This window comes from Dipteris shenzhenensis, chromosome 19 (genome assembly GCF_047967505.1).
Source record: "Dipteris shenzhenensis isolate YYH24624 ecotype China chromosome 19, Dip_SZ_1.0, whole genome shotgun sequence".
Lineage (NCBI taxonomy): Eukaryota > Viridiplantae > Streptophyta > Polypodiopsida > Gleicheniales > Dipteridaceae > Dipteris > Dipteris shenzhenensis.
In genome coordinates this window covers 18,213,034-18,357,212 of record NC_141614.1, presented here as the reverse complement: position 1 = coordinate 18,357,212, position 144,179 = coordinate 18,213,034, and the positions used below count along the sequence as shown (strand labels likewise).

The window sequence follows — 144,179 nt, the reverse complement described above, 5'->3', positions numbered from 1 at the left end:
TTTTGAATGGTTATGGTTGCTACATGTAATCTTTTGGCTTTTAAGGCTCTCGGCAATTGTTGAGTTTTTATAAATGTAAGACCCTCTGTCCAATTTTTGCTCAATATAAAAGTAATCTCTTTTGCTCAATTTTCACTCAATTAATTATAGTTGATTATCAAGTAGGACTACAATTTCCTTGTTTTAGGACCAAAATAGCACTTAAATAGCTCCAACAACCACCGTTGTGATTGCATGGAGACACATTTAGAAAAATACAATTAAACTTTCAGAAAATACAATGGATGATATGGCCCTTGAGGGATCCCCTCTAGGGGCAAGGGCCATATTGACATGCATTATAATTGGCACCCTGGATATTGTATAATGCATGTCAATATGTCCCTTTCACCTAGAGTGGACCCCTCAAGGTCCATATCATCAATTGCATTTTGTTTGGTTACACAAGGGAATACATTTTCCTTGGTACACAAATATATAACTCCAAGAACTAGCGCGGTGGCTGTCATAGATCTCCTTCTTTTTGCCTAGCACGGTGGTCATCATAGACCTCCTCCTGTAATACGTAAAAATAGGTAACGGATCTCTAACTCGAAGAACCAGCACGGTGGTTGCTCCAAGACAACCTTGAATTCTAGGTGATGACAGGTCGCCAGCTACACTAAGGAAATGTTCAAAATGATAGATTGTGCCTTATTATTATGCCAAAAACTAGCGTGCTGGTCTCTCTAAGCCAACCTATGATCTACATGGGCTCACTGCTCAGTGTGGCAGGTGGTAGAGCTACAACAAATGGATGCACAATGACAGGTGGTCAGACTGCACTACAGTGGCAATGTTTAGAATGATAGATTGTGTCTCATTATTACTCAAAGAACTAGCGCGGTGGTCTCTCCAAGCCAACCTTGAATTTTAATTATCTGCATGGGCACACATCCCAGTGGTGATAGGTGGCAAAGCTTTGGCAAAAGGTTGCACAATGATAGGTGGTCATGCTAGAGATTATCACTATGTGAAGCAGTGCAGAGATGCATGATGTAGTGTAGAGTTACCATGTGTCGGGCTTTGCAGTGTTTAGAATAAATAGATTGCATCTCATTATTATGCCATGATGTCAAGAAAAATTTCGGTGAGAGCGTGGGTACATGCAAAATTCAAAATTTCATCCAGGAGCACATCGTGTCATGGCCCCAAAAATAGCTCTACAATTGGCTACAACCAAGCAAACATTGACCCTATAATAAAAGAGGAGTAGAAAAGAAACTGGGAAGAGAGATCCATGCACTATAAAAAAATTGGTTAAGGGAGTGGTGGTTTGAAGAGGCCATCATTTCTAATCATCACAATGAAGCTATTTGTGGTGGTGCTAAGCGACAAGTTCCCTTGTGCAAGTAAGAATAAACCAACAAGTTTAGTTTTAATTAATTTGTGACATGCACATCCCATCTTTCCAATCTAGCCTCCCACTTTCATTTTATTTGCAGATATCTACTCCATGCTTACATGAGGAAGGGGGATGTAGTGATAGATGCATTTACTAGGACTAGAAACATGATTAAACCAAGTGGGAAAATGGTCCGAAATTGCATCTCTTTGGAGAAATATGATGTCTTGCTACACAATTTTCCTAGCCTGTGTGCTCGAGGTTTATGATGTACTTTTATTATTGTGGCATGACATTAACTTTTATATCTGTGGGCTTGAGTAGATCTTCGACTCTATCTATCTGAAGATGAATACTGCAAAGACTTGAATGAGAGTGGAAATGTTTCACATGCCTGAAGATTGCAAATGAATTGTTACTCTCTTTTTGGGGCTGTTGCATGGAAAGTGCAGCTAAATTGTATAGGTTGATGTGTAAAAGGTTTGTAGTGGAATAGATTTTTATTAGTTGACATGGGTGGTCTTAGATCCACAAGATCATATAATGGATCTTATGGTTGTGGCATGGAAAGTGGAGCTAAAATGTATGGGTTGATGTAGATTGCAAATGAATTGTCACTCTCTTTTTGGGGCTGTTGCATGGAAAATGGAGCTAAAATGTATGGGTTGATGCGCTAAATAGATTTCTATTGTTGACATGGGTGGTCTTAGATCCACAACGTCATACAATGTGGTCACATTGATATTTGGACCTTCTTGATGTTTGGATATGTTCTCTCTTTTAATGGTATGGCCATGCTGGTTGGGACAAAATATATTGTTTTGTGTTCAAATACCATAAAAAGTGGCAAAAGCGATCTAATTATGTCCTCTCTCTAGCCCTTTTGTGCTAGGCTTGCTTTCATGGGTATGCTCTTGTATATCTACCTACAATTTTAGAATGTTTGGATAAGTTGGTGGGAAACCAATGTGGCAGTGTCCACTTACTACATCCAATGATGTTTGAAGTTCATCTTCTATCCATAAATTTGAATTTTGTCTTCTCTAGATGCATTCATTCAGAATCTAGTAGCTTGTTTTCTCTATGCTTCGACCTAGTTGTAGGATGCTAGAAGAAGGAATGTGTGACCCTATTGAAGGCTCCATGGTAGAGTAGGAAAGATAAACAAATCAAGAGAGTAAGCTATTGCCAAGGACGAAAGAGTTTGCCACAGGGCAGATCTACGAGAAGACATTAGGCTAGGTAGCATGTACGTTGTTATGTGCGTAGCATATGGGACTGCTAAATAGAACCTAAAAGATGAAAAATAGATAGGTGACAAGAAGTCATGTGGGAGACCAGTTGCTAGCATGGCTAACTAGATGGATGCACAGACTAGTCAACTAGTCTGTGGGTCTGGTCGGCTAGATCGATGGGGGCCTTACATCCATCTAGTGCCTTAATTAGCTATATTCAGTGTAGTAGGAAGGCTAGAGATCAGCATCTAGAGTGCCAATGTTGGTTGCCTCTAGAGCAACAAGGAGGCCATGGATCTATTTTGGAGTACACATAGCCTGGGCCCTGCATGTCTTCATCAGGTAGACAAGCAATAAGAAGTGTAAGAAAGGAATCATAGCCAGCTTATTAAAGCCCTTGGTGAACACACAGGCTATGCCTCAATGTAGCCACTATTGAGGTCAAGTATTTATTTCATTGCTTGCTCATCATCAACAACTAGACCAAATACAAAGTCCATATCATACCTTATCCCTTGATTCTCCAACTAGGAGGTAACAATGTGCCCCAATAAAAAGTAAGGTAAAGCTTCATCAGTTTGCAATGTGCTTCAAATAGCAATTCTTGATGTCTCTTTGGCCTTAGATCCTTATTGGAATCACCTTCATAGCTTATATCTACTCGAGGTCTAATATTAAGGCATGTTCTTTGTGCACTTTCTCCTAAAAACTTGGTGCAACCCCATCTTCAATTGCTTCATGTTGAGAAGAGAATAATCAATATATCCAAGTGCACTTAATCTTGTGTGTAGAAAAATGATCCATCATAGCTGTTAAGGAATCCATTCAATGTTTAAGTACCATGTATGTTGAGCAAATTTTGTGATACAAATTTGTATGCAATAATGTTTGTGATACGTGAAGAAATTTAGCCATTGATTACATGAGAACTTGTAAATAGTGATAGTGAGGACCAAAAAAATGTCTTGTGTGAATAATCATTGTGAGAACTAAAAGAAGTCTAAAAAGAAATTGCCACGATGCTACATGGCATAGAACATCAACCTCTAGCATCATGTCCACGTGTCTCTGCAAGAGAAAAACCCCATTAAATCTCTCAACATAGAGCCCTTCATCAGAGTGAGGGATTGAGGTATTGAGTAAATAATGGGATTAGATGTTATTTCATACACTCAATCGATGATGTTTTTCAAGCATAGATACAATGGGATCTCTAGTGGAACAATTGGCTTCCACACTTTGCAATAGACTAAACTATGGAGAAAATTAAGGAGATGAAGAGCCTCCCTAAAGCCAAGCCTATATACCCACTTCTTATTATGTCTATTACGAGCTGCTTGGGGGAACCCATCCTTGTGACTTTCATTCTTGTCAGGGCACTCGGACTCCAATATGGAGAGCTAGTTGGTTGTCAAGCAAGGAGTGCATTTTACATGTTTTTAATCAATGGTTCTCAAATTGGGTAGTGTACCTTTCTTTATGTCTTTTTTTGAACTATGAGAGATTCTACATGCATCCTTATGAGCACTTCTTTGGTTTTTCTTTTGATCTTGAGGATTACTAGTTGAATATAAGAGAACATTGCATTCCCTTTGATAATCAGAGCTTGACCATACCTAATAGAGTAGCTGCCACTGTGCACATCTATTGCATCATCTAGCATTTACAAGTATGACAATAACTCATGACGAAAAATAGAATCACTACAATCTATTAGCAATGAATCCTAATCGTATTCCAATCGTTACACTAGCCTTAAATCGGAATTTGACCTCTGAAGTGACAATTGTGAATTTATTAGCTACCATGTGGAGTTAGGTGAGGTGGGTGGGGTAGGTGGCCAACTTTTAGTCCACGTGTCAATCTCGTTGCATTATATAGCAGCGACTGCCTGAGTCACTACTTTAAATCCATAGCAACGACTCCCAATCTCACACAATCACCGACTATTTTTTAATGCTCTCTAGAGATTTTGAAGTTTATGTTGCAATGTTCTTTTGGATTAACACAACCATTTTAAGGTGAATGTCAATGAATACTATTATTGTTCTTCACTAAAACAACACCACACTCTCATTAGTGGTTTAAAATTTTCTTCCACATTCACCATATCTAGTCATAGGATTCCACTCTTTGTGTGCTTATGGAATGCCACATCACCCAAAACCATGAAGAAATGCAGCTTTCCTTTAACTTGACGCTCAATTATCTATCTCCTCAAGAAAAAGTAATGAGAGGTATGAAAACAAGCACTTATTCTTGTTTTTCGAAACACAATTATCCAATTGCAACAATAGGTGTGTAGGTAGTTTCCTATAAGAACCATACTTAGATAATTCACTTGTCTCTAACAAAGTTACATGCTAGAATTTAGAGTTCCATATTCATTTGACCTTGTATTATGGCTCTACCCAGATCTAAGTGGTCTCAACCTCTATCAATGCATGCATCTTCATATACCCATTTTGCATTTCTCCCTCTATCAATAGAATGTTGTTTTTGGAATGCCATGAATTTCATACCATTTTCTATAACAAACTTGTGTTTTTTTCAATGAAGAGACATATTTTAACTTCCCATTGCCATCTTTTCAACATGCAACCCCAAGAGAGTAGTATACATAATTAGTGCGAGAGTACAAAATTTGGCCCCAATACTCTGTGTGCAAATTGGATATCATTTGATAATCAAAACATTGATAGCAATTGGTAAATACTTTTGTGAATGCATCCACCATGATGCTAAATGATGCTAATGACCTTCTTTATCAATATATATTGGCCTCAATGTCATATAGCTAGGATCATGTCCCATACATGCAACACCTAATTCATGATTTGTTATATTCCTAATTTGACTATTAGCATGCAAGTTTCAACATGGTTGATTGACAAATTTGAGGATGCAATATTTGAATTTAGTGTTCCATTTGCTAATACAGATGCAAGATTAAAAGGTAAATAAAAGGATGTAATGTGATTGTATGAAGTCAAGTTGCAACTGTAAATAATGGAGGCAATGATTGTAGTTAGTCTCCCAATCACAATCATTGAAGAAAGCTGAAAAGATAAAGGAGAATATGACATAATGTCACCCTCAGAAACAATGCCAAAAGAGGTGATAACAAAAACAATGGTAGTAGTGATAATAGATTTGAAAGGGTGTTGCTTAAGCATTGCTTTTCCAAGTCAAACAAACATATGATTTTGCACAATGGGAAGCATTGGCTTGTTCTCCTTCCCAAGTATTGAGTTTCTTTGATAGATCACTATCATGTTGGCATTTGGTCAATTGTAGGAGAAAAGGGATGGTGCAACACATGGTAGCTTTCAAGTCAATCCAATTGGGCTTCTTGGTGGTTGGTCATACACATGATGACATTGATGCAATGTTTAGTAGATTTTTAGAGAGGTTAAGAACTAGCCAACTGTTGACATTTGCATATCTCATGCATACTTTAAGACAATGTGAGGAGTCTTCTCCAACACCATTTTTGGTAACCAAAGTCTCATTTGAAGAGCTACATTGATGGATGCCAATGTGATGGCAAGATGCCTTAGTGGGACACTCAAAGCCTCTCAAAGTCTAGTTCTCAATGTGCAATATAAAATGCATCCATGATAATTATATTGGCAACCAAGTGAAGGTGGCATTGAATTGTGGAAAAAACATCTAGATGGTCATCCAATGCTTCCACGTGGAGAGCCAAATTGCATACAATGCTCAAATATGTGAAGGACCACTCAGATGTAATAGTTGGTATGAAGGAGTATGTATGCTTTTCAAAACAATGGACATAACCACAAGTACCGGAAGCATCTTTCACAAAGTTTTACAATCCAATAGTGAAATACTGGAAGAATATACTTGATGAGCTTGATAAGCTAAACAATAGTGTAGAGGGCATGTACAAGAGGTTTTGGCAAAAGACATAATGTATCAATTCTGTGTAGGAAGTTGGCAGTGAAATTAGGATTTTTAAGGGAATTGAAGAGTTGAATAATCACTACCATGGACCTCAAAGGAAAAAGGGAAAACAATCATCTGACTTGATGGTTCATGTGAAAAAAAGGACAGTTTTTAAAAGTCGAATTAGCAAAATAAATTTATCTAGTTTGGTTAGGCATTGCTCAAGCTGATGTAAAGAAGTATAATAAATCTGAAATTTTCAAGAAGTTTTTCATACTATATTGGACACCTATTTGTGAAAGGCGCAATGCATAACTTGAGGTGTATGATGATTGTTGGAATGAGAATTGGAGTTGTGCAATAAAAGTGCTTCTCTATGCTGGGAATCCATTGATGCAATTGTATGGTCATGAGTTTCAAAATGTAACCTCCTAATGAAGGTTTCTTCGAAGAGCAACAACATCCCCATTGAGGTGAAGATTGCAATCATCGCACTTAAGTGAGATTTATCCAATTTGTCTCATAGAATGGATTTCAACTCATATGTTGACTCCACAATGGAGTGAATGTACTTGAAAAGCATGAAAGTTTTTTCTTACACATCGATAATTGAATTAAATACTAGAAAATATTTCAGAAGGTATGTACCAACAAAATTCAGCAAATGCTTCCTCTACCCAAGCTGCCCAACGACTCCTCTGGATGATTTGATGAACGTAATGTATCACCACATCAACTTGAAGGAGTCGCACTCTCTAGCATCCTAAATTGCCCTGTGTCAATTCCCATTGGAATCCTCCTATGGAAGTGTCCCAATCTCAAGGAGAGTTTCAAAGGCTAGATTGAGCTCACAAATCCCCCTCCACCTATGGACAACATGGAAGATATCCCTATGTGGATGGGTGAGAGAGATGCCATATGCACCATTACTATGCCTTTGATCCACAAGGCATATAATGATGGTGGGTGCCTAGAGCATTGGATGACACATCTTCAACAACGATATCAAGCAAATCAGCTCCCTTGTAATAGCATGCCATAGCGGATGATTCCCAAAGCAATGTCAATAACTGGATACAAACATTGGCAACCATCGACAACTGCCATTCATTAGACCCCATTTTCTCGCAGATAGATGCTAAGGTGCTATAGGTAGATCCTCCACGCACACATAAAGAACCAATCGATCTAGAGGTGCAATTCTTTATGGTTGACCTCAAGTGGGATAATGAACCTAAAGAAGGTACTTATACGAATGAAGAATCCGATTTCCCTTGGTACCTTGAAACTGAGACTGAGAATGCTGAAATTGAAGATCAAGTCTATGACAATGACTTAGCCATTCTGCATGTCCTAATGGCAGTCGAGCTTCCAAAAATTGAACCTCTAAAGTTGAATAATAGCAAAAGATCCCGCAAGAAAGCTGGAGAAAATCGCAGAAAATCCAAGGCCGAACACTTAAATGAATTCGAACGAGTCCAAACAAGGATCATCGAATTGTATCTTGCAAAGCCGGCTCCCTCAAAATCAAAACCACTGCCTCTTGAATGGTCTCTTGAGGGACTGAAAGGAGTATGCGCAGCAAATGAACCCTTACTTGGGGACACCTTACCAGTGGAAAAGTTACCCCACAGTTCCCAACGTAATAAGTTTTGGAAGTATAAACCACATGTGCGGATGAAGCTCGATCAAGAGATTAAGAAAAAGAAAGTCAAAAAGAGCCTAACAGATTGGTTAATGTGAATGAAAAAAACAATAATGGAAAAAATATAAAGTTAATAAAATTAGCAAGAGTAAGAAATATAATCTAGGGGGGGGGGGGGGGGAGATATCAATGTGCCCTCTCAAAAAAGCGAAAAAGGGGAAAGGGGCTAGATTTTTTTTTTGGAGAAAATTGTGTGTGTGTGAAAATGAGATAATTATTAAGAAAATTTAATGTGTGTGTGTGTGTGTGTGGCCCACCCCAAACCCAAAGGGTAAGACCACATGGTGGGGAGTAAGCCCACCATGTGGAACTTACTCCCCACCTAGTAATGTGTAGAGGAAAAATGGATCATTATGATAAGTGTCAAAAAGTGATGTCACTAGTATAAGTGTAACCTAGTTCCATAGTAGGGTGGTACCCATGTTTCTGCACATAAAAAGTAATAATTAGTACATAAATTAAATGGAATCAAAACATTACCCATTGAAAAATATTTATCTCAAGCCAAAAATTATCCAATGATAACATGACTACAAACTAAACATAATAAAGAGTTAACTATCCAATCCAAGTGAATTAACTGTATGGCACTAGCCTGACCAAAGGCTAGTTGGAAAATCAATGTGCGTGTTTATATTTAAAATTCCCATCAATAAATGAGCCATACAATTAATTCCACCATTTGGATAAAAATGTATATATGAGACAAGTACAAAAATAATTACTACATCTAAGTTGGGATTTGAGAGATTGCAAAAATTCTAACAAAATTGAGAATTTATAATCATATTGAGTTTGAAATAGGAACACAAGATTGGAAAGGGCGTCGAATCCATCAGGAAGTCCACGTTCCAAGGTTAGTGTCCACTTACTTGTCACCATCCAAGAAAAACTAGGTGTAAGAACATCATAGTTTCAATTGGGTAGACAGGTAATGCTTGTATTCCCTGGTGTGTTATTGTTTTACCAACAAGGAACAAAGGCATCCATCAAGATTCACATACATCAAATTTTTGCAAATACCATGTTATCAGTGTCACAAATTCATCAATAGTCAGCCACTAAAGCATGTGAGATAGTAAGGGGGTTAGTCCACTCCCTTAAAAGATGGAAGTGGTGGATACTCCACTCACTTATGTTAGTCAATCTAAACTTTTTACTTTATAAACCAAGGAATAATTAAAACAACCAATTCTACAATAATTGATAACAAATCTATTCTAGACTCACTAAGGGAAGAATCACCAATTTAATAAAATAGAATGCATATGTGGGGGTATTCCACACCAGATAGTTAATCATAAACCCTTACACCATGCTTGAAAGAATAATTAAAAAATGTTAAAATTAAAGGGGGAATAAAATGTTAGATAAGGAAAGAAAAACAAAGAGTTAATTTTAAGGTCCACTTTTAGTAATGGTAATTAAATTATTAAGGCAATTAACTAAAGGAATTCAAGGCATTTTCTTTGAAGGAGAAGTAAGGAAGCATAACTAACAAGGGATAATGACTAGATATCTAAATAAGGCAAAACATTTAATAAAGGAAAATATAAGCATTACCATGAAAACAATTAACACTCGAGTTAAGGTCATGGAGAAAAAAGACTTAGTTACATACTTCTCTATACAAAGCATGTACGATGCCGTTAAACTACTAGCTAGAAAAATGTGAAATAGCACAAAAGTTTATAGACCAACTCAACCCTTTGTAACAAAGAGTAACGGTACTTAGCTAAAAATTATAATAAATTGACTAAATGAATTCAAGGTGAAGAAAGTGCACTGGATTAAAAGGATCAAACACATAAATTAATAAAGTAAAGTAAAAAGTCTAAAGTCTCACAATTAACTATGAAATGTGCTCAAAAGAAAGTAAACTATAAATTAAGGGGTTTCTTTTTTTAATAAAAATGATTAGGCCCAAGAAATAAAGAGAGATAAGAGGCCAATGAGAGGCCGATGAGAGGTAAGAGAGGAAAAGGAGATAGTAACGAAGCTTGCGATCACATCGCAATCATAAGGAATGGTTCCAAGAGGGAGCCGAAGCTAATAAGGATGCATGACAGTTTGCCATGCTAGATAAAGCTTGGAAGAGGCTAAGCAACAACCAAAAGGCAAAGGGTGAGCCACAGATATATGGGTAATAGTAAAAAGAACAGCAATGGCTGCATATCCAGCCCTAGTGATCCATGAAAATAAGTGAGGAGAGGCATTGTCAATAAAGTACGTAAGGAGAGTAGCAACTGACCCAGTTCAGGAGTGGTGGCCTTGGAGAAGGATCTGAGAAGACACTCGACCATCAAGAGCAAATATGGAGCCATGCACATCCATGAAGCTACTCTTAGTGTTTCAGACAAAGAGGATACTCCTCAACAATGAAGTTATCACTTCACCAAAGGGAAGGAAAAATACACTAGGATGAGCATAATTACGTGAAGAATCGAAGGGGAGAGCTGTGAGCAAGCAATACAAGTGAGCGCAATAAGACTGTGCAAGGGGATCGTAAATGAACCTTGATGGATGCAGCTTGATGAAGAGAAGACAAAACCGAGAAGGCAAGCAAACAAGACAAGCTATTGAATGCAAAGATGATCAAAAGAGAAAAGGCAAAGATTCAAGGTGAATAAATAGGCACTATGGAAAGAGCCAAATGCTCTATCAAGAAGACCTGTATGCAACGATGGTGGCAAAGCCAAGACCATTACGTTATCTAAGGAAGGGAGGGAAAAGGTCATCTAAGGAAAAGTTTGGCAAGGACAATCATGGGAGGTGGCTAGTCGCCAAGGAGGGTAAGTTGGTTAGGGTGGCAGTGGAGACACGTAAGAGGCCGTAGTAGAGAAAACCATAGATTTGGTTAATAAAATACAATTGAACAAGAAATGCATTAAGTTACTACAAATTATAAGCATAAAATGTTAGGGGGGGGTTAATAGTGTTAGAAAGTGGCGGAGGGAAGGGGAAGTCAAAAAATGAACCTAATCATTAGGGGACGAACCACATTAAATAAGGGGGCCAAATAAAAGCATGGGGGAGAAAAGAATTACATAATGGGAGGGGGTGTATGTTTATTAAAGACTAACAATAACCCGATAACCATATAAAAAGGGGGAATTAGCAAAAAATGATTATACAAACAATTAAGTATAGATAGCATAAAAGAGGGGGGATAAAAATATCAATGTTCCCTTTCCATTACAGCAAATGAAGTATGTGTGGAAGTAAAAAGAGCGCAGGAGTAAATAAGCTTATTAAATTCGATGCTAGCTATGAGTTGAAAACAGATTTCTTTTAGGGGGTTATTTAGGGGTGTTTGTATATATAAAACTACATAGGAAGGGTTTTCTTATAGATTATTCATACATATATAAATATGCGAAGTGTCAATTTATATGTATGTATGTATATATATATATATATATATAGGAGTGGGATTTTAAATAAAATTGAATTAAAAAAATAAAAATGGGAAAATATAAAGTTAATAAAATTAGCAAGGGTAAGAAATATAATATAGGGGGGGGGGGGATATCAATATGCCCTCTCAAAAAAGTGGAAAAGGAGAAAGGGGTTGGATTTTTTTTTTTGGAGAAAATTGTGTGTGTGTGAAAATTAGATAATAATTAAGAAAAATTTGTGTGTGTGTGTTTAGATTTAATAATCCCATCAATAAATGAACCATACAATTAAATCAATCATATGGATAATTATAAAAAGATGCCTATGGACTAAAATTCATTAAGAAAACTAAATTAAAGTAACTTTTGACAATATTGTAATCCAAAAAATTGGTATGAAAGGCCAAAAGATTGGCAATACATTTTTTTTGAAATTATATAGAGTTTGCAAAGAAATAGTACAACAATGTCAAATCCATCAGGTAGTCCACGCTCCGAGGTCAGGGTCTACGTACTTGCCACCATCCAGACAAAACAATGTATTAGAACATCATAGTTTTGTGAGGGAAGATAGGTAATGCCTGTAAACCCTAGCTTGTTATCGCTTATACCAAAAAGCAGGACACCTATCAAGATTCTAAAAAATGGGGCATCAAAATTTTAAAAATCACAAGTGGGGACCCCATATCAATACAATAGTTAGATTCTTTTTTTAACACCAGGATACCAAGGGAAGGTCTACCTCTATAGGTGAAGAACAACCAAGGGGGGTAGTCCACACCCTTGTGTAAAAGAGAATTGTCTCTTACTTTTATTATTAACACCAATTAAATTAATGATGATGAAGATGATGATGATGATAATGATGATGATGGGTGGTAATCCGCACCCCAAAATTGCTTTAGAAGTGTGCCTTGATATTTTGAAGGCATTGGTGATGACTATAATGAAGTTTGATACAAAATGTTAAGGTTGAGAAATGCATTGATAGCTATGAGCAACAATGGATTGAAATGGTTGCAATGGATTAAAATGATGTGAATAACATGACATATGAAACCATTATTCAAAGTGGGTCTCAACTTTGAATGCTAATGATCAAGATATGGGTTTATAAATTGGGACACATTTCAAGCATGAAGAAACAAATTGATTTGGGCAAAAATTTTGCATCTTTGATTGGAAGGTGGCCATGACATAGGCACTTTTTTTTTGTTTTTACATGTTAGGACCATCGATGGCACAAAGCGATGGAAGGATTTTGTAAGCCATAAGAGTTAACCTGATGAGTGGCATCGCCCAATTGTCTAAAAAGGAAAAGGCTACCATACGAGCTGCATGAATGCTAATGCAAGCTAGGTTAGCATCAATGGGGAGAGGAAAGGAAAGAATACATTATCTAGGTGGAGGAAATTGGAAAAACATGGGGGAGGAGAAGATAGAGAGAAGCCCCAGAGATCTGAGCTCACACGACAAGGAGGTATAGGCATTTCATGCTTGTAAGGGATGTAAGGTGGCCGGTGTCCTTGTGCGACAAGTAATGGAATCCAGGCTTCGCTATTACCTCCGATTTCCTGATGAGTGCCACAACTAGGATATGTACTCTTAAGGGTATAATTAAGTGAGTGATCCAAAAGAAATGTGAGGTCCTTTGTTCAACATTGGGTCCTTGTAAGCATGAAATGTATTAAATTTGAAGTAATAATTATCTTACCATAGTCCCTTTAGTGGACCTTGTGGTAAAATGACCCCAAGGATGAAAATGACGTCTTAATTATCATCCTTAACAATTGAAGTCAACACCTAGGGGAGGGTGCTAACCTCCTTATTATCTAATTCCCCTACTATATTTCTTGTGTGTGTGTATAAGTGATGGGGGATGCATCCCTGTCCCCGTCTGGCCCAAAGTCGCGCCTGCACGCACCTGGGCCTCTCAAGGGCTATTTTTTGTTTTTTTAAAACTGGGGGATGCATCCCAAAATTTCCTAAACTCTTGGAGTTGTGCTATTCATTCCTCATGTCAAAGAAAGTGGTCGTACATAATGGAAATTGTTGTAACCAACTCTTTCGGACTAAGTCATGCATTGATCACAACATTGTTCTTACTTCGAATGTACTCAATAATGTTGCCATATTACTAGAATGACTGGTTCTAGCACATCTGTTATTCTATCCATTACATTCTACCATGATTATTTGCCATCAACAATCAATTACATTACATACATACATCAGATATGAAAGTAAATAATACATTGCAAGATTCCACTTGAAAATGAAAGCTCAAAGTTGAAAATCCACAAGAAAAATAGTTTCCAAAGGGTTCTATTACAAAAAATATTTACAACCATCTTTGCACAAAATTGCTTTTGACAACCAAAATTGGTGTCCATAGTGAATACAACAAAAAATCTGATCTATGGCCTAAATTGTGGGTCTTCTTTAATCCGCCTTGCCAGCTGCAGGTCTTTTGCCATGATCGTAACCCTCTTGGCATGGATTGCACACAAGTTTGTGTCCTCAAGAAGAGTTATGATCGCCACTTCTAATGCTTCTTGTATTGCAGCTAGTGCGATTGATTGAATATGATAGTCGTCCCTATAGGCCTACATAATCTCTTTCACCAATCAAGCAAATAGAGCTCTTGGGATTAGAAGGTTCATGCTACTTTGATACTTTCTTATCTCTTGAAGCGCCTTCCTTCTAGGCTTTCTGCAGTGTCTTCTAGCGACTCCACCTCCTCCTCAACTTCCACCTCCACCTCCACCTCTACCTCCACCTCCACCTCTGCCTCCACCTTGCCTACTGCGAGCTTTGCCTTTTCCTTTTGCTGTGTGATGCAATTCTGGCAAAGATTTTCCACCCTGTCTAGAATGTGGAAAGTCTAAGTAGCATTGTGCCATGCGGGTCGTCGTTGTTGGCTCTCCATTTGTGCCCTTTATTGTTGAGGCATTTGAATTTTCATTTGCTTAGCATCTTCTTGTCCTCTGGCCCATTCTTCCAATCTGCGTCTTTTGTGCTCATGTTCTTCTAGTCGGCTTTTTGGATTTTCAGGTGCTCTTCAGGTGCCTCGGGCTGACTCTGAGGATTGGATTTCTCCCCATTAACTTCTTCATCGTCATCTATTTGCTCATTGGTTTCTATCCTCTCCTCCTCCTTCTCCTCCTTCTGCCTCCTCTTTCTCTCTTCGATCATTGCATTGTATACGGGAGGGATTGGGAGCTTTGTTTTGGAATCAACCGGTCTTCCAGTCTGCTTTGTTCTTACCATGTCGGTGATGGTGGGGCTATGGGAAATGTGACGGTAGAAGGAATGTATTAGTATGAGAGAGTACTAGTGGTATTGAGAAAATGAAGGTATTTGCATATATCTAGGGGTATATTTATTTTGTGCATCATTATTAGTTAGCCCCCCTTCCCCCTTTACCCCCCTCAACCCCTCCTCCCCCCCGCTATTTGTCATCGTCCTCCCGAGGGGTTAACCTCACAAAATTTTAGTGTACCACCTGCATTGTAAAGAAGTGATATTTATCAAAAAATTTTACTTTGCTCATTAAAACATTGAGTTTGGTGTGAGTGCATACAATAAAGACATGGATATGTCACATTTGCACTCAATTCCATTCCAAACATACACTTCAATGTCTTGAGATCTCTTGCCATGTGCCATTCAACTTTAAATGATCCAAACCCTTTAACTTGAAGCAACTCTCCTTTCGTTTGTGCATCTATGACACTTGGAATTGGAGATCTATCAAATACCCATTCCAAGAATGAGTGACGCAGCGAGCCGCCAAATGTGCTTTTCCGATTGCACTCTAAAATCTTCCCTAATTTCCTTATCTTTGGCATGTCCGAGGGCTTTATTCATCAAAGTAATACTAACCCTCTACAACTTGTGGCCTTTTACAACCTCACACTCATTCGATTTGATAATGAATACTAACTTTCCTTCACAATCTAAAAGATTAAAGATTTACATGGTTAGAAAAGATTTCATTAAAAATTCGATCTCTCTAAACAATATAATTTTAACATACCCCATGCTTTCATGTTGTAAAACTCCACCATTGCAGCTTGGACCCTACGTACAACCAAAAAAACATTATTATGCTCTGTGTATTCAAACGTTCTTGGTCCTTGCTTTGCCCCTTTGGTAGTTGGTCCTCCTTTCTTTTTCCTATGTTGGACATTTGTCTTGTTTGTGCCTTCCAATGTCATGCTTTCTAAGATGTGTATAAATCCACCCAACAAATCTTGAACAGTAGACTTTGTTTCTTTCCTTGCATTTCTAACGTATACTTGTCTCGGCAATAGAGGGTTCTTAATGCCTTGACCTGGAAGTGCATTTACAAAGACATTATACACATCTAAGTACCCTTGCCGACTAATGCCAGTAGCATCACATGCATGGACAACTTCCGATGGATCTACAAGATTCTATAAATCACTTGCAACCTCTTGTAATATTGCATGTTGTAATGCATGCCGACGAGGGTCCCTAAGAATTCTTTCTTCTTTATTACACTCTTTACGGCACAAAGTTTGTCAGAGGAATTTCTTCCAATAACCTCCTCCATAAAATTTCTGTAGAATTCATGATAAAAATAAATGACTCATTTGTAAGTAATGCTTCATAATTACAAAATAGTCCAAATATATATACATACCTTGTAACTTTCACCCTGCCTTTCCTTGCTCCACCACCATGGCTTGAAGACAAGTCCGTCTTCTCTCCAATGTGCACCTCTCAGAAGATGCCTCATATGAGCATGTGAGCTTGAGAGCATGAGTAGACTGGAGGGAGTGGCATGCAACAAGCTTGCTAGTGCTGAAAAGGAGCTCTGAGAGAGCTAAGAAGATCAACTCAGCTATGAGACAACCAGCAACTCTAGAGAAGCAAGCTTTGAAGTTTAACAAACATGTCCAGCTCTGACAATTGGGTGTGTGATGATAGCTCATTGCAACGTATTCCATCTATCACTTGCTTGTTTTGGCTTCTCTTCTTTTCGGCCATCATCAGGTATATTCAATGAGAGTTCATCATCACCGATGAACGGATATACACACCATCGTCATTGTTGTAAAGACCGAGTCCTTCATGCATGACTACTGTCTCTCGTGAATGGCATCGTTTGTTTGTTTAGGCTCTTAATTTCTTCAAGAAACTATTATCGTTGATGTATGAAACAATTGCAATTCGGGGCAAGGAACATCTTATTTAGCCCCTTGCAAAATGTGTGTAGCGCCCCACATAGTTTGACACTTAAGGTCATTTGTTGATGGCTTTGTATTGTCATCAGCTGCTTACTTGTTTAGTTGGAACTTGGATTGCATGAGCAGGACCATCTAAGTGATCACATTTAATACTTCTTTTGAATGTACAACATCAACAATCAACAATGGCTGGAGAGAAAGAAATGCAATATAGTTGGCTAGCATCCATCGACCACAAATATCCGATAAGCAATCAGCTCAATGTGAATATTCAAACAATCAATCGCTTCATCTCGAGGTGAGGGCTTGGCATTAGGAGGGGGTCCAAATTACTTGGATTAGTCTATAATATTCTAACATTGAGCTCAATGGACAATCAGTAATATGTGGAGAATTAGCCATGAAGGGTAGCAAAGAGTTTACCATGTAGACGCAGCTTGGGGAAGGCATTAAATGGAGGAGGAGGAGCCTAGAAGAGATCGTAGAAGGCACACAGTGCTACACACGAAGGGATTAAGAAGCAAAAGCTACCAAAGGTAGCATTGAGAGCAAGAATCACTTAGAAAGTGGAATCCAAGAAGCGATACTCCCTCAATCCCTTTCAACTGTGTGCGGCACTACACATAGTTTTAGTCCTCATAATTTACCCCTCCTCCCTTGAGAGCCCTCCCATCGAACTCATCACCCGCACCTTCACCCTCCGCGCACTCAATCCACTCGATCTTGCTCATCTCGTTGGTTGATATGAGTGGGTTTGTAGCGTTGTTAAATACCTCTATTGAACATGACAAGTCTATGTGTGGGGTATCACGTTCTAATATGGAGCTAACAAGCCATTGGATGCGTATGGAGCTAGCAGCCTCGTAGTCCGGACTTCACTGTATCTAGTTAGTTGATGGGGTGAGCTAGGTACCCAAGCTGTAATCATATTCTCTATTAGTAGGTGATGCGCTTCCTCGTCCTCAACCCATTGCAATCATGCACACAATTGAACGTGACTATAGACTTTGTTTTGTATTTCCCATCTTTGCAAGTGGCTCTTTCTACACATTGTTTTGCTTTAAGAGGGGCTAGAGCCTTTGGAAACATCTATTTAGTGAACACCATTGAGATCTTCGAATTGCATCTTAAATGTGAGCTATTGGTATACCCATTCAACCTTCTGTAGAACGTTGCTCATTCAATTATGTACAAAAGTTCCAAGATAAAGATAAGTTCAATAGTCCTTGTGAAATCCTCCCCTACCTTTGCATATAAGGAACCTTCCTCCTTCATTCTCTCACTTTGTGGATTAAGGTGATCCGATCCAATTTAGAAGCCTTGGGAACTTGTTTGCTCTTTAAGAGAAGAAACTTATGAGCTCTACAAGAAGGGCACATTTGACCTCCAACGTTCTTCATTGTTACAAATGTTGTGCAACACTTCTAAGTCTAATAAACCCACCATTGATTCTCACTTTGAATATTGATGATGGACCCATCTTCCGATTATTAGGTGCATGCTTTGATCCATCACCTAAGAATTATTGAAGGGAATTGTGTGAAAACAAACCCTAGTACAGGTATATATAATCATGTTCAACATCACAAGTCTTCTTTGATTATGCCGATCTCCCATCTACATGATGTTAGGTGAAGTCCAATTCAAGCACTATAAGAACCATATCAAATAAATACATAAAATCTAGCCCATATGATCTTACATATAAGATGCACAAAGGAGGGTGAGAAATCCAAACCCAAAGCAAAATCAACTCTATCCTCACTCTATCTTAGTTTGCTCAATTACATGACTTAAAAATCCAAAGCGTGTCTATTGCTCTATTATAACTTACATGTTTGTACCAACCCATATGATAGTTCATATAGCTCTCAAATGGAAGGGGAAATACATCATAAGAAGGAACTTTGTGTGAACCCCAAGTTGAAGGGAATGGATGTTACTAGGTTTGACAAGTCTTTTCCAACATCACAATTTATGGGTTATAGTCAACACTACCCTTTAAATTCTTTTCTTTCAAATAATTATGTGGGATATCCATGAGCAAGTAAGAATATTATGCAAGAAATGATGTGTCCCTTGTGGAAGGAAAGGTGGCAACGTGCATATATTGGTGAGAACTTCCTTCATTAATGCACCTACTAGAATGACAAGGTTTCCCTGAAGCTATGAATTGGATGAATGAGTATGTTATTAAATATACCCATGCTTCTTTGTAAATACATGATGACCTATCATATTATTTTGTTTGGAAGGCTTGAATTCATAATTGGAATTTGTGTGGATATGCAAGTTGGATGATGTTGGGGTTGTGAAAGCCACATCGAAAGATATTTATATTATGTCTGCAAGCTATGTGATGACATAAAATACTCATAATATAAGAAAGTAGTCACACAATGATATTGAAGCTATGAATGAGAGAAGATGAAGAGAGAGATGAGTCCACATCCTAAGAAAGAAGAGCCATGGTTACCTATTCATGATTATGAACTAGCCCATTATTTCAAAAATGAGGAAGAGATGCACTTAAGGCATAGAGAGGATGCAGAGAGGCCTACTTTTCATGATACTCTAGAAAAACTCGTAAACTCACTATGCCTTTGAGTGGTTGATGAAGAGCTTGTTGTGCATGCATTTTGTTGCATCTAGAAACTCAAGGTTAGTAGCTTTGACTCAACCAAAAGCAAACTTGGATGCAGAAAGATCAAGAGCACACAAAACCTGTGAAGGCTCTATCTCTCAAACCTCTAAATCTCTTAAAATGAACCTCACATAAAACCTGAAAAGGAGCAAGACTAGAAGCAACATAGCTTTTTCTCCATAGATAGGAATCAAGAGATTTCTACCTCAAAATGAAGATGAGCATGAGCTCTATGTGAAGAGCTATAGATTGAATGGATATGCCTCAAAGATAGGGCTTGTGCTATGATGGTAGCAAGGGCTTAACACCTTGATGAAGTAAGGGATTTCACTCTCTCTGACAAAAATCTCTCTCAATGGAAGATGCCTCACGGAAGGAGGGCTTGATATTCATGGAGTGGGAGCACCTTGTGCTCTTATACCATGATAGCAAAATTAAGAGAGGGATACAGAGAAAGGGGTGCACACAATATAGCTACCTGTACACTAAGTTGTATTGAACATGAACATGAAGATATACATGTGAACCCCGTAGGGTTAGGGTTTACCCCTATTTCCCTAAAGGTATGGTGCAATTTATACCATCCTCAACACTCCTCTTGGCCTGGGTTGTAAATAAAAATTCCATCTCATTAAAAATGTCCATTAAGTGAAACACAAATGGAACACAAAGATGGAAATCCCATCTATCTAAAATTAAAAATTGTCATTCTACATATCACCTACAATATCGCATAGACCAAGATCAACAGTGAACTTATTAAAGAATGCAGACACATAGTCCTATATAAAACAACCAAAGTCATGTAGGAAAGCTAAGAGGCCTAATGTACATACTATTTGTACAAAGCCAAAAAATATTTAGAAAATTTGCTGAGCTCAAAGTCCCTCCAAGGGGACCCTTAAACTCCTTGGGATGTAATCCTCCAAATATGTAGGAACTATAAGAAAGTTTATGGTACAATATGCCAAATGATGAGGGCACTTGCAGTTGTGAATGTGTTACTACTATAGGAGATGGGCATACAAGTCTCTCCAACAACACCCTCTCTAGCCATGACACAGTTCAAGAATCTAGATGTACTCATGCGTGGGCATAATTTCACCCCTTAACCCTAGGCATAACAGACCTCTCTCTCTCTCTCTCTCTCTCTCTCTCTCTCTCTCTCTCTCTCTCTCTCTCTCTCTCTCTCTCTCTCTCTCCCTCGCTCCCTCCCTGCCTCCCTCCCTCCCTCGCTCCCTCCCTCTCTCTCTCTCTCTCTCTCTCTCTCTCTCTCTCTCTCTCTCTCTCTCTCTCTCTCTCTCTCCCCCTCTCTCTCTCTTCTTGCCCTCTTTATTAAAACTTTTTGGACTTTCATCTTTATGATTGTTTTTTGCCTCATTGTGTCTTTCTTGAAAGTTGGTCGTTCAATTGAATCATCCCCTTGATGATAAGTAAAAACAATTTCACTCCTTAAACCTAGGCATAACAAATCCTCTCTCTCTCTCTCTCTCTCTCTCTCTCTCTCTCTCTCTCTCTCTCTCTCTCTCTCTCTCTCTCTCTCTCTCTCTCTCTCTCTCTCTCACTCACTCTCACACACACACACACACACACACACACACACACACACACACACACACACACACACACACACACACACACACACACACGCATGCACACACTCTTTTTTTGGACTTTCCCTTTCGTGATTGTGTTTGGCCTCATTGTCACTTTCTTGACAGTTGGTGATTCAATTTGAATCATTCCTTCAAATGAGTAAAAACAATTTCTTATAACTTTTCCTTTAATTTCAAGGAATAAAATTTTAGGTTTTATATGGATCTCTGTATTTGAATTATTTTTAGGAATTCTTGATCGTTGGTCATTCAATTTGAATCATCCCCTCGATGACTTAAAATAATTTAAGTCTTTCTTCAATTTCAAGGAATAACATTTTAGGTTTTATATGGATCTCAATAGTTGAATTCTTTTGAAGAATTTTTGAATTAGATTTCAATTAAGCCTAACCATTGCTCTTGGTTGAAAAAAGGTTTTATGCATGTTTGAAAAGAAAAGCTAAAAGGGAAATATGCATGAATGTTGCATAATCAATGCCACATACAAACATATAAGCATGCCTGCAATTACTTATTTTATTATGGAAGAGTTTCCATGTGCTAGCCAAAGGATAGAGCGTCCCTAAATTTAAGTGTCTGTGTGTGTATGTCTCCTTAGGCTAATTTTGAGTGTGTGTGCCTGTGTGTGTATGTGTGCGTGTGCGCACACGCACACAGGGGTCAAGAATCTATGAGTTCTTGACGACATGTAAAAAGACGGGTGATAAAAGATCCCAACGATGTCGAAGAGGCAGTAGAGAGAACTGATGTCAACTGAGCGGAGTCCTCCAGTATCTGTTGGTAGTCCTCCCTGATATGTGCATATTGGGGGCACTGTAAAGCTACATGTGCCTCTGTCTCAACTGACTGCATCGCAGAGACTACAAACTCTGGCATGTTTGGGCTGATGCATCCAAGCTCCCTTCTCTATAGCAAGCATATGAGGTCTGGTGCAAAACCTGCCTATATTTCTATGATAGAGAAGGGGAATAAGTGTGCTAATGTAGGCCTCCATGGACATGTATGTAGACCAACATGAAGGGTTTATGTTGTCTTGATAATACTCCAGCTTTGTCCTATTTTCATGTCAACTAGTGGGTCTACAAAGTGCTCAATAGGGACATTTGAAATTCTTGCATGGTGACCTTTTTAGGCAACATGCTCAAGTATGCATGTGCTTTCCATAAGGGGGGGGGTATTTTTTGTAGAGCCAAACCTAGTGCCTACAATGGAGGGAGCTTGAAACAAGAAATTATGTTTCTTGAATTAAAGACATTTGAAGATCCCACTTTTGAAACCCAACAGAGAGGGTCTCTAAGCCATCCTAGATGGGTCATGCTACTTATAGTGACAAATGAATGTGAAAATTGAAACGCTTTGAATGAATTTTATAGAAGTATATACCTAGATGGAATCCAGGAACATTCCCAAACTCATCCTCTAAAAGCACAATATAGACCAGTTTCAATCTCACGATAGTCACTCATACGATTGAAAACCATAAACTCCATCACACATAGCAGGGACTAGCTCCTATGACATCCCCACTAACATCATCAATGCCCAATCATGGGTGAAGACCATGGTATAAAATATGCTCACACATACAAATCTATACATTCACACATACTTGAGCATCCCATTATACAAGGTCTTCATATTGAGGTTTTGTTGGCACTCCAGAGGTGAAGGGCAAACTCAGCCCATGACAAAGGCTAGCACCAAAGGAGAAGGCTAATATAAAAGTAGTCCAAATCTCTACATTCAAGCGAGAACTGCTTGTGAAGTCTAAACAATCTCATTTTAGTCTCTCCCAAACGAGCAACTAAATCTAGCTGATAGGGCAACAAACCATTTAAGATAGAATTATCGCAATACTAGCAAGCCGTAACTTAAAAAACTTCACAAGGTGAAATTTGCATGTCCGCTTATATGGTAGAAGCATATACCTAGATGAATCTAAGAACATTCCCAAATTCATCCTCTTAGAACACAACAGGGCAGTTTCAATCTCAAGTGTTTTATTATATAGAAGTGTATTTTATTCTCAAGACTCAATGTGTTTTATGTGTAGATAAGCCTAAGAGGAGATTGAGCTCTACAATTCCATTGCCTAAAAATCCCAAACAGTTCCTAATAACATCTCTCTCATCACTTTCTGACATTAATTTCACACATGCATAATTATCATTGATACTGGTCATCATCAAATTTCAAATATATGGGAACAACTTAAAAATTACTCACTCAGCCTCTTAATTTACTATTTCTCAAGTTCACATCATCCATCCTCAAAGATTTAGTCAAAATGACCTCCTTTCAAAGGTACTCGATTCAAGTTATTAATTAGAAATTAATTTCCTTTTATCAAAAAATCAACCAACAATAATGTTTTAACTAAGAATCATCATTTTTAGAACCTTCTATATATTGATTTCTCTTTCGAAAAGGACCTAGCAAAAGGGTCAAAGGGAAATTGGGCTAACAATCTTGCATCCATATGACTCTAAGAACATGCCCAAACTCACCTCAAAAACACAACATATGATGCAGTATCAATCTCATGATTGTCTCTTATAAAGTTGAGGCATAACCTTCATCATGCATAGCAAGACTTAGCTACTACGATATCCCCACTAGTGTCAAATACCTAACACTTGGTGTGGACCGTGGTACTAACAACGTTCTCGCATATACAAAACCACATCCATTTATACATTTGAGCATCCATTTATACAAAGATTTTCATACTGAATACTTACCAACTTTCTATTTTTAACCTTTTCTATGAGGTTTACACTACTAACATTGTGACAAGATTAGATATGTCCAAGATTTCTAGACCAACTAAAATCCTCAAAAATAGGTCTACCTTCAAAAATTTCAACATGCTAACGAGTCTAAACATGTATGGATTATAAAGAGAAACAATTCTCATACACATGCATTGTATCAGGGATTGAGATTTCTACCTTTACTACTAGAGGGAATACAACTTGCACCACCAATTCTCTCATTTATAGAAATAATCCAGCACTATGATCTCAAGAGATTTAGCAATGTCCATGTCAAGAAGTAGTTAGATTTTCGACATGGTACATCAATTGTCACAGATCAAGACATGTCCAAATCAAGGCGTAATTAGCCTTCTCAGAGATAGAAGATTCGTTGTAAATTGTCATCATATTTTTATCAATTCCAATAAGATGGGGTTGCAAACGCCTGGATAGAAGAGGTTGAAATAAGTCTCCCCATCTAATTTACTGATCTTACATAAATTTTTGGAGAAAAGTCTCTGACAGCATTTTTAGGGCCATGTTTTTCTAAGTAGATATGTTTTCTTTTAGAAAAACTTACATTAAAGTAGAATTTTTCAAAACTGTACTTACATTTGATAGATACTGCTGTAAAACAACACCACCACAGCCACCATGCCCCATAAAATGCTGCGAACTGAATTTCAAATTGGATGAGCAAACCCTCGATTTATACGGTAGCATAACATCCAGGTCAAGTAACAGGCGAGGGATTTTAATGCACGTTTGCTTATTAAAACATATGCAATCTGAGAAAAACCAGAAAAAACAACTCGCTCACGGTATCTAACCTGTGAAGTCGACGAGATGTAATGAGAAAACCCAAAATGAGATGTATAATTACAAATCATGCAAAAATACGCGAGTAGGTCGGTACAGTTCGGTACAACTTGCAAAAACTTAAGATAGCAGCTTCTCTGACTCACGGAGGAGAAACTATACACGGGTGGGAATACTCAATCTCCAATTACAGACAACATATCGAGCAACCCTCAGTGCATTCCTCAGAATTGGGGATCATAACCGTTGCTAGCAGTAGCCAGGATGGCGAATGCGACGGCATGGCCAAGGGCACCCCAGGCCAGGACATCGATGATGGTGAATCCGGCGGGGTCGTTGGTCTTGAGGAGGCTGGTCACTTCAGCAGCACGGGTGTCGCCTGCTTCGAAGTGGGTGACGCCATTCTGGACGGGGAGGCCAGCCTTGGCGATCTGGGTGCGTTGGAAGGGCAAGAAGACGAAGCGGCCGAGGAAGAGCAAGGCGCCAGTGCTGAGACTGATGATGAGGGGGGCGGGGAGGACGTCGCAGCGGGTGCGGGAGCGGCAGAGGGCAGAGGAGGTTTTGGAGGCGAAGGAGAGGGAATGGGAAGGGGGGGAGGAGAGGGAGTCGATACGGGAAGCTGATCGCAGGCCGAGGAAGGAAGCGTGGGAGGGTGAGGAGAGGGAGAGGGGCTGGGAGGGAGCGAGTTTGGGGGCGAGCTGGGGGAGGCCAGCGGCTATGGAAGCAGAGGCTGTGCAGGAAGCCATTAGAGCCGTGCTACAAAGCTTTGCAAGCTCGGCTATGGCAGTCACGTATTTCTAAGTTGATAAGATTGGAGACGATGACCCTCCTTTCCTCTTCTCCCTTGCCTTTTGTTCCTCCCTTGTTCACTTACACTCTGGATTTGTTTGCTCACGTGGCCTCCCCGAGTTGGCCACCTATGGATTGGGTGCCCACTCTTGGATAGGCCACCCCTCTCACGCCTTCCCCTCACACAAGCCTTGCGCCTTTTTTTTTTGGCCCCTGTTGTTGTTAAGGATCTATACTTTTGCCCTGATCAAGGCCAATGCCCTCTTGATTAATGCCCTCTTTTCCTTTTGGTGTTGGTCAAGCTGACCCACTTACGAAACTACTTCGCAAACAGAGTGTTGTGTTCAAAGTTTATCATCTTAAGAATCAATCATTCTTCGCAAACAATGTTGTGTTCAAAGTTAAATCATCCTAAGAATCAATCATTCTGTGTTAAGAGTTAACCGTTCTTAAGTAAACAATGCTATGTTAAGGGTCAACCATTCTTAAACATTGATCAAAGATTTTTCTTTCATTAAAAGAAAGTATGGTCAAGCTCATCCACTTAAGAAAATTGTTAAGAGTTGATATTTGTGCGGTATCTCAACTACTTTTGCCTTCATCAAACCATAGTGGTTTTGCCACCTTCTTTTATCATACCTCAAACTTTGAGTACTTATTTTCATAAATCCTCGACAAGGTCTCTCTCTCTCTCTCTCTCTCTCTCTCTCTCTCTCTCTCTCTCGCCCTCGCCCCCCCCCCACTCTCTCTCTCTCTCTCTCTCTCTCTCTCTCCCCCCCCCCCCTCCCCCCCTTCCCCTCACCCTCACCCTCGCCCCCCCCCCTCTCTCTCTCTCTCTCTCCAATTGATGGGAGATTTTGCTCGAATTGCATTCATATTTTAAATTGATTCAAGCATATCTATAACATAAAGCATTTAAGCATAGGTAGCCTATGATTCTTCTTTTTAAGCCTTGATTGTGAGGTTTTTTGTGCACTAGCTACATGACTACAATTATTAAGAGATTCACATCCATTCACATTCAACTCTTCATTAACTTTTAAAAAAAAAAACTGTTCATTAAGCTGTTCCCATGGAGTGAAACATAGCCTAAATCCTATTGTTTTATAAACATAGATGTGGATATGAGACATGACACAAGGTTTGGGACGCAATTCTCCCTATAAATGTTCAAGGAAGGACCAAAGATTGGCACTTTTTGGGAGCTGAAGCCAAGAAAACACATGAATAAGGGCATCACCCATTAAGTTTTTTCTTTGACAACATGGAAGTCATCATTATTGTAGCTTCTAAAATTTTGTGATATGACATTGTGAACATTGGGCATCCACCATGGTCACATCTTTTGTTGCATACGTTGTTATCAAGAACATGTATCAAAAGAGAGGGTTTATTAGTTTCTCATAATATTTGTCTTCCCCCATAATAAGTTCATTATGCAGAGTGACTTAAATTAAGGGTCACTATTTAGAGAAATGAAGCTTTACCTTATTGTTGATACTATCAAACAATGCTATCCCTAAGAGTCTTCCTTACTCACTTAGCCTAGTCTTTAAGAGCAAAAGGATTAAGGCCCTTCGAGCACATGCAACCACATGCAAAAAGATTAAGAGTCTAGTCTTTAAGAGCAAAAGGATTAAGGCCCTTCAATCACATGCAACCACACAAGCACACAATCATGTCATCAGAAATCTATAACAAGAAATAATAATCTATTTTGGCCCCCGACCCCCCCCCCCCCAAAAAAAAAGAAAGTAATCTACTGAAAGTGAAACAATTATCGAAGCATAAGTAGGGTACTCTACAAAACTAGGCTCGAATGGTAGATACATTTAGCCCAAAAAAAAAAAGAGAAGATCTTGCCTATATTCTAAACAACCAACAAGATTTGTTGCTAGACCAGTAGCATGTATGAATAAAAATTGCATTTGGTCAAAGTCATGGCTTTGCGAAACCATGTTGCTATTGGATTTGCAATCACTATTTATACATGTATGAGCATACCTTCCTCTTAGAATCCAATCCTACCCTCCCTTATGATCAATTAGTGTAATCATCAAATTCATCACCCAATACTATATCATTGCCTCTTTTGTTTACATTCCTTGTGAGTCTTTGCCTTATTCTTCACATGTTAGCCCAATTTCCTCCCTATAGATGCCATCTATTGCTCCACCCGAAATGGGCATTTCCTTCATTTATCACCCTGCCATTAGTTAGGCCTAATCATAATATTGTCATTGAGTCCAATTGCACACAAATATAGAGACATTTGTGATAATTCCAATTGAGTCCAGCATATGCAGCACTGAAAGAGCCAGGGGTGGAGGATGCAATCAGAGTTGTTGGCTTGAGAAAAGTGGTAGAGACTGCTTCCCATGTCACAGGTTGACAAGGCAGAGTCTGAACTACGAACAATGCTGGAAAAAAAGGCGTAGGCAGAGGTGCAGAACACCTGAACACATGAGCACCAAGAATGACAGATCCAAACCCTACAGGATCTCCTAGCACAAGAAAGGGAACTTATGGTTTCCCTCCAAGCAAAGAATATATGTCAGCGCGCCCCCAGCCAATAGAGGAGTCATGGTTGGAAGACCGAGAGCAACAGGAGTTTTGGATGTATAGGGAGGTCTCCGCATAGTTTGCCACATACACACTTGCACCACGCACCATCCCCCAGACCCTCCAAATGCACTTTGATGCATTCCGCGCACAAAACCTCATCTTCCACTTAGACCTCGGTACTCCACTTCCTCCTAATGCCCTCCAAACCATCCTCCATTATAACAGCGACCACCACTTCCGCCCCATATTAGCCATGTCATACTTCTCCTTAGATCTCCAACCCACTTCTCTATCTCTCCTCTGCCCCTCCAACCTCCAAACTCTAGCCACCCATCCCATCCTCCTCAATTTTTAAGCTTAGTGCTGCATCATCACGGAGTCCCTTAATTATCAAATGGACAATGAAGTGATGCAAATCGCAAAGCCCAAGGAACTCATGCCATGGGTCTGCACACCCAAAAGTCTGCAAGCAAACATTAATTGGATGCAGACCTACGGCTGAGCCTCTACAATCCAATCTCAAGGGCACCTTGCAGCATTCCAGTCCACCACCTATAACCCTCTTGGCATAATAATCCTCTTCAATAGGGTGCTACAAGCTCTCCAAGACTCGCTTGAGTCCTTGGTGGAATTTTTTAAACAATTCATGTAGCATACCCTAAGGAAGTCACCGAGGCATACGGCCACAAAGCCAATCCCCTCTTTAATGCTACCGCCCCTCCTGCCAAAATTCCACCACCACCTTAGATCCCGCCCAACCCACCTAACAAGCGACCCAACCACCCCTCCCTCAAACAACACTGCCCGAATATTCTTCTACCACCTCTAACACCACCACAGCACGGGACCTCCCCATCCATCTCCTCTATAGCTCCGGTTGACCTTCCTTACACAGCCTTCAACACGCTGCTCAAGGTAGCCAATTTTGTATAGGCAGCCGATGCAACAATGCCAACAGGAACAGTAGATCTCGAGCCCATGCCCATTGCAGATGATGACGCTCCACCCTCCCCGTGTGCCTCCCCCCTGAAGATGTCCAATGGCACCCAAACTTGCAGTCATTTCATGAGCTGCCAGACAGTGCACTTATGCATCATTGGAAGTGCTAGCTCGAGGGCTCCCACCTCCATCTCTGTGAAATCCTTGAGGTGCACCCCCTCACACAATTCATAACACCGTGCTTCGATGACTAGCAACATGTGCATCCAAAGTGCACAAGAGGAGGCTACAGCCTCGCCCCCGATGCTCCAGTCCCAATGATTGATGCTAATGCCAGTCTACAGCCACGATGGCGACTCCCCTTCTTGAAGCTAGAGAAATTTTGGCGATACTACTGCTGTGCCCACGTCGACCGTCAAATCCACCCCTGTATTTGCCAATGGCATGACAACGGACTTGGGCCCAATTCAGAGAACTCCAACAGAAGGACCCAAATATGTTGTACAACTTTCCAAAGTACAACTTCCCCAAAGAGATGACTTAATAGGGATTTTGCTTTCGCCTCCAATCATTCAATGACATGTACGGCTCAGTTCTAGATCCTGCCATTGTAGCAGTGGTCCACTTCAACTGCCTCCTCCTCTTACTCCTCCGCGATCTCCTTGCCCACAGTCGCCCCATCGATGACCACCTCCACAATCTGAACACCCAGATTGTCTTCAATCCTGGCATCAGTACTATGCAATTCCAGGACCTCTACCTCTACCACCACATCCGCAATCTGCATGGACATCACATCTGCATGTACGAGGATATGCATGCCGCCCATTTTTTGGAAGTATTGCTCGTACCTCACTCACCTCCCTCCACGACAGTTGGACCGCTATGCAGTCCTATTGACAGTCCTCACCACAGACCTCCTCCAGTGCGGCTGACTTGATTCACTACAAAACATGGGCTGCTTTTCGACACCAATACCGATGTTAAATATGAAGGATTTTTTTTAAAACACATGAAAAGTGTCAAAAATTCCATCGGTGTGGACGTCGCAAAGAAACTATTGGTGCGGGAGTCGGTGTCACCGTCAGTAAAATATGCCTGATAGTGTCATTATGGGCATCGGATGGGGCTTGTTTCAATCCCATCTTGCCCCACATAAAAATTTTGTCCATTAAAATCACAATTAAATATTACAAATGTAGAGGTGTACATTATAATTTTGCAAAGAAAGTCTACAAAGTAATGGCAATATGCTACAAAATGGCAAATCTACTAAAGTAATGCGCTAATGCGCTACAAAATGGCAAAAGCGCCAAAATCCAAAATGGCAAATCCACCGAGGCAAAAGGGCAATCTACTACAAAAGGGCAGAAGGGAAGAAGTGCAGAACCCTAAACCACTAAATGTCCTATCCTTCTATTGCTCCTCCTGGTCCTCCTCACCCTCCTCTCCCTCGATCTCTCTACATGCACCCTCCTCACCCTTGGTCTCTCTGCAGGCACCTGATCTTTCACCCTACTCTTCTGCATTCCTAGCCGCTTCTTCCTCAGATCTTGTCTCTCTGTCCGGATCTCCAGATGGGTCGAACGTGCCTTCCTAAGAACAAAACAAGTTAGAAAAAGTAAGAGCATTGATTTTAAGACAATGGTGATAGTTAAATGATAACAAAGAGAAATAGGGTATACTCACATACGTCCACAGAGTATAGTCTCATCGAATGCAGGGTAATTAGTGATTAGAGGTGATCAAGCTGCATGATCTACTTCAACGCACAAGCTCAGGGAATTTGACCCCCAAATATCCCAAGGCCAGTGATTGTAGGCAATGTGCAAATGGAAGGAGTACAGCTCAAACTCAGGGAGTTTGATCCCCAAATATCCCAAGGCCAAAGCTTCCAGGCAATGTGCACAGATTGTAGGTTCCAGCTAACACCCCAAGACCAAAGATTGCAAACAACGTGCACATATTAGGTCTACATTTACGGATTTAAATAGGTGGTATGTTCCAACCACCAAGTTATAGGTTTCAGCTGCCACGATTGTAGGTTCCAGCTGTAAGCTACTATTAAGTGTCTCGTGGAAGTTAAGCCTCACCACGCTAGGTTTTGAGCCTCATGCATGGGGTTTGAACCACAAATGACTTAAGGTGTGAGGGCACTCTAGGAGTTTAAGCACCAAATCACCTAAGCCTTAGAGGCACGAGGCTAACACGAGCGCTATTTGGGAACCGATTAGGACCACCTCCTAATTATAGGTCTGTCCCAAGCTCTTTAATATGGTTAACACAAGCACTATTTCTCCTAGTAGGGAGAGATGGAAAGAATAGCAATATGCCTTGGCACCCTACGGGCCCAACAGCCTTTGCTTGTAAAGAGAAGGAGAGTGCTAAAAGGAAAAGGGTTAGCCCTCCCTTCAAAAGGTGACTTGTATAAAAGGCCAAAGTGTTGACTTTGGTCTTCATTGTTGTTTGCACAACTTTGAATAGAAGCTCCCTCTTCTCTTCCAAGAGAGTGTTTTGGGTGTTCTCTTGTTTCCATTGTAGTGCCCTTGTGTTTGCCACTCCATCCCCCTTCACTCTCCTCTTACCTTCTCCTTCTCCCTCCCTTATCCCCTCTCTTCTCCCCTCTCCCCCTTCCCTCTTTCTTGCATGGAAACACATTGCAACAATCCGGAGGCTGCTTGAGTGACACTTATAGATGGCTCATGCCTTGCATTGCTCCCACAAGGAGTAGCTTGGAGTGAAGGCTCCATCGGCATCTCTTCAACATCCCCACAACACACGTGAGTCACCATCGAGACCCACACAGGAGCAAAGTAGCAGAGCAGGGGCAGATGAGAGCAATGTAGTAAAATGCCACATGCCACGGATCTTATATATTATAAATTTCGAGCCATCGTGGTGGCTAGAGCCTGAGGTTCCATCCATATTGATTGCAAGCCACCGTGGTGGAATCTTAGGTGCCACCCTAGACGGCCTGATAATCATGAAGTAGATGCTATGTGGTGGGGGAGCAAGCCACTCCGCTGGCTAGTAATTAATTGCCAGCCCGGTGGAATCTTAGCCACGACAGACATGGCTGATGAGAGCCACCACTAGCGGGTAGTAATTCCCACAAAGGTAAGTCATGAATCTCTAATCACTCATTACCATGCACTCTAGTTCTCTACTGAGCATGTGAGCCCGGTGACTGGTAATTTTTATTGCACTCGTAGTGATCATGCATGCTTAAGCCCGGTGGTGGGTGAGCGAGAAAAGTAGGAAAAGGGGAAATTGAAAAGTAATAAATTGAGTAAGACAATAAAGGGAAAATAAAGGGAAAAGGGAACATTTTAAGAAGGGAAATGCAAGGGAAATGAATGGTGAGTGGGTGAAAAGAGGAAAAACTAGGGAGAGAAATTGAAAGAGGGGTTGAGAGGGGGGGGGGTTTATCGGGGGGGAGATCTAATGAGCAAGTGGCCAAACCAATGGAGGAAGGGATAGTAAGAGTGGAGCTTTGCAGTGTTCACAATAGAAGCTTTTGACAAATTGTATCTCATTATTATGCTAGTAAGGCAATAATTATGCTAGGAAAAACTTTGGTGAGAGCACAAGCCCTCTTGAAATTCAAAATATCACCCACTAAAGTGTCGCATTGCAATCCCAAAACTACCCTGAAAATAGTTATGTGATTGGCTACACCTGATGTTTGTTGAATATGGAAGGTGATCAACCCATTTTTGTCAAGATTGTCTTGAAAGTTTATTATTTTCCATGTTCTTGTAAGAGTCAGTTTGAAAGTTTATTATTTGTTGCGTTCTTGTTACAAGATTACTTTTGAAATAAATCTTGAAAACCAAAGTGTCATTCTATGTTATTTTTAATCCATTCTCTTCTTTGTATAAGATCAATTTTGAAGCCAAAGGTGAGATTAGTGTGTCATACAATATTATTATTAACACCATATTCGTTAATTTTGGACTGGTGCACTCTCCAAATTCATTTTTTATAGTAAAAATTAGATGGAAAAAGTCACTTTTTGAATTAACATATTAAAACCAAAAAATTAAGTTTTTGAAGCTTCCAAAATTTGAAATTATGAAATTTAACGTAACATTATATCCAAGGTAGAGTTACATCAAAAGCACTAATAAATCTCAAAACAAATTTGTAATGGTGCTAGCAACAAGAGAATGTGGAGGGGAACAACTAGCAAGGCACCTTCAAAGAGAAGGAAATGCAAGGAAGGAAACAAGAGTCCAATAGGAACTAAGGGACCCTGAAGTCTTGATGAGTGATGTAGAGCCCTCACACCAAGTAGAGCATCAAGGGGTACATCACTCGCTCCTCTTACTCTGTCTCTACCCTCTTCACCCCTTCAATGCCTTGCGTCTATGGAGCCATTTCCCATGGACCCGCTGCTTACTACAAACAAACATTGGATTCCTCCCCAGGTACTTGAGCATGAGTTGAGCATAATCTGTTCTTGCAAGACAAGTACTAAGAGGAGGTTACCAGGTTTTCCAAGGAGCACATTGCCAACCTGCATCAAGCTAGAAGGGACCTGGCTACTGAATATAAGTCTCTACAGGAGCAGTTAGAGGGCAAGCAAGTAGCTCATAATGATCTGGTCCACGCCCACACAACAATCTACAATGTGAAGTGGTGCGTCTAAAGGATGTTGCAAGCAAGGCCAAGGAAAATGTGGTCACCATTGCCAAGAGAAATGTTAAGCTATAGCATGCCTTGTAATGCCTACATAAGAAGGTCTCCAAGCATAGACAATAGCAACAGGTAACTCGAGACTAGCTTGAGGCTCTTCACTAGGAGAATGTGCACCTAAAGGAGGCGGTCATAGAAAAGCAAGTAATAAGAGAGGAGAACATGAGATTACAGGCTAAGCTCGACAAATATCAGCAACTCCAACATCTCATCCGCCTTCTCCAAGTTCTCGATGAACATCACGACAATCTGCCTCACCGATAGCCACCGACAATGATAGCACAAATGGTTAAACTGGTGGACTGCGATAGTCTATTCCAAGTGAGAGATTGGGTATCTCAGGCCAGCATTCCGAGGGAGGTACTTCACAAACTAAGGGGCCAAAAGGGTTCATGGCCCAAACTTTTATTATACTACACTCAAGCTAGCAGGCAGCGAGCAGCACTAAGCAGGCGACACAAATAGACTATAGTTTTGATGCTTTAGTGCAGATCCAAGTTTTGGCAGAAATGGCAGATAAGGAGGTGCAAATGGATCAAATAGTAGAAGTTGAGATAATTCTGCTAGCTGAGGGTCTCCCAGTGCTGTGCCCATGATGGAAGTTTTTCATCGCATCTCGGGTAGGGAGGAGATGCCCATCCATTTATAGGGTCTAACGCAGATGAAGTATTTGCTACACCATCCATGCACCAGGAAATTTTGGAGCCTATAAAGCCTATCATCTCGGTGTATGACAAGGCAATCAGATATTTCAACCATTTTATGAAGGAGTGCACTCAAAGGTACCACAACATTTTTAAAATCAAGCGTAGGTTGATTCATGTCTACTATGGAAAACTTTTACAAAAACTCAAGCAGTAAATCAAGAGACATGTAATAGAAGCCCAATCCATGCGTGATAATATATGTGACTTGTGTGAGGATCTAGGTATCAAGTGGTAGTAGCCAGGTGACAGGGTACCATACCAATTTTGAGATGTTGGGTATTGAAGTTCCATCTGAAGACCACGTAGCTAAGGCCTGGATGCTAGACTGGCTTGCCAAACCTAAGCGACCCCTATCCACATTAGCAATGTATATCCTTGGTGACCAAGGGGGCATCATTTTGAAGAAAAGCCACCATGGTCTCCTCCTTGCTATTCAAGTGCAAATGAAGCCAGGCCATCCTAATAACCCATTCGTTGGCCCCGACCTCCCATCCGTCAAATGCATCAGCGATGATAACCATGAGGCTTCAATCCACGAGCCTCTGCATTTTACAGTGACTAGTCCTTACCAATCCGTGAGGACATGGGCAAGGATAGCCAAGGCAAGATGTTAGCCCGAGGTTAGGCTAATATTTGCATATGGTCACCGAGCGTCAACCTCGATTAGGAGAGAGGAGTGGTGGAGGTAGTCAAGCACCCATTTTGTAGTAGCAGAGGTGTAGTTGATTGTAGTGATGTAGCCAATGGATGAATTGAGATTGGCGCACCGAGCGCTTACTCTTTTAGAAGGAGATTTAGGTAGTTATTTGTATTGTAACAGGCAAGGAAGAGAACAAGAGAGCAGTGTGTCAAGTTCTCTTCCTCTGATCTGATGCATTTGCTTAGTTAGCATGAAGATTCATTTGCTTAGTTAGGAAGTGTTCATTGCAAGCCATCGATAGCTTGGTTGTGTCAAGATTTTTTTGATTCAATGTACGAGCAATTAGCTTCCTTTTTTTCAACTCTATTGTAATGCTTCATTGTCTAAGTGTTAAGTACATGGTAACTTAGTGTTCTCCCATCATCATATGGTTATCCTGCGTTAGCTAACCCCAACCTCTAAGTGTTCTATTTGTTGGCATTTATTATACACCTAAGCAAGCTCACCTTAGGACTGCAAGAGCAACATCTTCACTAAGCACAGCACCTTGATGGGAACTAAACCAAGCACTTCTAAGTTAGCCGGGTGAGAGTTCAAAGGCGTCAACATTAACAATGTCTAGGGTTTAGAGAAATAGACTTAAGGTTACAAAGAGGTTTCTACCATAGTCATTGTGGAAACTAGAAAGTAATAATTTCTAAAGTTTAAAGAAATGTACTTAACGTTACGATCTTGGCTTTAGCTTGTTATTCCAAACAAGTTAACAATGTCTAGAGTTTATAGAATATACTTAAAGTAAGGAGTGGGTTCTATTGTAGTGGTTATGGGAACCAGAAAGTAATAATGTCTAAAGTTTAAATTAGAAATGTACTTGAGGTTATGACCTAGGTTCTAGCCTGTGGTTCTAGACAAGTTAACAGTGTCTAACATCTTAAAAAATATTCTTAAGGTTAGACCCATGATGGCTCGGATTTTAGTGTGGTGGTCTAGACTACTTCACACACAGAAATTTGATTAGTAAATGTATCTCACACACACAGACACTTATTTCTTTAGACACGAACACACACACACACACACACACACATGAATACTTCCCTAACTATGAATTATTCTTTTGTGTACCCCCTTGATTATGTTTGTCAAACTCAATATTATTAAAAATTCTTAATTTGATCAAAATTTTTGCAAACTCTAGCTGCATTTTTCAACTTAGATGTCTCAAATTGTTTTTCCTTTTTTAACTTTTTATCCAATTGATCGAATTAATTGTATGGTCAATTATTGATGGGACTATTTAATCTAAACACACACTTTGATTTCCCAACTAAGGCTAGTGTCATATAATTAATTCACATCCATTGGATAATTCTTTAGCATGGATCATCCCTAGTCATGTTGTGATCCACCTTATTTTTTACTAAGTTTTATATCTATTTTGTAGAAGTGGTTTACCCATTTACTATTGGCATTATTTTTTCATTTTGACACTTATCATATAGATCCACTTTTATTCACTTATTATCAGTAGGTGGGGAGTAAGTTCCACATGGTGGACTTACTCTCCACCATGTGGTCTTACCCTTAGGGTCCCACCCCACACACACACAAACAGACACACAGTAAATGTATCTCACACACACAGACACTTATTTTTTTACACACGAACACACACACACAGACACACACACACACACACATGAATACTTCCCTAACTATGAATTATTCTTTTGTGTACCCCCTTCAAATCTTCCCTTTACACTTTTTTTAAAACCACCCCACATACCAAGCCCACTAATCGTCCCGTACCTCTTCTAATCCCTTCTTAACCCAAGCACTCATTCGCTCCTTACTCCACTTGTGACTTACACTTGTGACTTACACGGCACTTGTGGCTAAATTGTTTTTTTAATTATCTAAGAATCCATATGGTTGTCTATATTCCTAGGTAAAGAGATAACAAGCCGAGGAAATTAGGCATTACCTGTGTACCCCAATATAACTATAATGTTCTAACACCTAGTTTGTTTGGATGGTGGCAGGTAAGTGGACCCCGACCTCAGAACCTGGACTACCTGAGGATTCGACATCTTTCTTCAATATTATGTTTGTCAAACTCAATATTATTATAAAAAAAAGTTTAATCAAATTTTTTGCAAACTCTAGTTGCATTTTGCAACTTAGATGTCTCAAAATTTTTTCTCTTTTTTAACTTTTTATCCAATTGATGGAATTAATTGTATGGCTCAATTCTTGATGGAATTTTTTAAACACACACTTTGATTTTCCAACTAGCCTTTAGTCGGGCTAGTGCCATACAATTACTTCACACCATTGGATAGTTCTTTAGCATGGATAATCCCTAGGCATTTTGTGATCCACCTTATATTTTACTAACTTTTATATCTATTTTGCAGAAGTGGTTTATGCATTTACTATTGGCATTATTTTTTCATTTTGACACTTATCATATAGATCCACTTTTATTAACTTATTATCAGTAGGTGGGGAGTAAGTTCCCCATGGTAGGCTTACTCCCCACCATGTAGTCTTACCAGGCTCTACGTTCGGGGTGGGCCCCACACACACACACACACACAAAATGAATTTGATTAGTAAATGTATCTCACACACACAGACACTTATTTCTTTACACACGAACACACACACACACACACACACACACACACACACATGAATACTTCCCTAACTATGACTTATTCTTTTGTGTACCCCCTTGAAATCTTCCTTTTACAATTTTTTTAAAACCACCCCACATATCAAGCCCACTAATCGTGCCATACCTCCTCTAATCCCTTCTTAACCCATGCACTCATTGGCTCCTTACTCCACGTGTGACTTAAACTTCACTTGTGCCTAAATTGTTTTTTTAATTATCTAAGAATCCATATGGTTGTCTATATTCCTAGGTAAACCGATAACAAGCCGGGGAAAACAAGTATTACCTGTCTACCCAAATATAACAATAATGTTCTTACACCTAGTTTGTTTGGATGGTTGCAGGTAAGTGGACCCCGACCTCGGAACCTGGAGTACCTAAGGATTTGACATCCTTTTTCAATATTATGTTTGTCAAACTCAATATTATTAGAAATTCTTAATTTGATTGAAATTTTTGCAAACTCTAGTTCAACTTAGATGTCTCAACTGTTTTTCCCTTTTTTAACTTTTTATCCATTTGATGGATTTAATTGTGTGGCTCAATTATTGATGGGACTTTTTAATCTAAACACACACACAAATATATATACTAGTTTAAAAGTTTAATTTTAAAATTAGAATTAATTTTAACTTTAAAATCTAAAGAAATATGCTCAAGGTTACCAGCACAAAAATACATGCACACACACACACACACACACATAAAGTTGAAAAGTTTTATTTAAAATAATTAATTTTAATTTTAATAAGAAATAAAAAAGTTTAATTTTCTATCTTCTTCTCCTCACTCTACTCTCCCTTCTCTCTATATACTCGGCTGTGGCAGAAGCCATCTCCTCTCTCGCTTCTCTCTACTCCTTTCCCCCTTCTCTCTCTCATCATACCCCTCACTCTATACTCTCTTCTCTCTCTATATTTAGCTTCCGCGATGGCAGCCAACCCCTCTCTCCTCTCCCCCTTCTCTCCTCTCCTCCTTCCCCTCACTCAATGCTATCTTCTCTCTATACTCTGCACTCTCTTCTCTCTCTACACTCTACTGCCATGGCATCCAACCGCTCTCTCCTCTCTCCTCCTTCAAAGCAATTCCTCCCTTATCTCTCTACACTTGGCTGCCCCTGGCGGTAGCCAACTCCTCTCTCCTCTCTTCTCTTGCAAATCCCTCTTTCCTCTCTCCCTTCTCTTTCTCCTCCTTCCCCTCACTCAACCCTCTCCTCTCTCTCTACACTTGACTATCACGAGGCAGCCAACACCTCTCTCCTCTTGCCAGCCCCATCTCCCCCCTTCCATCTCCCCTCCTATTCTCCTTGCATCATGGCATCGCTGGGGCATATCTACAACTAAGGAGATACATGTGTCCATCCTTTCCACATTGTCCTAATATATACATATAGTTGCATGCTTTTTGGCATCCCACATGCATGCTAAGTGTCCCGAAATCATGCATTGTGTATGTCCCAAGCACACATTAAAAACCTACATTTTTTGTTCTTATCCACTAGAAAATGCTTATGTTTCATGATTGCAAACCACTAACATTGGCAAATTCAATCCTACAAGTCCAAGCCCTATAAAACCCTTTCAAGTACAGTTTTCATAAACTTGAAAAATAAAAAACATCAAGTGAAACTTAGAATTTTGCAATTTTATTATAAGGCTTTGCAGGTTTTGTGTGAACACTGATTTATAGCATGTGGCACTTCTTTCAATGCCATACGCAATCCTGTTTTTCAAGATGCATTGTTAAGTACTTCCAAAAAAGGATTTATTTTATAGGGTTATAATAAAATATCGATGGAGCATTTAGAGAAATTGAAAGGGTCATTGGAATTGTCTTTGAAGCACACGGTGTTCAACTTTACTCCTGTGTTTGGTTGCACAATTGTTGTGGATGGCTAGACAATTTTTCAAAAAAAGCCATTAGTCAATGTTAAGTGCATAAGTCCTCATGGTTTTGTGTTTTGGAAGCTATTGACACATGTGTGGGTGTGAAAACAAGTCGATACATTGAGTGCATTTATGAACGTGTGATTGCATGTGTAGACGGGCCCAAAAATATTATTGCAATCATGAAAGACAATGCTTTCAACTACAAGAGTGTTGGAAAAGCTATCAAAATATGCATTGACAAATCACATGGGTGCCTTGCACTGGTGACACACTAAATTTCTATTCCTAGGGATCCTTATCGGCGTGCATTGCAACATGCAATATTACAAGAGGTTACAACTAATTTAGATAATCTCATAGTTCCATTAAAAGTTGATGATGTTGGTGGCATTAGTCAGCAAGGGCACTTAGATATATATAATGTCTTTGTAAATGCACTTTGAGGTCAAGGTGGCTAGCCCACCATAGCCTCCACCTTTGTCCCTTAGCTGCACCTATGTACAGTGCTTGTTGTAGTTCTTCATCCTGCCGACAAGTTCCATCTTCTCTCTTGGAATACCCTGCCATGTTTTCTATTGACAGGGGTATGTTTTAGCCTGGAACCACCTACCACAGATTTGTACAGTAGCCTGTGTAGGTCCGTACTGTTGCAGACCTTCCACGCAATCCTACTCAAGGTGCCTCCTCTAGTCGCCATGCTCCAGCCACCAGAACCTACCAAAAATTGTTGTGACCTCTCTACTCCAGCCATGTGTCTATCTCATACAAAATTACTACACTAGAGGCTCCACTCTTGGCCAAGTCCATGAATATGTTGCCCACATGGCAGCCTGTTTTCTACCCATGTGGTAGCCCCTCTATCTCTCTTTTCTTTGTTGTGAGGTGTTGCCCATGTGGCAACCCCCTCTCTAGGCTTTTCCCTCTAGGCATGTCTTTCCCTAGGTCTCCCTCCCCCATGCTCCCCTCATATGGGGGATTATAGATGGGGAGGTGACCTTTCCAACAAGTAGGTAACTATGGTGTATGGAAGCAAAGATGTAGGGGTAGTAAGAGCCCAAGCAATGTCATAGTAGTTCTTGTTAATATCTTGAAGAAAATCCATAAGGTTGATATCTTCTCCAAGGATGCTCCATCTTCTCCAAGGCTACTCAATCTATCCAAGGTTCTATTCCGTCCTCTCTAAGGCTTCTTAATCTCTCCACAATCATGTCTATGAGTTGCTCTCAGCTCTCCTATTGCTAGTTTCCCACAACTACCTTATTTTGGAGTTGAAATAAGTTTTAGGTGTTGATGAGGTCTATGGACATGTCATAGTAGCTAGTTGTGCTATGCTTCATAAGAGTTTATGGTTTTGAACCTTGTAGATGACACCATTGTTGATTTAGAGCAAGAGTTTGGACATGTTCTTGGATTCATCTCTTAGAAGATCACACATGTACGACTCTCGACCTTGATAGCATGCTACAACACAATGTTTGCTAATTGATTGTCTACCCTATGCACTGGAACAAATGCAAACCAAAGCAAGGAATTTGAACCAAAGGGACATGTATCACTCTCCAGGACACGTAGATCTTAGAAAATGAGCATTGAATCTCGTGCAATAGAACCTTACCCAAGTACTCATATGTGCAGAAAACTTGCTACCCAAATAGCTCAATTTAAGCCTGAATATACCTTCCAAATTTGCATTACACCCTACTCAAATGTGTGCTATCAATGGCATCTCTAAGTACAACAATGCCTCAAGGAGGTTATATTTATAGGAGAGAGGCTAGTCTATCCCCTCCCTCCAAGTTTGGCCATTTAGGCCTCAAAGATTGGCTAACCCAGTCTGTTAAGCAATTGATCACGCTGCCAACCTTCCCTATAGTAGGTCTTGTTGGAGTGTGTGTGGTCACCTCCCCATCTATGAGCTCCCAAAAACAGGAGAGCAAAGGGGAGTTGTACTTGTGTTTATGAGATGACATGTGGGCATTGATTTGGGATGCCACATGGGCTGATCTGACATGGAACATAGAGCTACCATATGGACAACACATTGTTTGTCATGTGGGCAGCATATAGATAAAGAAAACACAAGAAAAGGGGATGCCACATGGGCAGCACATAAGGCTGCCATGTGGGTAGTATAATTAGAAGAATACCTAGCCATGAATGGAGGTCCTAATGGAGAGATCCTATACAAAGTAGACAAGTGGCAAGTATGGACTGGTTGAAGTAATCTAGATGATATCACGAGGCTGACATTTTGGAGCAATCAAGCTAAGGTGTAGTAGATTGGCATAGTCAGAAACTATCCAGGATTGTAGACGCGTGCATAAGAATTTGTACAGGTGCTTGCAGCAGTACTAGCCTTCTCCTTTAGTGCTAGCCTTCTTCATGGTTGAGTCTTCCCTTCACCTCTAGAGCAACAACAGAAACTTAGTATGAAGACTTTGTATAAATGGATGCTCAAGTATGTGTGGGTGTGTGGATTTGTATGTATGAGAGGATATTTTTATACTATGGTCTACACCCATTGTTGGGCATTGATGACATCATTGGGGACGTTATAGTAGCCAGTCCCTGCTATGCGTAATGGAGTTGATAATTTTCAATCTTTATAATGAGATTGAAACTGCACTATGCTGTGTTTTTAGAGGTTGAGTTTGAGAATGTTCTTGGATTCATCTAGGTATGGATGGTAGCACGTTTGGTCAGTATGCTTTTTGTGCTTAAAAGCATGTGTTAAAAAAGCACAATTTTAGCACTTTTCAAGAGGTACTTGCTTGTGACATATATCCACCAGCCATGTAAATGCCCAAGGGTGGGGCCCAATGGCGGCTGCCCTTGGGGCCTGGCAGTAGTTCAAGAGGGACAGCAAAGGGCCCTTATATAGGGCTTCTTGCATAAAATCGGCCAGGGGGTGTCAATATAAATCTCTCTAATGGTCGGCTAGTTTTGGAGGGCTCAACCCCTATAAAAGGGCCTTGTGCCCTCATAAACCATCTTCTGGAGCAATAAGCAGGACATCATAGACCAGCACCCTTGGAGCCTATTCCTGGAGGACTAATAAAAGTTGGCAGGCTGGAGACCTAACTCAGCAACAAGGTGCTGCTAGGCTGATTCACAGGCAGTAAGGTGGAGAAGACCATTTTGGATGGAGAGTCTACTACGTTCAAGGTGGAGCACATGGGCTCAAGTCTAGAGATATCCGACAAATAGTAGAAGTACATGGTGGTAAGATCAAAGGACCCCTCTTTAGTACTTTGGATCTATCTCTCTTTTGTATTGTGTCCATAGCTTTGGACGAAAATATATATTCTTTTGGTAGCTTCTATATCTGGCTGGTTCATTGTCTATTGATGATTTTGCACATCTATTTGATGCACATTAAGTATGTTAGTTTGTGATTCCATACCCCACACACACTATGTGAGCTCCTAGGGGCTATTCTATAAGTCTTCTGCTGTGCGTACTCTAACACTACTTGCTTCTCACATACAAGATTTTATCTCATTTCCACAATGTCACTACCATTCATGCTATGCTTGAACAATGTATCAACACATAAAATCTGCATTCATAGCCATTGCACAATCAAGTGGGCATTGTTCAGTAATAGACCTCAACCATGGATAAAATGAGAAACAAAGTCAAGTGACATTATCCTAGGGAATAAAACTTAATGATGTGTTGTTAGCAATCATATAATCCAACCTAGACTTATGAATTGAGCATTCAATAGCAAATTATGATGTACTAGACCTTGGGACATGAACCAGAATGAAGGGATGTTGGAGGTGGAGGAAGCACAAGTAAGGGGTATGCTTTGCCATGCTAAGCCTTGGATATGGTTGCTGCTTCCCTGGGCATCCCAAAATGCCACGGCCCACCCAAAGCTTCAGCGCATCATGCTTAGAGGATGCGTAAGGTGAGTACAATTGTGTCTCATGGCTTGAGAGCTAGAAAACAAAGGCTAGGGAGCTTCCCATATCCTACTACTTCACAAATCGTCCAATCCATTGAGTGGTAAGGGAGGTCAACAGGATAGTTTCCCATCCATTCTTGAGAACATGTAGATCTAGATCCTCCTTGAAACATATCTTCCCGCCTAGACTCTGCCATACACTGGGCGGTTCTAATCAAATTGCTAAGTTGCAGTGATTTCATTGTCGTATAGGGCAAACAAAGGCGGGCATACTCCAAGACAATAATGGACTCATCTGGATGGAGTTAACTTTATCTCATCATGCTTAGAGGACGCGTAAGGTGAGTAGAATTGTGTCTCGTGGCTTGAGAGCTAGAAAACGGAGTCTAGGGAGCTTCCCATATCCTACTGCTTCACATATCGACCTAGAGTCTGCCATAAACTAGGCAGTTCCAATCAAATTGCTAAGTTGCAGTGATTTCATTGTCGTATAGGGCAAACAAAGGCGGGCATACTCCAAGACAATAATAGACTCATCCGGATGGAGTTAAGGCTGTTTCCCACTTTGTAGTATATAGTTCCAAGTGAAAGAGTCAAAACAACATAGATAGCAAGTTGCATCCAGTAATACGGAACATCTCTATACATGTTCTTGAACGATCTTGAACGACCTTCGAGTGAGAACATGAACTTGGGTTTAGGGTTTAGGACGACTATAGCTACTATCCTCCACTGGTGCCCCATCCGGTCCATTCAGTGGTCATGCTGAATATGGTCAAATACTTTTACTACTCTTTGTTCCTCCTCTCTCAGCAGATTGTAGAACCTCATTCCCCTCCGTTAACAATAAGAGAAGATCGAAATTTGTACCTGCATCTTGGATATGTTAATCACATGGCCTACAACCACCAGCTGACTTGTTATAAGCTTGGACGATAATGTGTATCACTTCCTCAATTTTGGGCATCACTCTTGCAACACCTTCCTCAATGTCCTGTGGTATGTTATATGACAAACATCATTACAAATCTTCCTTCAGCCTTGTGGCTTTATCACAAGTTAGAGTGTAAAAGTACATTCGTGGGTGATGGTAGGTGAATCCAATGGTGAGGCCATTCATTTTTGCAGATCTACTTACTCATTCAAAGTCTTTGTTGATTGTACGAAAGTCATGATCTGATGGGTTTTGAGCAGGCGGGCAAGGGAAACCATTATGAGAGAAGAACTATCCAAGGATAGTGAACCATCCAAATCTCTCCTGCAACAACATTCATAGACTTGCTTTGGCCATCAAAATCATTGCATTTCATGCTCCATAGTTACGACTTAGACATTTTCTTGGTCACATTTGAGTCTACTGTCAAACTCCTACAAGACCCTCGAAATCTTGGAGGTCAAGATTGGTTTGAGCATTGCCTTATTATTTAAGCCTGAAAAAGCGAGTTAACGCTTTAGAATGATGGGAAAATCCCCAATCAACCATGTAGGGTAAAAACGAGAGTTGCTAAGACAAGAACCCATACCAAGACTAGTAAGCTCTAACAGCGAAGATGGGTAGAATCACTTGCTCTTGGGTGTTGGAGTTGGGTTTATAGCTGGAGCCAAAACAAACAACTCAATCTCTGAGGGGACACCCTATTTTGCTGCTCAACAATTGTGATATCATCCTAGTTCACTTTCAAGGAATGCCATTTTGAGTTCGGCTAGCATTTCACGTCCATGTCCTCAACTCCAACGATGGTGCCAGGGTAGCCACACAAATATGTGTTTCTCATATCACATTAAGAACAATGTCATTGCATTGAAGGATAAGCGAGATTATGGATGCACGTAGAGATCATCAGGCTCCAAAGGATAGAGAACTTTCTTGGTAGTGGAAGGGAGCATACTATGCACATAGTGTGGAAGGAGAATATTTTCTCACTTCAATTTTCCCCACAAATACCCTCCCCCCAAACCTCGGCCTTTGGGCTCCCATACTGTGCACCTAGTGTGGAAGGAGATCAATATTTTCTCACTTCAATTTTCCAAACAAATACCCTCCCCCCAAACCTCAGCCTTTGGGCTCCCAAATCCCCACCCTTTTCCCCCTAGCACTAATCACTTTTGGATGTTGATCTCGCCCCTAAGAAGCCCTCCTCCCACAACTCTTGTAGCAACTAAAAATACTCAAAACTTAGACATGCAAAGCCATATAGGTTAAATGGAAAGGCATGCAAGAAAAAAAGAGAGAAACCAAAAGTTTCACGTAACAATTTATGTCCCTTATACACTAGATATGTGGATCCTACACCACATTGCTGTGGACTATCTATTTTATGTATATATATAACCCTAAACCTTTTGGCACCTCATAATCTCTAGCCCAACTTTGTCCATTTGTTTACAACTTCATAGAGATTCGAATGCCTTTGACATGGGGGTCAACCGCAGCCATGTCACACATCATGGAACATGTCATAACATTCATGTGCATAGAAATGAGATAGAAATGTGGACTTTTAGTGGACCTAGATGCTAACTTTTACCTCTTACATAACATTTGGGTCTCATGATTTATAAACAATTTTGTGATCCCTTGTAGCCTTGTAGGATGGCTTTACAGTCTAATTTTTCAAGTTTGAGGTTCACTTACCAATATTTCATTTACATGTCAAGCTTTGTGGATACATCCATGACCTCTTAAAAGATGGAAGAAATTATCAATTGGGTGCCTTAATGTAAAAAAGGTGACTTAATTAAAAAAGATACTAGTGTGTGGGTGTTTTCTACTTTTGAATAAGATCATGATACAAACTACCTGCAAATACTTTTGACTCTTGCAACCAGTGTAAATTCCAAAGTTTAAGGTTAAGAAGTAAGGGAGGTACAGGAATCCTTTGGAAATGATTAGAAATTTTTAGAAATGCAAGTTGGCATAGGAAATCCTAATAAATTTCAAATGGTATTTTAAATGCTAAGTTAAATGAGTCCATTTACATAGTACAAATGGAGTCTATGAAAATCCTCAAAACAACAAAAATAAAAGTCCACTGACTTACATGCAAATTAGAGATCAATATATGTACGAGATCATAGCATCCGGGTGGTCCAAAGGCTAGAGATAGCAAGAGAGAGAAAATCATTCTAGAATTCAAGAAAAAACAAGAAAAGTGCCTGCTCATTGCAAAAGCAAATAGTATTCCAACATGTCCCATGACGTAAACCACTTTACCAAAATGTCCACATTGCATGTGGAGAGTTTCTAGAAATATTTTAATACAAAACACCCTTTTGTATGTTGACATTTAGGTCTTAATTTAATTCCTTATGTATATTTAAATCTGTAAGTAATGGAATTAATAAAAACCCATCTGTTGAACTCACGTGATAGGGTTACATATGGTGAGTGAACCCCCCCCTCCCCCGAGGATAGTCTACATACATTTTTGCCTCGATACCATCTAATCACAAATTTGATTGCTAAATTTTGGATATTTGAAGTTGCTATAACCTGTATTTTCAAATATTGGTAGTATTTTTAGATTGAGGTTGTGCATGCAATTGTAAGAGTTTGACTCTTTAATTTTATTGTCATTCAATTTTCACAAACATGCCCAATCCACAATTGAAAATTCATGTTGTCCTTTAGTTGTGAGAGAGTTGGATAGTCTTTTACAGCATGCAATTTGAATATGTATCTATTAAAAAAACTTCTTCTGTCAAACCCACGTGCTATGCTTACATATTTATGAGTGACCCCCCCATGTACCATTCCAATGCCCATTACTTTTTTACAAGATGGACCTATATGTCATATATGCCAGGATCGTTTTGATACAACAACTAGCTATTATGCTCTTCCTTACCACCATTAGTCTCACCTGGCTTGCCTTGTAAATGATTAAAGGTTAGGAGTGCATGTGCAGCCTATAATGCTCTTGTAGCATTCTTCTTCTCAAGGTATTTCAAATGAGTTCTCATACTATACAGTTTTGGCTTGACATCAACCCTCAAATGTTCTTCAAAAAATCTTGCTTAAAGTAACATATCTATTACCCATAATTAGATTTAACCCTTATTTTGATACTACATCTTCATGAATGATGGCCTTTAAAAGATCCTTAAAATACCTCCTTTCATCCCAATGACAATGTCCACTTCCTTTAAAATTTGTAACTAGCCCTTCTTAATTGATAGTGGGAATCTGCGTGTATTAAGATACAAATTCATAAAACTTAGAAACCTATATAGGTATTCCTTAAACCCCTGATTATCGTGGTGCAATAATGATCCCACTTATTGTTCTTGAAGAATGAACATATCTTGGGCAAGACGAAGCACGCCTTTCTCTAAGCAGCATCGGACCGATTCATCCAACATGTCTATCAATGATGTATGCTCAAATTTAAATCCCAACTTAATCAATTTCTCAGATGAAAGATGGAAAACCGGTGCATCCTTAGGAAACCTAGCCACCAGCACGAGTAAAAAAGTAAGATTAGCTCACTACCATCAAAGATTAAAAGAAATTGAAATAAATGCGGTGATGAGATATGGCAACCATATGGAGAACCATGTGCCAATAATGATGACACATGGGTATCCTTTGGATACATGGAAAGAAAGTGGCTAGATTTTTTGAGAGAGAAAGGAAGCTCCTTCTATATATAAGAGTACTGAACCCGTGCTTTGCACAGATAAAGATGCATGGCCATCCTCAACCACTCCCCATCTGAAGGTGGATCTTTGATTCTTAAATTGCTAATCAATTCACCTTGCATACTTGGATTGGATTTTGAAATTTTGGCTAAGTCTTAACCCATGGCTCTGAGACCTTCCATCTCCTCCTTTCATTCCATTAACCTTCAATCTCCTCCTTCCTCCCAAAGGTGACCTTTCATTCCATTAACCTTCGATCTCCTCCTTCCTCCCGAAGGTGACCTTCCATCTCCTCCGTTCCATTCACCTTCTATCTCCTCCCCAAAGCTTGCCTCTTGTCTTTCCACCTCCTCCCCCCTCCAAGCCTCCATCCAAGAGCTCCTTCTTTGTGACACGTGGCACAAAGAAGGAGCTCTTGGATGGAGGCTTGGAGGTGTCATCTTTTTTTTTTGGGTGTCTGTGGTTATAGATATATATTTATTTATTTATTTCCGAGATTGGTGTCACTCAAAAGTCTATGCCACGTGGCATGCATATAGACCTCCACACGAAAGCAGGCCTTCCCCTTCATCCTTTGCTACCATGCTTCCTCTTCCTTCCCTTCCTCTCTCCTCTCTCGTCCCTCCTCCCTCTCTCCAACTACTCCCTAGGTACCTTGTCTCACCTATGCCCTCCTCCCTCTCTCCAACTACTGCCTAGGTACCTTCTAACCCTTCGTAGACGGGTCAAGTTAGAGCATTTCCTGTTGAGTGGCAATGAAAGTGGCAAATTTGAAATTTTAACTAAAAAAGTATTACATTCTAACGGGCTGGTTTAATGCGTGCACAATGTGATCAGTTATAGCTCAGAAGCTTACCTGTGAGCTGGCAACTTGACGCGAGGATACAGCTTGGATAGGTGCTCCGCCACCTCACGGATCCATGCCTCCTGTGCAACACAGATGTAGCGGCCTTCTGCAGCTGGTTCTTCGTACAAAAATATATGTGCCCTTATAGCATCCTCGGTATGAATGTAAGCTCGTCGGGCACTTATGAAATCGAACAAACGAGTTTCGCCTGCAGTAATTTGCGACAAATCATGGATCATCGTGTATCCAGAATAATTATTTGTATAAATGATGCTTGACAATCCGACCTATCGTTACCTGTTAAGACTGATATTGGAAGATGGACACTCGCTGGTAGTTCTGGCGTAAGAAAAGGTCCCACGGTAACCGCAGCATTCACACTTATAAGATCGATCTTGTTTTTCTCAGCGAATTCCCAAGCTGCCTTTTCTGCTAAAGTCTTGGAAGCGAAATAAGGCTGCCGACAAAGAATTCAACGAAGGAAGAAGCAAGCCTGATGAGGGCTAAAACAAACGCCAAAGAAACTTTAAGGCAGCTGCAAGTCGGATACGCGCAAAGCGAGCATTACCCAATTACTTATTTTGTTTTGGATGGATAAGCGCAAAGAGAGCATTACCCAATTACTTATTTTGTTTTGGATGCAAGACTCCGCAGACGTCCAGCTTGACTCGTCTAGCGTTTGCCCTTCCACAGAAAATCCAGGGAACATCAAGGTGCCTACGGTGGATGAGAAGACGACCCGTTTCACAGACGGTGACTTCGCAACGGCTGCAAGAACGTTTAGCGTTCCGCGGATTCCTGCGTCAATGGCCATCTGCACATTGCTGCTCTTAGGTAAGAAACGGTAGCGAACTTTGAACGGAAGTCAAGCTGGTAGCCTGTACGTAACAATGAGTCGGTATCATCCTTTTTAACAAATACAAACTCAACGTCGTACTGTGACCAGTGGATTGATACGTGGTCACCTGGGGATTCTCATATTTTTCCTGCACGGGCGCGGCAGTATGGAACACCCCATCGCAGCCATAGACGGCGCTGTCGTAGCTACCCTCTACAAACAAGTCTGCTCCAATTATGTGCAATCCGTCACTGGCACCCGGAAGACTCCTCAGGTGCGCTACTTTTGTTTCAGCATCTGCTTAGGATTGGAAACGCGATTTAATTACATGCGTTTGGTACGGGAATATATTTGCGTTTCGAAACGGAGGAATTAAAATGAATCCATCTCGCTTCTGATCTAATGATAGAAGCAATCAAGCAAGAACAAACCTTGCGGGAGCACGGTGCCTCTCACACGGTAGCCTCTTTCAAGCAAGCGCATAACCAGCCAAGATCCATAGAAGCCGTTGGCTCCAGTAACACAGACAGTGTCCTTGGCAGGGAAGCATAAAAGTGCCATATCTTCTGCCATAGAGAGATCGGTCCGCCTATCAGCACGAAGACGAGAGTTTTAGATATCGGTAAACACGACATGCCCGTACGTGTCCAACCCACCTTTTATAGGTCCCCGTTCCGTGGCATGTCAACTCCTTAGGTTTCGATAGATTTACACATATTCAGCATCGGCATTTTGTTCTAAAATCCGTAATTTTCAATCCACTAGCTGGATGAGGATGAAAACCAAATTTCTGATAGAAAAAATGCCATGCCAAAAAACCTGATTGAATTGCTTTTTGGAAATCCCTATTAATTTCTGTCCCTATAGTCATCGCCCTCCACTCCCATCTCTCTCCCAGCTTCCACGTCTCAGCTCTCGTCTCTCCCTCCCGCCGTTGTAGCTTCCCTCCGCCCTCTCGCCTGAGCTCCCTTCCCAGGCCTGCCGACTTCTCAGCTCTCCCTTCCCTTTCTCGCCTCCCCTTCTCTCACCTCTCTTCCCCCTTCCCCTCTCCTCACTATACAGGATAAACAATATTGAGCCGTTCTGCTTAGACCTAAGGATCGCTGTTGCTCACGACAAAACCACAATCAAATCACACAGCCCTTACCTTGCCCTTAGCGAGATCCTAGCATCGTGTAAAATTCTCGAAAACTTGCAAGTTTCGAAGGCAATCGTGTAATTGCGGGCATTTCGCTACACTGGTGGTGAACCTCTTCTTGTCATTCAACTACTGCAATTCTGAACATTACAGAGGTACAAAACGCCAACTCAGACTACGTATTGGAAAAGTCTACTAAAAAGCTCCATTGACATGACGATTATCTTGAGGAAGGGGCGAATAAGACTTGTTCATCAATATTTATGTTGCAGCATGTCACAATACATAGCAAAGGATTTCATTTCAACTCTCTTGTGTTCTACAGAGCAGGCAGGACAACTGACGCCGTGTCCTTGCAAACCTTCGGGTTGGCTCTCAAGCAGTTGTTGATGCAAGTATTCCACTTTCCTTTTGAGAGGGTCACCATCTATTCCCTCCATCTCCTTCCATCATCACCTCTCTTCCGGTGTCACCGTCCCTCACCTCTTGATTTCAAGTTCAATCCAAACCTTTAAGTATCTAAAAGTCTCATTTGCTATCCCAGCTTAATGCTCTGTTTTACTATAGGCCGGCAAAATTCGCCAATCTCAAATGGCTATCTAGACAAAACATTTACATCAGTCTCAAAATGAAATTGAACAACGAGAAAAGGTTCGACGGAAGCAATAATAGACAACCAGTATATGGTAGAGGAGAGAGCAATGCCTACTCGCAAAGCTCCAGCAGCTGTGGTGCCAAGGCAGTCCTCTCTGACAGCTCCACTGATTCTTTGTTGCGCACGTCCACAGGGATATGTTTGTGAATGCATGGAGGTTCAGACGTGCACTAGTTTTTTGACTAGATCACTTTGCACTTCGTACCTTCAATTGATTCAGACGATGGGATGGGGGCGTGATTTTGACAATCCCTACCTGTTTACAAAGATTAACAGCGGGGAGAGTCGGCAGGGAAGAAAAGAGGAATGGAGGAAAGGGGAGCAAGGTTGGAAGAAAGGCAAGGGACATAGAAGGAGCAAACGAAAGTAATGGGCAAAAAGCGATTAGTCTTGGCAAGCCACATAAATTTTTTTTTGTTTTTTAATCTAAATTTTATTTCCAAAATCATTAAATTAGGATTGGACAACAATGTACATTTAATTTCTAAACGTTTTTATTATATACTTGATTACATGTTATTTATTATTTTGAAACATATTGTTGTATTTCATTTTCAAACTATATATTTTGTTTCCAAAATAAAATGTCACTCTTATACTTTTTAGAATTTTTCTTTTTTTAATTAAGGAGAAACATATTACGAAGATTATCTAATTTTTTCCTTAAAAGCATTAAATTAAGGATTGAATAACAATTTACATTTAATTTCCATATTATGGAGATTTCTCCCAAATTTAAATTTTTAAAATCGTATTATTTAAATCAATTAATATTTTGTAAAACATTTAAATACTAATAATTAAATTGAAACAAATTTCATTATTTTCAATGAAATTACAAACTATAATAGTTGTTAAATCATTGTCTAAGTTTGTAATATGCTAAAGCAAGGGATCAAGGAGGATCGAAACACCATGAAAGAGACACAAAGTAGGCAACACTCAATCTATTGCAATGTGTGTGTTCTTGAACAATACAAAGATAGGCTTCTTGTATAGAGAGAGCCTTTAGAATAGTTAACACTTGTGGGATCCTTTGATCCACATCTCTCCTAGGGGTAGTCCTTGCTCCACATCCTCTCATCATGTAGTCCACATCCTTCGGTGGCTACCATGGATGATTTTTCGTTAAGAAGCTAAACTTTTATATTGGATCAAAAGTTTATATGCCCTAATAAAAATTAATGCTTGAAACATTCTCCAAGATTTGAAACTTTTATGCAAAAAAATGTAAAGTTTCACTAGGATTTACATTTTTTCCTTCAAAATACAAAAGAAAATGTATAGGGTCATTGTTTGCTTGGGTGTGGCCATTTTTTGGTCAGGGACATTTTTGTATATAGGTTTCTTGCATGACCCATAACTTATGCATTGCTCAACGAAATTTGGCAAAATTTGTCTTCTAGTTGTAGTACACATTCCAAACTTGAACATAAGAGCAAAAAATTATGGAATAAGGATTTTGAACGAGACCATTAAAGCATTGCAAGTGCTATGTTGCATGTGAAGCATGCATCCTGAAGACCATAGGATATAGCAATTTATTCAAAAACATCAAAATTTTGTTCTATAAATAAATGCAACCAAGTAATCATTCAACAATACACTATGTGAGCTTCTCCTCAACCCAAGGACACACCTAAATGAGAACATTAGGCATGGGTTAACGAGCCTCCAATGTTGTGCTAAAGTGATGCATACCCATTTGAGGGCACGCTCCATAACTTTTTTTTAATTTGTTAAAAACCAAATCGAGACCATTAAAGCATTGCAAGTGCTATGTTGCATGTGAAGCATGCATCCTGAAGACTATAGGATATAGCAATTTATTCAAAAACATCAAAATTTTGTTCTATAAATACATGCAACCAAGTAATCATTCAACAATACACGACATGAGCTTCTCCTCAACCCAAGGACACACCTAAATGAGAACATTAGGCATGGGTTAATAGGCCTCCAATGTTGTGCTAAAGTGATGCATACCCATTCGAGGGCACGCTCCATAACTTTTTTTTTATTTGTTGAAAACCAAAACGGATTGAAATTTTGGAATCCAAACTAGTGGGACTACTGCATGGTGGTCTTAAAACACTGGTAGTTGTTGGTATTGGTATCTAGATTCACCCTAAAATGGAAGAAGTTCGAAAAGTGCAATTTGTGCATGTGAACAGATATTTTAATAAATCCAACACTATTTACAATTTTGAATTGCTTATTTTTCCATGCACTTGCTTGCTATATGGCTCATAAGCATGCCAAAGGTCATTTCCACAGCATCAAACCCAATAGCGTGCCCTTTGGCCTATTTGTGTTTTGAAGCATTTTAGGCCACATTGCACTTGTTTGGGATGTCCAATTCTGTTGATGTGTATCACCGGAGAGGGGGCAAAACCGGCGGCTAAAATTTTGCTACTCCTGCGAATTTTGAATTTTCCAGCAGTCACAAAGCACTACTAAGCATTGATAAGCACACATACATGGTGCTAAAGCAATGAGACCCACAAATCACATGTAGAGTACTTTGCATATGACAAAATATGAAGAGGGGAGAGGAGAAGAGTGGAGATGAGGAGAGAGGGCACAACTAGAGAGCACACCACAAATGACTAACTGAACACTAGATTTAGTTGAAAAAATAGAATATATACAAACCCATTTAGGGTTAGGATTAGGGGATCTAACCCTTTCCTTTATAGCACTCTATTGGGCTAGTGCTATGCACATATAATCACATGATGTTAAGCGTGAACTCTCAACACCTTCCCTCAAGATCAACATCATGAAGTAGGCCTTCCCTCAAAATGATGATTCTGAGGAATCGAAGAAGGACTGAACATACATTCCATCACACCCCTTTAATGGAAATGTCCTTCCTCAGCGTCATTGAACCAAGAGCTACTCGGTGTTTCTCGAATAGCTCTTTAATGAGTGGTTTGGTAAAGATGTCTGCAACATTTTCTTTGCTATCACAATGCTGCAGTGTGATATCACCAAGTAGTACTCTTTCTCTACTGATAAGTGCTCTCTAACATCAATGTGCTTTGTCTTGGAGTGATATATTGGATTCTTGGTCAATGCTTGAGGCGATTGATTATCACAGTATATTGTTGTTGGATTTGACTCATCAAAGTAATATGTTTCTGACAATAGTCTTCTGAGCTATATAGCTACACATGCGCCTGTAGTGAGTGCCCTATATTCTACTTCAGTCGAAGACAAAGAAACAGTTGGTTGTTTGTTTGACAACCATGATATAGCACCTTGACCAAGGAAAAGTGCATATCCATGTGTCGACCGATCTCTTGGTCTCATGATCTCTAGCATAGTCACTGTCATAGTATCCATGCAACCGTGGATGACTTCCTCTGTATTCTATCCCAAACTGTCTTGTACCTCTGATGTATCTCAAGACTCTTTTGGCTGCATTCCAGTGAGACTGTTTTGGATTTGCCATAAACTATGCTAGGGTGGTGCTCTCTATCCTTGCTTTCCTCCCTTTCCAGGTTCACTTGGCACAATAGGCATATTGATGGGTCATGGTGTGGAGCATGGCTTGATCACATATATCTTTCCTTCAAAGCTTGGTGGATGTATCCAAGGGCACATGGCAGTATTTTGCACTCAGTTGTACCTTCTGATCATCTATCGATACTCTTTCAATTCCATCTTGCTCAATAGACTCCTATTGTCAAGGGTCCTCTTCCTTTTAAAATGGACATATCTTTGTTTGGTGATCTTGCCTTTGATGTGGATGTAATATTCGCATGGTGTGCTACCTCTCACTTATTGAGTTTGGTGCAGTGTTGGGAGCAAGGATTAGCCAATATTACATATGTGTGCAAGGTACATGGCCGGCATCAAGCTTCTCAACAACGTAAGTTTGGTGTCTGCATTGGTGGAATATGCTCATCACTCCTGCAACTCTCTCCATCCGAGTGGTGCCCTCTCACAATGCTCAATGGTGCTTATAAGATCATGGACAAAGCAATGGCCATACGAGTTAAATCCATATTGGCATGGCACTTACATCCTCATCAGTTCAGCTTTTTGCATGGTCATAACATACACGAGGCAATTCTTAATGTGCTTCTTTCCATTGATTACTCTATTTCGCAAAACTCTCAATTTGTCTTGCTTAACATAGATTTGGAAAAAGCTTACGACAAGGGTGAGCTGGAGATTGATGCTCACAATTATGGGTAAACTTGGCTTCGGCAATGGGTTTTGCAATATGACCAGAGTGCTGCTCTCTAATGCTTCTGCTACCACAGTGAATGGATATTATTATCACTCATTCCCTCTTCGTAGGTAGATGTTAAACAAGGATGCCCATTAGCCCCACTCTTGTTTGCCATTGTAAATGAGCCACTTCTTCTCCAATTGGATGCTCATCTCAATGCCAATTCTTTATGTGGTCTCTCTTTGCTTGATGATTCGGCATTCTCTTCCCAGATGTTTGCAGATGACAATGCCAATTTTCTTGAGGCTGACCCAATAAACCTACAATGTTTCCTGGATGTTTATCCAACCTTCATTTGCTATCAGATTCAAAGGTCAATACATCTAATACTACACTCATGTGTTTATCTTGGCAGCCTATCCCTGGCTTTATTCTTAGGGGTTTTCAGTCATCACTCCCGGTTCTATAGTGTGCTATTTAGGCTACCCTATTGGCTTTGGCATCACCCTCAAACAAAGCTTTGATTGGTTATATTCAAAAATAGCGGGAAGTTCCACAAGTGGAAAAATAAAAGTCTCTCACTGGTGGGCAGGCTAATAGTTTTGAATCATGTCTTGCTTCCTACATTGGTGTTTGTGTGTTTTGTAATGCCATTTTCTACACCTTGTCTTGCGAATATTGACAGGTGGGCTAGTGATTTTCTATGGTCAGACAAGTGGCATTATTTTTCATGGTCTTATGTATCGACACCATGAAAGATCGGAGGGCTCGGCTTACCGACTCTTGAGAAATGTCATCGTTTGTGCTGCAAATGGGCGTTGTGGCTACGACATTAACATGAGTGCACTCAAGCGGAGAGGAGATTTGTGCCTCCCATCCTAGAGGGTTATTTTGAAAAATGTCTCACGGGGCTCAATCTTTATGATTATTTGATATTACTAGGGCTAATATGGTAGATATTCTACAATGTGTAGAAAGGGAGTTTTTGTCAAGACTCCTTTGAAGTATGAATACCAATGGGTTATCCATTATATATATATATACACACACACATGCATTAGATGCTTTATCTAAGAAAAGTATTTTTCAAATAGGGATTTCAAAATTGCCTAAAAGATTGTATCAAGGGGATCCAATGTCAACAAGCATGGATAAAAATGGTGAGCATAATGCATTTATACTTCACTTTTTGCTCTTTAGCAATATAAACTCTCTCTCTCTCTCTCTCTCTCTCTCTCTCTCTCTCTCTATCCATATATAAATATAAATATAAATGTATATGTATGTATGTATGCATGCATGTATGCATGTATGTATGTATGCATTCATGAATACATACATACATACATACATACATGCATACATGCATGCATACATACATACATACATATACATTTATATTTATATTTATATATGGATAGAGAGAGAGAGAGAGAGAGAGAGAGACTTTATATTGCTAAAGAGCAAAATGTGAAGTATAAATGCATTATGCTCACCATTTTTATCCATGCCATGTATGTATGTATGCATTCATGCATGCATGCATACATACATACACACATACATACATACATACATACATACATACATACACACACACACACACACACACACACACACACACATATATATATATATATCTATGTGCACACACACACACACACACACATTTCTCTTATTATAGCTAGTAATCCTCTTGTAATAAGTATCACGATATCATCCCTTTTTTTGTCTAGTTTTGTATTTTAAACTACTACTTATGTTGCTTTCATTGTTTTGCATTCTTGTAAAGTCATCCTAGGAAGGCGTACTACATATATGGTTATTATTTTGAATCAGCTTTGATGTAATTAATGTAGATATAATATATGTGTTTGTCAAAAAGTTGGGCATTTACACAATGTAGATATGAAGAAGTCCTGTTACCTCTACATAAAGGACTACAAGGTGAAGGACTAAAGTCTTGGTGACCCAGACCTTCTATAGAGGCTATGGACCTTCACTTTCAGGTTTACAAGGAGGCACCCCCCAATATGCAGTTTGGGATTGCACTTGCTCGGGGTTTTTCCCTTGAGCATTGCAAGGCTGCGAAAAATGCCCCTACATAGGATGATTTCACTGCCAATTGGGATGAATTCGCTGAAAGCGTGGTTTGTACGGTCCAACAACAAGGTAAGCTCCAATGAAAAATTGAATGATTCCAATAAAATCTGTTAGCTAACCCCTCAGAAATAGCAATGGAGGAAGATGTCAAAAGTGTCTTAAGGTATAGGGAGGGGGAATTGCAGCGGCACTCTATTTCTCATGGGCCACGGTCTTTGTCTGCCCAAATCTCACATGGCTGTGGCACAATGTTTGTAAACTACACAATGCCTGAGCGGGTCAATAGTCAAAAAATCTTGCATGGTGTGAAGATGAGACTTGACCAAGTAAGTGAAGAGGTGGACGCAGCTGTAAATGCAATAGATAAGGCCAAGAAAGATAGGCTATGCCAAGAGAATTTGTCGACAGCAGTACATACATTGAGGAAATTAAAGCTCCAAGCAACACACAATGAAATATCAGTTTTGCCTCCTTCAATTGACTCGGAGCATTTCAGAAAACTGCAAGCACACATTGCCTCATTCACGAACACATTGGAGATCCTGGGATTCAAAGTAGAAGCCCCAAATTTTGAAGACTATAAAATTTATCATACATTTTGCATTAGTCACGCAATTACGTGAAAAGTCTGTTGTCTTTAAGACAAGGCAGCAACAATATTATTTTGCCAAAAAAATGATGGAAAGGGTCCAGTCCAACCAACCTCTTTGTATTTTCCCATCCCCACCAACAATTGCCAGTACAAAAGATGAGGGTTCAACGTGTCTTACGATTGCACATCCCTGTGATGGATGTGCTTTACTATTGATAGAAAATAATTTGTTGTGGTATGTGTACTTGCTTGTGGCCATCCTTACCACCAGTTTTTTTTTGCAAATCTGTGTTTGGAAGACACACATTGTAGGGTGGAGGGTTGCTTGGAAAAAATCCCCACAGTAGCAAAATTGATGGTTTTAGGCTCATCAATTGGTATGCCTCACTCCTTATTTTGTTTGGCTTTTATGTATTACATATCTGCTTTGTGACCGGTTGCCCATTGCTTTCTATTTTTCTATTTCTGTAATGCTTTACACGTGCTTTTCAGTGGTTTGACACACTGATTTACCAATGCCTTGTGATTGCTTTATGACTACTTTCTCTTTTAAAACTGTTTACCTGTAAACAGTCATTGCTTTCAGATTCCTTTGGCACTGCTTTGTGATTGCTTTGTGACTACACTTGCTTTTTGATCGAGACATTCTTGCAGCACCCACTCAAAGAGGCAGAGACGTGTAGTAAAAAAGAGAGTGAGAGCTGCAAGAGCTCAGCTAGAGGACCGGTGAGGGAAAGTAAATGGAGGTAGAGCTCAAAACCTACGAGGGAGAGGATTTGACTTGAGCTCAGGACCTGCGAGGGAGAGCAAAAGGCAACAGCCTCTAGAGAAGTAGTGCACAGAACCTGCCAAGGGAGAGGATTGAGCTAAGCTGCGAGTAAGAGCAAAAGGTGACAGAGTGGTTTGGTAGTGCTTTGGCACTGCTTTCTGACTGCTTGGTCACTGCTTTGCATTTTTAGACTACTTTACATGGAATATGCAAAGTACTCTACATGTGCTTTGTGGGTCTCATTGCTTTGTATGTGTGCTTGTCAATTTTTAGCAGTGCTTTGTGATTGCTTTCTCTCTTAAAAGTGCTTTCCATATAAACAGTCATTGATTTCAATATGCTTTGGCACTTCTTTTTTATTACTTGCTTTTGCACTGCTTGTGAGTGGTTTGGTAGTGCTTTGGCACTACTTTCTGGCTTCTTGGTAACTTCTTTGCATTTTTAGGCTGCTTTACATGGAATATGCTGTTGAGAGTTCATGCTCAACATCATGTGATCATATGTGCATAGCATTAATCCAATAGAGTGCTATAAAGGAAAGGGTTAGATCCCCTAACCCTAAATGGGTTTGTATATATTCTATTTTTTCAACTAAATCTAGTGTACAGTTAGTCATTTGTGGTGTGCTCTCTAGTTGTGCCCTCTCTCCTCATCTCCACTCTTCTCCTCTCCCCTCTTCATATTTTGTCATGGTATCAGAGCTTGGTTCTGCCTTCCGTTGAGGCACCATCCTTCATGTGTGAGAGATAGATTAAGATTGATTGAGTATTCTTTCATTTCCGTAGAGTGATAGAAAATTTCCATCCATTTGAGAGGAATCTCCATCCATTTGATTGTGTGAGAGAGAGATTCCTTGTGACATTCGATTTGTTGAGAGTTTCATATCTAGCTCTCATTGTAGAGCTCCTTCTCCTCCCTGTTTCGGAACAAAAATATCAGGATTCCGTTTCCTGGAGCTCAAGTTATACTCTTTTGAGTGATCATGTTTCTTATGAGGTTCATTTCATGAGTTTTAAGAGGGTTGAGGGGTAGTTTCAAAGGTTTGTTGAGTTCTGTAAGGTTCAAGAGGTTTTCTCTGGTAAGATCCTCAAGTTTTTTCATCTGAGATAGAGGAGTCAATGACCTAGCACACACAGGCGACATCAGCAAGACTCTGCATCTCAACTACGAACTCTGTAGATTCACAAGCTACTCACAACGAGTAGCAGTTGCTAGGCGGCTCCTTCGACAAGGCGTCTGCTGTAGCCAAGCTCGCATACGAGCAGTTGGCTTCTACACACAAGCAATGTTTTCTATACGTCTGCAATCAGCAACCTCTCAAACGCCATCGACCCATTCACCTGCGGCTGCAGCCCAACACAAAGCCAAGCGAGCTCCTAAACCTCTGCTCCTAAGCCTCTTCTACGACAGTGCGGCTAACTCCATCGCCTTCCACCAGGCTTCCCAAGGCGCAACATTCCACACGGCTTCCCAAGCGCAACACTCAGGGCTCCCGCGAGATAATCAGTGACTTGAGCGGCCGATCAAACAGCCTGCTCTGCAACAGCCAGTAGATGGCTCCAGCAGAAACCACTGCTCTGCAACATCGCCTCCAACACCTTGGTATTCCAACAACCGGACTGCCAATGAAGTGCATAGCTCATACGACTGGTTCTCCATAGTCTCCTATCACACAGCACCAGTGATGTTCCAGCCAGCTTCCTGCTTTATACTCCAGCGCCGCCTTAGTCAAGTGGCTTGTCAAACCAAGTCCTCATACAGCCACGCCTCTAGTGCTCCTACGACCGAAGCTCCGAGCTCCTACGCCTCCAGTGCGGACTGCACCACCATAGCTCCTCAACGCTCTACAATAGAACGGGACTTGCCATAACAAAGGCTTCCCGCAATCGTCCAACAATCTCCTGGTGCGCTGCTCCGTTACCTTCACTGCGACGAACGCCTCCATCTAAGGAACGACGCTTGAGCCTCCTTGCAACTTCTAATATTTATGAGATTCCATGGAATCTCCCAAGATTTTGGTCTCTAGCCCCAGGCCACGTGGCAGATAAGGGGCTACCCTTATCCCCTGCTTCAGAACACATTGGTTAGACTAATGACACGTGGCACCTCCAGCTCCATACATGTGGCACCTACCTAATCTTGCCACATCATCAGTCGGTTGTCTGCCACATCATGCCTATCTGCCACGATAGTAGCCACGTCAGCGGTCCACATCAGCACTACCATGTCATCTGCCACATCATCAGTGACACGTCACCTACCACGTCATCACTTTGACCAGTCAGCAATCAACTACCACCTCATCAGTCGGGTATTCACGCGTCAAGGTGACGAATACCCGATTCGTCGTCAAATCGACATCTCCGCCCCTCCAACTTCATCGTTTCCGGTACGGAGAACAGCGGATTCTCCGCACGGGACAGTTCGTCGCAACTATCTCGACGGAAACGACATAGAGCAAATATATTTTGCTCCATCCTGTGTAAACACAGTCTATCCTCCGGCATCCTCCACGATAGGTCCCGACACACCTGCGGCGTGTCTCTCACGGAAACGGATTTTCAACAAAAATTTTTGACAGTCGCCTCCGCAACTATCTGCTCGACCCATGCGGCTTGACAGCACTCAAAACGGGTCAAGGACGCGGCATCCACAGTCGAATCTGTGGCTACCTCCGTTGCCTCCGCCTTTGTAATATTATATATAAGGCGGAGGCTGACGTCAGCTACAGTGTTTTCCTCCACACTGTAGCAGTTTCTACGAAACCACGAACTCCATTCGGCACGTGGGACCCACCCGTTCGCTACCAATGGCTGACGCCGTGCTGCGCATTCTCTCTTTCCTCCATCACATCTTCTCCCATACGTATCGATGATCCGCACATGCCAACGAGGGAAAATACTAAACTCATTCATCGGTCTTCACGGACGTCGTCGTAATTCACATGCGTTCTTCCTCCATGTCGTCGAGTTCCTCGACCTCGTTCTCCACAGATTCGGCTGTGGATGCCACGTCCTTGACCTGTTTTGAGTGCTGTCAAGCCTCACGGGTCGAGCAAATAGTTGCGGAGGCGACCGTCGAAAAATTTTGTTGAAAATCCGTTTCCATGAGAGACACGCCGCAGGTGTGTCGGGACCTATCGTGGAGGATGCCAGAGGATAGATTGTGTTTACACAGGATGGAGCAAAATATATTTGCTTTGTGTCATTTCCATCGAGATAGTCGCGACGGGCTGTCCCGTGTGGAGAATCCGCAGTTCTCCGTACCGGAAACAATGAAGTTGGAGGGGCGGAGATGTCGATTTGACGACGAATCGGGTATTCGTCACCTTGACACGTGAATACCCCGTGAGCGATTATTTTTTGTTGAAACTCTGCACGGACCCGTGTGGATCGTTCGACTCGAGCGAGGAGAACGAGATCGAGGAACTCGACGACGTGGAGGAAGAACGCATGTGAGTTACGACAACGTCCGTGAAGACCGATGAATGAGTTTAGTATTTTCCCTCGTTGGCGTGTGCGGATCATCGATACATATGGGAGAAGATGTGATGGAGGAAAGAGAGAATGTGGAGCACGGCGTCAGCCATTGGTAGCGAACGGGTGGGTCCCACGTGCCGAACGGAGTTCGTGGTTTCGTAGAAACTGCTACAATGTGGAGGAAAACGCTGTAGCTGATGTCAGCCTCCGCCTTATATATAATATTACAAAGGCGGAGGCAACGGAGGCAGCCACAGATTCGACTGTGGATGCCGCATCCTTGACCCGTTTTGAGTGCTGTCAAGCCTCACGGGTGGAGCAGATAGTTGCGGAGGCGAATGTCGAAAAATTTTGTTGAAAATCCGTTTCCATGAGAGACACGCCGCAAGTGTGTCGGGACCTATCGTGGAGGATGCCGAAGGATAGACTGTGTTTACACAGGATGGAGCAAAATATATTTGCTATGTGTCGTTTCCGTCGAGATAGTCGCGACGGGCTGTCCCGTGCGAAGAATCCGCAGTTCTCCCTACCGGGAACGACGAAGTTGGAGGGGGGGAGATGTCGATTTGACGACGAATCGGGTATTCTTCACCTTGATGCGTGAATACCCGATTGATGAGGTGGTAGTTAATTGTTGGCTGCTACTGTGTGGAGGAAAACACTGTAGCTGACGTCAGCCTCAGCCTCAGCACAGAGAGAGGTCAAAATTCAACAAGGCTCTCCATTGACACAGATGGAGAGAGCTCGGAGAGAGAGGAGTTTGATGCACAGAGGCACACAGAGAGGGAGGAGACTCTCAAGATGGCAAAGAGTGAAAGACTTTTAAGACATATTATAAAAGCATGACAAGATCTCTTAGACTTATTAACCTTTGTTATCGCAGCTCTCGTCATGGGTGATTTGATGCGGATGCTGAGAGAACAATAAGAGCCTCACAGAGAAATTATAAAGTAACACTCTGTGACTGCATAAATTTCTTCCTTGCATGTAATTATGTTGAGGATACAGATGTGGAGGCAGTGGAAGATGGGGTTATTGAGAAGATAAGAGAGATTAATGATGAGATCTTCTAGACTTTGGGTTATTGAGAAGATAAGAGAGACCAAGATGAGATCTTCTAGGGCTGAGCTAATGTTTAAAGGTGTTTTTTGACACCATATGGCTTTGAGTTATATGATCTACTTCTTGTATAAATGTGATGTGCTTTTTTTTTAATGTACTCTAGTTTTAATAACATGTCACGCCATTTTTTTTAATTTGATTTTTTTGAATCTTACTTTTTGTCTCTTTTAACAATGTGATGTCCTCTTTTTTTAATGTACTCTAGTTTTAATAACATGTCACGTCATTTTTTCTAATTTGATTTTTTTAAATCTTCCTTTTTGACTCAATGTTTTGTTTTATAAGAGCCTCTTTTTTTTTAATGTTTTATCCAAAATTAACTCACAAAACGAATTTGGACAGTGTACTAGTCCAAAATTAATGAAATAGGTGTGCTTTTTTTTCTACGAAAACTTCATCCCAATCATTGAAGTTCATCCTTATCATTGAATTAGAGAATATATGTGGTGTTAAGATAAGTAGGTATATGTCGTCCATAGACAAAGAAAAGGCTTGTTGAAAGAAAATATTTCGATAGATGTAGAAAGAAAATCAAATATCTGAACGGTCAAATTTTAGACGATTGTGAGTAGTACAATTTAGTGGTTTAATTTATTTTGATCTAAATATGAATCATGAAGATGAAAATTGTTGTCCTTTTTAAAAATGATGTAAATCTAGATTCTAGAATCCACTTTGTTGTTATAAAGTTGAACGGATAAAAATTTCCATCAATGATACAAAATTCCGAGAAAAGGAAAATTTCTAACATGAGTGAATGCAAATGTCATTCTAGTATAAGGAAAAACATTTCATCATGTAAACCTTTCATCGACGGAAAATTTCCATCGGCGGATTTTTTTTCCCATCGACGGAATTTTTTTCCGTTGATGAATTTTGGGATTAATGTGAAAAAAAAAATTTCGTCGATAAAATTTGGGAAATCCCATTGGATTCTGGAATCCCAAAATTCATCAACAGAAAAAAATCCATCAACAGATTGAAATTTCCATCGATCGAAAGAAATTTCCATCGACGGAAATTTTTTGTCGATGAAAGTTTTACGTGACAAAGTTTTTTGAATGATATTTTTGTTCATTCATCAATCGAAATTCATCTTTATTCATATGAAATTTTTGTTCTATTGACAAAACTTTACTTTTTTTCAGACAAAAAAATCATTATGTTCACGCTTGTCAACATAGTGGATTCCATAATCCAAAACTTCATGAATTTTTCAAAAAGGCAATTGCTAGCATACTCATGCTTCCAAATCTAGCCTTTTTAAACTAAAAGCTATATTTTTTCAAAGGCTAGAGCTCTGAATCGAACCAATAGACCGAAACACAGTAAATGATAAATTGTACTAAATCAAGACCATTTACAATTTGACCATTTGCATCATTGGGCTTTTATCTAAATCTAGAGACATGCTTGCTTTGAATAAACCTCTTTTATGGTCGTGGACTCCATATATACCTACCCATCGTAATGTCAAAATATATTAAAATTCAACCATTTGATCAACTGTGTATAAAAAAGAAAAGTTGTTTTGTTGGACAATGCACTAAAAGTGTTTCATCAAATTGTGTTAGATCTTAAAGTCAAATCATTTTATGAATTATCAATTTGTGGATAGCATGCTATGTACAACAAGTATTCTAGAAATGTGTACTTATCCATGAGGGCAATGTTGTTACTTATGAGGTAGTCAATTCATAAAAAAATCTTTCAACCAATGGACTTCAGGGAACATATCATCTAGAGGTGCTTAAACAATGCGATAAACGAAAAAAAATGGAATTCATCGATGTGTGGACATGCTTGATTTATAGGATGTAGAAGTCCTTGTATATGGATTTGAGTTAAAAATATATGGGCACTTGCATGAAAAACAATTAATATTTTAAAGCAAAAGCTCTAACGACTCTCTTAGTTGAATGAAAGATTTTCTTCTTCTTTGTAATTTGTCGTGTTTTTCAAATTAAAGAGAATACTTTTTTCAATTGATAATACTAGACATTTTTGGGTTCTGGAGTAAAATGTAAGTAATATTTTATGCATTCTTTTTTCATAAAAGTACTAGTTTTTAAAAATGTTTGACATGAAGTGTATATTTCGTCCCTCTAATTTTGACAAAATGTACATTTTTTTGGATTTTTTCCAAAAATGGAGTTGACTTGTCATTTGCATGATTTTGTTGTCGTTTTTTATGACTCGGTGTTTATATAAGAAGGCTCTCTTATATTGTTGATAATGACATTCTTGGAATAGATTGAGTGTTGCCTACCTTATGTCTCTCTCATGGAGTCTCTTTATGGTTTGATTCCCCTTGATCTTTTTGCTAATTCCATGTTGCACTAGGAGAGCTCGATCCCACTTTCTTCTCATCCTTGGCTCCCAAAATACACTAGAGCCTCCAAAGGTGGGAGCATCTTTGGGATATCATTAACTTAGATTGGCTAAATGAACAAGAAATTCCTCGCATGCTCCTAGTGCTCATAAACCAAAGCCTATGGAGGAATCCATGTATTTGCAATGTGTCGAGGTGTACTAGCTACTTCTAAGGTTGACTATCTCAGCAACTGGCCCATATTTTCTTTCAACGTGTCTCTAAAACACACTCGATCTATCGCCATAGCCAGACACCTATGCATTGTTTCATCCCATCAACTCTCTCTCTCTCGTCCCCTCCTCCAAGATGAGAACCCAAAGAGACCCTTCTTGAATGCAAGAAGCTTCTTTATATCACCAATTGGCTTCCATTTGGCTTTTAGAGAACTAAAGGCTTGAGAATGAGCTGAACCAATTGCAAGTTTTTCTTTCTCTTTTTTAGAGAACTAAAGGCTTGAGAATGAGTTGAACCAATGGCAAATTTTTCTTTCTCTTTTTAATTTTAATAGAATCATCCTTTTTTAGTGCAAAAAAAAAAGATGCTACCATTCTTTTCCTCAATCTTTAAGCACCACTTGTTGAAAGTGTTTAGGGGGGGGGGGGCAAAAGCTTTAAAATATCAAGCCTTTATTAAGTCAGAGAACCACCCAATGATTACAAAATTACTCAACACTATCGTATGTAAACCAAGAAAAACGCTACTCATGCCCATATACTCTGTGAGGGGCATAAGCATGCAAATGCAAATACAAAAAAAGAATCTATAAGTAAGGACTTCAACATTGTTAGTATGGCTACTTTTATCCTCTACCCATATAGATATTTCATGCTTTTTAAAATTGCCCAAACCCAAGCTCCGACTCCAACATTGTTAGTATGGCTACTTTTATCCTCTACCCATATAGATATTTCTAAGCAGCGCTCTACTTAGGGGGGTTTCACACCCGTCCGCTCGCCCGCAAATAGCCAGATGGTGTGAGCCCCAATCAAAATGCATGTTGGTCATTCAACGCCTTCACACTCGTCCGCCCGCGGTAGGAAAAAAATGACGTGTAATCCCAATCACGCCCAGGCATGCAAGAAATCTTGGGCAACCTAGTCACGGTGCCCAAGAGAGCGTCTGCCATCACGCAACCAATCAAATCCCACGCTCAGGAATCGAACTCGGGACCACCTTTATGTGACCCCACGTTTCAACCAACCAACCAAGCCTCATTCCTACAACATTTAATATATTAGCATAAATGTCCGCCCTGTTGTGAAAACACTCTCGGATGGAGGAGTCTATTCAAGGCGGACATGGATATTGGGGGCTTCACCCGTCCGCGGATGAGTGTGAACCCCCCCTTACACTTTCATAAAAAAGTGTCCCAAACAACCTTTTGCCATCTCTCTCCCCCCCTCCCTCTAGAGTAGTAAAGTCTCTCTCTCTCCTCCCTTCCGAGTAGTAAAGGCACTCCTTCTCTGCCTCCGTCCCCCTCCCTCCCTCCCTCCCTCCTGTAGTAAAGGGAGTGCTCACGAGTACATGTACTCGCTTGTTAAGATCTCATCTTAGTTCATGCTTTTTCAAATTGCCCACACCTAATCCCACCATGTGCCAATAGTGAACTAGGAGCACTCAAAATTGCCCAAACCGAATCCCACCATGTGCCAATAGCGAACTAGGAGTACTCAGTGTGTGCCAATAGTGCAAAAAGAACTAAGCACTCAAAATAGAAACAGAATTAGATTCCAATATCTTTCAGTTCCAATTCCAATTCTATCTTTCAGTTCGATTTTGCAAGATATGGAGGAGCTCCCCACCAACAAGCAGAAGAAGACGAAGCTGATTATTGACACCGATCCCGGAATCGGTAAAATCTCTCTCTCGAGCTTTTGGATCTTGATATGCGGCTTCCATCCAGTGGATTGATTGAGATCGCAACGACAGACTTTTTCGACAATTCATGCGTTTGCAAGCAAGCTAATTAAAGCTAGCTCCTCGTCCTTAGAGCTACTGGCCATGGTTTTAAATGCGTGCATGCGATTTGGACGCAGGAGTGCAGTGTGCTGCCTTTTGCCAGCTTCTTTTCACGCACCAAACTAAAATTTCAATGGAAATCAGTGCGATCCGATGAGTTAAAGATCAATGACATAGTCTAGTATTTTATGCTACGCCTAGAGTGCTCAACACCTCACCGTTAAAAGTTTTTTCCATTTGAGATCTTGCTCCGTATGTTGAAAAGCGCCTTAGAACCAATGCAAACCTTCCTTGACGAGTTTGGAACACATCCGTTTCGTGTTGCTATAGAATTGCGCGTTTACATTTTGTGAAATGCCTCAACAAAATACGGTCTTCTCTTGGTGAAAAATGCGTTCTAAGAAACATCCCGCAGTGCTACATTCTATTCCTATCTCAATTTGTCAATAGATGTTCAAAACTTTTGGTCAAAGCACACCTGTTTTATCAACAAACCTTCTGTTATCGTGCTCTCCGTTCCGATGCCTTAGTTACAGAAAAAGCATAGCCATTTCTCTATTTCGGAGTGTTGGTATTGTACATTTGAAAGCTGCATATGTAGTGAAAGTGTACTTCCTGCTGCAAATACGCTGAGAGAATTGCCTGAAAAGCTTGCAAACAAAGAGACTTGATGCGACTATAGAGGTTTTTCAGGCCTAAATAATGTGTTCCAGAAGCAAACAAAAATTCTGTAAATCGAGATGTTAAAAAAGCAAATTGTTCAACTTCAAAATTTTCACCCCACCCCCTGCTTCAATGAATTTTGCAAAGGTGTGTTTGCAAATGGGGGGTGAATCGAAACCAGGAAGGAGGCGGAGGGCTTATTTGGAGAATACACAGAAGAATAAGTACCATAAGGCCCTGACTCTTTCACGTCACTACCTTGGAGCCCAGAGGGATCACGTTCTGAAGCTCTACGTCCTCCTTTTGGGGTTTTTGGAGGTTTTGAGAACACGCACCATTGAAGGGGTGACATACGTCTTGCATGCTTATCATATCATGTCTCCAAATGTGTTACTGCACATGTAATCATCTTCCAATGAGAAACTTGAAACATGGCCTACATAGTTTATCTGCACATGGCATAAGACCATTATCCTTAGGTGGCTATGATTGACAACAATGATTAAATATTCCTGGTTCAAGCTGGGCGATTCTCGGGTTGGTGTTACCTGAGGAGTAGGGCTTGCCAAATCAGATGGGAGCTTTCTGCTAGTCAACATCAGGTAAAATAATAGGTATCTTGAAATTGTAAGGCAAGAGGACGCTTTAAGTCCAAGGTCATTACGAGGAATCAAATGTGAGTACTTAGGTCAAGTCTGCCTTGTTAAGTGCATAACTCATGGAGAGTCAACATCAAAATTTACACAACAGGCTTTGGTTGCCGGAAATCAGCCCACGTCTCCTTTTCCATCAACTCCTTAAAGAGTGTTGACCTTGGAGCCCCCTGCAGCAACATGTGATTTAAGTCAGTGCCAGGGCATAACAACGAAGTCGTACTGGGCTTTCTCTGTGTAGAAGGCAGATTGGCTCATCTGGTGGTAACTTTCCTTCATATCAATTTTAGAGAACATCTTGGTCCCATTTAGGATTTCCAAAATGATGTCTATCTGAGGCATGGGAAACCGACTCTTCATTGTCAGCTTGTTAAGTGTGTGGTTAACCCTCACACAATCTGGCAATGCTGTCCCTCTTCTTGACAAAGAGAATTGGAGATGCATACGGAGAGTTGCTTGGTTGATGAAGCCGCTCTGCAATAAGTCCTCTAGTTGCTTCTCTAGCTCTTCCTCCATCATCTTACTGAGACGGTAGGATGCTTGCTAGGTGATGATGCGCCAAGCATAAATGCAATGATCATCCGGCTGATGGAGGAAAACTCGACGTGAGGAAAATCTTCTGGTACTGCTGTAGCAAGGGTTCCTGTTGGGGCTCATGGCTGTAGTTGATGTGGCTGCATTGATGTAGACCACATAGGCTTCACCACCTCGTTGAATCTCCCGAGACATTTGAATTGATGAAATCAAAGGTTGGGGAAGAATGTCTTGAAGCGATGCAATGAACTTCGAGCCATGACGAGAAATGGTGAGTTTCAACTTTCAAACCCCTCTGATGATAATTGAGTCAAACCTCGTACGGATGCCACCATTGTGCGCGTAATATGATGTCAGTTGTCTGCGTTAGTGCAACCTTGAGTGGCTAGCAGTTTGTCCACCCTGAAATCTTTAGAGTGGCCGAAGTGGCCTGCATGGTACTCTCCACCTATTGTCGCAAGAATGTGCCATTCAAGGCGATGGTACCTATCAGAGAGAGATAATCGGGCCTGCTGGGCAGGTTTGGTGGAGATGATGTCCTTGGAACTCCCTGAATCTGCGAGAATAAGGGCCTTCTACCCACTAATCTGGGCCATAAAACTGGAATATAGTGGGAAACTCATGAAGCTCCCCCTTCTACTGATCTACAAACTCCTTGATGACAACGAACATCATCTTCATGGGAGCTGAAACCACTAGAGAACCAACTGGAGTGGCAGATCTGTCTTGAGCTTCTTGAAGTGAGGGCAGTCCTGCTTTTTGTGACCTTGGATACCACCATAGGAACAACGGTTCTCCTTGCTATCTTCTGCTTCACTTTTCCAAGTGTGGGTTCAGTATGTGTGCGTGCACCAAAAGAAAGAAAGTTTATTAACATCTACAAAAGACCAAAGGGTCTATGAGACTGAACAGAAAATAGATACATTGAGACCCAAGGGTGAGTAAGAAAAGGTCCTCTACCCAAGGCTGATGCCTGTGATGAGAAATAATAGTACATCACGCTATTGCTGTGAGAGAAGCCCACAAAGGGGAGCAAACACCAAGGAGAATCCCTTGGTCATCTATCAAGTTGTCACCCACTGTGTAGGGTTACAGGCCCTCTACTCTAACACATCAAATCAGAGGATCCTACCTTTTGATGTACAGCCTTGTGATGTCTCTCCATTGGTTGCTCCAAATCTGAATATTAATATAACTATCTTTTCCATTAAAGCTATCAATAGACATCAGTTATGATGAATTTTTGTATGCACAAAATTTGGGTGTCCCTTGACATGCTTGAACATAGAGAGAATTGTAGCCCCCCTCCTTGCGTGCATGTGCAAACATACTTCTGTAGTTTTTTGAAGGTTGCATAGAGCTCCTTGCTATGTCTCCTTTGTTACAGATAAATATACTATTGCGATGATGTTTCACTTTCTAAAGAATACTCTTTATCATGCTAATGTGGCAGATGATGCCATGGCGATATTGATGGCATTTCGCTCACCTGAAGTGGAGATAATTGGTATCACAACCATATTTGGGAATGTTCCAACAGTTTTGGCCACAAACAATGCCTTATATTTGGTACGATCTTGCCCATTGATTGGAAAAAACAGAGCAAGTTCATTCCAGCATAGAAAAAGGGAGTGTAGAGGAAACATGGTAACCATCCTTTTTAATTGTTAAGTGCTTTTTGCTGCATTTTGGCTTCTTAAAAATCCTGCTATAGATTTTCTATGTTATATGAGTTACCAATTTATGATGATAACTGAAACTAACCAGAAAGGTGGATCATGAAGAAGTTTACTTGAGCCATCCTTGGTAACCTGTTGTAAAAGGTATAAAAATGTTAAGAATATGAAAACATGCAAAAGAATCATTGTGCACAGGTTTTTCGACATTGAATTCCGTGTCAAAGATTGCAGCATGGATTCGAGGCCAAAGATAATTTGGCTTGGGAACATGCAGGACTGTTTTGTAGATTTTCACAGACATGCAAAAGCCATCATGTTGATTCTGCTTCGTTTGGAAGTTAGGAGATTTCAGAGTGAGCATATATTTTTCTTGCTTTAAAAAGACGAGAGAAGAGAACTTTCTTATTTTGGGAAAAGTGGCCATTGTGGAAAAATAGGTTTGCATATGAAAAAAGGGTGATTTTGGCATTTTTTGTTTTTCTTTTGGATCTACGTAGTGTTGGAGAGTTTGAATTTCTTGGCAACAAACTGAAATGGTAATAGAGGTTTAGTGCACAGATCTTGAGGTGGTTGCGATTCAAGATTTGGCATGGAGGAGTTTGTACCTTTCACTTTAGGTGAGGATGTTATTGGGATTCCTTTCGACAGAGCTTCCCCCTCTGTAGGTGTGGGGGTCCTTTCCCCCCGTTGATTTTCCTCCACTTGACAGGAGGAGCTTTTCTCAAGAGAAGGTTGTCTCGGCCACCAGGTCGGGTAAAGTTTTTCACCCAACTTCCTCTTGTCGATGAGGATTGTCAGCTCGAATGTCGTAGCATGCAACGGTAATCTGATCGTGTAATTCTTTAAACCTTTAGCGAGGAATTAGCGTTATACACCATAGAAGAGAAAGGAGATGAGGGTAGAGAGAGAGTAGAGTCGACAACCGATTGGGTCCCTGTACCCACTAAGGGCCCCCTCCCCCAATAAAGGGAGAATTTGCTTTATACTTGGAGAACTGAGAAATACAAAGAACACTCTTCGAGAGAACACGGAAATGCGCTTTTGAAGAGCTCACTGTGCACATGTATAGCAGACCCAAAGACCTGAGAGGCAACGCCAACCAATACCGAGACCTTGATGGTGTCCACACTTACGATGTAGGATGCTTGTGCAAGGCAAGAGAGAGGCTTGTGCTGTCCACCGGAATGCAGGGTTATTGCGTGAGTGAGAGAGTGAAAGCTAGGAGTGATAGATCCTATAAGAGAATTGAGAGATGACTGAAATAAAGAGCTATGTAAAACTGTAAAAGATAAGTGAAAAGGGCTGCTGAAACAGACCCCAAACCTTACTCTGTTTGCTTTCCGACTCCCCGTTTGATGCGCTGCGTAACACCTTCCCAGAGGGCCGAACTGATGCCAAAGGCTGAGGCTGGTCAGAGGGCCACCGCTAGGGAGTGTCAGGCTGTTCAGAGTGGGCTGGAGAGGAGCTGTAGGAGGCTGAAGGAGGGGGGGAACTGAATGAGGAAAGACGGCTTGGAGGCCCCCTATTTATAGGGCTGTTGGGGCTGAGCCAACCTGCCCCAAATAGCCGACTGAAAAGTCGGATGTTTTGGGACTGGTTGGCTGGTCCCTTGGCCCCATAAAGGCAGCCCTACGCCCCATAAATGGTAGCCTAGGCCTATAAAGACAGCCCTTCCCTTGCCATTCTCTTCACTTATTCCAGCCCTGAGGGGGCCCAGAAGGGCTTCTATCCTAGGCTGGACCTAAACCTAACCCTAAACCCAAGACGGAAACACTACCCTACGGTTCTCCAGTGGGTACCAATGAACAAGGACTGATCTGTCTAACCTGAGCTGAGGTTGAGAGACTGACTTGCGTAGCTTGTGCCTGATTGTCCCTGGACAAGGGCTCACAAAGGGGTCACAGCATACGACAAAATCTCCTATTAGGGAACTATTACGCACTTGTCGATGTAGCCAGTGTGTCACTTTGCACCCAAGTGCAGGGGTGCATGTGACAAACGTTCATGGTCTAGGTGGTGTGCCACATCGCCGCCGTAGGCAGCTGATTCGTAACCAACTTTGTCCAGGTGTTACTAGGGTCCCCATAGACATACTCTTTCTACAGGAACACAAACTGGATGCCAGAGATTGTGTGAAGTTAGGCAAGTTGCTTTCAAGACGTGTTTTGGTCGCCTGCCTTGGGCACTAGGGGAGGCGCGCTAAGACCCTTGCTGAGTACTACACTAAAATAAAAAAAATCTCAATAGCTCAAGCAAAAAAAAGTACAAAACATATCACGTGCTGTCTGAGCACTTTTGGTTCTTCTTCTATGCTCCCCTCGGTGGTTGGAAATGGGGTTATTGTTCCCTCTAGAGCCCAGTGGATTATTCTATTTATTGGTGGGCATACGGTAGGCTTGCTAAACTTGTACGCCCCCAACATCAGAGGGTATCATGTCCTTCTATGAAAGGAACTGCTCTGTTGGGCCTCCATTGTAGAGTCATGGATTATTGGAGGTGATTTCAACATGGTTGGGATACCTTCAGATTAAAATCGGCAGCCCTTCAAAGGAAAGAGCAGAAACGGCCTACAGATACTTGGATTCAAGAGCCCCTTGCTACAACAAGGGCTCATTAACAGACATTGTTAGATTAGAGAGAAGAGTATGCCTTTCACGTCCGAGAGTCATTTAGGACTCAGATTGGTCAGATCGGAGGTAGAGTCAATAAACACTTTTTCTCAAGTCTTGGCCCCAGACATAGCAGAGAAAGTGTTTCATAGCTTATTGACTTAGACGGGATTCTACATATAGATCCTGATGCCGTCATGCATATTGCTATAGATTTTTATACCTCCCTTCTTACGGCAGATCCTAACACACAGCCAGAGATGATGCCAGGGATGCTATTTGGCATTGTATACCTATGTTGGTGAAACTTGATATGAGAGTCTTGCTTGATGCACCTTTCACCAACATAGAATTCAGGACTACTCTTACTGCCCTCTAGAAGGGAAAATGTCCAGGTTCATAAGATCCATCTAGTGCTGTCCATCCAGTCTCCTCCCGAGGTGGGAGCACATGATTGTATGCTGAAGGCACATGGTGGAGAGGGAGAGAGAAAGAGGGTAGGCTAGGGAGAGAGGAAGTGATACTCAAAGAGAGACATAATGAAATGGAAATGAAATGACTAGAGCAATGAACCAAAATGAAAGTACTCACATGTAGACCAAAGAGCTTGTAGCTTGATACTTGATACTTGATTGATTTGACAGTAGACAAGTACAGCTCTTATAAGAGTACACACACACATAAGGCCCACAATATTGGAGTGACAACTTAGCACACTCTCCTGTAGTCAAGTCTTGGAGTGTTTTCTCCTTCCTTAAATTCTCTGAAAGATCTATTTTCATGTACACATGTCTTAGCTTTATCCATAGCTTGGCGGATGTTATCTCTCGCAAGTGCTAGCATCTCCCGCATTTGAAAAACATAGTTCGCGGTACTTGGCAATTTCTAAGGTATCTCAACCATGGTTCGATTTGCTGGTCTATAACCATAGTTCAACTCGAACAGACTCATTCTTGTAGAGGAATGTTTTCTATCATTGTAGGCAAACTCTAATAATGGTAATAACTTGTCCCATATATGTTGTCTCAATGATACATATGCTCTGAGCATATCCTCTAAAGTTTTCTTCACGCTTGTACCTAGTGTGGAGCAGAACTTCTTGAGGTCAATGCTATGTCTAATCTGGTTCTATGGGAGTGTCCACCTCCACTTGCTCTTGTGCCTACTGTCATTTCTTGTGTCATCCTGCTTCAACATGTATCCACTTGCTTGGTACTATTTCTTTTTGTTTTTCAATAGTATGCTTATTAAGAAATGAAATGTTTTCCTACTATTCAGTTACAGACAATGGGGACTAGGTCTAGCATTTGAGGGTGGACCCCTGTTAGGAACCCGTGGGTGTGATCAGAATTAAATTCTGACAACTTTGAAATTTTAGGGTTTTTGGGAGTGACGTGGCAGCTGACACGTGGCAGACTGTCACATGGAATCTGAGCTGGCAGGTCAGTCCACCTGTCCCACACGTGGCAGCATGCATGGCAAGTGGCAGGGCATGCAGGCCAAGTGTTTGGCCCCAAATCTGGTAGATTTGGGGCAGGTTGTGGGCTGTCCTCTTTGGGACTGCAGCCCACCAAAAATCTGGGACAAGTGTCCACCTTCCACTGTAGGCCTGGGGGGGGGCTGAGCCTATAAAAGAAGGCCTCTCCCCTTCATTCCTCACATGAAAATTTCGTTACTTTTCTTCTCCCTCCTTTTAGATGATGTAGTAGAACCTCTCCAGCTCCTTGGGTGCAGCCAGCTTCTCCCCAGGCCATTCTCTCACCTCAGCAGCACTTTCTCTCTCTACAACAGCACATTCTCTCTCTACAGTTCCAGCCCCTCCTCTACAGCTATCACTCCATAAAAGCTTTCTCTCTCTAGCCTACAGGCTGTTTTTCTAAGCTGTTCTCATTCCAGCCCCATTTCCACACTCTCCTCACCCAAGGTAGCTTTAGAGGCATCAAGGACTTCATCTACAAAAGGGTCAAGTCACGAAGGGAGCCTGTATTGTCAAAGTTTATCTCATTTACAGCACTATTTCATGTTGTTTCTACTATCTTTCTAGAAACTAGTGCTTGTCTCTAATGTTGGATGTAAGTGGTGATTGTTGCAGGCTTCTTCCTTGTGGATTGGGCAAGCCAAGAGTTGAAACCTGAGCTTGGAGTTCTCCTTTTTGTTGTCTACCTTGTACATATGCTCTTGAGATTTGTATCTAGGTCCTAGGTTTTCACTGAGTTCATCAATTTGGAAGGTGCATTGCACCTTGGTCTTGTATCTCCATTTTCAAGAATAAAGTGAGCCTGGATAAGGGGGGGGGGCGTCTTGGCCCCTCAATCATATTGCATTTTCCAATGATGTCACTTTGTGTTTAAGCTGTATAAGTCTTAATTCCAGCTTAATTGCAAACTCTTAAGTTCAAGTATATGTTTGGTAACTCGCAATCATCTCATTCAAATGCCTCTGCAAAATCCGTTGTCTGAATTGATAGAAAGCACCGAGTAGTTTACATTGGTATCAGAGCTTATGCAGTGGTCTTGTACTCTCTGCTTTCTCTTGTTGAGTCTCTCCTTCATTGAGTCATCTTGTCATCATGGTAGCCAATGGACCTGACCCTCCTCCTAACCTGCATGAGTTGAGTGCTCTCTTGGCAAACATTGCTCAACAGGTTCAAGTGTTGGAAAGCAGCCAAGCAGAAACTCATGACATAGGGCCCCAATCCCAAGGAAGAGGCCGTGCGGACAACACCAACTCCAACAAGGAGGGAAGATCATCCTCTTCCTCCTCGAGGTAGACGGCGTCATCGGAGTCCATCTCCTTCGAGACGTCCACGGAGACGAAGGTATGCAAAGCATAAGGTACCTCTTGGAGATGAGCTCTTCAAGTTTACCAAGTACAAGGGAGAGGACAAGCCCGAGGTCTTGCTGGCCTGGATTCGGGACCTCGAGTATTTCTTTGAGGGGGGCGAGTACGAAGACAAGGTGAAGATTTTTGTTGGCCGTCCTGCACATGCAAGACTGTGCTTCACTCTGGTGGGCAGCTATGGTCAACACTGGACAGCAAGCCCACACCTGGAAGCGCTTCAAGAAGAACTTGATGAGGCACTTCCTGCCTAAGGAGTTTAAGAGAGATACAATGGTGCAGTGGGACATTCTCCGCCAACGCCAAGAAGAGAAAGTTAGTGAGTATGTTGATCGTTTTTGGGATACTTTGTTAAAAGTTCAAGCATTCAGTAGGAAGGATAAAAAAGAGTAGCAAAGGAAGTTCTTTGCTGGCCTACGGTATATCGTTCAGCATGAGGTGGACATTGCCACTCCTACTTCTCTCGAAGACACCATCAACATCGCCTTGAAGGTGGAGAAGAAACAATCTTTCTCCAACAAGTGGAATGGCAGCAACAATAAGCGGAAGTCCCAGGGAAGCTCTTCCAAGGAACAAAAGGGTAAGGAGACAGCAAAGGACGCACCAAAAGAGCAAAAGTCAGCCAGCCAGCCTCCTTCGAAGAAAGCAGCCCGCACTTTCAGCTCATTGTCTCCACAACAGAAGCAAAAGTATTACTCCGAAGGGCGGTGTTTCAAGTGTGGCGATCGAGGCTACAACTTCTACGAATGCCCTCAAGCTGCCAAAAACAGCAGCAACAAAGAAGCAGCCCTCAAAAAGCCAGTTTTGGTAGTTAACAAGGTGGAAGCACCTCCAGAAAAGGGAGCTGTAAACAACACCCATAGTTTGTTGAAAACATGGGGTTAGGTAAAGGATCAATCCACTTTGTTTTTGTTCGACAGTGGAGCTACTCACAACTTTATTTCTCATGAGATGGCACAGAACCTCGGGATAGCCCCAGAGGATAAAGGAGAATCCTTGGAGGCAACTGCAGCCTTCAAGAACCAAGAAGAGAAGGTGTACCCCATCATCGGCAAGCTTTGGGTACACATCCAGGGGTACTTGGATCATCTACCCTTCATGGTGGCACCACTTCAAGGATTACATGTAATTCTCGGCATGCCCTGGCATAAGCAAGTCAACCCCTGAATCGATTATGTGAAGAATATTCTAACCCTCCAACATAAGGGTAGAGATGTGAGCATTACAGTGGGAGTTTCAGGAAACACCATTCCTATGGTAAGTCATGCACGATCTCCCAATTTGCTTAAGAAAGGAGTATGTTCTTTTCTAGTGTTTGTACGCAATAAGCAACCAAGTGAAGAAAAGTCAGATCCTCTCACAAAAGAAAGATTAGATTTCCTTCAGGAATTCTCTAGTTTCTTCTCTCAGGAACTTCCTAGTCACCTCCCTCCTGAGAGACCAGAGGATCACAAAATTGACATAGTTCCAGGGTCTTCACCTCCAAATAGACCCCCATATAGAGTTAGTCAATCTCAACAAGATGAAATCTTTAAGCAAGTCCAAGAACTCTTGGACAAGGGAGTGATCCAACCCAGTAGTTCTTCTTTTTGCTCTCCTGTCTTACTAGTCCAAAAGAAGGATAAAACCTTCAGGATGTGCATAGACTATAGAGCCTTAAACAAACAGACGGTTAAGAATTGTTTCCCGATTCCTCGTATAGACGATATCTTTGATCGTTTAGGAGGATTTGAAATTTTCAGCTGCATAGATCTTAAGAGTGGCTACCATCAGGTACGAGTTGTACTTGAGGACATTCATAAAACAGCCTTCCGAACCACATTTGGGCTGTATGAATATATGGTAATGCCATTTGGCCTTACTAATGCCCCAGCCACGTTCAATCGACTGATGGAACGGTTGTTCAGGAACTATAGACAGTTCACTGCCGTCTTCTTTGATGACATCCTCATTTTCAGCAAGAATGAGGAAGCGCATAAGGAACATCTAAAGATTGTATTTTAAATCTTAGCTGAAAATGCTCTTTACACAAGAAGGTGTCCGTATGGACCCAGCCAAGATACAGACAATTGTAGAGTAGCTTGACTTGAAGAATGCCCATGAGGTAAGGTCTTTTCTAGGCCTATGCTCATATTACCGAAGGTTTATTTGGCATTTTGCTGAACTTGCAGCCCCTCTACATGATCTCACTAAGAAAAATCTGAAGTTCAGATGGACCCAAAAAGAAAAGGACTCTTTTAATGCTCTAAAGCATGCCCTGACTACAGCTCCTGTACTTATCATTCCTGACTTAAGGAAACCATTCCTAGTAGCAGTTGATGCGAGTGGCGATTGCCTTGGGGCTTCTCTTACCCAGGATGGTCATGCTGTGGCCTTTGAAAGCCGACGGCTAAGAGATGCTGAACTTCATTATGATATCTATGAAAAAGAACTCTTAGCTGTAATTCATGCTCTCAAACTTTGGAAACATTATCTTTTAGGGATAGATTTTCTTGTAAAAACTGATCATGAAAGTCTTAAATATTTTCTAACTCAACCTCTGATCAGAGAGAGACATATGAAATGGTCTACCTTTCTGCAATCATTTCATTTTCAGATACAATATACTCCTGGAAAAGAGAATGTAGTGGCTGATGCCCTTTCTTGTAGACCACGGCTTCACCATATTTCAGTTCCCTATCATGATGAGCTAACAGCCCTCAAAGAATTCTATGAGGGAGATGCTGATTTTGCTCAGCCATGGGCACATTTGAAAGATGGAGGCACCCATCATGCCTACCACATCAGGGATGGCTATTTATTCATGGAGAACAAACTATGTATCACAAAGCAGCTTAGATCTAAAGTGATGGAGGAAAGCCATAACCCACCCTATGCTGGTCATAGGGGTATTGTGGCCACTTTTTCAGCCATGGATAAATTTTTCTACTGGCCTAATATGAAAAAGGACACTGCTGCCTACATTTCAGCTTGTCTCGCATGTCAAAAAGCTAAGTATGAGAGAGGAAAACCCAAGGGTTTACTTCAGCCCCTACCCATTCCTGAGAGACCATGGGAACACATCACCATGGACTTCATTACAGGAATTCCCAGGACCAATCAAAATCATGACATGATTTGGGTGATAGTAGATCGATTCAGCAAGCAAACCCACTTCATTCCTTGCAGAAAGAATCTCAAGGCACCTGAAGCTGCCCATTTATTTATTAGACACATCTTTAGACACCACGGCATGCCCAAGTCTATAGTATCAGATAGAGACTCAAAGTTCACTAGTAACTTCTGGCAGGCTTTGTTTGAGAACCTTGGAACTCTTCTAAGTTTCTCCTCATCTTTTCATCCTCAAACGGATGGCCAAACTGAAGTTACGAATAGTACACTCTTGGATTTGCTGAAATTTTATGTGCATGACCAGCAAACCTTTTGGGAGAAATTCCTTTCTCTTGTGGAGTTTGCTTATAACAACACAATTCATTCCTCCATTGGAAAAGCTCCTTTCGAAATTGTATAAATTCCACTCATGCAAACAAAAGAGAAAATCTTTGCCGCTGATCAATTCGTGGAGGATTATGACTCTGCTTATGCCACAGTTCGAGCAGCCATTCAAAAGGCACAGGAGAAACAAAGAGCAGCTGCAAATAAAAGACGGAGGGCGTTTGCAGTGAAAGAAGGCTAATGGGTCTTATTGAAATTTAAGAAAGCCCGGTTAAAAACCAAAGTGGGCAAAAAGCGCATCTACTTCAAGCTATCCTTTCGATATCATGGTCCTTTTCAGGTGTTGCAGGTAATAAATGATGTCTTAGTCCGATTGAGACTTCTAGAGCATTGGAAGATCCACAATGTCTTCCACGTAAGCTTGGTGAAACCCTTCATTGGGGAACCACCTCAAGAGCCCACACTGGACGATGCACCTGAAGTAGAGGACACTGAGATCTTGTTGATCCCAGAGCAAATTATTTTGCATAGCTTCACTATGGGACGTCGAGGCACGACTCGCAAAATGTACCTTTTGAAGTTCAAAGGGTTCCCATCCACCGATGCCCAATGGGTGGACAGAGCTACATTTCAGGAGTGTCCTGAAATCCTGGATGCTTATGAGGAAGCATTTCAGTTGCGGACAACCGAATGAAAGACGGAGGGAATGTCATCCTGCTTCAACATGTATCCACTTGCTTGGTACTATTTCTTTTTGTTTTTCAATAGTATGCTTATTAAGAAATGAAATGTTTTCCTATTGTTCAGTTACGGACAATGGGGACTAGGTCTAGCATTTGAGGGTGGACTCCCTTGCTTGGGGTTATGGGCATTAGTGACCCACAAGAGTGATGGCCTCTCTTTGAGAGGAACATCTGGAAACCACACCCCACCTGAGTACCCAAACATGGGACCAATCAAATGCACAGATTGCATACCGACCTAGGAACCATTCAAGAGAATGTTCCCTGAGCTTTGGGTGTGGGCCTGGCAGCATGCCAAGAGTAATGGAGATACAAGATAAGGCGACAAACAAATGAGCTCAGTATGGCTCAATTATGACCTTAGAGTACGCCAATAGATAGTCTAAGCTGTTAGGAACCCGTGGGTGCGATCAGAATTAAATTCTGACAACTTTGAAATTTTAGGGTTTTTGGGAGTGATGTGGCAGCTGACACGTGGCAGACTGCCACATGGAATCTGAGCTGGCAGGTCAGTCCACCTGTCCCACACGTGGCAGCATGCATGGCAAGTGGCAGGGCATGCAGGCCAAGTGTTTGGCCCCAAATCTGGTAGATTTGGGGCAGGTTGTGGGCTGTCCTCTTTGGGACTGCAGCCCACCAAAAATCTGGGACAAGTGTCCACCTTCCACACTAGGCCGGGGAGGGGGGCTGAGCCTATAAAAGAAGGCCTCTCCCCTTCATTCCTCACATGAAAATTTCGTCACTTTTCTTCTCCCTCCTTTTGGATGATGCAGCAGAACCTCTCCAGCTCCTTGGGTGCAGCCAGCTTCTCCCCAGGCCATTCTCTCACCTCAGCAGCACTTTCTCTCTCTACAACAGCACATTCTCTCTCTACAGTTCCAGCCCCTCCTCTCCAGAAATCTGCCCCCTCTCAGCTCTTCTAGAACAGCAGCAGCATCCTCTCTCCTTCACCTAGCCTGGAGCAGCCACAGCCCCTCTCTCTCTCCTGCTGCAGTCTTATCTCTCTACTGCAGAATTTCTCTCTCTACTGTTCCAGCCCATTTCCCTTGCAGAAATCTGCCTTTTTGTGCACCTCTGGAACAGCAGCAGCTCCTCTCTTACATCTCCTCCCTTGGGATCAGCATTGGCACTCTCTCTCTACAACTATCACTTCATAAAAGCTTTCTCTCTCTAGCCTACAGGCTGTTTTTCTAAGCTGTTCTCATTCCAGCCCCATTTCCACACTCTCCTCACCCAAGGTAGCTTTAGAGGCATCAAGGACTTCATCTACAAAAGGGTCAAGTCACGAAGGGAGCCTGTATTGTCAAAGTTTATCTCATTTACAGCACTATTTCATGTTGTTTCTACTATCTTTCTAGAAACTAGTGCTTGTCTCTAATGTTGGATGTAAGTGGTGATTGTTGCAGGCTTCTTCCTTGTGGATTGGGCAAGCCAAGAGTTGAAACCTGAGCTTGGAGTCCTCCTTTTTGTTGTCTACCTTGTACATATGCTCTTGAGATTTGTATCTAGGTCCTAGGTTTTCACTGAGTTCATCAATTTGGAAGGTGCATTGCACCTTGGTCTTGTATCTCCATTTTCAAGAATAAAGTGAGCCTGGATAAGGGGGGGGGGGGCGTCTTGGCCCCTCAATCATATTGCATTTTCCAATGATGTCACTTTGTGTTTAAGCTGTATAAGTCTTAATTCCAGCTTAATTGCAAACTCTTAAGTTCAAGAATAGTTTACATCTTGGCTCTCCTTTTATTCTTAGCTACACATTTGCTCTTCTTGCGATTTTGTAATGGTATCCACATGCTTTGGAAGGCAACATTGCTGGAGTGGAGGGACCTGTTGAGGTGGGGCTTGGGACTGCCCCAACAGGTACATGGTTGAAAACAAGGGCAATGGTTGGCAAAGAAGCCAAGTCCCCTACTCTAAGGAGAGCTGCAATTTCCGTTCTCCGACCAATCACGCCTTTGTTCAGGGTGTCTAGCACAACCTCTGATGTGGAAGGGTGGTCAGGTTCTCTACCACCTATGAACTGAAAGGAAAGAAGGGAGCTTAAGAGCAAGGGTTGGGGAAAAAGTAAGGGGACAGTCTGCCTGTGAGCCCTCAGCCGTGCAAGGACTGACAAAGCCCAACTTGGATTTGGGTCCTAGGAAGGCCACAAGGAAGGGGTGAGAAATTCCCCAACAAAGCTGCAAGCCAGCTCATGTGCCATCCGTATGGTGAGCAGAGGGGGAGTGGCACTCACATGCAGCGAACCAGTGGCAAAAGGAGATATCAACCCTCCATGCAGAGAGGGGAGAAGGATGGTGACAGATGCAAAGAAAGGCCATGGGCAGCCTGTGAGAGTATGGGCTAATCTAGAAATCTGCAGGCAGAAGAAAAGGGCAGCGAAGAGCAAGAAAATGTGGGGGGGGCGGAGGGGGGAGAGAAAGAGAAAGGGCAGGCCAAAGGAAGAGGAGGGAGAAGGAAACTATGATGATTAGAAGCTGGGAGATGGAAGGGCTGAAGTGGGGCAAGCTATGGGAGGAGAGGACAGGTCAGGTCGCGAGAGGGAGCTGTCATGCAGAGTATTTACACAGTAAGGTCAGCCTTGAGATGTGACTGGTAATGAGCATGCATTGACGTTGCACTTTTGTGAATGATCATGAATTTAAAACTTGAACTTAAACAGTTGAGAATAAGAGTCAAAAATATGTAATATTTGATCAAACTGGGCATGGAGGACCAGTCCCTCCCTTTGTATGAGAAATACAAAAACTGTGCCTTTACAACCAGACTGGAGGGGATTGTTGACAGACCCTATCAATCATAGATACATGTAAAATTATAATATCTGCAGTGTGGAAAGCTCACATCTCTGTTTAGATAAAACATACAGGCCAAATGCAGTATGAAATTAGCCTGTAGTCCAATTGCAATGGAACTCGTGTAGAAATCCTCTCCCTTGCACATTGCACACAGGTGACCAAGATCAGATGCCGAACACCAGGGAAAGCATAAAAGACAAATTACAATGCTCTCACTATCTATGTGCACACCAAGCACAAGCCTCATATTCAACAATTTTTGGTGTAGGATGGGTGTGTATTTCTGGAAAAGGCAGGAAACATGCACAAGAACAGATAAGGGAACATATCGTAATGAAGAAAAGGGGACGCGAGATCTGGAGGCAGCAAGTAGCCAATGGCTGCGATTCCATGTGGGAACATTTTCTCGCAGCAGTTCACGTACAAGGGCATGGAGAAGACTGTAGAGTATAAGCTTCTGGCAGGAGCAGACGGTATGACAATGCAGCTCTGGATAGTGAGTTTGGAAGCAACCTGCAAGAGCGTGCAGGGGTGCCAGGGACAGCCAAGAGACAAATCACAAACATGAGAGGACATATGCAGTGGGGAAGAAGGTGCAAAGGGAGGGTGCGAGAGAATGCCTGTGCAGCTATTCAAATGCAGATTAGGTCAACTTCGAACAAATGTAAGAAAGCTCAAGTATCATTCTGAGCTCATGGTCTTCTGCAAATTGACTTGATAGTTGAAATACCCTACAATGTGCATCCGTGGAGGGTTATGAGTCTTCTCAATCTAGTATACACTCTCTCTATATGGTTGTAACGCACATCAAATTGATGATTTAGGATGTACTATAGCTCTGTCCTTCTTTATCATAGATCTTATTTTTACAGAGGCAATTGTTTTTATGTTACTTGATTTTGTTATAGGTCTGCTAGGTTCTTGTGTAGAAGGCCACTCTGCAGAAGAGTTGATCTGATTATCATAGGAAAGCAATGAAATTTAGGACTTGAGTACATATACAAATATCTGAAAGCCCAGTTTGACTTTGCACACTATGTATGGCTGTCAATTACTGGCATAGGTATAGGAAAGTGTTATATCCTTGAAGAAATGTTTTTGGCGAGCTTTATAGTAGCAAAACCCATTTAAGGTCTGTGTAGCATGATTTGTGCTTAATGATGCTTTTTATTTGCTATCAGTTGGACCTGATTGGGAGGGAAGATGTTCCAGTTGCACAAGGTTCGATCATGTCAATCAAGGTACATAAACAGCTTAAACTCCCTCTCCTTTTTCAGCGAGAGTTCTGACACTAGTATCAAGACTCATGCTCGATGGATAATCATTGCATTCAGCTCCAATGATTTATGTAAGCTTTTATGGGCAATGATTAGTATTTTAGAAGCATGCATCCATATTCTTTTTTTCTTCCATGAAAAAGACTTCTATTAAGTATGAAAAATACCTGCGTGAGCAAGCTCAAAGCGGAAATACATCATGCTGTCCATCAACAAAATTCTCCCGGAGCCCAGCGCTAACGGGCTAGCCTGCAGCACTGTACGAGCTACCTCCGAGGAGTCAAAAACAATCTAGAAGAAACCTTGCCCAAGCAAACGAACATCTGTAAGGTGCCCTGCGAGGTCTCCAGGTAGAGTGGCGAGCATCTAGTCCCTGGCCTGTAACCTGGAAGGGTGGGACCCATGGATGCGAGCAAAGAGCGATGTTGAGCTCTCCTGCTCAGTATCTTTTTTAAGCTGCTGCAACTCGTCTTTTGAGAAAACAACTGTTTTCGTGGCTGGTGGAAGTGGATGGAGATTGGCTGAAGGCAGAGTCATCGCCAATCGAGGTGGGTGAGGCCGATTCGAACACAAAAAGGTTCCTTCCGTACTAAGCTGCTCGGGAGAGAAGGAGGAGGAAGGTGAACTGAGCAGGAGGAGGAGGGGCTGAGGAGGGAAGGGAGGAGGGGGAGGATGAGGAAGAGGATGAGGAGGAGGGAGGAGGCGGAGAAGGGGTAGGCAGAGAGGAGGGAGGAGGAGTAGAGGGGGAAGGAGGAGGGGCTGAGGCGAGGGTAGAAGGGGCAGGGGCGGGTGGAGGTAGAGGAGGCGGGGGAGAGGGCTGAGGCGCGGGGAGGGAGGGAAGAGGTAGGGCTAGAGGAGGCGGGGGAGAGGGCTGAGGCAGGGGAAAGGAGGGGTGGGGGAAGGGGACGGGGTAGGGGAGAGTAGGGAGCGGGGAAGAGGAGGCGGGGAGGGGGAGGGCTGAGGGAAGAGAGGAGGGGGGGAGGCGGGCTGAGGGGGCGGAGGAGGGGAAGCGGGCTGAGAGGGCGGGGAAGGGGAGGCAGGCTGAGAGGGGAGGGGGCGGGATGAGAGGGAGACGGAGAGAGGGCGGGGGAGGGGTAGGGAGGGAGGAGCTGAGGGAGAGGGAGGGGGAGGGGCTGAGGGAGAGGGGGCAGCAAGGGTCGGGGAGGAGCAACAGCTCGTTTCTCTTGAGCAAGTAAATTTGGCAGCAGCAGTTCCATCTCATTGGCCATAATGTCGTACGTATAAGCGGCTGAAGCAAACGCTTCATAAGGCCGTTTAGCAGTCACATATAATCTGTGTTTCAAATTATACCACAGGCCTTGGGCGGTTTCGGCTAATTGTCGCTTCATATCTCTGAGGTTTGTTGAACTGAGAAAAACACTGTCAATTTCTTCAGCCATCTCCTTGAGATATTACTCTACCCCTTCGAGTGCATGAACTCTTTCTTTGAGAATGGTGTTCTCAATGTGCAGGTCTGTATGCGAGACAGATAGTCTCTCCAATTGGAGGAAAAACTCCGATTTTATTTCTTCTAACCAGGTTGTGAATGTCGGTAGACATTCTCTCTACACCCTGACTTGGCCTATAAGCTTGGAGATCTACTTATCTTGTATTTCCTTGTATTGGGTATATTCCTGCTTCATCGCTGCAAGTTCACTTTTGTCTCTTCGAGTTGTTTCTGGGTAGTTTGCTGCTGAACGATGTAATCATGTACGGCCTGTTTGTCCTGCTTCAATTCCATGATCTGTTTGTGAAGTTGCATCTGTCCTTTTCTTTGATGCTCGTGGAATGTTTGCATTTCCTGCAGTGCATGTTGTGCCTCCATGGTCGATACCTTTGCACCTTTGCTTGTGGTCCGACTGATGTGTGTTGTCTCTTGCAATTCCATCAACTTTCAGATAGGGGAGAGTGCTTCGAGCAAGCTTCTTTGAGAGGATGTTAGCAAAAAACGAGACAGATCCTCCTCGGGTTACCATTTCTCTTGATTTGGAAACATCAACTTGGCCTTCGGATTTAATTTGATTTTCTTTTCCGGCTTGGTGTCGGATGGTCTAGCCAAAAGCTCGGCATTGGTGAGAGGCATATCTTAAAGTTTTTCTGCCAACGAGACTGACCATACACGGTCATTGTGGCTTCTTCGTTGGTGTAGTGTGCATCTTCAAGATCTTGAATGACTTGTTGCTTCCCTTTTGCATCATCATCACCCGGATTATCATGGATGTGTTTTGTTCTTTCTTCCCGATACTACACAATTACCTCAGGACCCTTCTGGCCTGCTTGATGAGCATACTCGAAAAGAGCACAAATAAAAGGTGCGATTTTGGTGTGGGCATTGGATGTTTTTAAATCCTTCCTTGCAATCTCACTCATCAGCCTAGAGTGAAGAAGATGTGCCCATGAGATTTTTGTAATTTTATCTGCTGCACGAATTGTTGCATAAGAGTCACGGCTCATGGGTTGGTCTTGACTAACAATTGCAATCATTCCAAGTACCATACAAGTTGTTGTCGCCTGCATGCATCCTCAACTTTGGCGATGAAGACTTGGCTGCTTTCACTAATGGGCTCTGCATTCTTGGTGGAGCTGGATTTTGAGCTCGAGCTTTGGTTGGTACTCTCCTTTTTGGTTGTGCAGGTAGTGGGTCAAAGTTCAATCTTCTTTGGGCTGCAACAACTACACTTGCTGCTATATTGGTTGCAAGAGTTCTTTTGAGGAATTCCTCTATCGGTGTAGATATCATCAACGTATTGAGTTCAGCATGCACTTCGTATAATTCGGTGTTGTGGAGTGAGCTGTCAGACGAGCTTGTTCCAATTAGTGTGTAATTTGGAGCGTGGAATATATCTTGTTAATCCTGGTTAGTTTGAGTCGCTGCTTCAACACGAGCTCGATTACGTGTGAAGTAGACGTATCCTATTTGTCTTGGTGACAATGGCTCCTGAAATCTATCTGACATGAGCCGAGATATCGGCCATGAAAGAAAAGAGAAGGAGAACTGATGTCATTGGATTATGTCGGACTACTTGTACTGCAGTCTAGCCCACGAAGTTGCTTGTAATGTTGATGGAGCTTGATAATTTGAAAGCTTGTGTAGTACTTTGTTGTCAATGCAATCGTTTTGATCTTGATTTTATTGATGAAGTGCTGCAAAACAACCCTTTGTCGCTTTGTCCAGTTGGAACCAGTCCGACGCCGATCCGCTTTTGTCGAAGACCCAATCCGAGAACATGCTTTGTAGTCGTTTGCACCTTGTCGCAATTCTTCTGACTTGTTCAGAGGTTGCTGGAGACTCTTGAGCGTGTTCTTTCCATGAGTTCTTGCTAGCAAAAAGTCGTAATCTATCGCCTACCGTAGTCCGGTGGAACTTGGATTTTCGTATGAATTCGTGTTATGAACGCATCGATTTGTCGAGTTGCTGTGTCGTCTTTGTTTTGTATTCAAGTAGCCTTTCTGCAGGCACTCCGTTGTTGATTGTATTCGTTGGAGTTGTCGCTATTGTTGGTTTCTTGTTGTTCGAGTCATTTTGGATCGCACTGTTGTCACTCTTTTGCACAATTGCTATGTAGCAGCAACCGGCTGGGATTTCGAACACAGTAGCGGATCGCCAATAGTGTTATTGGTGTCTCCCAAAGGGAGAAAAACACCAACACACATCCACCTCTGGTAGTGGAACTACCAGAGTTGAATTCATGTCTGGCTAAAGTTGGAAAGAGACAAATCAGAGACACGCATTCAGAGAGACGAAAGAACGTTTTGAAAAGACAAAGGCTTGCACAACTAGTTTGTATTTCCAGCTTACAGCATACAACTCAACTCCAAAAAGGAGATGACATCATGCTTATAACATATTCTGATAGTACTCCGATAATAGTCGGATTTCTAAGCATCATTCACTAGACAAGGCCACTACTCTAGATTGTGAGTAGTTACAAAATGGCCTCTACTTCTATATTGCTGTTACTCCCCAAAGTGATGGCCACATGGGTGAGAGGTGGGCCTCAACAGAGAAGAAGAGGGAAGTGGAGAAGGAAGAGGAAGAGAAGAAGGGAAGAGGAGAAGATAACATGGCATTCACAAAAGGCAGTATGAGACAACTCCAAAGATGAGGATAACTTGTATTCCAATGTGCGTAACCAACAAGTGAAGACCAAAGTCAATTATTTGGCCTTTTATACTTGCCACCTTTTGAAGGGAAGGCCGACCCTATTCCCTTTATACTACTCTCTTTTCTCATCCTTTGCAATCAACTTGGGCCTATTTGGTTCCAAGGCACAATCCTAGCTCTACAAACTTGCCATCATCCATCAAATGACATTGCCACCTAATGTACTTAACATGCCTTCCTTCCTGTTCGGATGCATTTCCTTCCTTTTGTGCACTTTCTGTGAAATTTCTCGTTTTCCGCTGGCGCTTCATAGGTCTTCACTAGATCCTTTGTTGTGGATTCTGCTGTAATTGGTATGGCATGGCATGAGTGTTTGTAATGGCTAAACATTGGGTGGTGGATTGGAGCTGAGTACTTGAGAAAGAAAAAGGAAAAAAAGGACAATCTAAGATGTAAGTTAGTAGGAGAAAGGTGTTAGTAGGGGTTGATGTAAGATCCTAGTGGTGTTAGTGTTAGCAGAGTAAGTAAAGTGCATTCTCATGCTCCTTCTTAAGTCCCATTTTTGCTTTGAGTGGCACTTTTATTGGATTCTCTTCAAACTGTTTCTTTGACATGCCATGTTTGAACGTCCGAAATTGTGCATGACATCTTGTCTTGTGTTGCTGCATTGAAGCTCATTAAGGGCTTTTCCTGGTAGTTTCTTTTATCCCAATAAGGTACAGGTGATCTAGAGCTTTAATTGTCCCAATCATCAAATCAAGAGGGGTCTGATAATACACTATACAAACTCCTAAAATGAGGACTATGGCTGAAGAAGTTTATAGCATCTTGGGTTCTAGGAAAGTCCTCTAAATTAAAGTGATATTACATTGGGAGGCTCAAATGGTTAAGTGGGTACTAGTGTTAAGCATAAAAAAGAAGAAGAACATGAAGACATAAAAAAAGGAGGGAGATTTGGAGTTAGCTAATGAAGGGTTAGTAAATGAAAGTGAAAACAAATCTTTGAGGATCACAAGAAACTCATCCAGTCCCATTTTGATGTCATCAGATTCAACCTGCAATCAAACTTGTCCTGTAGAGCTGTTGGTGTAGGATCAGTTATTGTTCCGTTTGTGGAGGAGTTAGTGAAGATTTTCTTTCCATGGTAGCAATATTTTGTTAAGGTCTCCAATATCTTTTGTCGTAGCAAGTTCTTCTAGATCTACTCCATTTTTAGGAGTAGGTTCTTGTGGGTTGATTATTATGGATTTGGACTGAATGCCGCATTGAAAGAGTGGTTTTACATTTCCGTGTGGGAAAACCCACCAAGGCCTTGAACTATTGTTGCCTTGTTCTTTGCAGACCTTGCAATAAGTTCTTGTGTTACTACTTTTTTAGGAGTAGGTTCTACTACCGGTGAATGCTTCATGGTTGGTGTTGTAGACTCAAACCTTTTAGGTCCCTCCTCTGATTTTTGTGGCTCTAGAGGAGTGAAGTTAACCGGATACATGCACGAGAAGATGGGATGCCGTGTTGATGGTGGTTAGGGATCCACATTGCCCTCGTAAGATCCTTGAGCTTGCAGTAGTTCCTTTTGATCCCATATTTCTTATCCTCTCCCATGTTCCACTGCCATTCTTTCACCATATTAAGGTGAGATACGTTTTGTGTAGCAAATGTGAGTAGGACTGTAGTGTCTCAGAGATCTTCTATTTTTGTTGAGCCCAAGTTGCTTTTGAGAAAGTTGCCAGTGAAAATAATTCATCATTCTCCTTGGAAGGTTCTTGTGTGACTTACACTATGTGTGGCATGGTTGGTGTGACATGTGTAGCTGCCATAAGGCTTGATGCCAAAATTCTTACTAAGGAAGGTTCTCGTGTAGCTCCCAAAGTAGATTCCATTCTTTTGATGGCAGGTTCTTGTGTGACTGTCTCTTTTTTGGAGATAGGTTCTTGTGTAACTGCCATTTGCCTTGAAGGTGATGCAGTGAATGTAGTGGCTTTTCGAAGATAGGTTCTTGTGGTATTGTCTCTTTTTTGGAGATAGGTTCTTGTGTAATTACCATTTGCCTTGAAGGTGATGCAGTGAATGCAGCGGGTTTTCGATAGATTAGTGATCGAGTAGTTTCTTGTGGTACTGTCTCTTGTTTTGAGACAGGTTCTTGTGTAACAATCCGATAGGACATAGAGAATGTTCTTTGTGTTTGATCCTCCTTTATTGGTCCTTTTTCCTTGTCCTTGTGAGCAGGGTCTTGTGGTTCTACATTTTTCAAGTTAGGTTCTTGTGGTTCTGCTCTCCAATCTTTGCCTTGATTTTCATAATCAGTAGGCCTGAATTTGATCATTGCCTCTCATTTGTTGATGATGAAGATTTTAGAGGCTTTTTCCTCCATTCTTTTTTGTGCGCTTTATTGAGCACATTCTTATTACTACTTGAAGATGATGGAGGTGGTCTTGTTGCACTAAGTACCTTGGTACCCAAATATAAGTGTTCCCAAGGTAATATCCCTGGGCCTCTATAACGTTGTGGGAACCCAACGGTATTGTACCTACTGATGTCAACAATTCCCTTACATCAACAAAGATTTGGGAGAGCGTTATAGGTGATCATCTCCCCCTCCCTTTCAAATTCCATCAATTTTTTTGTCTGTCAAATTTTTCGATCACCACCACCACCCCTTTTCTTCCCCTCTGCCACCACCTACCCCTTCCCTTTTCCCCACCCCCTCCACCCCCCTCCATCCCCCTCCACAACCCCCCCTCCTTCACACACAGCCACCCTTTTTTCCATCACCCCCCCACTCCCTTCACCACCCACCCACCACCCTCCTTCACCACCACCACCACCCTCCATCCCCCATCCAACCCCTCCCCTTCGCCGCCCCCCCCCCCCCCCCCCCCCCCTCCTCCTTTCACACCCCCTTCCCCCCCTCCCAACTTTGTGTCAACATGGACTCAAGTAGCACAGAATGTGTGTGTGGAGTAGCGACAAAGCTCCACTTGTACTGACATAAGGCTAGGAATAATCTCTCTTAGGAATCCAACATGCATGTTCTACATGCAACTCCTACATGCATGTCCTTTTGAGGCATTAATGTTTTTTTACAGTGTTACCAATAGTTGAAATGATTTACAAGACCAGGTCATAAATTACTTTTTTAAGTATATATTTATAATAATGAATTTACATACAGGATTCTATTTACAACTGACCCAAGCAACAAGGAGAAGCCTCAAACCCCTTTAGCGAAGAAAATGGACTTCAAATTACAACCTTGCTTTTTTGGTGATGAGGTTGTAATTGAAATCAAGGGGAATTAGGTTGCTTATCATATTGAAAACACGGTGGAATCCCTATAGCTATGATATTTATAGTATGCATAGAGCTTGGGAGAGGAGAGGAGAAGACATAGGGTGAAAGGAGAAGGTTCTGAAGAAAAATAACTATTGAATTTAGTGCAATTGTCTCGGGGCCAAACTTAGAAACTCAAGCTTGACAAAAAACTCACCCCAAATGCAACACCTTGCATAGCAAGGCTAAGAGCAAATCCTCCAAGATACTCATACTATTGTTCTCTGACCCAAAGGATTTACTATGTAAAAACCCTACATAGCATGTGGGTTTTATAGCATGTGGGTTCAAGGATCCAATATACGTTTACTCTGATATTATATAGGTGTTTTATTGTAATCTTTCTCAAGCTTTATTTTATTTCCTAAAATCCATTACAAAATGTGTATATTATGTCCATTAAAAAACTCCTTATGACGATCTCACTTGCTACCTTACATATTTCTTAGTGGAGTCCGACCCTCCAAGTTCTCCAATAGCCTAGAGTTGTCCAGTAGAACTGATCAACCATGCACTCCCTATAGGTGTAATAGTTTTTTAGGATGGCACGAGTCCACTTCTCTTGACTAGGTTACTAGGGTCACTATGCTTCTACATGTGAACTTCAACATGACTAGGTTACTAGTGTCGCTATGCCTACACATGGCAACTTGCTATGTTATATTCTCTAGAATAGCTATACACTATAGAGGCAAAGTGTTTACAAAAATTACATTATTTCTTCATTTCTATTCATTGTCTCAGATAGCTCTCTGCTCTCTCCATTGCTCTCATGGCACTTTACGAGAGAGTTTCTGGCAGAGCCATGATCCGGGTGGACAGATGAGATCATGAGTACCATCGGGGTCAAACAAGGGTGTCCTTTGTCGCCTACCTTGTTTGGCCTCTACATTGACGAGCTTGAGACAGTGATGCAGACACAGGGGGGTGTAGGTTGCTCTCTTGCGGGCACGCTGATCCAGATTTCGCTCTATGCAGATGACGTGGCTCTCTTGTCTTCCTCAGCAGAGGGGCTTTAGAGACACCTAGACGCACTATATTCCTTTTGTGAGTCTCATGATTTGAAGGTCAACCTGGGTAAAACCAAGGTCATGATCTTCAATACATCTTGAGCCATCATGCGTCAAGACCAGTTCAGATTTGCGGGGTCATCTGTTGAGATAGTTTCATCATACACTTATCTTGGGGTTATCTTCTCCGGACTGAGCTTCACTATGAGACACACGATGTAGGCACGCTTGAGTAGAGGGTATGCCTCATTGGCCAGGCTAGAGAGGCAGTGCTTCCGCTCACACTTTCAGGATCCACGCACCAAGGGGTTGCTTTTTGACTCCTTGGCTTTCCAGCGGGGATGTACGGCAGTCCTTGTTGGGGGCCAGACTTGTCGGATATAGAGTGGGTCCGTGTGGAGCGGCTACAGGTTCTCATGTTATCATGGATGATTCGAGGTATCCGTTCCTCACCAGATCATTCAGGCTGAGTTTGGGTCACCCCCTTTACAGCTAGATGCTGCATTTCAGGTCATCACATATCTGTACCGAGTTAGGGAATATGGGGATTATACCTCGGGGCGTAGCAGGCTACCATGGATAGCTCTATCCTCTTCTATGGCACTTGCAGCAGGAGGAGATCAGAGGTGCTGGTATGCACGCACAGAGAGATGGTTTGAGCGACTGGGGCTCCACATGGATAAACTACCTCCCTTTCAGTATAGCATGGATGCTCCGTTCTCTCCCCTCTTATCACACGAGGTCAACTAGGTTATCCGTGAGGATCTACTACAGCTACATACTTTTCGGACCTGGTTGGAACCGAGTGAACTCCCAGTGAAGCTTAGCTTCTACAGAGATCACTTCTTACATATCATAGCGGAGGGTTTCACTGACCCACCAGGATACACACAGATTCACCTATCCCACTTGCTGAGGATCTCTCTTGGGCAGTTTCGGGTCTCATCACACAAACTTCGCATCAAGAGCAGTAGAGCAGAGCGACTACCCAGGGAGCAGGCGCATATGCACATTGTGTGACATACAGGAGGTTGAGACAGAGGAGCATTTCATCTTCAGGTGTTTTGTGTAACTTTGAGATCCGAGGACGTTTCCACTGCCTCTTCAGGGATAGTTATGGGATTTTAGCTCATTTTCTCTCCTACCCAGACCAGCGGTGTTTGCCAGGTTTCATTCATGAGGCACTTAGACACCGCGAGAGGATACTCTGAGCACGGAGACAGGAGCAGACTTCTTCCTCGGCTGATCCCTCTCAAAGCTCTATCACGGAGTTCTTTCAGCTAGATCACATGGACCCCAACGAGACGAGGCCTCAACATGACCGTGACCCGGAGCTCGTCATCCGACAGCTCAGACAGAGGGTCGATACACAGATCACACTTGGAGACATCCCCTCCTTGTTTAGAGTCAGAGCCCGACCGACGGGGGTCACAGTAGCCCTAGTGGCCAACAACACTCTATTGCCGACTTCATGCCTCCACTGCCTCATCCATCCTGATATCTTGCTATTGTTGGGGATGATGAATCATGATATCTTGTTGTTGTTGGGGATGATGATGTTGAGATTGATATATAGTCGACCATCGACATGACTATGTTGTACTTAGGACTTAGTACTGCCATTCTGCATTTTTGCATTTTTTGCATTTTGCATTTTGCATTTTGCATTGGTATGGATGCTCGTTTAGTAGCTCCACTACCACAGCTCGTTGTATCAGGGTTTTCACAGTCTCATAGATCCATCGGTCTTCCGAAGACTTTAATAAACTTTCTTTCTCCTTAACCGATTGATGCAGTTGCGGTAAATTCAACTGCATTGAATTCCACTAATCTTGGCACATATGAGGAAATAGGATGGGAATCGAAAAAGTGGTCCCATCCATACTAAAATGTATTTCTATCCTATTCCCATCTCATCATGTGCTAACAATCAAAAGAACTATGGATGGGTTACGTGAGAGAGGACACATGGAAGCCTTTCATGTGTTTAGGAGGTGGGGATAAGAACACATGTCATCATACCATTCTTTCCAATCTCTAAAAAAGGGGATCTGTTGAGGCCATGGTCTTGAGGCTAGGAGAAAAAGTGGCTATTCCCATCCCAGACCCATCCATGTGCTAAGGGTCTTAGTGCATGTCAAGAATAGGATGGGAATGGGAAAAAGTGGTCCCATCCATATTCAAAAGTATTTCTACCCTATTCCCTTTCTCCCATGTGCTAACAATTGAAAAAACCAAGGATGGTGGGTTAGGTGAGAGAGGACACCTTGCACCATTTCATATTTGAATGTCCAATCCCTAAAAAAGAGGATCCCATTCTAGCTCTGAGGGTCTCTAGCCATGGTCGAAGATGCAAAAAAGAGTGTCTATTCTTATCTTAAACCCAGGTCTAGGATGACAAATAGATTCCTATCCTTATCTTAAACCCAGATCTAGGATGACAAATAGATTTCTATCTGTATCATAGTTCAAAGAAACTTTTGCGTGAAACGTTTCAAAAAAACAGGGGGCGTCTTAAAAATTCAGTTTGTATATTGGGGTCTTAAAAAATGCAAATTTTATGCCCTGCATACAAATAGTATGCTGAAACTATGCAAACTAAGCTAAGAAATCACAAAATGCCTTCATACATGCCTAAAATGCCCAATGATTTTGGAAGTACTCTAGCTTGTAAGTTGTTACTAGCTAGTTTCTTAAATTAGAGTGTGAGCTTTTAACTTTCAAAATTAGTAATATAGAGACTAGAATCTAGATTACAAAGTTTAGATTTCAAACTTTTGGTGTAATGGCGGTAGGTTTATCATTGTGAAGGTGCATAACTTGAGTTCCTTTAGTACTTGGCAGGTCTATTGTGGCTAGTGTATGTATCCAATTTGTTGAGTCTTCGAAGTTTGGTAAAGGAGAACACCAAGAGTCTTCAGTATTCTTCTCGTTTTCCTCTTTCTTATAAAGTTTGAATAGGTGGTGTCAGATTCATCTGCGAATAGATTCCTTGACATAGGGTGAGCTTTCCAAGTTTGGAGATCCACCCTCATGACTTGTTCATTCTTACGTAAATATATATTCTATTTGAGCTCTAGTCATGGACCAATCCTGCAATTTGCATGAAAGGTCTACCCAATATGATGCCATAGCCATCTGATTGGTTGGGGAAGTCCATTACAACAAACCACAATTGGTAGGTTAGACCGAAGGTCTTAATCTTGATATCCCTTAGAACTCCTACTGGTTGGGTTGTTGCTGCATCAACCAATTTGACTACGAGATTTGTGCTATCCATATTAGGTCATCCCCACTTGGCCCAGCACTGCTTAGTGGCTATGCTCACGCCCACTCCTCCATCCAAGATTGCCGTTACTTGTTTATCATGGTGTGATATGGGTAGTATTGCATTTGTATCGTTACTCTCGAAGTATTGGCCCAGTTTGTTGATGGGTACTTTAGGAAAGTGTTGGGGGTCATTTGGGGGTTCGACTATCTCAGGATTAGTGGACTTAGGAGATATTATTTGCCCATTCATTCAATCCGAGAGGTCTCACCATAAAGTGGGATTAGCCCGTAATAGGGTCGCGATGGGCATCTTTAACTCAGTGGACATGATTGTAGCTAGTCCGGCTACATCTCGGGGTTGTGTGATTGGTTCATTGCCAGCCGATTGTGGCTCTTTAAACCCGTAAAAGGACACATTGTCCCCGTGATGCCATGCAGGGTCCTCCTCAAACATCTTATGCCTTAGCAGTGAATGTCCGGCTGATGAACCTTGTAATGGTTCCTCGTCTTCTCTTTCGAGTATGGGAGAGGCTTTAGGGGCTCTATTGAAGGTCTGGTAGCTAGGATGAATCGTTTCTAGCCCCTTGCTTGCCTTGAGCCATTGCTCAGATTTTTCTTGGCAGTTGTTGTGCCTCTGTGAGGTGTTGTTTCTCAATGATAGGGTCTGGGTATTCACCCTGACCTTTGGGAGTCGTAGTTTTCCTATGATTCAACAATCATCCCCTCTTTTTGGTGGTTGATTAAAGCTGAGGGAGTATGAGTAGAAGAACATGAGGTGGAAAAGGTGGTTGTGTCCTCATCGGATCCATTTTATATAATCACCTTGTCAGAAACTTTTCCCACCTTAACTGCACCCTTGTTGTTTACCTCTCTAGGCTGGAATGTACTGGCCTTACCTCTTATGGACTGCTTACGAAGTTCTTTGCTGAGTGCCTTAGCCTGGCCCATGTAATTACATTTAAGGGTATCGAGGACACTTGGCCTCTCGTTGCTGAGAAGATTAAGAGTTGCGTTCTTAGGTGTAGTAGTTGGTGTTGTTGGTCTCCACATTGAGCAATCCTTATAGAGGTGGTTGAGGTTCTATTATGGGTGGTGGCAATGGGGGGTTTTGAGCCCTATATGGCCCTTGTTGGTTGGCAGTAGGGGCTCCTTGTATAGCTACTTGGCCCTGTTTCTATTGGTTTGGCAGTGCAGGCAAGGTCAAGGGTTGCCTCTGTTGATACATGGGTTGGGAAATAGCCTTCGGGTACCAACACTGCAATGTCTCATCTTGCACAGTGAGCACAGTAAAGTGCTTGCCTAGCTCTAAGGCGGGGGCACTCGTTGGTGGGATGGTTCCCGGTAAAGACCCCACACCATACATTATCGTGACTTGGGAATAGGTGGGGATTACTAGGGGCTTCCTTAGCCATCCCCCCCTCTAATTGCTGTCTTACTTAATTTAATAAATTAGTAAATATTCACGCCCTTGGTGGGAGGGGTTGTCTCCTTGACTTCACTTGAAGTAGTGGCTTCAAGGTATGGGATACTTTTGAGGAGGCGGATGTGGTCTTCCCTCCTTGGGTCTTTTCTTTCATGTTGTCATCTAAGCGCACAATAGCCTTGCTGCACAACTCACGCGACGTGGGACTCATGGTAAAAAGATGGTCATGAAGATTACAATCCCACAAGCCTATGAGGAAGTGTGGCAATAGTTCTATATACTCATTCTCTCATGAGGTTTACAATGGGAGTTCAAGTGTTTGATTTTAGCAATATAATCCCGAAGAGATTCGGTCTCTTTTTGCTTGACCTCATAGAGGTGGTTGAGTGGACTGGGGGCAAACTGCACTGTGAAGGACTTTCGCAACGTGACCCAATTAATTTTCTCCTCCGAACTTAGTGCTCTAAACCATTGTCCATCTTTGCCATCAAGGCTTAATCCAAAAGCATTGACCTTGTCTAGATCCCCTATATCACCAAATGTCTCATAGATCTGTTCAAAACGCTCAACATGGGAGATTGGGTCTCCTTCCCCTAAGGACTTGGTGATTAGCTTGGAGATCATGACGGGTTTACATCTAGAAGGATTTTGGTCTCTGCCCGTAAATGTTGGAGGCATGGCCCTCCTTCCTAGTGCTTGCACTAGGATCCTCATTGCCTCATCGCTAAGTACCATATGCAGAGTAGGTGGAGCTTGAGAATATGGTGATGCTCTATGTATATTGGCGGTCCTGATGGAGGGTTCCATGTATTTGGTGGCTGTATAAATGTATGATTTGAGGACTCTGACCCACTAGGCATGTGCATTGTGACTTGAGGTTGATTGGGCCTAATGGGTTGGGCTGAAGGTCCTCTGGGGAGTGGCATGTTCACCCCATGCATAAGCCTATAAGGAGTGGTTGTTGGGTATGACATTCCTCCTATGTTTTGTGACCAAGTAGGAAATGAAGGGACTTCAGATGTAGGGAGTCTTATTTGTAAACCTTCTAACCACTCCTTTGTCCACTTCGTTCTAGCATTTGAAACTCTAGGGGGAGTCTTGGGCTGAATTCACCCATATACGACTGGCTTTCATCGAAGGATGGATATGGTGGCAGTTCATTCCCAATAGATTCAATGGGAGTTGGTTCCCTAAACATTGTTTTGACACCGATGGTTGGGCTGACACCTGAGTTTCTACCAGCACTCTATTTTGCCTAGCAAATGGGTTCAGCATGTCTATTGGTTCTGTTAATCCAAGCCTACCCATAAAATTAGAAAAGGTTCCCCTTAATCTAGCTGCTGTAGATGGGTAGGAGACTGGTGATCGTTAAAGTTGCTGGTTGGAGCTATTGAGGCTCTAACATTGGAGGGTTCTCCCATGTCTTCGGCCATGCTCATGGAGTCTTCTAAGCTAGACCAGTCCTTGTGGTGCTTCGTGTAAGATGTAAGAACTGACTTTTGAGCTAAGGATGTAGAGCTAGGTGTATAGGTCGATAAGAGGGTATTTGAGGCACTATCCTCAGGCTCAAGATCAACTCTTAGGACTCGTCCTGATCTTAAGTGCATGTATTGGTAAGTGCAGTTGGGACCCCAATTCTAAGATGATTCCGCTTCGACGTGGGGTCAAGGGGCAGCAGCCCCTTGTGGCTTCAATTTTTAGGAGCTGGCCAACCTTCAATTTTTAGGAGCTAACCCAGCATAGTCAAAGCTAACCCGGCATTGTCGAAATTAACCCGGCATAACGCATTGCAGATTTTGTGCATGGAATTGATGGGCTTGGGAATACCAAATTTTTTGGTGAAATTTTGTAGCTTTATATTACAGAAAATGGGATGTGGAAAAATACATCACAAGAAGATCTCAGTATAAGACAGATACACATCATGATCTATGTACTTAGTTTGCAAGCAATCATAGAAATATTGCTGCAGAAAGTGCCTGAAGAAAGAAAAAAGTGAAAAAGTAGGATCATTAAAGACTATGATTTCTATCCTTCCATAGAGTCCAGAGTGCCCAGTAGCCAACCCAAACAAAAGACAGATCACACACACACACACACACACACACACACACACACACACACAGTTTCCTGCCAGCTGACCATGCTGTACATTTGCCAGGATGTTCCAAAACAACGCATTGCAGATTTTGTGCATGGAATTGATGGGCTTGGGAACACCAATCCACCACCTCCTAAAGGAAAAGCTGTAGCTTTCAGTGCAAAGGAATTTCTCATCAAAATGACGAGGGAATACCCTGGTGAAGTGACCGTTGTGGCATTAGGCCCTTTTACAAATATTGCCCTGGTGTGCTTCTTCAATGGTCTTTGTATCCTTGCTGGCTCCTATCTTTGTTAAAGCAAATACAATAGAGAAACATTTGATTAAAGTTGGAATTGTCCAATTATTGCAAATCTTTAAAAGTGGGCTAACTCTATTGCATGTGCCTTTTAGGCAGTGGAAGCAGATCCAATGTTTGCAAGGAATGTAGGACAGATTGTTGTTCTGGGAGGTGCCTTCTTTGTCAATGGAAATGTGAACCCTGCTGCAGAAGCAAATGTATGGTTCAAATTTGTGTCAGGTTGTGTCTATGTGAAATCCATTGGTTGTGAACTGTTGCTGTCTTCTGTGCTTGTACATAGAGGAGGTACCAGTGACTGAGAATCCTATCAAGGGGTATGAATAAAGTTAGACACACGAGTAAACAGAGGTTTGATATAACATTTAAATCAGTATGATTTGTGATTCTGAACCCATAGCAAAATAGAAACTGTCTGTGTGGTTTATGACAATATTGGTCACACATAAACATGAGCCATCTTGGTCAAAAACTGGCTTGGCTTTAGAATGTTTGAAACGATAGCTTGAAAATTCAGAATTGAAAATAGTGAACCATACTAGGCAGTCCATGGTAGTCAGGACTTGCTTTTGCCCTTTTGGCTGAAGAAACACAGCAATTGCTACAATGAGGACTAAAGACAGAAAAAAAGACATATTTGTAACCTCTACTGGGGATTTCCAAAACAGCCAAGCTTGGGATCATCAGGAGAGGATATGGCGATGCTTTTGACGCAGGGTGAGTTTTTTTATGAAAAGCATGTGTGGGGAGGAGGAGCATGGTTGATTGACAGTACACACCTAGTGGATAGGTGAAATTTGAAGCGCTCAGGGCTTTATGGAACGCTTCAAATCATTATAGGTGCACTTCTGCTGCATATAAATTTTATTATTATTAGTTTTTGGTTTTTCATAAAATGCTATTGCCTGCATGGCGACTCCTCCACCTGGATCCACCCTGACATTTGTCATGCGCTCGGGTCTTCCGGAGCTCTCGGGTCTTGCCTCTCTCACAACGGTATCAGCCCTTTGCCCCTCTCAGCCCACTCTCACAACTGTATCAGCCCCTTGCCCTCTCAGCCTCGCTCTTAGCCTTTGCTCTCTCTCAGCTCTTCTCATCCCTGCATCCTTCTCAGCTCTCTCTTATCCCCTTTTCCTCTCTGTCAGCTCTGTCTCAGACCTGGTCCATTCTTCATCCCCCCCCCCCCCCCCCCATGCCTATCTCAGCCCCCCTTTGCCTCTCAGCCCTCCTTCTCAGCCTTCTATGCTCTCTTATCCCTCTTGCCCTGCCCTCTTCTCAAGACTCATCCTCCTTCCATTCTCAGCCCTCCCTCTGGGGTCTCAGCCCCCTCTCCTCCCCTTCTTGTCCCGTCTCATCCCCCTTCTACGCCCCTTCTCATCCCTTTCTACATGTCATGTGAATATTTCCTCTCCCCTTCCCTCCTTTTTCTCAACTTTAAAAAATACAAAATTTTAGAAGCTCCCACCTTAAAATTTTAAAAATAAAATTCGTCCGAAGTTCGCACCTGATGCGCTATGCATATAAAGACCTATACAACCATGAGAAGAAGATTAGAAAAGGAGGTCAGGGAATGCAAAAAATAGAGCAGCTAGATTTGAATTTTATGAAGGGTGTGTTATTGAAAAGCTGCACCGTATGCTGTTTCTAAAAGAGGGTTCCATATGAGCCTCAATGAGATTACAGCTTATGCATAGTGATGTTTGTGGACCCATGAATACTGTTACTCATGGTGGTGCTAAGTATTTTCATTTTCACATGTTCATTTGGTGTCCTCACTACCATGTTGCAACCTTTTCAGCCTAATCCCATCTGTTTACTACTCTTTTTTTGCTGCTGGAGTTGGGCATTTGATCGGGGACTTCCAGGCTCTCCTCCTTTCTCTTTCATGGATCTTTCTACCAAGAAACCTTATCATTTGTTGCTTTCGTGGCTGTGGATCCAGGAGCATGGAATCTTTTATTGCGCCTTGACAAATCTCTTTCTTGGTGGAAGGTTTGTCTCTGCCGCATCTAGAGCAGTAATTTACGTCTCTGGCAGTGGGTTTTCTTGTGGTGTTGTTTGGTCGGTGCTTTACTAGTGGGATCTTTGTTGGCTGCCCGGCTCATAGCTTCCTCGGCTTGCCCTACTTGTTCGTACCCGAGGGTGATTGTTCTACATCTACTCTGGACCTGCCTCATTGCGCATGATTTTCTTCCCAGGGTTGGCACTTATCTTCCTGCTCGTTTTCCCAAGATCTCTATCAGGTGACAATTTTGGTTGTTTGGCAGATATACCTCTACGCCAAATTATGTTTTTTGGTTGGTTTCTCGATTGGGTATTGTGGTCATTATACCATGCTTATAACATTCGACTGTATGGGCACTCTTCGGTGAATGTTTGTTACTTCTTTCTGTCCTCCTTGTATTGGTCTCTCCAAGATGCACATTCCCTTGGAGATCTTCCTCTAGCCCACCAGCTGGAAGTATTCCATCACTGTTTCTAGTTTTGTTTGAGTAGTAGTTGCTCCACTCTGGAGAAACTGTGAAAGTACAATCTTTCTTAAGGAAATACTGCTTTTCCCCATGAAAAAAAGTGTGTGTGTGTGTGGAGAGAGAGAGAGAGAGAGAGAGAGAGAGAGAGATGACATGATATGATATGAATGGTTGCATTAAAGTCCTCTTGAGACCCTTAGTGATCTTTCACATCCGGTGAAATAGAATACTATAGAGTGCTATGTAGTTAGTACTTGTTGGGCTAGTTTGTGTGCTAACCCAAGTACCTTGTTTCAGTGTTCCGAAAATTCTTTTAGATAGCTTTCTAGCTTTGTATCTGGCTGTTCCAGTAGATTTTTCATATCGCCTATGCTGTCATCATATCTTTCTCTGTGTGTGCATAGGCCCGGCATCTTCGGAGTACATGCTGCTCATCTTTTCCACCTCCCGTGTGGGGAATATTTTGCATATTCTTTCTTCTCTTGGGACCCTCTACAAATTAGATGCCTTTTGGACATATATATGTCTTTCCCAAGGCATTTTTGCATCCCATAGCTATCCATTGGATTAATCTCCTATTTATAGAACTGCATTTTTGCCCTTGGGTCTTGCCATAGTTTCTTTAGTATCTTCTGTCACCTGTGTCACTAGCTTTCTGATCTCACATGCATCCTCTGATATATCAGCAGTTGTTATACCCCATAATTCCATCCATTTCATCCCTCTCGGTGCCATCAAGTGGTTTGTGTAGCTTCTAGTGCCTTGTGAGGTATCTTGCTGGCATCCATCTTCTCAACTTTGTTGAGATAAGCCATGAACTGGCATAATGCTTCATCATCGAGAGGTATTATGCCTGTCTCAGCAAGTAGGATGGGGTAGGTTGTCTGAGCTTTAATCCCCAATTCCCTAGGAGGAATCTTTTATGCAAAGGTCCTATTCTGTTCAGTAGGTCCTAGAGAGCCTTGGAGCCCATGCTGGACACCCATAAAGTATCACTGTTTGTACAAGGATGGTGTATAGAAACTCTCTCATTTCCCAATTCCACATGTGTGCTTTCCTGCACTTATGTTGTAAGCTGTACAAAGATTTCAAACCTCCCATGATTCTTCTTTCTACACATGGGCATTCCAGTTGTACTTGAGAGAGAGGGAGGGCAGGGTGGATAAGGCGTTGCCATGGGTCTGCATGGACGGTCATTGTATCGTCAGTTGCATGAATGAATACAAAGATTTGTTGGTAGAGATGCTTATGTACTTAACTAGTCTTGCAAGCTGCTAAATTGCTACTTCATGCATGTAGATCCTTGGTGATCCAGATGCTGCTGATATTGTTTTCACCTCAGGCGCAGACATTTTAGTCATCGGTATCAACGTTACACACCAAGTGGTGATGACAGGTACAAAGTGGACTTTGCTTCCATGGCTGGTTGAATGCTAAAGTTTATTGGACTAAATTGTTCTGGTAACGTATGAAGATATGCACATTCTGTTCTCATCACCAATCCAACTCGAACGACTGTCATATTAATAAATTTTTTACATATGAAACACACCTGCAGTGCTTCTTGTAGCAGGTTGGATAGGACACTATTCCAGCGAAAGTATTGTGCTGATTTCAATGACACTGTTTCAAACATTGGTGCAAAAGCGTTTCTTCCGATTTTAAGAACTGCCATGAGATATATTCTGAATTTTTGTAGGGTTCCTGAGTGCTTAGAGATTGAAGAGGAATTCTAATAAATACGTTGGGCTCAGAATAAGTCTTATGCTCGGAGTTTTTTTTTGGGTCTTAAAGGTACAAGAGGGATATTGAAGCGAAACTTCGTTAGTAGCCTTTTGGTTGGGTTTAAGAATTAGGGGGAGTAATTTCTTTCTATAGTGTATAGTCTCAATACGAACTAAGACTTGTACATATGGCAGACATGGACTTTGCAGAGCTGGGTAGAAGTGACAGCCCATTTGCAAAATATGTGTACAAAATAGCCCAGTTCTACTTTGCTTATCATCATGAGGCATACAATATTAAAGGTGCAGTTTCTTTTTTTGAAAATTATTTTCAACTGCTTGATACTTGTTATATCAAGTTAGGAATGATGTATTCTTATGTGATCAATACAGGAGTCTATCTTCACGATCCAGCTGCTCTTGCTGCAGCCTTAGATCCATCACTTTTTACTTATGCAGAAGGAGTGGTGAGGGTTCAGCTAGATGGTATTAGCAAAGGATTGACAGTCTTTGACAACACAAGGAAAAGGTAATGGTTTTTCTCTTTCCTCAACTCACTTTGTGATTGTATCGGTGTTGACCTTGGTAAGTTTTACAAGTCTTGTACCTTCCAGGAATTCACATATACTCTCTGTTTCTAGTGTCTAGCCTCCTCTATGACTCCGACAGATTCAACATGGACCGATCGTGTTTAAATCGTGCTGACCATTTGCATGCGTGCCTGTGTGCTCAACGTACTCATTGATATGTCTCAAAAGTGCCGACCGTGTACCTTCACAATCAATTGACCAATCATGATAGTCCAGTAGTTTACTGTGTCCATGAGTGGGAAAACCTTTGCATGAATCTTCATCATAAAGTTTGGCCAAGATTGGAGCAACATCCCCCAGCCATGTAATAGGAGTTCTGCTTGACGGTCTTCATGATCTTTGGCCTTGCTGTTCTTGATTTTTTAATGGCTGATTCAAGGAGGGATTTGGTGAAGAGTGTATAGCTAGTTGGGTGGGGGCTGTCCTCTAGATCGGGTGGGCTGATTGGATTTCGTATAGTTTATTAGTGCAGGCCTTCCCAAGGCTAGGATCTTGGATGGGACATGGCAATCTCCTTTTTGGGAGTTTCATCGAAAACTCTTGGGGATTATTGCTATATAGTATGCTTAGTAGTTCCTGTTCGAGCCGCATAAGCAATCACTGTTTTTTGCATCATACTAGGTGCTGATACTCTATTGTAATTTTTTTCTTTTTTGAGTGCCCCTGTTTGGTCTGGGAGTGCTATGTTGCCTGATTACCTTTTGCACTCATTATCATACCAACCATTCTGGGGAACAGACCCTTTGGATGGATTTCCCGTGAATTTGATCATAGAGCGGAAGGCTTATTGTGCGGCGATATGAATGAACTTGGTGAGGAGATTGGATTTTGATATCTATGGTTGGCTGGTTATCAATATTCTCTAAAAGTTGGGTGTGGTGAGTACCTTAAATTTGAACATGTGAGGGTTAAAGGTCATCATGAGGATGAATTGAATGTGGGGTGTTTTGGCTGGGTTGTGGAAGTGTGAGTTAAAGGAGGATATATGGGAATGATTGGCTGTGGGCATAAGGGGGCAGACTGTAAAATTGGAGATCTGTAGTGATAGAAAGGGATCTCATGGTGTAGTCTACTACACTGTGGCCACCATCATGTGGGCAGCATGTATGTCTCTGTCAAGCTGGCCATCTTTGCAAATCGTTGTATATAATCAACACGTGGGTAGAGCACATGTCTAGCAAGTACCCCCTATAATGTGTGATTGTATAACTGGCATATCTGTCTGCAGAATTGCGCTTGAACCCTCCTATCAAGTTTATAGCTGTGAATACAATGGCATGCTCCTGAAATACCATTAATCTCTGCCTGTGTATCTTAGTCTTTGGCTTTGAAGTCTCAAGTAATGGGACTTTCCCCTATTCCATACATCTTTGGATGTTCTCATGAAGTGCCAGGGATGTGGATATGTGCCCCATTTTTGTGGAAATCTGGCATAGTCCGATGTCTATGGGGGGAACAAATGCTGCAATGTGTGCCATAATTGCTATGGACCATGCACATGACCTCGTGTGGAATGGGAACGGTAAGGAAAAGCCATATCATCAGACCCATCAACAAACACACTATTTGATACATTAAGAAAATTTAAAGTAACTTAATAAACTCATTTATTGAACACAGAATTTATGAAAACTGAATTCACAACTCAAAATACAACTGGTCGAGGGAAAAAATAAAATCATGATGATAGGTGAATGATCATTGATAATAGCTAGCCTAATGGCATATAAATTAAAAAATGAGCCAATCTTGAGAAGGCAAGAGGTAATCATTTGAGATTAATTTGAATGCAAGAGATCAGCCTGATCTGTTGTTTCCTACACACGACAATGTTGTAGATTTTTCATGGCATTATCTAGAGAAAAGTTTGAAGCCCTCTGCAAAGCATTTAGGGTTGATACCTTGAGGTAATTGACGTGCCCTCCTGTACATATTCACACTGCCACTACATGGGGATTTTGTTGGATATTGAGTAGTGTGGTGTGAACAACTCTTGGGGCACTTTTTACTTCCAATTAAGAGGGTTAAAAACCCCTTATGTTAAGAAGTAATAACCTCATTTTGGAGTTGTACTTTGTAACCTTTTGTCATTTTGTAACAGCACTTCAGCTTCTTGTGCTTTTTGTTTGTGCTACTGCACTCTCTATCTTCCTATATCTCAAATCCTTACTGTTTCCTTCCAACTAAATGTTAGAATAGACATTAAAAACTGAAATTTTGGATTTTAAGGCGACCTTTTTGAAAAACCAGGTTTTGGTGTAGCCTTGCTTTATAACTTCAGTGGATTACCATCTCTGAGAAATGATCGAAGCTGAAGTTAGGTGGATTAACCTTCTCTGTGAAATGATTGAAGCATCATTTTTTTCTAATCATTGTTCTTTCTTTTTGACAAATATGAATTTTAGAGATATGATGACAGTTGTTTGAGCTTTGAACTCTTTCTGACTGTGATGATTAGTCATATTCTTTGATACTAATATTAATTCTCCCAGTTTTTATGGTCTGGATATTCATAATTTTAGAATTTCTTAAAGAGTTGAAGATGAAAATGCATTTTGATGTCAGGTGGGAAGAAACTACACCATGGTGTAATACGCCTCTTGTCAAGGTAGCTGTGACAGCTGATGCTGATCGAATATCCAAAATGTTGAAGGAACGCCTTTTGGAACCATGAACCCATTGTTATGTTACTGTATAATTATTATTGCTTAGTATCAATGTCAAATCTGTCGGTTCATAAAGTACTATTGCTTAGTACCAATGTCATATCTGTTGGTTCAAGGGGAGGCATTTTCTTTCTACAAAGAGCTGTTGAGGTCTTCCCAGTAAAGTTGGCTTGGGGATGATAGTGCTCAATTTCTCATGGTTCTTGGTCCTCTGCAGCATAATATTTTGATATGAATGGATTCTCAAGAAAGTGGAAGGGAAAGACAAGGCAGGCTACTATTCAGAGACTTATCTGTTATGATTATATCAAACTGTTCTAGAAGAGGTGAAAGAAAAAACCAAAGACTAACGTGCCAGGTTGCAGTAGAATTACAATAAAGAAAGGAAATCATGTAAACTTTCAAATGAATTACATGCCTGTATATCATCAGCAGTGATCTAAACTCCCAAATGTGCTGGTCAAAGGGCATTCCACAATTCATGAATAGTACATATATTGTCCTTTTGTGAATTCGTAGCCTCTAGGCAATCAAGAAAATTCTGCTACCAAAATGTCAACAGGTGCCCCTATGTTCCTACATGTACACAATACTTTTCTCTAGGATATGACCTTAGTGCAAGTCCATCTTTTCAAACTGTGCAAACATCACATCTAATCTAATTTTACTCTACCTCTGAATGAGGCGGCTAACTCGAAGCCATCTGCATTGCACATCTCATACTCGTGAATTGAGATTCCTATAATATTGGTCTGTGGCTCTCTTAATATATGAGGTGAGGCGTAAGAGAGTCCTCACTGGTGACATGCTGTAAGAAACACTTCTAAGTTTTTGATAATGTAATTATGTTGATAACATGATTTTGAGAGTCCCAGGTGTATTTGAAGCTTCAAAGCATTAGGATTTGAAGACCCAAAACAGAATCCCCCCAAATTAGACATGTCAGCACGTAGCACATCCAAAGAGCATGGACCCTATGGGGAGAAAGATCCAAATGACTAGAAGCTAAAGGTGATATGTTACATTGTGCAAAAGGACACATTGAAGAGATTGTTAGCTAAAGACCATAGAAAAGCATCAAGGAGTCGGGAGAAGAAGCACTCTGACAATATGTTGCACTTAGCTACGTGGAGGATTCTCATACTATCATAGTCAAATTGCCTATTGAACCTGATCAACATGTCACATTAAAAGAGATTCCCTTGAACTCTAATGATGTCCCTGATGCTTCAACACCAACTGTTGCAGGGAGTGCTCCCCCTGCTGTTCCTTTCTTTAGAGCCCCTTCTCCAAGAAGACCCTCAACAAGATCTCCCACCCTCGCTGCTCAAGGACTTGACTTCAGGGAACCTGATGCTACTGTGAAGGACAACACCAGTTCTCCCTTGAACTCTAATGTTGTCCCTGCTGATGCTTCGACACAAGCTGTAGGGACTCCCCCCCCTACTGTTCCTTTCTTCAGAGCCCCTTCTCCAAGAAGACGCTCAACAAGATCTTCCACCCTCACTGCTCAAGGACCTGACTTCAAAGAACCTGATGCTATTGTGAACAGATGTCCCTTGAACTCTAATGTTGTCCCTGATGCTATTGTGAAGGACAATACCAGATGTCCCTTGAACTCTAATGTTGTCCTTGATGCTTTGACACCAGCTGTAGGGAGTCCTCCCCTTGCTATTTCACATAACAATATCCTTTTGAGTGCACGTGCTCAACGAATTTCTACACCATTACATCCTTGGAAGTATCTGCTGGGAGCTTCCGTGGGTGCCTTTGGCATTAATGGTAGCCTTAACACCTGCGCAACTAACTCAACCATGACTGGCATCTTTGGTGTACGCATACCTTTTGTATGTCTGAGGGAGTCAAATTGCCTCTGTGCTTCCATGTTCATGGCCCATTGCCATCAAGGAAAATGCCATCTTGCTTCGCCATGCAATATTGCGTGGACTGGTAGTATCCAAATCATGCTTGGCTGACCTTATCTTTGGCGGATGAGGGGATTTTACTACCTTTCTTCCACGTTGGCACCTACTTGACTCCAAACCAACTAGCTTGATGCAAACTAGACTTTTTGCCTCCGCCTTGAAGGGTTATAGGAAGACACCATGACTTGGAGACCCAGTTAATTGCTCGAAGCGCCTTCTCCTTCTACCTGCTCTTTTGCGATGCTTTTCAGTGTGGCCCACATGCTCACAAATTGATGGAAATTAGATGTATGATTTTTTGCAAGTCGAATCAAATGAAGGAAGATTGTAGAGGTAGAATGACTCTTGTAAAGGAACTGAAGGTGCCAATTTTTGCATGTGCTATATAACACCTACACGTGTAAAGTGTCCCAATCGTCACTCCCTTGAATGCTTCCTAATGTACCCGACTATGGGATCGCCAAAAGTCTGAAGTCCAACCATATGGTCCAAAGTCAGATCATACTTTTTCCTTAGTCTGACAAATGGCTTGAATCGAAACCATTAACTGGTTTCAATGATATATTACCATTTATATCAGCCAGTTGAAATGTGTTCTAGTCAAAGTCCTTCACAATTTTGAATGGTCCATCATATCTCAATTTAATTTTCTCAGGAATTTCCCAATTTTGTATTAAGCATGAGTACCCAATCTCCTTTCTTAAGCAATATGAATTTTATATTTTTGGGAACCTAAGCTTTTCTGTGCTCTTGGATGACTTGTGTAGTATGTCAACTTTCTAGTCGGTCTTCTTCCAATTCATCCAACTGTTGTTAACAACGTCAAGTCCTCCAGACTCAATTTTCTACTAAAACCTACAGACTAGCGATCACAAATTCTATGGGCACTACCACCTCAGGTCCATAAAATAACTTGAAGGGTGTCATTCCAATGCTCACCTTCAATGCTCTTCGGAATGCACACAAAGCTGAAACTAGCTTTGTGTCCCAGATTGTTCACTTTTTCAAAATTATCAATTTCAAATCCACTTCATGATTTTATCGAACTAAAATTCTGTCTTAGATCCCTTTTATATGGACCCATGAGTGGAAAGTCATTCGAAGAGGATATGTTACGGATGTGGCTGCTTGAATTGAACTCAGTAGAAGAGGTGAATATATATAGCTTTCTTTTTAGTTTCATTGAATGACGTAACTCTTATGCTTACGAGCTAAGTTTTTGTACAGGATATTGCGGTGGCTAGAAGATGTATTGAACAAAAAGGTGAAGATGAGGAAAGCGAGGAGAGAAAAGAGGAGTTGTCTGCTTACAAGTCGATGGAAGCCTCGAAGCAGCTTGTGAGGAGAGTCTGTGAGATGAGATTGCAGAAGCCAGTCTTGGTGACGAATGGCCTACGGATTTAAAGTCCACTTGTTTTCATGAAGCCAATGTGATAGTAGGCACTTTTGAGGACACACGCTCTCTCTAATGGTGTAATAGACAAGTGATGGAAATATACTTCCATAATGACACGTGTTTTTTAAAGTTGTAATACACAAGGGATGGAAATATACTTCCACAAAGACTTTTCAGCTCTCTAATATAATAGAGAAGGGATCAAAATATATTTCCCTCTCTCTCTCTCTCTCTCTCACACACACACACACACACACACTCTCTCTCTCTCTATCCTCTCTAGTCTACCTCTCTCTCTCTCTCTCTCTCTCTCTCTCTCTCAACCATATTTTCGTGTGTGTGTGTGACGGTTGTAACAATGTGTTTCTATCTCTCTCTCTCTCCCTCCATATCGCTTTCTTTTGTACAATCTCTCCTTCTCCCTCTCCCTCACCTCTCTCTCTCTCTCTCTCTCTCTCTCTCTCTCTCTCTCTCCCCCCCCCCCCTCTCTCTCTCTCTCAACACTTATTTCATTAATTTTAGGCTCATATGGACTAATCCTAAAACTCCTTCCCAAATGGAAAGTTTACTTTATGAAAATGTTGTTCGAGAATCAAAAGTTTACTTTTTGGCACTGTCATTTTCACATAATAAAATTTGGACTCATATATCTACATTTGGACAAATCTTTAAACTCCTTCCCAAATGGAAAGTTTACTTTATGAAAATGTTGTTTGAGAATCAAAAGTTTACTTTTTGGCACTGTCAAATTGCCTCTATGCTTACATGTTCATGGCCCATTGCCACCAAGGAAAATGACAATATTCATGTAATGCCATCTTGCTTCGCCATGCAATATTGTGTGGACTGGTAGTATCCAAATCATGCTTGGCTGACCTTATCTTTGGCGGATGAGAGGATTTTACTACCTTTCTTCCACGTTGGCACCTACTTGACTCCAAACCAACTAGCTTGATGCAAACTAGACTTTTTGCTTCCCCCTTGAAGGGTTATAGGAAGACACCATGACTTGGAGACTCAGTTAATTGCTTAAAGTGCCTTCTCCTTCTACCTGCTTTTTTGTGATGCTTTTCAGTGTGGCCCACATGCTAACAAGTTGATGGAAATTAGATCTATGATTTTTTGCAAGTCAAATCAAATGAAGGAAGATTGTAAAGGTAGAATGACTCTTGTAAAGGAACTGAAGGTGCCAATTTTTGCATGTGCTATAACACCTACACATGTGAAGTGTCCCAATCGTCACTCCATTGAATGCTTCCTCCTTTAAAGACCCAATGTACCCAACTATAGGATCGCCAAAAGTCTGAAGTCCAACCACATGGTCCAAAGACGGGGATCATACTTTTTCCTTAGTCTAACAAATGGCTTGAATCGAAACCATTAACTGGTTTCAATGATATATTACCATGTATATTAGCCAGTTGGAATGTGGCCTAGTCAAAGTCCTTCACAATTTTGAATGGTCCATCATATCTCAATTTTAATTTTCTCAAGAATTTTCCAATTTTGTATTAAGCATGAGTACCCAATCTTCTTTCTTAAGCAATATGAATTTAATATTTTTGGGAACCTAAGATTTTCTGTGCTCTTGAATGACTTGTGTTGTATGTCAACTTTCTAGTCGGTCTTCTTCCAATTCATCCAACTGTTGTTAACAAAGTCAAGTCCTCCAGACTTAATTTTCTACTAAAACCTATAGACTAGCGGTCACAAATTCTATGGGCACTACCACCTTAGGTCCATAAAATAACTTGAAGGGTGTCATTCCAATGCTGACCTTCAATGATCTTTGGAATGCCCACAAAGCTGAAACTAGCTTTGTGTCCCAGGTTGTTCAGTTTTCCAAAATTATCAATTTCAAATCCACTTCATGATTTTATCGAACTAAAATTCTGTCTTAGATCCCTTTTATATGGACCCATGAGCGGAAAGTCATTCGAAGAGGATATGTTACAGACGTGGCTGCTTGAATTGAACTCAGCAGAAAAAATGAATATTTATAGCTTTCTTTTTAGTTTCATTAAATGATGTAACTCTTATGCTTACGAGCTAAGTTTTTGTAGAGGATATGGCGCTGGCTAGAAGATGTATTAAACAAGAAGGTAAAGATGAGGAAAGCGAGGAGAGAAAAGAGGAGTCGTCTGCTTACAAGTCGACGGAAGCCTTGAGGCAGCTTGTGAGGAGAGTCTGTGAGATGAGATTGCAGAAGCTAGTCTTGGTGACGAATGGCCTACGGATTTAAAGTCCACTTGTTTTCATGAAGCCAATGCGATAGTAGGCACTTTTGAGGACATATGCTCTCTCTAATGGTGTAATAGACAAGTGATGGAAATATACTTGCACAATGACTTATGTGTTTTCTGAAGTTGTAATACACAAGGGATGGAAATATACTTCCACAAAGACTTTTTGGTTCTCTAATATAATAGAGAAGGGATCACAATATATTTCCCCCTCTCTCTCTCTCTCACACACACACACACTCTCTCTATCCTCTCTAGTCTACCTCTCTCTCTCTCTCTCTCTCTCTCAAGCATATTTTCTTTTGTGTGTGTGTGTGATGTTTATAACAATGTATTTCTATCTCTCTCTCTCTCCCTCCATATCGCTTTCTTTTGTACAATCTCTCCTTCTCCCTCTCCCTCACCTACCTCTCTCTTCTCTCTCTCTCTCTCTCTCTCCCCCCCCTCTCTCTCTCTCAACACTTATTTCATTAATTTTAGACTCATATGAACTAATCCTAAAACTCCTTCCCAAATGGAAAGTTTACTTTATGAAAATGTTGTTCGAGAATCAAAAGTTTACTTTTTGGCACTGTCATTTTCACATAATAAAATCTGGACTCATATGTCTACATTTGGACTAATCTAAAATCTCCTTCCCAAATGGAAAGTTTACTTTATGAAAATGTTGTTCGAGCATCAAAAGTTTACTTTTTGGCACTGTCATTTCCACATAATAAATTTCAGAATATCTCTCTATAATGTTGCACTTAATAGCAATTTAAATTAATAATTTAATAAAAAATAATAGTTTAATTACATTTAAATTAAATAAAGTAATTTAAATGTATGAAAAAATTATATATATGCATGCGTGCATGTATGTATGTATGTATGTATAGCCCATGCATGACATTAATTTACCATAAGAGTCCTCCAAAATCTTCAAGATATCATAATGGTATGAACAAACATCTTTTGAGAATTTAAAAACTCTAAAATTTGGTAGATATGGAGTCACACACGATGCTACACACACTATCTGTTGAATCTTCCATGTTGCCTCTAGCAAAAGCTTCCTGTCAAAAGAAATATTGATAGGTCTTAAACCTAAACACAAGTTAACATTATATTGAAAGTATAATGATGAAAGAGATACAACACAACAAAAGCCACCTCTCTCTTTAAGAGAGTCCAAGGATCTGAAGCTTGGAGTGGTCCCATCTAGTTCCCTGCCTCATGAGCACAGGGACAAGGACTACTTTGTAATCTAAGCCTGTGTGGACCGGCATAAATCCAAGTGTAAGCTTTAATTAAAAATTTAAATTCTAATATTTTTTCCCAAAATAATAATTAAACTCAATTTAACATTATATTAAATATAATGTTAAACTCAATTTGACATTATATTAAACTCAATTTAACATTATATTAAAAATATTATTTTGAAAGAAGCACAACATAACAAAATCCAGCTCCCTCTTTGAGAGAGTCCAAGGATCAGAATCTTGGAGTGGTCCCTAAGATAGGCTTCTGTGGAGGCTAGATGCCACATAAATCAGAATGTAAGATTTAAACAATTTTTTTAAATTCTAATATTTTTCCCAAAAAAATTATTATTAAAATTTAAAATAATAAATAAACTCAATTTAAAATAATATTTTTCTCTAAAAATATTGATAAATTTTAAAATAATAATTAAACTCAATTTAACATTATATTAAAAATAAAATAATGAAAGAGATAGTACACCACAACAAAAGCCACCTCCCTCTTTGAGGGAGTCCAAGATTCTGAATCTTGGAGTGGTCCCATCTAGCTCCAGGGCCTTATGAGCACAGGGGCCAAGGACTACTCCATAAGACAAGCCTATGTGGAGGCTAGACACCACATAAATCCAAATGTAAGCTTTAATAAAAAAAATTAATTCTAATATCTTTCCCCAAAAATATTATTATTAAAATTTAATATAATAATTAAATTCTATTTAACTTTATATTAAAACTATAATTTTGAAAGAGGCATAACACAACAAAAGCTTTATCTTGCTTTAATTTTATTAAAATAATAAAAATGTCACATTAATCTTTAATTAAAATAAAATCAATGCTTTAATTTTAATTGAAAAATACAAATCCTAATGGTCCCATCTAACTAGAGGATAAGCGGTCCCATCCAACTAGAGGATAAGCACAAAGTACTACTTTAATCCATACTTAAAATAAAATCAATGTGCAAAGTACTACTCCAAGCCATACTTAAAATTAAATCAATGCTTTTAAGAAATACATCAAATGGTCCTATCTAACAAGAGGATAAGGGCAAATTATTACTCCAAGCTACAATAGTAAAATGAAAATGGGAAAGTGAAGGAGTACTCATTACTATTACAAAATTTGAAAGGTAAGTACTTATTACCACTACAAAATCTAGTAAGTACATGCCATTCTTTTATATTCTTCTAAACATTATTTCCATAAATTTGAAATTCAAATAAAGTGCAAAAAATTTCCTTTAAACTTTTGAAATTCAAAATTTGAAAGACAACAAGCCTGGCATTCCAAATCACGACATTCCAAATGCATGACATTCATTCCCATTCTTCTAAACACTCCCATCGCTTCTTGATACTTTCCTCTTTTCCTCACCTCCCTTTCTCTTGCTCAATTCAAAGTTCTCTTACCATATTCTCCTCCCATTGGCTTGGGGTTTGTAAGGTAAGTTTGCCTTTCGTTTCTCTTTGTCCCATTCTTTCCTTTCGTAATCCTTTGTCTCACTCTCCTTGTCCTTTGTTTGATTTTTCTATCCTTATGTTTCTGTTCTTTCAATATTTCCCTTATCTTTTTGTTGTTTCAATCTTTCCCTTTCTAAATCATGTCATTTTTTTGGTTTTTCATTTTGTTTTCTATAAAAAAATTAAAAACAACAAAAACTACCATTCTCCTCTCATCATCTCCCCTCTCCCCTCTTAAAAACTTTTTTTTTTTAAATATCTTCGAGAAAGCTCCTCCCATAGGGAGGTAGATTTTTGACTCCTATTGGGGAGCCCCTCCTCCATGGCACCTCTAAGGAGGGAGGGGGGAGAGGAGAAGACCTGTCCCACTCCTCCATGGAGGGCATGAGAGAAACTATAGCATGGCACGACTGCTCGCAGCTACGCTATGCTGCAAGCCCAAACCCTATTGCAGCATGGCATATCTATGGCCACGCCATGCTGCAGCCCCTTTCCATGGAGAGGGGTGCCATGCCTCTCCAATGTCCATGGAGAGGGAGGAGGGGAAACCCTTAGGGAGGGTTTTCACTCCTACAACATGGCGTGACTGTGTCCGCACCATGTTATAGCACCTCTCCACGGAAAGGGGCATCGTGCCTCTCCATGGAGAGGGAGGAGAGGAAACCCTCAAGGAGGGTTTCGCCTCCTGCAGCATGTTGCGGCCATGGCTGCACCATGTTGCAACCCCTCTCTACGATCGCGGACACTGTAGCTCCCCTCTCTTGCATCATGGCATGGCTACAGTTGTGGTTGCGCACCATGCTACAACCCTCTCCTCGATGCTGTGGAGAGGGGAGGAGCCTCCCCTCTCCTGTAGCATGGTTTCTCCATGACATAGAGGTTATGTTTGGTCTCCGGGAGGATGAAGCTCTTGGTGTCTTGTGTGGATACGAGGTGGACATGACTATGCAAGAACCTGGGTTTTTGGGAGTAGATGATTCAATAGAAGAGGTTCTTGCTTTAACATTGGCCCAAATCAAAGATGCAGAGACATCAATCTACTCTGACCTACTTGATGTTCTAGAAGAAGCCTCCACATCTCACTCTAGATAGCAGGAGGCCTCTAGATCCATCCTCATTACTAAAGAGGAAGGGATTGAGCATGATGACTCCATAGTGGTAAGAAACTATGAGCTTTGAATTTCTTCTCTCTTGGTATACTTTTGCTTTAATGGAATTCTCATGTAATGTTGGACTGTTGCAGGAGGTATTTGGGGTCGACCTATTCTCATCTCGGCAACGCCTTGTTCGCAGTAGCTTCGGCCAAGATCACTCACTGGCACATTACCTTGGCCAAGCAAAAGTGCACTTTGTGGTTATCCACAAAAATTTTTCTCCACATGGCACTGATGACCTCCTGAAGTGCAAGGCCTTGTCATGGGTGATTGGTCATGCTGACATCAATCACAATGTTGATAAGGTCATTTTGGTGAACTGCATGGTTGCCCTCAATGCCTTTGGAACCAATTTTCAAGGTATGGCATTGACGGCAGTAGCCATGTCCCTGGCTAGCAGCGACAATAGCGTTGACTCTCTATCGACTAGGTTTAGAGCTAAGAGTGTATTTGGGAATTCAAAGCCCGATGTTCTCAGTGTTTTAGAGAAGAGAGAAAGGCTCTGAAGCCTTATTGCATAGAAATTTTATTTTATATGAATACAGATATACTTTTTATACAGTGCCCCATTTTGTGTTCTTCTACAAAATTTATTTTATACTATCATTGTATTTTGTGACTTTAATTGTTGTTGGCATTAATATTTTCAGTCACTATTCTGTTCAAAAGGATGCTATCAGATAAATATTTGTGCTAAAATGGTCATTTCTGAGCAATCCAATAAGAATCTCACCGTAGGGTAGAAGGCAAATGTGTTCGGCATCACGCGAGGAGCCCAGAAAAGCAAAAACCTGCTATGGCGCATATGGGGCTTGTTTGACCAAAACCCGCTATGGCACGTATGGGGCTTGTTTGACTTGGTCAAACATGCCCCATACACGCCATACTGGGTTTTTGCCTTTCTGAGCTCCCCGTGCAATGCCGAACACATTTGCCTTCTGTGCCATGGTGAAAAAACATCACTTGACCACTCAAATTCACATTGAACTTGCATAAACTGATGGAAAGCATCACATAACATGTATAATAACATGGGAATAGTAATAGAACATAAAAATATATTTTATTCATTGGCCTCAAAGGGCAGAGATTTACAAAATGATTCAAGTTACACAAAATGAACCTAAAGAACATCTAGGGCCTAAGGGAGGGATCGAAGTGGATGTGCTTGGCGAGGGTAAGATCCTTGTCCATCACTGTTACTCTTTTGGCATGGATAGCACATAAGTTCGCGTCTTCAAAAAGACCTACTGTCATCTGCTCCGTTGCCTCCTGAATTGCTCCCATAGTGCCTGAAGTGAAACGCACATCATCCTTGTAATGTTGTGCTATTTCACGTACAACACGCTGGAAGGGTGCACGGGGGATGAGATTGTCCACAGTGGCTTGGAAATTGCGGATGTCCTAAAGGGCCTTCACGCCTAATTTTTTGTGCTTCTTAATCTTTGGGGGACCTTGCATTGGACTCTGAACATGGCTCCATGGCTGCTTATTCGCTTTGAACTTCTTTCGCCTCTCCTCCCTTGCAACCACCTCTTCAAACTCCTCTTCCTGTGTTTGGTGGGTCCTTCGAGGTGGCTTGTCGCACCTAGGGGTTTGCTTTGTCCTTGGTCTCTTTTCCTTTTCATGAGGCTATGAGATAGCAGGCTGAGGCTCTTGCTCATACTAGAGGCTCCTCATATCTGATAATTTCGAGGCACATACTAGAGGCTCCTCATATCTGATAATTTCAGCTCATACTAGAGGCTCCTCATATCTGATAATTTCGAGGCACAGAGTTGATGGTGCTCTTCTGTGTGGTCTGCTTGGTTGGAGGATTGGGGCCAAGGTTCATTATATCTTGTGGCCCTTGTAATCTCTCCATCTCCTCTCTTTGCCTTTCTTGCTCCCCTTGTTGCTCTAGATGCTCCATGCTAGGACCCCACGGAGGAGGGAGGGGCAGTTGATTAGGATTGACTGGACTATTTTGCCCCTCTTGGGAGACCTCTCTAGTTCCACGGTTAGTTGTGTGGAAGGACTGAGAGGACCCCTGATCATGCTTGGATGCTTCCTCATGCTGGGATTCCTCATGGTGTTGAGATCCCTGAGATTCCCCATGAGAGTCAAATGGTGGGGACTCGCATTGCTTGGACTCCTGATGATGAGAACCGCCTTCAGATCCCTCTTGATCATTGCCCTCTTGGCCACTAGGCTTGCAGTGTGTTCGAAGGCCATGGAGTTGTGAGGAGGACAATGGGTAGCATCTAAATGGCGTCCAGTGGGTCTAGCAGTTTGTTTAACTCGTGCCATAGAAATGAGGGATTTTAGGGTCTTGAATTGCTTTATATAGTCTTTTTTAAAGCACTTTAGGGTTTTTCTTTTAAATTAGGGTTTTTTGAGTGCGCCTCCTCCCCCCCAATCTTTTGTCATCGCCAGTTCGGTAATACTTAATCTTCACCACCCTCCCTCCCAACCCACTCACCCCTCCACCCTGCCATGTCGCACATGCAATTCTACAATTTCCAAAAAAAATTGTGAATTTTGGAATCTATAATTGACTCAAAATAGTGTTAACTTTATTCATCAAACATTTTACATTTGGGGCTCTCTTAGGACCCAACACCTCCCCTGTCTGACTCTATGTTGCAACCAAAGCACAACCCCTTGGCTCCTTGTTGAGGACTTCCAAGTAGCACATCTCCTTGTCTTCTTGACATGTTGAACCGCTTTTGCGAGACTTGAGACCTCTACCTTATCGTGTTTGAGGGTCCTGGCCTCGACATATCTATAAAACCAATTGAACATTTCATGTAGTGCATTACTTCGTGCGATACCACCCCCATGCCTTGTATTCTTGAAGTATGCTATTTTGCTCTATAGTGTGATTGCTCCATTCCTTGAGTATTCAAAATGGATAGAGGGCCCCATTGCTCCACAAACCATGGTGCATGTGCGTAAAGAATATGCTGTAAACAAAAACATTGTATTAGAAACATAAACTGACTCAAGTTTAAAGCACAAAATTTCAACCTAAGGAGGATTACCATGTAATGTGTAATATGTGACTCCCCCCATGCTTCTACCATTAATGATATGAATTCTCCAAAACCCACTTCAATGTCTCGTGGAACTCCTTTGGGGTCTCAAAGGCTGCAAGCCACCATATGTCCTTCTCAGATTGGATTGAGAAACCCTGCTCAACTTCCTCATCGCCTTGAGCAAAATGCAAGGCGTCGTTCATAATACAAATGCTCACTTTCTCTAGCTTGTGCTCTTTTACCAACTGAGCTTCATCCATTTTTATAACAAATACTAGCTTGCCGTCTGTACAATGAAAGAGAAATACAGTAAGGATATAGAAATGAGAAGAAATAAAGTTGAATATGAAGAGGGAATTTCTCTTACCTTCTTCTCTCATCCCATAGAATCTGACCATGGCTCTTTGCAAATTCTCTACGTCCACGTAAACATTATTGAAAGCATTCACCTCAAACGTTTGGATGCCAGATTTCTTTTTACTCTTCCAAGTCATTGTGCCACTTACACAATGGTATCCTCCAAGATTTTCTCTAGCACATTGGTTTGTTTCTTCACATGCAAGCCTTACAGACCATGGTGTTGGCAATGGCATTGTAGATATCTTATACTTTTCCTCCATAGCAGACTTAAAAATTTTAAAAATAGACTTGTAAGCTTCACGACTTACACCAGCATCATCAGAAGCTCCAAGCACCTCCTTTGCTTGCACGAGGCCCTTGAAATCCTTCATTACCTCTCTAGCAACTTGTTTACGCAGCCCTTTTTGTCTAGGGTCCTTCAACACTTCCATGACATCACTTGGCTTTATTAAACTTCTTAGAACATATGAAGGATCACTATCATCCATTTCCATTGTTCCCATCACATCCTCCATGAAATTCCTAAAGTAGAGTACAAATGAGTCTTAGTGGAAAGAATGCAACACCACAAATATTTTGGAGTAAGAAATTTCATTGAAAAATTTGGGAACTAACCTTGCAGCCCGTATTCTCCTCTTTCGCGCACCACTATTGGTTGACAATGCATCTATAGATTGCAATTGTCTTTTCCTCTCCTTCAGTCCCAAAGGTGTTCCCTTCAACTTTTGCACTCGTTCTATCGACTTCTCTCGTTCCTTCTCCACAGCACGTTGAACTTGGCCATAGATAGACCTTTCCAAATCTTGTTTGCTTTCAGTGAGCTTCTGGATTAATTCTTCCAATTCATGTCGCTCCAAGTCCAGTGCATGTGCTTTGTCACTGAGTTCTTTGTTTTGCAATTGGAGATCCTGTATACTATTATGTATTGCCACAATAGTAATATTTCCCAAATGTGCAAGTTCTTTTGCTTGGGCTCTCTGCACCTTGCTTGCTTGCATAGCCAGTGTCTTTATAATGGTTCAATCCATTGCAATAAATGAGCAATCCATCATGTCCCTTGCCAACAAACCGAACAACATCATGCATTGTATGAAAGGGAGGACTCTTTTGGGTGGCAGGGTCTAAAGGATAGAAGTTTCCATCCACCCAAAGGTCAAGATGCTTTTTCCCTTGCAATCGAAGACTGTGGAGCACACTTTGAGGAGTTCTACTATATCCCAAAGAGCGTGTGCTTGCATATTCTGCCTCCAGTTGTAGGTTCACATGGTACTTGTTGGATATGTCCTCGAATAGTGCCATGAGTACTCAAAGAGAGGTATCAGTGATGCAGGCTAAAATGTAGGGGAGAGCTGGCAAAGATGAAGCAGTGAGAGGGAGAGAGTAGCAAGGAAGAGGGAGGAGAAGCAGGTGAGGGAAAGAGGAAGAGGAGGAGGAGAGTAGAACGACATGTGTAGAAGGGAGGGAAGGAGCTGCTGCAGAAGGGAGGGGGAGGGGAGAGATGCTATAGGAGGGACGAGAAGGGGAGAGATTCTGCAGGAGGGAGGATCAGAGGAGAGGGAGCCTGGGCGACTAGAGAAGGAGGGAAGAGGAAGGAGGGAGGAGGAGCCAAAAGGAGGAGGAGGAGGGGAGAGAGAGGAGGGAGGAGGAGGAGCAAGACGGAGGAGGGGAGAGATGCTACAGGGGGGAGGAGGAGGGGAGAGATTCTATAGGAGGGAGGAGCAGAGGAGAGGGAGCCTGGGCTACTGGAGGAGGGGAGAGGAAGGAGGGAGGAGGAGCCAGAAGGAGGAGGAGGAGGGGAGAGGGAGGAGGGAGGAGGAGGAGCAAGACGGAGGAGGGGAGAGGAGGAGGGAGGGAGAGGGAGGAGGGAGGGACGGAGGGAGGAGGGAGGGAGAGAGAGGGAGGGAGGGAGGGAGAGAGAGAGAGGGAGGGAGGGAGATTCGAAATTTACAATTTAAATTTCAAAAAGCTCGGGGGGTCACTATGTATAAACCCTCTATACCATGTGCGTTCAAGGCATATTTCTAAAATCCCTTATCTGTAAATTTTTCATTAATAAAATGTACCCCTTTTCTATACAAATCTGTAAATTTTTTCCAAAACTATTTAAAATAGTCCCTTATGTATATTTATTTCTATAAATTTTAGAAATAAAATATATCCTTCTGTTGAACTCACGTGATAGGGTTACATATGATGAGTGACCCCCCCGAGTCAAAAAGTGGCCCCCTCCCCTCATTGATGGGGGGAGAGGTGGGCTCAAATGTGGGCTTAACCCACCTAGGTTGGGCTGGTTAGGCCTCTTTGGGACCTTCCAAGCCCCTTGCATTAGCCCACTAAGCATTCCCTAATCCATTCCTTATGAGGCCCTTTTGAGACCCCAATTCTCCCCTAATGGCTACTAAAAGGCACTTTTTGTAAGTTAATCACCATAAATGACAATTTCAAACACACAACTGAAAAAATTACAGGTGGAAATTCACAAAATGGGTTCTAGTCCTCCACTGTCACTGCCTAAGGCTCATTGCACATGGTGCCCAAAATGCAGCAGTAGTGGTTGTTTTAAGATGTTGGCTCAAAAATTGAGATCAAAGCGAAGCACCCCACCTAATGTCCAAATTGGCACATCAATTTGTGGAGGTGTTATTTCAAGCGTGAGAGTGCCTTTGCCTCATCACCCAATAGGAAATTCGCATGTGGCATTGACGTTGAGTTGACCTGTTTTCAATGGCAAGCGAATGAAAAACTTGAGCTCTCAGAGCCACAGCCCACAGCTCACTTCAAGTACTTGGACCTACATTAAGTGCTCTATTCAATGCTTGAAGCTAATTTTGAAATTAGCCGTGTGAGAACAAAACGAAGGTTGTTCACTAACTCCGCATTTCTTACTACCAAACGTTTTTTCTATAGCAATGAAAGTTCAACGTTGGAGGCGTTTGAATGTTGACCACGTGAACGCACGTTTAAAGTTGAAACGTAATTGCCACTGGCCAACCATGGTCGGCCTCCTTCTACTTTACCACTCAAGCTTCGAAGTCCATCAACAACGTGACTCCCACGGAGCCTTCCAACTTCCACCACCCACCTTATAAAACCATCTTTCCCTCGTCTCACCACAACATTATCCAGTTGCCTGTAGCTTCCTTCTTCGCCTTGCCTTCCATCTCAGCAATCCCCTCCTCCTCCTCGATCATTTCAAGATCCTATCTCAATGGCCCTAGTCCAGCACCGCCTCTTCCTCCTTGCCCTTGCTTCTTGCCTCCTCCTGCATGTCGTTGTCGCCCTGAAAGGTTGTGGAGGATCATGTTCCAGCGATAATGACTGCCAGGGGCAGCTGGCCTGTATGAGTGGCAAATGCGGTGACGATCCGGGTGTCGGGACGCACATTTGTAGTAGTACATCATCGCCTACACCCTCTGGCTCTTGTAAGGTGTCCTCCAACCTTGTGGGCACAGGCCACTCTTGCAATACCCAAGACTCCTCCGACTGCTGTGTCTCCGGGAAAAAGTACCCCCAATATCACTGTTCGCCCCCCGTCTCATCTAGCACCAAGGGCATTCTCACCTTAAACAGCTTTGAGAGCGGAGGAGACGGTGGCGCTGCTTCAGAATGCGACGGAAAATTCCACAACGATTCCGAGCTCGTGGTGGCTCTGTCCACAGGTTGGTACAACGGTGGCAGTCGATGCAATAAGAAGATCAAGATCTCTGGGAATGGGAAGAGCGTATTGGCAAAGGTAGTGGACGAGTGCGACTCCGTCAACGGCTGCGACAGCGATCACGACTACCAGCCTCCCTGCCCTTACAATGATGTAGATGCTTCAGCTGCAGTGTGGAAGGCGCTAGGAGTATCTGAGAATGACTCCAACTATGGAATGATGAGCATCACTTGGGCAGACGCTTGATTCTGGCTTCGCCAGGCCGGAGAGAAGAAGAAGATAGCAATCACGAGACCAACGACAGCGGATATGAATAACTTGGTGATCCAAAAAGTATATAAATCTTCATATTTTTCAAAAGACAACGTTCTGTCTTGTGATTTTTCTTTGAATACGTACTTACAAGTGACACTCTTATGACTTTTGTAACGCTCTTTTCATAATTCTAACCTCAGAGTGAGAACTCTAAGAGAATCTTGGGAATAGTTTTGTTAGACTAGGCTAGGTATACGGTCTCAATATGCTAGTGTACATAGGTTCATGGTAATTAGCTAAAAGGCTTTGATCAACCATGCAATGTTGATTATGATTTTATGCTAATTTTCAAAAGCAAAAATGGTGAGCTTGTGGCTAGAAAGCAATTCAAGCACTATAATTCACATCTATACCTTGCCATTGACTCAAGCGGGTCCCCATGGCCAAGACTTCCAGATTATCATATGGACCCGACCTATCAATCAACTCGACACACGTCTTCACTCTTTCTAGAGGTTCTAATGGGTGGGTTGGGCACCCCTATATAACCAAAGATATAGATCTAACCCAAAAATAACAAGTGCATGCAATGGGTACCTAGCACCCTCATACAACTATGTTGATTGCAACTCTCACATATTGACCTCAGACTCTGACATCACGTGTACATGTGATGTAGTGCCCCTAAAAATAGAATCCATCATATCCACCATACCCTCATCATCATCTGGCACATCTGGGAGACTATAGTCTTGCTCAAAGTGTGAAGGTATATGCGCACCCTCGCCAGCCTCCTCATCCTGTTTTAAGATTTCGTGTAAATATAAGATCTTGTCTCAAGGTTTCGTGTCATAATGGTATCCAATATTAATCACACGAACTCAAATAGCATTGACTTACCGATGATCCATCACCACGTGCAAGACCAATGATGGGTACTGGTTTTGGCTCCTTCCCATACATCCGCAAGTGGCGCATGACAATATGATGTTGATGTCATACTGCAATGACAATGCAACCTCTTCGTAAGCCACTCTACGCTCCCGGGCATTGGTGCCTCATCTGACGAGCTTCCACTCGTCCCTTCCATCTGTACACCTCCAAAATCACAACATGAGGTGCAAGGGAATCTATTAAGATCCAAAAAATAGCCACCCATGAGCTCCTTTTCTCTCTTCTCACAATAAGTGCCATGAACCGTCGCTATATAGCAACGCTTTGCCCTGTTCCATTGCTATATAGCGATGCTTTTAGGATATAAACATCGCTAAATAGTGATTGACTAGCGTCGCTGGGGGCTAAAACCCGAAACCTCGCGCGACGCCGTCTTTTACATCTCTATTGCGGGAAAAGAAAAAATCTCTCCTCCCACCGTATATTCGATGACCTCGCTTTCCTCCTCTCTATTCCTTGCTCCTCACCCCTACCAACCCCTCTCCCAACACTTGTGCTCCCTCTCCACCCTTCTCCCTCTCTGCTTGTGTGAAAGAAAGTTTTTCAAGAAGGTGTGTCTCTTTAAGCAATGTAGGTTCATTTTTTGTGAGATTTCGTTTTGTGAGTGTTGAAGCATGTTTCTCCTTGTATTACTAAGGCTATGTGCTAATTTTCATGCTTGACTTTGAGAGGTTAAGGACAAAAAACGAGATTTGGTAAAAGAAAGAAGACTCACCTCTTCTCCTTTTGGTCTCCTTTTGGTATTTCTCTTCCTCCTCTTTCTCCTTGTTTATAGGCTTATGCTTTCTCCTTGTTTGTAGGCTTCTCCAAACTCATCCAATCCCTTTGAAAAGTTGCTTCTCCAAACTCCTTCTTCCTCTAACTAGTTATTTGAAAAAATGGTATGTTTCCTCTTTTTGTAGGGCCAGTCCACGAAACACGGTTCAGGACTTTTCCAGGTAAAAAATTGCTTCCTCTTTTTCCCTTTTGTTATTTTTGTTATTTGCATTGGCTTGCAACTAATGCCTTAAGCGCTAGCTGTAATGATGGGTGTAGGAACCCTCTCTTTCCCTCTCTTCTCTTATTCCCTCTTCTTCCCCTCTTTTCCTCTTTTCCTCCCTCTTTCCCCCCCTCTTTCCCTCATATGCTCATGCATAAGCATAAGCATATGCTTTCTCTCTTTTTCTCTTATGCATATGCTTTTCCTTCTTTTATGCTTATGCTCTTTTCCTCTCTTCTTTTTTCCCTCTTTCAATCTCTTTTCCCCTCTTCCTTCTCTTATTTTCCATTCTCTTTTTTCCTCTTTTCATAAGCATATGTATTTGCCTATGCTTATGCTTATGCTTATGCATGAGCATATGCTCATATGCTCATGCATAAGCACAAGCTTATGCTTTCTCTCTTTTTCTCGTATGCTCATATGCTCATGCATAAGCATAAGCATATGCTTTATTTCTTTTTCTCTTATGCTTATGCTCTTTTTCCCTCTTCCTTCTCCTATGCTTATGCTCTTTTCCTCTTTTCTTTTTCCCCTCTTTCAATCTCTTTTCCCCTCTTTCAAACATATGCTTCCTCTCTTTTTCTCTTATGCATATGTCTTTCCTTCTCTTATGCTTATGCTCTTTTCCCCTCTTCTTTTTTCCCTCTTTCAATCTCTTATGCTTATGCTTATGCATGAGCATATGTCTCCTTCTCTTTTCCTTCTCTTCTTTTTCCCTCTCTTTTTCTCTTCTTTTCATAAGCATATGCCTATGCCTATGCCTATGCTTATGCTTATGCTTATGCTTATGCTTATGCATGAGCATATGTTCATATGCTTATGCCAAAGCACAAGCATATGCTTTCTCTCTTTTGCTCTTATGCTCATATGCTCATGCATAAGCATAAGCATATGCTTTCTTTCTTTTTCTCTTATGCTTATGCTCTTTTTCCCTCTTCCTTCTCTTATGCTTATGCTCTTTTCCTCTCTTCTTTTTCCCCTCTTTCGATCTCTTTTCCCCTCTTCTCTTTTCCCCTCTTATGCTTCTCTTTTCCCCTCTTCCTTCTCTTATGCCTATGCTCTTTTCTCCTCTTTCAATCTCTTTTCCTCTCTTCCTTCTCTTCTTTTCACCCCTTCTTTTTCCCCTCTTTCAGTCTCTATTCTCATCTTTCAATCTCTTTTTCCCGTCTTTCAATCTCTTTTCCCCTCTTTCAAACATATGCTTTCTCTCTTTTTCTCTTATGCATATGCTTGTCTCAAGTAATTAATTGTCTTTCCACTTCTTACGTGCTCTTGTTTTTTGTTTTTTGTTTTTGTGTTTGTGTCTACATTTGACAGCACATGGCAACTCTCAAGGAGTGCAAAAATCAACTCAAGTTATTTAGAGTTCCTACATAATAGTTTGTGAAAAAAATAATTAACCATAATCAGTTTAAGGCTGAGGGGTGTTTTGGCTTAGATTTAAATTCTTTGATGAGTTCTATGCCTTCACGGTGTACTGAACATTTTCCAACCTTTCTACTAGCCTTGACCTTGGCTAATTCTATTGCCTTATTCTTTAATTGAGCTAGTGTGAGTTCCTTGGCTATCCATACCTTGGTCCGTTTCAGCTTGTAAGATTGTTGGAGAATCTTGATTGCGATGTGATAGAATACCCCTAGAGCACTCTCCTAGCTTGTGGCTTGCCTCCAATCCCCCAAAATTAGACATGGGATCACGTCGCACGTTCGACGATTACAGAAACCCTCGTGGGAGGAGACATCATGATCTCTACTCTCCAGAGGACTTTGATTCCACTCAGGCGACACCTCAGGGGCCTACCCTTGTGACTACCCCTGGCCCAACTCCTCTTGGACGTAGCACTGTGACTACCCCTCGAGAAACTCCTTTGCTAGTAGCCCATGGCTTTGTCGGGAGTCCCGATGAGTTTATCGCACAGATGACCGATGCAGAGGTAGTGAGATTCTTCTCTCTACTATCCCAGAGGAGCTCAGAAAATCCCTCTTCTACACCGATGAATGGACCTACTGTCCAGCCATCCCCTCTAACCCCTTCGACTGAGGGGTCATCACTTGGGCATGCCCATCATAAGGGAAGGAAGAGTAGGACGGGTCGTTTATGTTGTGTTGACTCGGGAGATGCAGACGAGTCAGCACACTCACATCCCTATAGGTCTCCACTTGGTCTCGAGACCCAGTACCAGTCAAGTCCCTTGCCCTCTCCTACTCCCACTGCTACTCCTCACTCCGTAAGTGCTCGCAGTAACACCACTCGCTTTGACTCTGCCGCTACCATGAGTCCTCCTTACTCGGTCAAGGACTTGTCCTATGAAATCATGGCTGCTGGAGAGAGAATAGAAAATAAAAAGGGCTCAACAGTGATGGCCACCATGAGGCGATTCATGAGCCACCACTTCAGGAGCGGCATAGCTATTGACTAGTGGTACCAAGATGAGGGAAAGAAGCAGGCAATCATCGATGAATTGAAAAGACAATATCCTAATTCGGATTACATGAAAGAGAGCATGGGGGTCCTCTTGAAGCATTGTAGGACAACCTTGCATACTTCCATCGCAAAGGGGAAGGCTAAACCCAGCTGGGTAGACAAAGCTGACTGGAAGTTTTTCAAGAAGCAGTACAGGGACCTATCCGAAACTGTTCGAGGGTTAGAGGAGGGCTACGAGGAGACGAATGGACTCCGTAGGTACTTCGCACTTTGGTGCAGGCAGACAATTGGCATTCGAGGCAACCGTGGTAAGTCTACTTCTTTTCATTTAATGTATTGTTCTATTTGTTTTACTACATATTGCATGCACTTTATCTAACTCTCATAAATTGGGCCCACAACAAGCTGCGATGGGTCGCCTTCCTACAGACATAGAGACGAGATGCGTGTTTTGCATAGGAACAAAGCCGTGGTTTATTGAGCAGGAGGTGCTGGGAGCAATGGTCGATTGGGATGAGGTGGCTTTGCTCACACACTATAAGTATACTCCTACTTGTAATCTCACTTTTTAAACTGTTTTACTCTTTAAGTTCCATTCTAATTAATATGGTTTCACTCTTAGAATCAAAGCTTGAACGTCCCATCAAGGGAGGTGAGCAGTGATGATGAGGGATTAGGCTTACACGGCTTCGACGAGGGCCAGGGATCAGGTGCAGCTCATGAGGGCTAGGGATTAGGCTAGTGCAATGAGGATGAGGACGAGGACGACAACTTGGATGAGCAATAGTAGTAGTAGTAGTAGTTTGCATATACTTGGCCATGTATATGCTTTTGTATGTCAGTTCGTTTGAGCGATTTTGTATCACCCTTTTTGAAAGGATAATTTTGTAACAAACAATGTTGTATATCTTCGACATGTATATGCTTCTATCGCTCGGCTCGATTGAGCGATTTTGTATCACCCTTTTCACAAGGGAAATTTTGTAACAAAAAACATTCTTTTGTAATTACTAAAAAAAAACATTACTGGGGCAAAACAGGGCTTGTTGTGGTCCTGTTTAGCTACACTAATGTTTTTTTAAAGCTTCTGTTTATCATCGCTATATAGCAACGTTACCAGTGTCGCTATATAGCAACGTTTATTAGTGTCACTATATAACGACGTTTATAAGTGTCGGTATATAGCAACGCTTATATAGCGACCGTTCTTTTTCGATGCTTGTAGTGATGTAAATACCGACCTTTGCGCCCGTCAAAAAAAAACTTTTTAGTGTAAAAAAGGTCGATATTTCCATCGGAAAGGGCCTGTGCCTTGTAGGGTTATCACCAAGTTGAGTTCTCCTTCCCCAGTATCGAAGGTTGTGCTTAATTACGAGAGTCTCCTCACCAAGTTGAGTTCTCTGCCAGTGCTTGACGGAACAATGATGACCCATTTCCCTTGGCTCCCCATCTTACAATCCCTTGGTCATGGCAATGCATCCCATGATTTGGGCAGCATTATGAAGGGGCATCAAGGTTGCACCAGAAGATTCATCATAGGGGTAGAAGGGGGCTTGGAGAGAGCATGGAAGGGGGTATGAGAGAAATTTTCCTGGGTGTGGTGAATTGTTTCTCTACCCTTAAGGCCTTTATATAGCTAGACTTGCCGCCCTCCCACTCTTTCCCCCTTCGTTTCTTGTGTCAGTTGTGTGACTCTGGGTGCCTATCGCTGCTAAGAGCACACAATCCACTAGTTGGATTTTGCCGGTAGCCCAGCTCAGCCTAGCATAGGTAGTAATCTACATCATCGTCTGCCATGCTAGAATTTCTTGGTCATCGGAGCCAAGATCTTGTGTCAGTTGTGCGACTATGGGTGCCTATTGCTACTAAGAGCACACAATCCACCAGCTGGATTTTGCTGGTAGCCCAGCCTAGCATAGGCAGTCATCTACATCAGCTAGAATTTCTTGGTCATTGGAGCCAAGATCATTATAATTCAATAGGATGAGGGGGGAGGAGTGGTGGCACATACACCCAGCTTTATGTTGGTAGCCCAGCCTAGTGTAGGCGGTCATATACATCATCGACTAGCCATGATGTGCGATTAGATGGTTGCCATGGGAGAATTTCTCGGTCATCAGAGCCAAGATCCAAAAATTTTAATGGGATGAGGGGGGAGGAGCAGTGGCACATACACCCAACTTTGCTGGTAGCCCAACCTAGCGTATGCGGTCATATACATCATCGTCTAGCCATGACATGTGATTAGATGGTTTCCATGGGAGAATTTCTCAATCATCAAAGCCAAGATCATAATGATTCAATGGGATGAGGGGGGAGGAGCAGTGGCACATACACCCAGCTTTGCTGGTAGCCCAGCCTAGCATAGGCAGTCATATACATCATCATCTAGCCATGATGTGCGATTAGATGGTTGCCATGGGAGAATGTCATCGAAAAATGCTAATCTGGGCAGCTTATGAACTAGATGGTCCCTCATGCAAAGTCAGTGTTATTATAGTCAACTGAAGAAAGGAAAGATCAAAACAGGACATCAGATTAGCATTGAGTCGGTTCATCAGGCTATAATAACAACAATAGTTCTTATTCTAAACTATTGCTATTATAGCCTAATACACCGATTGAATGCTAATCTAAGCTTCTGAACTCGATGGTCCCCATGCAAAGTCATTGTTATTACAGTCTGATTCCAGCTCAATACTAATCTAAGCCTATGAATTAGATGGTCCCTTATGCACAATCATTGTTATTATAGTCTGATTCTAAGTGAATGCTAATTTGAACCTATGAATTAGTTGGTCCCTCATGCACGATCATTGTCACTAAAACAAGCTCGATGGCTGTTTGGGATTAGTATACTATTTGGGATTTATATTTTCCCTTGTTTGGGATTTACTAAAGATTATATTTTGTGGGGGTTGCAGGTAATCCTAGACCAACAAAATTGCATTTCGTTGCCAGTGCCTACCTCCTCTAGCCTTAACTATCATACAACTAACCTGTCATATTCATCAATTTAATGTGTGGGGAATCTATCGGTAGATGAGTCTTCAAAGATGGCAAATATCTCACTGGATTACATCATTGAGCATGTCAAGACCAAGGATGTTTTTATCGAAGCTATGCTTGTATATTAATATTAAATCTTGGCGAAAGTTTAGCGAACTAGTTTTTTTAGTTTCACTATGTTTGTACAACATATTAGAAATTTATATATTTTCTTTTAAATTTTAAAGAAAAACTTGTAAATCCTGGTGAAACTTTAAATTTATTCTCATAAAAGTTTCAAATCTTGGCGAATTTTTCAAGCCTTTATTTTTATTAGGGCATACAAACTTTCGACACCAATATAAAAGTTTCACTTCTTTACGAAACTAATAGGAAAAAATCATCTATGGTCAAGACGGCTTGATTTGACAGATTAGAATATGTGAACAATTACATCTTAGATAGCAGGAGAGCAAACTAGTTAAAAAGCCCAACAGGTCTCGAGTGAAGGTACATCGGAGGAATAGAGATGGAAAGCCACAATCCTGTGGCTTTGTCCTAAGCTTGATGAAGCCATTTTGCAAGGGGTCCCTTGACAACCCAAGATTGTCAAGGATGAGATTGATCTCTTGGAGGAGGAACATAGAGTTCCCAAGAGTATCATTCACAAGATGGTCATATTGCATGAGGAACTATGGGAAGGCCTTCAATACTATAAGAACCCACGGTTTGCAAAGTATGTTGCTGAAGGCTCCCATTATGGGAAGTGTCGAGCCTGCGTCTTGGAATCCTTGCGTAAATATAAAGTCATTCAAATATCTCAGACTTTATCTCTTGTAATCTTGGATGTATGTTACCCGAGACTTTTTTAGGGGTTGACTACCCCTCTAATAGAGTCGGCTTTTCAATAGAACTTGAGTTAAGTAGTAAATTGTCTTCTTTGAGGAAAAAAAAGTAAATTGTCTTTGTATTTATCCATACTTAGATATGATGGTGGTCTCTTTTCAAAATGTAGAAGAGTAAAACTTGGTCGTATATACTACTAGGTATATAACTTTAGGGGTTGACTATACATTTGGCTTTTCTATATAAATTGAGTTTTAAAGCAATAATTTGCCGTTTATACATCCTTGGATATGATTGCTTCACTCAGCTGGACCTTATAATTTGAAAATGTTGCATTTAGTTGGATTCGAAGGTTCTATTCTCTTATGACTGCTTCACTCATGACATGTGATTAGATGGTAACTCTAACCGTGTGATGTGTTCTTAAAGTCTATCTCAACTTAATGCTAGTTCTCATTCTAAACTATTGTTATTATAGCTTGATAAACCGACTGAATGCTAATCTAAGCTTGTGAACTAGATGCAAAGTCATTATTATTATAGTCTAATTCCAGCTCAATGCTAATCTGAGCCTATGAATTAGATGGTCCCTCATGCACAATCATTGTTATTACAGTCTGATTCTGACTGAATGATGCGAATCTTGACCTATGAATTAAATGGTCCCTCATGCATAGCCATTGTCACACTAAAACAAGCTCGAAGGTTGTTTGGGATTAGTATACTATTTGGGATTTACTGAAACAAGTGTGGTGGTTGTTTGGGATTTACTAAAGGTTATATTTTGTGGGGGTTGCATGTAATCCTAAACCAACAAAAATGCATTTCATTGCCAGTGCCTACCTCCTCTGACCAGTGCTTACCTCCTCTAGCCTTAACTGGTGTTTGAGCTGACCCAATCATGATTGAATGATGTTCCAACCACCGAGCTGGTTTAGGACAATCACATCAAGTCCAAGCTAGCCTGGCTCTGGTGTTTGAGCTGAACTAGCCACACGGTTACATGATATTCCAACCACCGGGCTGGTTTAGGACAATCACATAACTGGTGTTTGAGTTGGCCCAACCATGATTGCATGATGTTCCAACCACCGAGCTAGTTTAGGACAATCACATTAAGTCCAAGCTAGCTGGTTATGGTGTATGAGGTGAACCAGCCACATGATTGCATGATATTCCAACCACCAGGCTGGTTTAGGACAATCACATAACTAGTTTTTGAGCTAACCCAACCACGATTGCATGATGTTATGACAATCACACTAAGTCCCCAACCCAGCCTAGTTTTGGTGTTTGAGCTGAACCGTCCACACGGTTGCATGATATTTCAACCACTGGGCTGGTTTAGGACAATCACATTAAGTCTAGGCCAGCCTAATAAACTATCCCAAAGATCAATCACAAACAACCATCGCGATAGTTTACGCAACCACTGACCTGTGTTGTATCAAGAAATGAAACAAGTAAACTATCCCGAAGCTCAATCACAAGCAACCACCAGGATGGTTTAGGCAACCACTGACCTGTGTTGTATCAAGCATGTGTATGATGTGCTCGTCAAACATCTTATATCCCATTTGCTTTCTACAGATGTCCTTGTTATTTGCAGAAATGCTCGAGAGATGCACGAAGAGTGGAAGCAATGCTTGATCATCATGATTTGAGTAGTCTATGGGCTTCAATAGAATGCAAGAAAAGGAGAGACAGCCTAAGTGCAGAAGTCATTGCAATAGTGGTGACATTTTAGCACAAAAATACAAGGTGTTGGTAGGGTTGTCACTCTATGAACTTTAGAGTGTAGGTTAAAGCTTGTGAAGACTCGAGAATGGTATTTACCTAAATGTCTTAATGTTTCTTCCTCGAATGCTACCACCAATCATGTCATCACAGCTTGTTTTCTTTGCTGTGATGGCAATGATCTAATGTGTGATCTGCAATAACTACCTCCTGCTGCTGCTCTACAAGGAGTCTTTTGTTTCTTGTGCCTTGACCAAGCTTTTCAGCTTTTCTATCTCACAGCCTTTGTTCGCTTCTCTTGTAAGCCATGGTGAGGTGCATGTTGCCATGACGACGATCAATGAAAGACGACAATGCCAAACCAAAACAAAGAGAAGCTAGCTGGTGAGGCAAGCAAAGAATAGAAGACAACTTACTGGAAAGAAGACAATGGCAAACCAAAGTTTGCGCAAGGTCACGTCGAGGTGCGTGTGGGTTGCAGAGGGCGTTTGCAAGGTGGGGGTAGGTTGCAGGTACTTAAATCTTCCAAGATTTGAGGGAGGGCGGTGTGAAAATTCAAAATTCACAGGAATAACAAAATTTCAGCCGTCGGTTTCCCCCCCTCCAACGATACACGTCAACAGAATTGGATATCCCAAACAAGTGCAATGTGGCCTAAAATACTTGAAAACACAAATAGGCTAAATGGAATGGTGGTATCGGGTTTGGTGTTGTGCATTATTAAATGCAATAACCTTTGGCATGCTTATGAGCCATATAGAAAGCAAGTGCATGGAAAAAGAAAAAAAGTCAAAATTATAAATAGTGTTGGATTTATTAAAGTATCTTTTCACATGCACAAATTGCACTTTTCCAACTCCTTCCATTTTAGCGTGAATCTAGATACCAATACCAACAACTATCAATGTTTTAAGACCACCATGCACTAGTCCCAATAGTTTGGATTCCAAATTTTCAATCCATTTTGGTTTTCAACAATTAAAAAAAAAGTTATAGAGCGTGCCCTCAAATGGGTATGCATACTTTAGCACAACATTGGAGGCCCATTAACCCATGCATAATGATCTCATTTAGGTGTGTCCTTGGGTTGAGGAGAAGCTCACGTAGTGTACTTTAAAATGATTACTTGGTTGCATGTATGCATAGAATTTGATGTTTTTGAATAAATTGCTATATCCTATAGTCTTCAGGATGCATGCTTCACATGCAACATAGCACTTGTAATGCTTTAATGGTCTCGTTCCAAATCCTTATTCCATAATTATTTGCTCTCATGTTCAAGTTTGGAATGTGTACTACAACTTGAAGCAAAGTTTTCCGAATTCCATTGAGAAGCAATGCATAAGTTATGGATCATGCAAGATTCCTATATACAAAAAAGTCCTTGAGCTTCCCCAAAAATGGCTATAACACCCAAGCAAATAATGACCCTAAATACCAGTCTCGAGTCTTCACAAGCTTTATCTTGCAACCTAAAGTTCATAGAGTGACAACCCTACCAACACCTCGAGAGATGCACGTAGAGCAGAAGCAATGCCCGATCATCCTGATCTGAGACACCTATGGGCTTCAACAGAATGCAAGAAAAGGAGAGACAACCTAAGTGTGAAAGTCATTGCAATAGTGGTGACATTTAGGCACGAAAATACAAGAGTTTCTTCAAATAACAAGGATAGCTGTAGAAAGCAGATGGGACACAAGATGTTTGACGAGAGCACATCATACACATGCTTTGATACAACATAGGTCAGTGGTTGCCTAAGTCATCTTGTTGGTTGTTTGTGATTGAGCTTTGGGATATTTTACTTGTTTGATTTCTTGATACAACGCACGTCAGTGGTTGCCTAAACCAACCTGAGGGTTGTTTGTGATTGACCTTTGGGATAGTTTACTAGGCTAGCTTGGACTTATTGTGATTGTCCTAAACTAGCGCGGTGGTTGGAATATCAAGCAACCGTGGATGTGGTTCAGCTCAAAAACTAGAACCCTCGCTTGGACTTAATGTGATTGTCCTAAACCAACCTAGTGGTTGGAACATCGTATAAGCATGGTTGGGTCAACTCAAACACCAGTTATGTAATTGTCCTGAATCAATGTGGTTGAGCAAAAAATAACAGCAATATATTTCACAATAGAACATCAATATATTGTTATTTTACCAAACTGACCCGGTGGTTGGAATGTCATGCAATCGTGGCTGGTTCAGCTCAAACATGAGTGTGGTTGAACTGACATTAGTTGTTGTGGTTGAAATTACAATGTTTCTTAGTACTTAAACTAGTTAAATTTAATTTTCTATTATTCGGGTCATATACCACTTAATTTATAGACCAATATGGCTTGGAATTAATGTGATTGCGATTGTCCAAATCTAGCCAGATGCTATTTCAAGTCGAATAATAGTATTTGATTGAAATTGTGATTAAACAGAAATAAGCAAATGAAAAGCAATATATTGGTATAGAAATGAAAAGAAATATATTGTTATTTTCTAATTGTGAAATTCAAAAATGAAAAGCAATATACTTGTTATTGTCTAATTATGATCGTCAGGCTAAACCAGCTTGGTAGTTGAAATAGTGACTGTCCTAAACCAACTCGGTGGTTGAAATTGTGACTGTGTCCTAAACTAGCTTGGTGATTGAAATTGTGACTATCCTAAACCAATGCCATGGTACCTTATTATATATGATTGCAATAAACCACATTGGGGGTTGAAATTGTTTTGTTTTCCCATAGGTTGATTAGTTTAATTACACCACATTTTTGCACATACTGTATTTTGTTTGTTTTTTTCATAGTAGCACAAAAATGGGGCTTGCATGTTGGGTCAGGAGCAGGTAGATTGTATCTCAATTTTATGGATCAGAATCCTAACATTTCAATTGGGCAGAGGAGCTTTGAGCATTCGAAGCCCTAGTACATCAGGAAACTCAAAGACAATAATGTTTGTTGTTGCCAATTTGCCAAATACACATAGCTCGTGGGGGTCACTATGTATAAACCACCAGGCTGGTGACCACCACAAATCCTAAATGAATTGAAAGCTATACATTAGGGAGATTTGGGGTCTCAAAAGGGCCTCATAAGGAATGGATTAAGATAATTATTAGAAATGAACCTTGTATGGTAACCCATGGGCTAAGGGGCCTGTAGCATTGACTCAACTGACATGGGTACCTTTATTTTGAAATTGGGCAAACCTTGGCCTTTGGATAGAGGTGATGGTGGATAGATCAAAGGTCTAAGATGACTTTAGTGGGTGGTGGATGCACTTTGGTGGGCTCCAAAAGACAAAATTTGACTTTGGGGAGGCCTCATTAAGAGGGGAAAGGTGGGTTTTAATATGGGCCCTTGATTCAAGTCCAAGATCAATGGATGAGATGGAGGGACCTAATGGAGGGCAGAGATTCAAGTGCATTTTGGAGGGCTAGGATTGAAGCGCATTTTGGATGGCTTATCCGAAATCAAGGGCGTGGATTCAAGTGTCTTTTCCCTTCATCTCATCCCTTGATCTACTTCTATATCTAGGGCCCGGTTCACTCATCTCCTCCCTTGGATCTACTAGCAAATCTATGGCTCATATTAAAGCGCATTTTCCTCTCATCTTGTCAATTAGATCTTTGTGTTGATCAAGAGTGGAGATTTCATCCTTCTATCCTTTGATGGTATCCCTTAGATCTACCCCTTGATCTAATGGATGGGAGTGCTTTACCTCAAATTTGAATGTATCCCTTGGATTGAAGATTAGATCAAGGGCTGGGAGTGAAGATCATAGGTCCAAACTCTAGATTAGAGGTCTCCACACAATTAAATGCTTTTGTCAACTTCAACATGGTATTGCCCCACACCTCAAAGCACTCTCATTGGTACATCTCAAATTGCTCTCTAATCTCTTGAAATTAGGAAACACTAAGTGGGGGCCCTTTTGAGACCCCAAATCTCCCATAATGGAATCATACTGTATTATTGGAAAATATCCATCAAATTATAAAGTACAACTCAGGGAAACATTTTTAAATTATAAAGTCCAATTGAGTAAAGCAGTCATACAAAAATAGAACCTTGGAATCCAGCTGAGTGTCAAAGCAGTCATATCCAAGAACGGATAAATGGTGAATTATTACTTTAAAACTGAAGCTATAAAGAAAAGCCAAATGTATAGTCAGTCCCTAAAGTTATATACCTGAGTAGTATACAACCAAGTTTTACTCTTCAACATTTCAAAAAGAGACCACCATCGTATCTAGGGATAGATAAATACAAAGACAATTTACTACTTTTTTTTTTCAAAGAAGACAATTTACTAAACTCAAGTTCTATTGAAAAGCCGACTATATTAGAGGGGTGGTTAGCCCCTAAAAAAGTCTCAGGTAATATTAGGATAACTTTGACATCTGGAGAATGAAACTGGTTTCATTCTTGGAAATCCATGTGAAGAATGGCACTAGTGTCATTCTCCACAAGGTCATGTAGGATGGCATCACTGCCAATCTCCACAAGCTCTCATGGAGTATGGCACCGGTGCCTTTCTCCACAAACTCCCATCTATATTGGCATTAGTTGTCATATGAATTTGAGGAGAATGGGATTGGTGCCATCCTCCACATGAAGAGAGTGGGAGAGAAGGAAGGAGTCTCACTTGCAGCTTTCTCACATACACAATGGGAGAATATACAGAAAGTGGAGGCTGAAAAAAGCTTTCCTCTTCTTAGTTGTGAAAGAAAAAAGAACTCCAAGTACAAAAGAATAGGTGAACCCTATATGTGGGTCTCAAACCAAACTCAGCTATCTAAGGTGGCATACTAACTGAGCCACTAACTAGAGTACATAAAGATAGCTATCATCCAACTATTATTTATGGGCGGTGTACCAACTGCATCTGCAGCTAACAAGTCGGTGACATAAATGCACAATGGTCACCCTGGCATATCACGAGTGGAGCTCAATATCTCAACACTCACCTTCGAGCTCAATCCCAATTCCTGCATACCAAGTAGGTCTCTGAACTTGCGCAGCTTCTCTGTGCCCAATGCCTGCGTGAATATGTCAGCTACCTGATCCTCTGTGTTGACATAAACTAGATTAATAAAACATACTAGAGCCTATTGAGATATCGAGCTCCACTCGTGATATGCCAGGGTGACCGTTGTGCATTTATGTCACCGACTTGTTAGCTAGAGATGCGGTTGGTACACTGCCCACCACGAATAATAGCTAGATGATAGCTATCCTTATCTACTCTAGTTTGTGGCTCAGTTAGTATGCCACCTTAGTTAGTTGAGTTTGGTTTGAGACCCACATATAGGGTTCTTCTATTTCTTTGTACTAGAGTTCTTTTGGCTTTCACAACTAAGAAGAGGAAAACTGTTTTTAGCCTCCACCTTTGTGTGTATTCCCCCATTGTGTATGTGAGAAAGCTGCAAGTGAGACTCCTTCCCTCTCTCCCACTATCTTCACATGGTATTAGAGCCTTGTTTGTGGTAAGGAGCTCAAGAAAGAAAACCAAGTTCATGGTGTCCTGGTAAGAGGACCAGTGTTGCTTTCCTATTTCGAGTTTGGGAGCAAATCTCTACAGGGAGCACAGCCAGAAGTGCAAGAGTGCACTGTCTCAGATTGAGATGCCCTTTGCGGTGTGGCGAGATGCCCTTCATGGAAGTTCTTCGCAGGCACTCAAAAAAAGGCCCTGTTTTTGCTGTGCGACCACTGCTTGGCTAGTCGGTGAAAAGTTGCCGCAGAAATTGCATTGTATGCTTGTGTGCAGAGATATTGGGAGTTGTAGAATCATGCTTGTTGCCTGTTGATGCAAAATCGTCACTAGGAAGTGACTGTGTGGTCAAATACCACTTTCGTCAGTTTTGTAGATCTGCCCGTGTGAGGCAAAAGATGTGTTTTTTGCAGTGACAGAATATTTTGCAGTGTTCTGTAATGGCATCTAATTCTCTTTCACAGATTGTCACTGAAAAGCTTGACAAGAACAACTTCCAGGCATGGAAGTTTAGAATGATGAATTTCCTTATGGGAAAAGGCTATTGGGAGTTCATTACAGGAAATGAAGAAGAACCCATTCTTCCTAATGTTCCCAATCAACAAGAAATGCAGGCATTTAAAGGATGGCATGAGAGAGCTAGAAAAGTTATGTACTGGCTGTCTATTAGTATTTCGGACTCTATGATTGTGCATATTCAGGATGCAAGTATGCCAAAGGAGGCATGGGATACTTTGGCAAAAATGTACAGCACAAATACGCAAGCCAGGAAAATGTAGCTCAAACAGGTGTTGCACAATGTGCAGAGAGAAAATTTGAGCATAACTACCACATGAAGGTGAAGAAAATTGCAGATGCACTTGCTTCCATTGGGTCGCCAGTGGAAGATGATGATCTAGTTTTTGTGACCTTGAATGGTCTAGGAAAGGATTATGCATAGTTCCGGACATCCATTGCTATTCGTGAAAAATTTCCTGATTTTGAAGAGTTGTTTGCTCTTCTAATTTCTGAAGAGCAGAGAAATGGGGGTGCATCTTCTTCAGGAGGAACTTCAAAAGAAACTGTCTTCTACTCAAATGCTGGAAGAGGTAGAGGCAGAGGTAGAGGAGGCCGATCCGCAAGCCATGGTAGAAATCAGAATATGCAGCAAACTCAAGAAAACCAGTCCTATGTAGGAGGACGTGGTAACTCTAGAGGCAGGGGGAGCCAAAGAGGCCGTGGTGGATGGCAGAGAGGCCAAAATGCAAACAGCAATGTTGAATGCTACTACTATGGTAAAATGGGTCATATGGCTAAGGACTGCTACAAAAAGCAGAATGACATTATGAATGGAAAATTGCAGCAAGGCAATTATGCATCTTCTAGTAGACAGGGTGATGACAAAAATGAGCATCTATTTATGGTGCATATGACCAATTCTGTGACAAGTGCAGAAGAACGAAATGATGTGTGGTATGTTGACTCAGTGCTTCAAACCACATGACAGGTCATGCAGAATGGATGAAGGATGCAAGGAAAATGGAAAAACTAGGATTTGTGGAGACTGGTGATGATACTGGACATCCTATTGTGCAGATTGGTAAAGTTCCTTTGTCTATGCAAGATGGGAAAAAGAAATACCTGCCCGATGTATTTCATGTCCCGAACATCACCAAGAACCTGGTTTCTGTTGGTCAAATGGTTGAGCAGGGCTTGCAGGTCAGATTTAATCCTCATGGATGCTTTGTTGAGAATATGAAAAATAACAGTCGCTTGATAGCAAAAGGAAAGAAGAAGGGTAGGATGTTTACGTTGGATGCGGACATGCCTGAATTGAGTGCAGCAATGTTTGCACATGGGACTGGTGTAGTTGCAGATATTGATATCTGGCATAAACGCATTGGTCATGTTAATATATAGTGACTTAAATCAATGCAAGCTCAAAATATTGTTGTAGGATTGCCTAAATTCAAGGTTGCAGAAATGCATAAGGTTTGTGAAGCCTGTCAATTTGGAAAATAGGCAAGGAAACCATTTCGTAGGCATGTTCAATGATAGCCTCCAATAGATGCAGCTTTAGTAGTCCACACATCAGAGTGGATTAATTCCAATGGCCTCTTCCTCTCTTAAACATGTCTAGGAAATGGTTTCCTTGCATATTTTCTAAATTGACAGGCTTCACATACCTTATGCATTTCTGCAACCTTGAACTTAGGCAATCTTGCAACAATATTTTGGGCATGCATTAATTTAAGACGTTGTACATTAACATGACCAATGCGTTTATGCCAAATATCCATATCTACAACTACACTGGTCCCATGTGCAAACATTGCTGCACTCAATTCAGGCATGTCCACATCCAACGTAAACATCCTGCCCTTCTTCTTTCCTTTTGTTATCAAGCGACCTTTATTCTTCATATCCTCAACAAAGCATCCATGAGGATTAAATCTGACCTACAAGCCCTGCTCAACCATTTGCCTAACAGAAACCAGGTTCTTGGTGATATTCAAGACATGAAATACATCAGACATGTATTTCTCATTCCCATCCTGCATAGACAAAGGAATTTTACCAATCTGCACAATAGGATGTGTAGTATCATCACCAGTCTCCACAAATATTAGTCTTTCCATTTTCCTTGCATCCTGCATCCATTCTGCATGACCTGTCATGTGGTTTGACGCACCTGAGTTCACATACCACACATCATTGCTTTCTTCTGCACTTGTCACAGAATTGGTCATGCGCTACACCACAAATAGATGCTCATTTCTATCATCACCCTGCCTACTAGAGGATGCATAATTGCCTTGTTGCAATTTTCCAGTCATGATGTCATTCTACTTTTTATAGCAATCTTTAACCATATGACCCATTTTACCACAGTAGTGGCATTCAACATTGCTATTTGCATTTTGGCCTCTGTGCCATCCACCACGGCCTCTTTGGCTCCCCCTGCCTCTAAAGTTACCACGTCCTCCTCCATAGGACTGGTTTTCTTGATTTTGCTGCATATTCTGATTTCTGCCATGGCCTCCAAATCGGCCTACTCTACCTCTACCTCTACCTCTTCCAGTATTTGAGTAGAAGACAATTTCTTTTGAAGTTTCTCCTGAAGAAGATGCACCACCATTTCTCTGCTCTTCAGAAATTAGAAGAGCAATCAACTCCCCAAAATCAAAAAAATTCTCACGAACGGGGCAATGGATGTTTGGAATTGTGCATAATCCTTTCCTAGACCATTCAAGATCATAGAAACTAAATCATCATCTTCCACTGATGACCCAATGGAAGCAAGTGCATCTGCAATCTTCTTCACCTTCATGTGGTAGTCATTGATGCTCATAATTTCTCTCTGCACATTTTGCAACTTCTGCTTGAGCTGCATTTTCCTGGCTTGCGTATTTGTGCTATACATTTTTGTCAAAGTATCCCATGCCTCCTTCGGCATGCTTGCATCCTGAATATGCACAATCATAGAATCTAAAATACTGATAGACAGCCAATACATAACTTTTTTGGCTCTCTCATACCAACCTTTAAGTGCCTGCAACTCCTGTTGATTGGGAACATTAGGAATAACTGGTTCTTGTTCAGCTCCAGTAATGAACTCCCAATAGCCTTTTCCCTTAAGGAAATTCATC

The 144,179-nt window shown here is 41.5% G+C and overlaps 4 protein-coding genes across 8 annotated transcripts; 2 read left to right on the top strand and 2 right to left on the bottom strand.

Annotated features, from left to right (window-relative positions):
* Nucleotides 1-24,715: 24,715 nt before the first annotated feature.
* On the bottom strand, nucleotides 24,716-25,526 carry PSAG (photosystem I subunit G). Of its 2 annotated transcripts, XM_087390960.1 has the most exons (2): nucleotides 25,381-25,526; nucleotides 24,716-25,326 (listed from the first exon to the last, which is right to left on the bottom strand). In XM_087390960.1, the coding sequence occupies exons 1-2, from the start codon at nucleotides 25,426-25,428 to the stop codon at nucleotides 24,907-24,909; spliced, it is 468 nt and encodes a 155-aa protein (XP_087247086.1). In that variant the 5' UTR covers nucleotides 25,429-25,526; the 3' UTR covers nucleotides 24,716-24,906. The 2 variants fall into 2 exon arrangements, with proteins under 2 accessions (XP_087247086.1, XP_087247085.1); XM_087390959.1 differs by having other exon boundaries at nucleotides 24,716-25,523.
* A 22,119-nt stretch (nucleotides 25,527-47,645) lies between these two features.
* On the bottom strand, nucleotides 47,646-51,920 carry LOC147890174 (tetraketide alpha-pyrone reductase 1-like). Of its 3 annotated transcripts, none has more exons than XM_087391072.1 (7): nucleotides 51,676-51,920; nucleotides 50,260-50,417; nucleotides 49,956-50,125; nucleotides 49,607-49,804; nucleotides 49,288-49,447; nucleotides 49,000-49,198; nucleotides 47,646-47,952 (listed from the first exon to the last, which is right to left on the bottom strand). In XM_087391072.1, exons 2-7 carry the CDS (start codon nucleotides 50,399-50,401, stop codon nucleotides 47,781-47,783), a joined length of 1,041 nt encoding a protein of 346 aa, XP_087247198.1. In that variant the 5' UTR covers nucleotides 50,402-50,417; nucleotides 51,676-51,920; the 3' UTR covers nucleotides 47,646-47,780. The 3 variants fall into 3 exon arrangements, with proteins under 3 accessions (XP_087247198.1, XP_087247199.1, XP_087247200.1); XM_087391073.1 differs by lacking the exon at nucleotides 51,676-51,920 and adding an exon at nucleotides 50,976-51,100; XM_087391074.1 differs by lacking the exons at nucleotides 49,956-50,125; nucleotides 50,260-50,417.
* A 16,059-nt stretch (nucleotides 51,921-67,979) lies between these two features.
* Nucleotides 67,980-108,979, top strand: URH2 (uridine-ribohydrolase 2). Of its 2 annotated transcripts, XM_087390511.1 has the most exons (9): nucleotides 67,980-68,095; nucleotides 71,506-71,621; nucleotides 85,333-85,392; nucleotides 100,728-100,913; nucleotides 101,061-101,165; nucleotides 104,736-104,832; nucleotides 105,356-105,463; nucleotides 105,554-105,689; nucleotides 108,316-108,976. In XM_087390511.1, the coding sequence occupies exons 1-9, from the start codon at nucleotides 68,029-68,031 to the stop codon at nucleotides 108,422-108,424; spliced, it is 984 nt and encodes a 327-aa protein (XP_087246637.1). In that variant the 5' UTR covers nucleotides 67,980-68,028; the 3' UTR covers nucleotides 108,425-108,976. The 2 variants fall into 2 exon arrangements, with proteins under 2 accessions (XP_087246637.1, XP_087246638.1); XM_087390512.1 differs by lacking the exon at nucleotides 100,728-100,913 and having other exon boundaries at nucleotides 108,316-108,979.
* A 15,453-nt stretch (nucleotides 108,980-124,432) lies between these two features.
* On the top strand, nucleotides 124,433-125,125 carry LOC147890172 (kiwellin-like). The gene has a single exon (XM_087390226.1). The coding sequence runs from the start codon at nucleotides 124,433-124,435 to the stop codon at nucleotides 125,123-125,125; it is 693 nt and encodes a 230-aa protein (XP_087246352.1).
* Nucleotides 125,126-144,179: the final 19,054 nt, after the last annotated feature.

Excerpts from the sequence above, each read along its gene's own strand:
- LOC147890172 (XM_087390226.1), top strand. The coding sequence starts at position 124,433 with ATGGCCCTAGTCCAGCACCGCCTCTTCCTCCTTGCCCTTGCTTCTTGC.
- URH2 (XM_087390511.1), top strand. The coding sequence starts at position 68,029 with ATGGAGGAGCTCCCCACCAACAAGCAGAAGAAGACGAAGCTGATTATT. Across the intron at positions 85,393-100,727 it reads GTTCGATCATGTCAATCAAG|GATGTTCCAAAACAACGCAT; the intron begins GTACATAAACAG and ends TACATTTGCCAG. Across the intron at positions 104,833-105,355 it reads ACACCAAGTGGTGATGACAG|ACATGGACTTTGCAGAGCTG; the intron begins GTACAAAGTGGA and ends TACATATGGCAG.
- LOC147890174 (XM_087391072.1), bottom strand. The coding sequence starts at position 50,401 with ATGGCAGAAGATATGGCACTTTTATGCTTCCCTGCCAAGGACACTGTC. Across the intron at positions 49,448-49,606 it reads AAAACAAAATAAGTAATTGG|CCTTATTTCGCTTCCAAGAC; the intron begins GTAATGCTCTCT and ends CTTTGTCGGCAG. Across the intron at positions 47,953-48,999 it reads GTCAAGTTGCCAGCTCACAG|GTTTCCTAAGGATGCACCGG; the intron begins GTAAGCTTCTGA and ends GCTGGTGGCTAG.
- PSAG (XM_087390959.1), bottom strand. The coding sequence starts at position 25,428 with ATGGCTTCCTGCACAGCCTCTGCTTCCATAGCCGCTGGCCTCCCCCAG.